We start from the raw sequence: 144,179 nt of genomic DNA, 5'->3' as shown, positions 1-144,179 counted from the left end.
TCAGTTTAAAAGTACAGTGGTCCTAATGTTTGATTAAGTATGGAGCACGCTGTCTTAACGTGCTTTCATTCAGCTATAGAAATAAAATGGAAGCTTAATGAAGGAATGAAAAAATGTATACTCCATTATAAGTAACTGAACTCAATGAGTTTGATACTGATGCCAATCAATTCTGATTTATTCTATAATTCCCCGATTGATAAAAATGGTAGGACGATCTAATGTTAATTTAAGTTCTTCGAGAAAAAAATACGCTACATGGAATTAGCTTGGCATTGGGTGGTTCGATTTTAACACAGGTTATGAATGGTTGACGTGTTAGCTATATTAGAGTGGTTTTGTCCCATGTACCGATGCAGATCTCGTTTAAAATGGTAGTCAATAGTTTGCCGTGTCCAATCATGGCACGTGTGTGCATAAGGCTGTGTTCCATGTTGTTATGCCAAAATACCGATGTCTGACATTGGTTTTGTCGTGCTAACCTCAAAGCAGAGGGATGCATAAAAGGGGGTAAAAACTGTCTAAACGTTCGTCTGGAGGATCCCCCCCCCCCCGTTTCTCATAAATGTCTGAATCCGCTTATATACATATCATCACATGAAGTAAAATGGTTTTGAATTAAAGTATATCCACTATAATGTTAAAATTATCACCAATAACACGAGCACCATGTAAGTACATGTATATATCATACACAGCCACTCTACGGATTTCATTATATTCTTTTTTCATTAAAATCTTCAAAACAAACTATGTCAATTAATTTTTACATTCAAATTCTTTATTGATTTTAGGATGAATTCTGATTCAATCATAATGATAGATTAGGGAAAGATTTGTAAATTTGTAAAAAATCATGATGAAGTTGTATTACGACGTAAGTCACACTTTACTATGATTAAAATCTTTTGGGGAATTTGTTTACCAGAGGTAAAACAATTTCATCTTCAAATTCTGCATCATAAATTGATTACGCGTAGATAAACGTTTGTACAAGAATTTACAAAGCGTTTTACAAGAATTTTGAAATGTCGGTATTGACAGATGTGTTAGCGAGCAGCGACACCTATGGGTAGAGAATGGAAAGCACACACGTTGTACTTTATTGCCCCCCCCCCCCCCCCCCCCACCACCCACCACCCACCGTGGCCAAACGTCATTAACGCATATTTACATATAAATTTACACATAATACCGTGTATATGTATACTTACCACAGGGAATGTGGTATGTATATAACAACGACAATTCATGATCTTATTAAGTCAGGAAGTTAAACATCTTGTTTGATATATTATTTTTTAACTAACAGATACTTTGTGAATGCAGCACTCCAATCCTAAATAGGGTGGACTTCTAGCAGTTTATTTCTAAACTGAATAGTATTACTTGTATCTTTATATTTAGATTACTAATGAGACGACCTTTTAATTAAATCCTTTCAAGCATAAATTGTCAGTTAGTCTTTTGCCTTTTTCATAGCTGTTAATTTCTCATACTATGGATCGTAAATTTCACCTTAGTTTTCATTGGTTCTGTTTCAATCTTTCTTTCCCGCTGTATCTCTTCTGGTTCAACACTAATCCGCAGGATATCGGTAGGCTAAAGGTACAAACTTTCACACAAATTCATCCCAAATGAGGCAAACCTTAAATATACACATCGGACTCGTTCGCTTTACATGCATAACTATACCAGGCTTGGCACGCTAAAGAACACTCACTGCTCAATGGCCATAAGCGCTGAGCAATAGGCCTAAATTTGAAGCCCTTCACCGGTCTTGGCGACGTCTTCATATGAGTGAAAAATTCTCGAGAGGGACGTTAAGCAAGATACAATCAATCAATCAATTGGGATCAACACTAATCTATAGCATATTGGTAAATGTACGAACTTTCACATAAATTCATTCTAAATACACACCGGACTCGCTGGCTTTAAATTATGATGCGATACATAAGTACATACATGTATTATACCAGGTGTAGAAGTAAATTACGAATAAAAGCAAATTCGATTCAAGAAGGCTATGTTTGGGGAAACTTGTTGAAAAATTTATTTTACCTTGTTTTCGGGGGTTGGGGGCTTTGGGTATAATTGAAAATTAGTATGAAGTATATGAAACGATGAATTCTGTGGTTGACTTCCCGCTCTATGTAATTTATGCTTCCCTAGCTAGCTTATTCATGATAGTAAACCTTTTATTTTGCAAACGACTGACCTCATCATAACATTATTGCATGCAATATTTTCCGTTCCGCGTTTTAGCAACACCCCTTATTTCATCAGTTTTTGAACAGGCATTGATTGTATATCACACAGATAAGTAATAGAGAAATTGCTTTCAGACGAAGGTCAGTTTTGAAAGTTCAACATCACTCAATATCTTATATCTGAAAAAGAAACTTTCATTTCAACAATATTTTAATAGTTATTGATCATTGTGAGAATCATTCTTCATATGAAGTAGCTCATTATTTAGATGCATTTTGGGGAGTATCCATCAGTTTTATTTCATCTTCTGTTCCGTGGGCATCCGGGTTAAAATAGATCCTCAGTACTCCTTGCTTCAGCTTGTCGTAATTGACGACTGAATGGGGCTGTCCCTCGGATGAGACTGGAAAAATCGAGGTCCAGTATCACAGCAGGTGTGGTACGGTATAGATCCCTCCCTGCTTAAAGGCCGTAGGCACCGAGCATAGGCCTAAATTTTGCAACCCTTCACTGGCAATGGTGACGTCTCCATATGAGTGAAATATTCTCAAGTGGGACGTTAAACAATATACAATCAATCACCATACGGGTATTTGCATTCCTGTTTAGTAATTTATTGGTAACTTTGAATAATTTCAAATCGTGCTAATTCTTTCATACACCCGTGGACAGTCTCAGCAATTGTTTGTATTTAACTTGGTCGTTATAAAAACTTGCAATTATCTATCTATCTATCTATCTATCTATCTATCTATCTATATATTGGAGTACTTCTTGCACAGTTAATGAATTACATATATATATTTCAGACATCATCAATGCATCCGGTGGGAATCCGGGTTAGAATAGGTCCTCAGTATCCCTTGCTTGTCGTGAGGCGACTAAATAGGGCGATCCTTTAGAAACGAGACCCTGTGTCACAGCAGTTGTGCTGCGATAAAAATCCCTCCCTGCTCAAAGGCTGTAAGCGCCGAGCAAAGGCCTAAATTTTGCAACCCTTCACCGGCAATAATAACGTCTCCATATGACTGAAAATTTTTCGAGTGGGACGTTAAACAATAGTCAACCAGGCCGACATTTGTTATGCAAGTTCAATAGCTGCCCTATATATCATTTAGAACAGATGTACCTTATAACAAACCGATGTGTCCACATTAAATTGAGATGATTTATTTAAGAATTTGCAGAGAAGAACAGAGAGAGACTAAATAAGGCGTTGAACTTTGGTGTGGCTCATCTCCTTAAAGTTGTTCACTCAGCATTGTATCGTCAAACTGATCATCCCGCTGTTGGGAAAAAAATATGAATATTTATCAATTCTAAATATACACACACTTCTCGTCTAATCTCAACAATTTATATACAGTTTGTTTACTGGTGCTTTATTTCTATAGGGTTTTAATTTCCCGTGCTTTGTTATATATAGTTTTTTTTACCCATGCTTTGCTTCTGTACAATTGTTCTACATGTAAGTACCCCTTGCTTGTCGTGATAGGCGACTAAATGGGGCGGTCCTTTGGATGAGACCGAAAAACAATAGGTCCCGTTTCACAGCAGGTGTGACACGATAAAGATCCCTCTGCGCCGGTAAGTGAGAAAGTTTCGCAGTTTACGTTCGGTAGGTCGGTGATCTCATCCCAGGTACATTGTATCTGGTTCTCTCTTCCACCAATAAAAGCTGGGCGCCACCAAATAACTGAAAAATTGTTGAGTGTGACGGAAAACATCAATCAATCAATTAACTCTCCCTGCTCAAAGGCCGTTAGTGCCGAGCATAGTCCTAAATGTTGCAGCCCTCACTGCCAATGGTGACGTCTCAATATGAGTGAAATATTCTCTAGAAGGACGTTAAACAATATACAATCAATCAATCTATCTATAAAATGTACTAACCCGTGCTTTCTTTGTATACTATTGATATACCTGTGTTATGTATTTACACAGTCTAACCTGTTGTGTGTTTCTATAAACGAAATCTACCGAAACGAAACGAAACCCACCGAAACGAAACGAAACCTACAGAAACGAAACGAAACAGATTGTATAATTGAACTCTTTTAATTATAATAATTAAAAATGGTACCTCAGGCCCCTGTTAAAGTTTACACATATAAATAAAATTCGCCTCCCCTTTGATGTAGGCTTTCGGCTTGACTGATACAAAGTTTTAAAAGTTGGAAAGGAGGGGGGGGGGGGGGGGTAAGCACAAAGCACATAAATACCATGTGCAATTAGCTTCGGATCCATAAATTTCAGAACGGGGGGTTACAGTCTCACAGGTCAGAGGTCTGGGGTAACACACTAAACGAGGGATGGGGTCGTCGGCGTTGGATTCGCTTTTGGGCATAAATACATGTTTCAGTATTTTTGTTCTAAAGACAAATATATGTATACATGTGGATATTGTGTATTTGTATGTAGTATATCAAACGGTGGATTCTGAATATGTCCTCCCGTTCTCTTTGTGATTTCTGCTTAAAATTCCCTTGTTCATAAGCCTTTTCAGTTTACAAAATGCCGACCTCCTCCTAATATTATTGCATTAAAAAAATTCCGTTTTCCGTCCCGTTTTCAATTCCCCGTCTTAGCAACACCCCAAATGTCAATCTTTCACCAGAGGGCGTATTACGCTACGCTACAACGATAACTCTGGGTAGAGATTGCCCAAATGTATAGAGTTTTTCCATTATTGAAAGTACTCGCACCTCAGCAGTTAGAGATAAAATAAGAGCTTAAGAGCTCTTCCTGCTTTCAATTTTCTCAGACACCAGCTTCTTCAAACAATGTATCTATGCCCAAAGGCGGATCCAACGTCGGCGACCCCACCCCTCGTATAGTGTGTTTCCCCAGATCTCTGAGACTGTAACCCTCGGTTCTGAAATTTATGGATCCGAAACTAATTGTACATGTCATTTAATCAACTACGGATATGTACTTTGTGCTTACCCCCCCCCCCCCCTTTCCAGCTTTTAAAACTTTGTAACAGTCAAGCCGAAAGCTTACATCAAAGGGGAGGCGAATTTTATTTATATGTTGTAACTTTCACAGGGGCCTAAGATACCATTTTTAATTATTATAATTAAAAGAGTTCGGTTATACAATCTGTTTCGTTTCGTTTTGGTAGGTTTCGTTTCGTTTCGGTAGATTTCGTTTCGCACTTTACATGTACCCTTTATTTACCCGTGTTTTGTTTTTATACAGTTTATGTACCCGTGTTTTGTTTATATACAGTTTATTTACCCGTGTTATGTTTCTACACAGTTTATTTACCCGTGGTTCGTTTCTATACAGTTTAATTACCCGTGCTTTGTTTCTATACAGTTTATTTACCCGTTCTTTGTTTCTATACAGTTTATTTACCCATGTTTTGTTTCTATAGAGTTTAATTACCCGTGTTTTGTTTCTATACAGTTTAATTACCCGTGCTTTGTTTCTATACAGTTTATTTACCCATGCTTTGTTTCTATACAGTTTATTTACCCGTGTTTTGTTTCTATACAGTTTATTTACCCGTGCTTTATTTATATACAGTTTATTTATCCATGTTTTGTTTATGTACAGTTTAATTACCCGTGCTTTGTTTCTATACAGTTTATTTACCCGTGCTTTGTTTCTATACAGTTTATTTACCCGTGTTTTGTTTCTATACAGTTTATTTACCCATGCTTTGTTTATATACAGTTTATTTACCCGTGTTTTGTTTCTATACAGTTTATTTACCCGCGTTTTGTTTCTATACAGTTTATTTACCCGTGCTTTATTTATATACAGTTTATTTATCCATGTTTTGTTTATGTACAGTTTAATTACCCGTGCTTTGTTTCTATACAGTTTATTTACCCGTGCTTTTGTTTATATACAGTTTATTTACCCGTGCTTTGTTTCTATACAGTTTATTTACCCATGCTTTGTTTATATACAGTTTATTTACCCGTGCTTTATTTATATACAGTTTATTTACCCGTGTTTTGTTTCTATACAGTTTAATTACCCGTGCTTTGTTTCTATACAGTTTATTTACCCGTGTTTTGTTTCTATACAGTTTAATTACCCGTGCTTTATTTATATACAGTTTATTTACCCGTGGTTCGTTTCTATACAGTTTATTTACCCGTGGTTCGTTTCTATACAGTTTAATTACCCGTGGTTCGTTTCTATACAGTTTATTTACCCGTGGTTCGTTTCTATACAGTTTAATTACCCGTGGTTCGTTTCTATACCATTTATTTACCCGTTTTTTGTTTCTATAGAGTTTAATTACCCGTGTTTTGTTTCGATATAGTTTAATTAGCTGTGTTTTGTTTCTAAATAGTTCATTTACCCATGCTTTGTTTCTATACAGTTTAATTACTCGTGTTTTGTTTCTATACAGTTTATTTACCCGTGTTTTGTTTCTATACAGGTTATTTACCCATACTTTGTTTTTATACAGTTTATTTACCTGTGCTTTGTTTATATACAGTTCAGGCCTTTTATGAAAAATGGGGTGCATTTCTCTTTAGTGTCCTCAGCGTGAGAAAATACCAAGAAATGAAAATTGTCAGTTGAAATAATTTGAATAAACACCATATAAGAATGCCTTATTATACAGTTTATAAAGGATCTAAACTTACAAGTTGCAACTGTTAAAATATCTTATAGATAATGGAATGTATCAATGAAATAATTAAGAATTCATTTTCAATTCACTTTACAGACACTAATATCTATATGGATTATGTAAAACACAGTTGTTTTGTCATCTGAAAGCAACCTGTAATCAGACTTGGTAAACGATAGTGCCATAAATATGATAAATGAGTCAACTTACATATTTTAAAGTACATAATTCAATGTTAAGACAATCCCATTTCTACATTACATGTATTTCATAAAATTATATATAGTCAATATAAACTGTTCAAATTTTACAATATCAATGCCACAAATATCTGCAGTTTCTGTTCTCATTTTTATTTTATTTTTCCTGAACAACCACATATATTATACGACTGTAAAAACGTACATTTCACTAAAAGTTTTTGTTCCACTCTTACAAAGGATTCATAAGTAAATCAAATGCTAACAAGTTTATTTTAAAATTTGAGCCATATCATGTTTCTAGAATTGTTAGCCAAAGTTTTAAATGTCCAGATGATTTGTAATAAATGTTTTAAATTTCATATTATTTAGAGGAAAAATGAATTCAAAATGATTTTTCAACTAAAAGATATTTTCAATGAATTATTTAGGGTAAAACACAAAAGTTGATAAATTATATCTTTGTTTTATCATAAAGGATTCCCTTGAACATATTGAATGTATTTTTAGTTTTGTTTTTCTGAAAATATACGTTTTAAAAGAGCATGGGCATTCGTTCTCTTTATACTCGGGACTATAATGTCAATCTCTTGTCATTCGAGCAACCTACAACGTACGTCGAGATATATAGAGCAGATCTAAATCACTTATTTCTAATTACAATGGAAACCACACGTTACAAATGTAAAGAAACCCCACTGCTTATGGTACACATTTCTTTGAGCTGCTATTTATCAAATTGAAATTACTGGCATATGTGATTGTCGTTGTTCATAACCCTTCTTTTATTTGGTAAACTTGTGCTGCACGTGCAGTGAAACAATGTACCGACGAGTGATGGGAATAACACAGGTGTTTATATACAGGATGTCGAGAATTTAGGCGTTTTATAAAAAGGTGTGAACGTTTGCAGAGAAGTCTGATAAGTAATGTATTTGGATACATTTTGCTTTTGATTTATATTTCACATTATGTAGGTACATGTATTTGCAGACGATTGTGGAATCTTAACATGTTTGTGAAATAAAGTGAGAAATCATGAATATTGGAATTGATATGTACAAAAAAGTTGCTATAAATTAATGATCTTATATGTGATAAAATTATCCATAAATTATATATAACCAATTAAAAAAAAACCTCCCAGGGCTTCAATTTGAATTAACCGCCGGGAACAACATTCTGATTGGCTAACATGGACGCCAATGGCGCCGATAAATGCAGTCTGAAATACAAGATATAAAATTAGCCATAGCTCATTCAATTCTCCTTCAATATGAATGTCGCTATGGATGTATGTATTTACAGGCATGGACTATCATCCTAGAGGTATTTTTTGATAATACATCGGTGTTTTTGGTACTTTTTTGGTGTTTTCAGGAATTACCCGATGTTTACGGTGTTTCCACGGACCCGTCGTTAACCAGCCTCACAAGAGTTGTTGATAGGTGAATTTCAAAATGAAAAACATTTGTCAACTAAGCATTTTTCTTTAATCTGTTAATTACCCACCCACTCCAAACTATCCAGCCAAAATTACTTGCACGTTAAACTCGCCATTCAGTGCAAAATATCGTATAAAGGCCGGTCTAATAAGTTCTTTACAATATAACCTACGGAAATCTGAAAGAAATGGGTTAATAATAAACAGACTTTCGATCCCGACCCAAAATGCTATGCATCGTTTCTCGCATTTACATCTATAGACATATCGTTATGATATGTAAACACATAAAGAAGATCATTTTAGATATTAATAAATATGATGATTACTAAAACATGACAGAAAAGTGTACTTGTTGAATAGTTTGTAAGTAGAAGAAAACTTAAAAACATGAAAATGTATTATTTTCCCACCATTTTTCACAATCTTCATATATTTTTTTCCGAGTACAGTCAAAACTTTCAAAAAAAAATTATTGATTAAGAATTATTCAGTAGCATGTACTTTATCCGTCTAATCATCAAACTTTTTTGAAAGTGTTTGCTGTTTCGAGAAAAATGGTCTTAAAGTTGGAATGTTTTTCCGTTAGAAAATCCTTTCGTTAACTACAGCAACGGTTACCATGGTAACACATAACAGATACTCACTGTGACAACAGAAATTTGCAAACAGTAGCCTTTTTTATTCATTTTATGTAAGCCATTTGAAAATGTATGATCTTTTCATTTAACAAAACCTTTAAGAATATATAGCATTTTTATGAGTCAATTTTGGTCAAAACATGGGTATTCTATTTTTAGTAACACAGCTCTGTGAAGGTGCGTCATATGAAAAAAATAATATCATCGAATGAGTTCCTATAAACAATGTTACTATATATATATATATATAAGTATCGGCTCAATCCCTGACTTGTCACACTCTGCCTGATTTTTACATGGAACAATACAATGTACTTTAGAATTATTATTATTGAATTCCATTATTATGCGCACTGTACACAAGAAACATGTATGTGTACGATGCATGTACAAGTGCTACTCCCCAGATAGCAAGACTACATTGGGCCAACGTTGGTTGCAGGTTGTATGGTTGGTCGAGTGCTGGCGTTGGACAATGAATGTTGGCCCAACAAGTGATATGTTGCAGCTAGAATGTCGGTGTTGGGTTTACAACGTTGGCCCAATGTTGGTACATTGTAGTAAATGTTGGCATAAAACGTGACCAATGCATTGTTGGGGATGTAATGTTGGCCCGACGTTTGTCCAATGAATGATATGTTGGCATGAAAATGGACCCTTAGTGTTGGGGGTGCAAAGTTGGCCCGACGTTGGACCAACGAATGATAAGAAAGTTAGTCCGTCAGTGCTGGGAGTGTGATGTGGGCCCGACGTTGGTCCACTGTAGTAAATGTTGGCATCAAACAAAGCCACTATGTGTTGTGCGTGTAATATCGGCCCAATGTTGATCCAACCAAGTTATGTTAACAAAAAAAAACCCAACATATATTAATTGCTAATTAAAGCTAGGACATGTATGTGATGTTTGCAGGTAGGACCGTCGTACACTCGGTGTTGGTTTTGCAAACTAAGAAGTTGGCTCAGCATTGCTATATCGTATACATTAATCAATCGAAACGAAAATCGTTGGTAAAACATAAATGGTCACTAAGCATGTTTAAATTAATTGGGGAGGGGGGGGGGGTCACACAAATAATTTGCAGTTACTGTATTAGTAAACATTTGGTGTATATTGCCATTCAAAACTATATATATTGGAGCTTCTGAAATTTAATTTTCATGTTTTAATTTTTGCTTCCATATATGTTCACATCTTCACATCATGGGGAAAAAATGAAGGGGGGGGGGGGCGCTTAATCAAAACATTTCCATTAAGACAGCTACCCTAACTTTCTAGGTGTTGTGCAAATTTCATATGGGGAGGGGGTAATTGATAATTAAAATCTAAACGTAAATGAAATGGACTGAATACTGTTTTGTAAATAAAATAATTAGATTAGGGGTTTTCTCAATTACCCATTTAAAATAATGTTTTAATATCCAAAGGAAACTTTATACCATAACCCACTATTAATTAAGCAACAATTTAATTCATACTAAAATAAGTGGAGTACGGCGTGGGGTGAAAATATATGATAAATTTCTCTTCCGCAACTGACTATGTGTCTTAGTTTCGTATTTACACCCATGTACATACTATAGGCATCATGGTGACACCTACATGTTGCACATCATTTTTTTCAACGAGCACTCAGCTACACTTGACATGTATCTTAAAATCATTCTATACATTTTTACTCTCAAATCTCACTTCTATGGGGGTATCTCCATTTTTAAAGAAAGTTTCATACGAAACTGTCCCCTGCCACCTTTACAAAACTTTCGTTTGAATAGTAGCCTACGTCGCAGTGAACACAAGAAAGAGAACGGATTATTTTAGCCATTGTTCTTAGAAATGTAAGTACATTTGTTTAGTTGTTTGTTTGATTTATTTTTTTAAAAGTTTTACTGAAAAGCTAGTGTAACACGTACTATAGCTAAAGTTAAAACTCACTGTTAGATCTATATATGATTAGAAATCTTCATGATTTTTTTTAACAGCGTGCATATAAAAGTTGAAACATTTACCATTCTCCGAATAATGTGACAAAATGATTGTTTTACTATTTGTTTCGTTTGTTTGATGTCATGCCAGTATTGGATCGAATCAACGTATTTATACAGATACAAATTTATACAGATTTGAGTCAATTAAAAAAAGTGCGTATTTCATAACAGAAGGCACTTATATTAGCCACGTGACCTAGTCATGTGATCTGTGTTATTAATAGGAGATCACTTGATTGATCAATGGTTGTTACTTTGTAGGTACATTTGTATGTGTGATGAACCATTGCATATGCATTTTTACTATTTCACTTGTTTTTTGTTGATAAAGTCACAAATTCAGTACTCATTATCTGATTTAGTAGCCTTGCTTTTTGCTTTTGGACAGTAGGGTATGATTTAAATATTTTTATTTAGCCCCCACCCCCCCCCCCCCCCTTCCTTCAACATGGCAGAGGGTGGTTCGGTCCCTTCATACTGGACAGTAAGAAGATTAGTTAAGAGGGGTGTTGATATGCATTTGCAAGAATTAGACGATAGAGGTACTAAGTCTCCTTGTAGAGATACAAATTTGCAAAATGCAAATTTTAGTAACCAAACCATGCAGAGGGAATCAGATGACAGTGATCATGATGATGATGAATTAATCAGACAACCTACTGAACATGTAGAACATTTCCTAGATTCTGATGAATCAGATGACGGGAATAATTTGCTCGAGCTTGAAAACAATGTAAATTTAGTTTTTAAGTGATACCGACACCAATTCTAGTTCAGATGATGAACTCAGTAATGTATTGGACAAATTAAAAGATTGGACAATAGTAAATCATGTAACCGACTCATCAACCTCCAAGTCATTAAAAATTTTAAAGCCTCTGGTTCCAGGTCTTTCCAGAGATCCACGTACCTTGAAAAAAAACAAACCCAATACACAATCGTTGAAAAATGTGGCGGTGAATACTTTTACTTTGGGATTGCTTCAGGTATAAGAAATCAAATGAAAAATTGCAATGAATTTATACCTGATGGTTTTATTTTTAGTCTGCAAATCAATGTTGATGGATTGCTTCTTTTTAAGAGCACAAACCACCAAGTGTGGCCAATAACTGGGTTAGTACAAAACATTCCAAAGCAAAACCCCTTTATTATTGCTTTGTATTCTGGTAGTTCAAAGCCCACTGACATCCATGAATACTTTAGAGATTTTGTCGAGGAATACCACAATTTACATGATGGTTTTGACTGTTGTGGTAAACTTTCGCAGGTTGCTTTACACTCAATTGTCTGTGATACACCTGCTCGCGCTTTTATAAAACAGGTAAAATATTCATATTCTGGCTATCATGGTTGTGATAGGTGTAATCAGAATGGTATTTGGTTAGGGAAAATGACATATCCAGAAACAGAAGCAGATTTAAGAACAGATGCATCATTTGATCAAATAAGAGATGAAGAACATCATTTAGGACCTACCCCTGTCTCATCTCCATATTGGAATGATTACACAAATTTCATTAGAGTATATGCACCTCGTTTGCTTAGGTGTTGTGAAGCGCATACTCGTAATGTGGATGAAAGGTCCATTAACTTGTAGATTAGGATTTAGGTCTTTACAACAAATTTCTGATTAGTAGACTTAAAATGCTACATACCATCAGAATTTGCTAGAAAGCCAAGGTCATTATTTGAAGTACGACGATGGAAGGCCACAGAATTCCGACAATTTTTGCTGTACACTGGTGCTGTTGTACTGTTTGGTGCTATTCACCCAAATTTATACAAAAAATTCTTGCTTTTATCTGTTTCAATGTATATTTTGCTGAATGAAACTCATAGCAAAAAATATAATGTATATGCAAATGATTTGCTTGTTGCATTTGTGAAGCATTTCTATCAAATTTATGGTGAGAACATGGCTGTTTATAATGTTCATTGTTTGATACACCTTGCAGCTGATGCTGGGAAATTTGGTAGTCTCGACAATATTTCTTCTTTTCCATTTGAAAACTTTTTACACCAACTGAAACGTATGGTGCGAAATCAACTTTTGCTTTATCACAAATAATTAGAAGGCTTTCAGAGGAAGACAGTTATCAATCTGAAAGGAAAGCTTACCCAATTTTGACAAATATTCATTCAAAAGGACCTCTCCCAGATAACCTTGGAGAGGATACATATACTCAATTTTCAAAGATTGAAGTGGAAAAGTATGTGTTAAAATTGAATGGAAAGGACAACTGTGTACGCATCAGTGGCAGAATATGCTTGATAAAAAAATATTATGTTAGGGGATAGTGGTATTTATCTTGTATTTCAGTCCTTTAAGAAATCTGAGGATTTTTTTTACTTCTCCCTTGTTTTCAAATTTACTTGGAATTAGTGTGGTATTTGATTTAGAACATACACTAAAAACTGCAAAATTGTCATCAGTAGAGGCAAAGTGTGTTTTGCTCCCAATGGGCAATAAATATGTTGCATTTCCTTACACAGATGCAGCATGATAGTTTTTTTTATGTTGTGGATGTGAATCTACTGCACAGCCACATATTCAGTCTCATTTGATAAAAAGAATAGAAATTAATAGTAAAACATGTGTTTTTCCACTTGCATACACCTCTCTATTTCAACTTTAATACCATAATTTTGTCACCTGAGATTCTCCAATACTTGAAAGCTTAAAGCAGGGTTATTTTTTCTTAACTAAATTTTATTTTATTTACATAAGAAGATTCTATTTAAGAGGGACATTTTTGAAATTCTTTAAGTCTAAAACATATGCAGTGGTAGAATTTCTCGAAGAGGAGGAAGTGGATGTGTTCCTCTAACATGGCTCACAGATCACGAACAAAAATGTAGGTGGCCAGCACTGAAATCGATCAAAAAAGTACAGCTTGCTGTAAAAAATGCCATTCAAACAACGGCAGAGTTCAGAAAATTACCTGTCCGTGTTTTGTACAAAGCATGTAAGTGATTTCACTCAATATTACTGTACAAATTTTCTTAAATTTTTGCTAAAAGGAGGTATTTTTAATGTTAAATGACACACTTATAAGCATACTAATATATACACTTTAAATATATATATAAGCCTCAAATACTGAATCAGCACTTTTTGAAAAAAGTGTGATAATTCTCTCGAAAATATATCACTTTTAAATGATATGTTTTACAAATTTTTAGCTGACTATGAAGAAGCCAGGAAAAAACTAAAATTAGCAGAGGTTACTTCGGACCTGCAGACCGATGCAGAAGAGGCATCCCTAGCAAAATTGGGCAAACGCAACAAAAGGTTTAATGTTTTGTATTATGTTTTCCCTTAAAAATTAAACTTTTCAAAATCTCTGCAAGTATTGAGACTTAGAAAAATAAGATTAAGTAAACAAGTAAAAAAGAGAGAGAGAGAGAGAGATCATCTTTAAGTACATGTAGGGCATAAAGAAATACCTTTTTAGTGAGATTATGTGAAAAATACCTATTAATGCTCTGTTTACATGTCTGTTAAAAGTTATATAATAATTATAAATAATTATAGTTTTTATAAACAGGATAAATATGCTATGTTTAACAGACCAAACCCCCGCTATGAGAGTGAAACAGAGGATGAAGTCGATAAACCTATAATTAGGAGAAAGTCTCCCAGGAAAAAGACATACCCTCCAGCTCCAATCATTCCTGGGCCTCCATCTACGCCTGTTATTACCAGACAAGCATTACCGTGGTGGTAATACCAACTCTCTTTTCCACAAGTTAAACAAATTATTAAGTTATCTGGTGGCGCCCAGTTTTTTATTGGTGTAGGAGAGAGCCCAGGTACAATGTACCTGGTGAGAAACCACCGGCCTTCCACAAGTAAACTAGGAAACATTCGCACTTACCGACACGATCAGGATTCGAAACCGTGCCGACCAGAAGTGTGAGGCCGTGTGATTTTGAGCACAACGCTTTAATCACTCGGCCACGAAGGCCCCCAAAACCATTGTTAGTTTCTAAATGAAATTGAAAGTATATAATAAAAAGGTTATAGACTTTGTATGGGAAAAAATGATGACCTCGTTATTTGTCGCCGACGGACTTCGCACTTCGTCCGTGTACGCGCCAAAAAGCGCGGTCATCATATTTTCCCATACAAAGTCTATAACCTATAATTATAGAACATAAATCTAAAAAGTGTAGGTGTATTTCCAGGGGCTTATTTTGGTTTGTGGTACCCCACAATCTATCGATTTTTGTGCAAAATTTACATTTTGAGACACCCCCAAAGACATAAACAGCACTGAGATTTTCTATTTGTAAAATATTTGAACTGTATATATATCCATGCATCAACAAACAAAAATGGAACAAATTCTCAAGCTGATATTTTTGTCGAGGGCTTATGATGTACAGTACAAAAAATATATCAGCTTATTTTGTGCAAATTTCAAGTTTTGAAACGGTCTCTTTATCATACTAGACGATCAAATTTATTCATACTTTCAACAAATGTTTTGCTTTTAGTCATTGATGATTTAGTAAAGTTTGAAGCAAATCTCTATTGCAGTTTTTCTTTTATAAGATCCCATAGTAAACAAGTCCATATTTTGAGATGGTACCTAATAAAATCTGGACGGTGGATTTTCATTATACTTCTCAAATTAGTTTTGTGTCAAAACTAATGCATGGTTAAAAAAATGAAAAGATTCCCTGTTACAGTTTTTCAGTTATGAAACCATATTCGGCCCCCTTAAATTGATTGACTTTATATTTTCAGCATTTGAAAGAAAATTAATTTCATCCATCGAAGAAGTTAAAGTTCAGGTGAAGTTGAACACAAGTTTGCTGCAGAATGTACTGAAAAGGATAGATGCACTTGACAAAGAAGAGCATGAAGGTGATGCAGGAGAAGAACTCAACATAGATTTGCCTTTCATTAACAAGAACAAAGTTATGGCACTGGAGGAAAGCCTCAAAACCGAAAATACCTTTAAGAGAATGGTATGCATAAAAAAAAAAAAAAATGATTTTCACTGTTATTTTCCTTTTATTATAAAATATTTGTATAAAATTAAATATTTTGAAAATCCGAGGATGCAAAAGAAAAAAAAATCATATAATGTTATTGCAAACAGAAGTTATGTATGAAATGATTTTTTATTAAAGGTTAAATCACTGAGGAGTGGGGAGAATTTGAAGGCAAGTGTGAGGAGACTTTTGTCTCATATTTTCACCAACAATTTGGCCCGCCAAATTAACTGGTTAGGAAAGGGGGAGAAGATTGCCCTTTCCAAATTGAAGTTAAAGGACCTCATCATTGGTAAGTTTGTAATCAACTATTTAAAATCTAAATTTTATATGTTTTATTTTACACTATAAATATGATAATTTAGAAATTATTATGTTTATTTATTTATGAAACTTTGAGCAATTGCATATTCATGCGTCATCTGTTAATTAAATCTCACTTTTAAATAATGTGATTTTTAAATTTTTTTATAGCCACTGTCAGAAAAAATCCATTATGCTGCAATGCTACAGATGTGGAAATTTCATCGATAGCTAGGGACTGGTTTCGCTATGCGGGTGATAGGGATGGTGGAAGGAAACTGAGAGAGGAGAGGAAACAACAGCAAAAAGAAAAACAGCCAGAAAACACACAGGAACCGGAAGGGGATACAGATGATTAATTTTAAATGGAACTTTTTCCTTGAGAATATTAATTTTTCATATGAACTTTTTTTCATTCGTCAACTCCATTATTTACTTGAAAACTTTTATACAAGAGATGATGATGTTAGCCTGATATTTTTAATATTCAAAATCAAGAAATGCTTTAAACATGCTAACATGCTGAAATAGCCGTGTTTCGAGTTACTCCGGAACACAGTGTTTATTTTGTGTTTAGTCATGCCGCGTCAAAAATGTTCCACAGGGTTACTTCCGGTTTATCGTTGTTTACCTTTGTTTACCAACAGTCGACACTTCGTGTATTAGGCCTAGGCTTAATTTTGTCGATCATCATGAAACTGAAATACACATTTAATAGTTTGGGGTGTATGCGGTACATATTTGTTTATGAGCGTTTGATAAGCTACTATTGATCTACGAAATACAACGAAAGACTTCGTCAAGAACAGAAGAAGACGATGTCGTGTAAGTCACACAATGCCCAGCTGTCTAGTAACCGGAGGGGTAAAGGAAAAGAACGTATTAGACTCACTGAAACCTGTCAAACAGGTACAATGAAAATTATGACGACATTTTATATATATATATGATTAAACAAAACACAATGTGCACTGCTTCATAAAGCAGGCATTAGGTACAGTACAGTCTAGGGCCTATGTGAAATAGAATTTACGTTACCAAATCAGGGCCAAAATGGGCATAAACATGTAACATATATAACCAGGTCCATTCCAAAGACTATTTCTACCTATGTAGCTATTAATAGCTACCTAGGTATTTAAAGCTACTTAAAGTAGCTACTTTTACCTACTTTTATATGTTTTTAAAGATATAAATAAATAATAATTAAGGCACATCTTTTAAGCAGGTCAGTCGTTTTATGTATCATGTTGTGCAAGTGCATGACAAAATTCGGAGTGTAAATTTAAATACTTTACGAGGGTGGAAAATGTAGAGGAAATTGCATGAAAAATCGACTCAAAAACTTTTAATGTAAAAGTGCATGAATGTTAACTTTAAAATTAATAAAGATTTGTAAAACATTCTAGACTTCTTATCATGTATCTTTGATCCTAAGTTCCTAGAGAATTGAAGTGGGTGCAGTTATTGATGCAAATTTGAAAGTGATCATTTTTTGTCCAATATTTTTGTGGTATTCATTGTCAGTATAAGTGAATCAAGAAATTTGGTACACACCATGTTGCGCCGTTCCTGCGTTTGGCCACGAAATGCAAGTAAAGGAAAACGTAGGTAAAAATAGCTACCTGGAGTAGGTTTAAATACCTAGGTAGCTACATAGGTAGAAATAGTCTTTGGACTGGACCTGATAATTATTGATATAAAATATAGATAATGACAATACACAGTGAAAAGTAATAGATTAGCTATAATATTATAGGTATTTGAAATGGCTTTATTATTTAAAGCTAGTTTAGATTGAATTAGACTGGGTTTCTGAGTGCAATGGTATAGCCATATGTGAGTGAGGATAAAATTATCTACTTGGGTATATTCAATATGCTGTCTAATTTGAAAATAATTATAACTTGTGTTACAAATTAAGTCTTTGGAGTTTGACTTCTAATGATATACTCATGTAATTGGAAGATATTTTAGCATGACTATTGATTATTGTAGTCATTATATTGACTTTTCACAATCCAGTAGGTATTTGTGATTACTGCTCATATTTATATCATTGAACAAAATATATATCTGATCATGATTAAGGTAATATTATTCCTGACAGGCGTGGCTAAATACGAAAAATCCCGGGTGTTCCGGAGGAACTCGAAACACGGCTATTACTATGTTAATTTTTTAAATCAAATAAATTAAAATCTTTGTCATTTATTTTTTAAATTTTCATTTATTTATTTATTCAATAGGTGTTTATCTGCCTTTTCTTGTTGTCTACTGGATGTTTTTGTGATAAACAAATGTTGGCAAATATAAGAGTAACTTTTCCAACAAAATGCCAGCAGTAAGAACATAAATGAACCATCAGTTAAACATTGGCCCAACATTGAACCACCAAGTTGGTTTAATGTTGGACCAATGTTGGGGCAGTGTAATGAATGAGATACCAACATTGGGTCAATATTGGGCAAAACATCATACGAGGGGCCAATGTCAGATTCCCAACAGTCTAACGTTGGGCCAACATCAGGCCAACCTGTTGGTTGAACGTTGGGCCGATGAGCAAGATGATGTTGGCCCTATGGTAAAAACTGACAATGGGCCAACGCAATATTCAACGTTGGGGTTGCGTTGGCCCAACGTCAGCTTGCTATCTGGGTCGATGGCATGATATTAGTTTAATCTTATAGCATAAAATTTTGATTCATGTTATCAATTACTTAGAGAAATAATATTATTTCATTTTTATGATTGAATATGGATCTGAACATATGGAAAGGGCTTGATGAAATATTTTGTTTATATAGAGTCATGCCTTTTGAAAAACGAATGTTAGCCAATACTACGTACATGTATATGTAAAGTTAAAATGTGGAGCATTGTCATTTGTGCTGTATATGGTTCTTTCGGATTTCCAGGAAAAATTACCTATCAAGCCGTGAAACACCTGGAGGTTTTAATCATATTTGTGCATATGCAAGTCTTTCCACAACCGGCTTGGCCAGTTATAATGAAATTATGGTCTCTTTGATCAGGTTCAACGCCTTTCCTTATGCATAGAGCTATAAAGCTTTTTTCTTGTCATTCAACCTGAACATAATAATTATCAAGAAATATAAATTGATTTTTTAATTCTCTCTTTTATATTGAGCAATTTTAATGTTAAAAAAGTGGTTTCAACTTTGTGTGTAAATAATGAATGAAAAACGTGAATCGACAGAGAAGTGCATATAAAATATAAGTATCAAAAAATAATGTAAAAGTAAAATATTATGGAAAATTCTTTCACCATTATGAATTTAAAAGGCAACAATATCATTTAATCTACTTTTTAGCGAAGGAAAACTAAACTGACATTTTACTCACTATATGTACCGATTTTCTAATTTCTGTTGTTACACACGAGGTTATGTACAGTGTACACGTGCTGACGCTTGCTGCTTAAGAACTTGATCGCGGACCAAATTAAGGGAAAATATGTATTAAATATGTGTATTAAAAACCTGAAATTCTATGGGAAGTGAGTTGATTTTTAAAAAAAAATTAATATGACAAATTTTCTTGAAAACAACAAAATACTTTTTATCGATATTTGATTTAATTTACAGTTGAAAGTTTGGAGTAGTTTGAACTGCATGACTGGTTGTTTTCATACTAGAATTATTAAAATAAATTTACTGTGGAGGTTAGAAGTGGACAATGAATGCTGCCGCTCATTGTATGTGGCGGTGCACGGTGTTTTTGGTTCGCTTCAACTTGACGCCAACACAAATTAGTTCACAAGTGCTACAATCATCACCGATCAATTGATTTCCCGATTATGGACACGCGTGTACATGTACATGCATCTTTGAATTGGAAAGGTCCACACAACTGCTATATAAAATACACAGAAACCGCAATTTCAAAGACGCCGACAGTTACCTAATGTTAAAGCGTAGAGTTTCAATCCACGCGACTCCGTGTGTTTTTGACCTGTACTGTATTTTGATTGGTGATATTCTGTCTGCGCGTAGGAATTTTTTTAAGTGTGAATTTCTAGTAATATTATGATCACTTTTCAATTTACAGATCGACGGTAGAAAAGTAAATTTTACAGAAATTATGCATATAAACGTGTAATACGTAAACAGTTTACAAACTATTTGCTGCTAGTACTGAACATTACATCTGTTTATAAAGAAGTGCCTAGGTCCACACCACTCTGACCCGAGTGACTGCATAGAGGAGTTGATAAAATCAATGGAACGATAAAAGAAGCTATAATTTTTTCCACTCTCGAAGAAATAAATGACAAATTTTCACTTCATTAAAAATGACAGAAAATACTACAAAAATGACTACTTAGGAGACATAATTCAAACCCTATATAATCTGTAAAATCCGGGAACTTAGCCCCCCCCCCCCCCCCCCCCGGCTTCGCCTTGGATCCACTGGAACCCTAAGACGACACCAGACCCCCCCCCCCCCCCCGCCTCATAAACGTGCGCCCTCCCTAACCGCAATTCCTGGATCCACCCCTGGGAGCATCTGTATTAAGATTTGATGACTTTACACACAGTAACAGTTATAATACATTACGCAGTCCTATCACTGGTTTTAGTCTGAGCTTTAGACGTGCATATCAAAGTTACCAAATTTTTCGTTTTCCCCCATAGGCTATTGCATCTACAGCCTGGCTTTCCACAAGGACACTGCAAATTTTTCTTCATTTCTTCTGCTTTCCCTTCGCTTTCTTCACAAAACAGAAGATACGTGAACAGCACCAAACACAGATAAAGTACCGTCTTCATCCTAAAAACATCATGTTGCTTTATCTTTACAGTGTATATCATCTCCTTATTCAATCACAGCACGCACACACGAAAAAAAAACTAAGGGTATTAAAACACAAAGATGTAAAATTGTAATGCGAGGATTAAACATAACAGGTATTTTGCTTATTTAACATTTTACCTTCGTTAGTACTGTATGATACTTATAGACGCATCTTGCCACAAAATTAACATACATTGATAATGTATACATGGTATGAGAGAGAGAGAGAGAGAGAGAGAGAGAGAGAGAGGATATTTTACAATAAATTAGATGATGTAGAAATATACATTTCATGTCAATATTCCGCCATTACGACTTTAGATTGTTAATTTTATATTACAATAGACACATTAAAACCGTATCTCAAAATTCAGTTTCCGATGTAAATTGTAGCAAGACAACTGCTCTCACAGACAAATATTGCATATGGAACCATATAAATAGAAATTTCAGTACAGTTTCAGTTTACTTTATTCACTATATACAATATTTACAAATAGAATATATTATACAACAGGTGGTGCTTGTAGCTATCATATGAAGATATTCAATATAAACATTGACTATGATATGAGAAAACCGAAACCATTGATACAGTGTCTACAGTATTGAACTACATGTATTATTTAGAGGAAGATACAGGGATGGACACTGGTTCTCAATTCATTTACAGATATATCCCACAACATGTTACATTGCATCAACATATCTTCAAATGTGTGATTTATTAGTGCTGTGATCATTTCTCAAAAAAGGCTTAAAATGGGAGTAACCCCAACCTAGGGTAGAACAAAGTACAACCTATTTGATTTGATATAGAATTTTCTGTAGATTTTGGAAATGATGGTTGTAGTCTGATAAAATGTGTTTGACCTAGCCTAAATTTAGAATTTCTGTCACAAAGTCACACTATTTTCGTGACAAAATTAGTGAGTACATTTTGTCTAATTATGACTGACTTTATGCAGGAAACAAAAATGGTTCTAAACCACGTAGCCTAACCCTCCCAATTGCATCATAACTTTTATATGACAATACTGTGCAGAGTTTTTGGATATTGAAAGAAATATGGACTTAAATTGTCAAAAACGTCTTCATTTTTTGTTCCGAGTACGCTCATTTCGTGCGTCTGAAAGACCGATTCATCATAGTTGCACATACTACATATCAAAATTTGTCTCATTGCCTCCTTTCTCGACTGGTATATAGTTTTCATGTGTTGCATAATCCATTAGGCTGTAAGACTACAAAATGTTACCCCCACCCCCAAATTTGAGAAATCGTAAAAAAAAAATAATGGATTTGTATTAAATGGTACAAACGTTATTCTATGGTAATTTTTGTACCATATAATACAAATCCACAACATTTTTGACAATTTCTCAAATTTGAGGGGGGGGGGGGGTATTATATGGTAATCAACCGCAGCGGTGGCCTTGATGTTAGAGCGTTCGCCACGCGGGTTCGAATCCTGGCGGCGACAGACCTAAGTCGTTGAAACAGGCAGTGACAGTTCCATTGCCAAATGATCGGAATCAGGTGTGAATGTCACGGATCCTTGGAGATGACCCGTCGCAGTAGGTGTGGCACGCTAAAGAACCCTCACTGCTCAAAGGCCGTAAGTGCCGAGCATACGCCTAAATTTGATGCCCTTCACCGGTCTTGGTGACGTCTCCATAAGAGTGAAAAATTCTCGAAAGAGACGTTAAGCAAGATACAATCAATCATCTATGGTAATTATATCAAAACTAAAGTGGTTAATTATTATATGCACAACAATATACATGAATTGGTGCATATTAGGACATGTGAGTTTACATACAATACTCAGAGGATTTTGTATTACATGGTACATGTGGCACTGTATAAGCAACAGTTTTAAATCAGCTTGATGGAGGATTCGTGGTCCGAAGAACGCCAAGCCACAGCTTCAATGCTGTAGCAACTGATCAAGCATTAGAGCAAACCGTAAACAGAGATGGGAAAAGCAAAGGCGGTGTAATTGGACTCACAAGAAGAAAGACAGCGTTAACACGTTGGCTAACAACACAGCTGAATATGTTGACGCGTTCACTGCAAAGGAAAGCTCTCAAAATGATAAGCCATACCAAGAGTTAGGCAGAGCCAGAAGAGAAAGGGATGAGAATGATGTTCTAAAGATAGTTGAAAATGCAGCTAATATTCAGAATCCATTCGATCTAGACACAGTGCCAGCAGAACTGATCAACATCATCACTGGACAAGTGGCTTCAACAGAAGTAAGGGAAAGTCTGAACAATTTTCTTGGAACAAGGAACAACAAAACAAAGAGAGTTCATTACAAGTAAAGTCATCTCCTCAAAGACAAAGGAGGTGCTGGGACACAGATTCGAGATTGAAAGTCAAAACCTTTGCCGATAGGAAGAAGCCCGTCATAAACAAGGCCAAAGAGAAGCTTATTGTTGACTCAGAGGTCCTCTTTTGTCGATTACTGGTTGTTGCAAAGCAGCGAGAAGTCATCCTTGAAAACGTACATACACATGAGCTGTCAGCAATATCCCCCTTGCTTTTCTATGACGACGGAGCTATGAGAAAAACTACAAAGTCAGACCTAGCAAAGAAGTTAGAGACATCAGTAGAATGCATCACTGGCCAACTCAGTGGAAGTATATCATCAGCATACATTCTGGATGGAATGTCATTGATACAGGGAATTAAGGAAACGCTATTTGTCACATATATCTTGTTGAAGTTTATGATCAACCCCCTTGACAAGAATCGAGGTGTAAAATCAGTGGTCATTGTATTTGATAGATATTATCATAAGCTTAGTGTGAAGGCAGCTGAACGAAACAGGCGTGGAGAAACAAAGCAAGCTGGATACGCAAATCGTCAGGTTCCTAATTACAGAGAATTTCTTAAGGTATCAGGAAACAAAGCTGCCCTTGCTGCCTTTGTCTCTGACCACATTGTCAGTGTTGCACCCAGTATGCTATCAAGAAACCAGAGAATTATCCTTGCTGGAGGGTTTCATGAAGGAAATATAGTGAAACTTGTCACGTCCACAGGAGCAGCTACCATTTCAAGCCTCTTCAGTTCCCAAGAAGAAACGGATACCAGAATGCTGCTTCATGTCATCGATCTGTCTTCCACTCATGATCGCCTGGTTGTTCGAAGTGATGGTACTGATGTTTTGGTGCTGTTATTACACTATTACAGCAAGGATATGCTAACGGATTTTGTATACATGCTGGCAGGCCATAACACCCCAACAATCAAGAGGCAACGTTACATTCCTGTCCATTCCATTGTGACAAAACATGGTGTGAAGTTCTGTGAATGTCTCCCAGCAGCACATGCACTTACGGGATATGACAGCACAAGCAGTTTATATCAAATAGGAAAGCGCGTTGCTTACACAAAACTGCGGGAACATGTGGGAAAGAACATTCATTCACTGACAACATTTGGAATGCAGAATAACGTGGAAGTAGATGTTTCTTCTGCACGTTTTTATGTCCTCAGCTTGTATGAAAAGAAAGCTAACACATGTTCTTCTTTGGACCAGCTTTGGTACCTCCTGGCCTCGACAACAGACAAACCTGCCTCACAAATGCCACCAACAGAAGATGCTTTTAAGCAGCATTTCCTCAGAGCAAGGTACCAGACCAGCATCTGGTGTCAAAGTCACATCGCCAATCTGATCCCAGATACTCCTGTTGGCAACGGGTGGTATTTGTCAGATGATCAGCTTGAACCAGTAATTTATACCAAAGAATCAGCACCAGTGGAAGTTCGCGATCTCACTCATATATACTGTACAGACAGTGACTGCCAGCACTCCAATAAGTGCCACTGTCTGTTTGACCACCTTCATTGCACTGAGTTTTGTGCATGTCATGGAGACTGACAGAACATTCTAAAGGCTGTTACTGACTCTGACAGAGATGATAATTTTAACTGAGTATCAATGACGATCTTAACCTGAAAATGTATATTGATTTACATTCACAACTTATCATTCACTGCATCTCTTTTACTTTGTATTTATGGTGCACTTATAGCACATATGACATAAGTGATTGTAAACTTGTACAGTTAACAAACATTGAATCACCAAACTTATTGAAAAGATTGTATGAGCATATACATGTACGTATATCATGTAAGAGAGTTACATGTATATGTGATGTACAGTTATTTCACATGTCACATTGATGACAACGTAGATACGGTACTTCAACAGTGTTAGGTACTTAGATTTACTTGTGATTCTAATGAATTATTCAGTATATTTTCATGTCACAAGCATTAACAATTACTAAATACCCAGATGCACAATGTACTTTGTCTTTGCATAACTGAAGTTGTTGGTATAAATAGAGTGGGATTTTATTATACTGAATCATTGCTATTAAAATGAAACAGAAGTCATTCTAAACTTGTTGCTATTTGGCTTCAACTCGTAAATGGTTTTCTGTGGTGTGGCTTTTAGCATATCAAAATAACATTGAAATAAAAATCCACCAACTCCTTAATTACATGTAACTACGGAGCGAAGGTACCCAATGACTTAGTATATGTGCCATAGTTTTACAGAACAGCACTAAAACATTTTATCTAGACTAATACAGCTTATTTATGATAAATTTGCATTGTTTTGCATGATTAACCACTTTATCGTCGATATAATTGCCATTCTATACAGTTGCCAAAATTTTTAACAATTTCTCAAATTTGGGGGTGGGGGTAACATTTTGCAGTCTTACAGCCTAATGGATTATGCCACACATGCAAACTATATACCAGTCGAGAGGGGAGGCAATGAGACAAATTTTGATATGTAGTATGTGCAACTTCTATGATGAATCGGTCTGTCAGGCGCACGAAATGAGCTAGCTGCAATAATGTAGCCCTCTTTGATTTTTATTTTTTTTGGGAGAGGGCTACAACTACTTAGGATCTCCGAAATGGTGCAAATGCGGGAGTGATTCACTCCCGCAACATTTGCGCCCATTCTAAACATTTCCTGACTTTCTTTACGTAAATAAAATGATATTCTATGTTTCTTAGTCAATATATAAATTTACAACCTTCAACTTAAGATTTGTGAGGCTCTATTCTACCGTTTTCAACAATTTCATAAATTCCAATTTCTCGATTCATATTTGTGCGCCATGTTTGATGTACTGAAGTTTCAACTTCCGATTGTCAAGTCATTTGCATATGCCATATAAGGTAGTATTTACATCAATGGACAAGTATGGAGGCGAAAGCTATTTCGTCGGTATTGAAAAGGTTTGAATTTAATATCAAGTTAAAAACCGAACAGCAGAGTGTAAATTCTTTCTGCAATAATATGATTTTCCTTTCTTTGTCGAAGTGGCTCGAGTAACTACATTTTCGCGCTGATTGTCAATGTTTAGGTTTTTCATTAGATCCATCTACGAGATCTCGCGATAACAAGCATGGCGGAGCAGACGAAGAATTTTGCATGCTGTACATTGTATTTAATGAAAAACACCTTTATTAGACATGCCCGAGCACAAAGTTGGTACTCCTTTTGGTGTTTATTATCGGTTATTCATAAAATTATTTTGCACCATTACGGAGATCCTATGGAATTGTAGCCCTATCCCGAAAACGTCAGAATTAAAAAAAAACTGGATAAAGCTACATTATTGCAGCTAGAAATGAGCGTACGCGGAACGAAAAATGAAGAGGTTTTTGACAATTTAAGTCCATATTTCTTTCAATATCCAAAAACCCTGCGCAGTATTGTCATATAAAAGTCATGATGCAATTGGCAGGGTTAGGCTATGTAATTTAGAATCATTTTTGTTTGATTTCCTGCATAAAGTCAGTCATAATTAGACAAAATGTACTCACTAATTTTGTCACAAAAATAGTGTGACTTTGTGACAGAAATTCCAAATTTAGGCTAAGTCAAACACATTTTATCAGACTACAACCATCATTTTCATAATCTAGACAAAATTCTGCATCAAATCAAATAGGTTGTACTTTGTTCTACTCTAGGTTGGAGTCATCCTAGAATTTGACTTTGTTGCCACTGCACTATATAGTCATTAGTTGATGCAGTTTAGTACGATTAGTATAGTGGATGTGGAACATATTGCATTAAACGGATTTACTAATACCATTTAAAAGGTGAAAAACGATACGTTGATTGATTGATTGTACATTGTTAAAAGTTCGTCTCTCGAGTTTTTCACTCGTATGGAGACGTCACAATTGCCGGTGAAGGGCTGCAAAAGTTTGGCCTATGGTCGGCATTTACAGCCTTTGAGCGGGGAGGGATCTTTATCGTGCCACACCAGCTGTGATACGGAGCCTCTGTTTTTGTGGTCTCATCCGAAGGACTGGCCCATATAGTCCCCTCTTATGGCAAGCAAGGGGAACTGAGGGCCTATTCTAACCCAGATCCCCACAGGAACGATTCGTTGAAATTGAATGAACTGATAGAAAAAACTAAGAGTCCCACAGGCCTTATCTGTCACTCAAATATTAGTTAAAAGTATCACTTGTCCTGGGGAATATGCTAGTCTTTTTTGTAGTATGTGAAATAACCGTGCTCCAGATCGCCCGAGACGCATATATTTTGCCACGGGCGAACACATTTCTTGGTATAGACGCCCGATCGGACGTGTTTACATTTCCGGAAAACAAGAGGTCCACAGGCCTTATCGGTCACCTGAGTATTAGTGAAAAAGTATCACTACTCCCAAGGGCTATGTAATCTAGAAAAAAAATCCTGTTCTGAATATCTAAGCTAATTCTAAAGTTCAGCAACAGTATAAATCAAGACTGTGTTCTTAAACCTTCACTGTCCTCAAAAGTGCATACACTGATGAAAGACTTTACATAATATAACAGGTGAATTAATATTAAAAGATATGACTAATTTGGACCTATCCTAGAGTCAAAACCCTGGGTTGTGATATTCACCATTTTCGTACATCCTTTTCTGCTATTCCTAAGAGTGCATTTAGATTTTATATACATTATCAGCAAACTTACACATAAATACTATGTACTAAGTTTGGCCCCACCCTGGGGTCAGAACCCCTATTCCAGGGATCATGAAATTAACAAGTTTTGTAAAGGACTACCTTCTCTTTCTACATATCTTTTTAGTTTCAATTTAGTATCAATAACACTAACCGATCCCGTGGGGATCCGGGTTAGAATAGGTCCTCAGTACCCCCTTACTTGTCGTAAAAGGCGACTAAATAGGGCGGTCCTTCGGATGAGACCGCAAAAACCGAGGTCCCGTGTCACAGTAGGTGTGGCACGATAAAGATCCCTCCCTACTCAAAGGCTGTAAGCGCCGAGCATAGGCTTGAATTTTGCAGCCCTTTTCACCGGCAATGGTGACGTCTCCATATGAGTAAAATATTCTCGAGAGGGACGTTAAACAATATTCAATCAATCAATAACACTACCCGCCGAGGTGACCATTGCTCGGGGGTGTTGCTAAAACGCGGAACGGAACAGAATTTAAGGTTTACAATGATTGATGTAGCTAATATAACAAAAAATCGGAGGAAATACATTATTATGATTAAAATCTAAATTGTGGGAGTTGTTTACAAGCAATAAAATAATTTTGATTTAAAATTCTGCATCATAAATTGATTACGCGAAGTTAAACGTTTGTATAAGAATTTACAAAGCGTTTTCCAATAATTTTGAAATATCGACATTGACATATGTGTTAGCGAGCAGCGACACATGGGTAGAGAATGGGAAGAACACACATACTTTATAACCCCCCCCCCCCCCCCGGGGGGGTGGTGGTGGTGGTAGCAAAACGTCAAAAACGCACATTAACATTTAAATGTACACATAATACAGTGTATGTGTGTACCTACAACAGGCAGTGTGGTATGTATGTATAATACAGTGTATGTGTGTACATACAACAGGGAGTGTGGTATGTTTGTATAATACAGTGTATGTGTGTACCTACAACAGGCAGTGTGGTATGTATATATAATACAGTGTATGTGTGTACCTACAACAGGCAGTGTGGTATGTATATATAATAGAGTGTATGTGTGTACCTACAACAGGCAGTGTGGTATGTGTTTATAATACAGTGTATGTGTGTACCTACAACAGGCAGTGTGGTATGTATGTATAATACAGTGTATGTGTGTACATACAACAGGGAGTGTGGTATGTTTGTATAATACAGTGTATGTGTGTACCTACAACAGGCAGTGTGGTATGTATATATAATACAGTGTATGTGTGTACCTACAACAGGCAGTGTGGTATGTATATATAATACAGTGTATGTGTGTACCTACAACAGGCAGTGTGGTATGTATATATAATACAGTGTATGTGTGTACCTACAACAGGGAGTTTGGTATGTTTGTATAATACGGTGAATGTGTGTACATACAACAGGGAGTGTGGTATGTATATATAATACAGTGTATGTGTGTACATACAACAGGGAGTGTGGTATGTATATATAATACAGTGTATGTGTGTACCTACAACAGGCAGTGTGGTATGTATGTATAATACAGTGTATGTGTGTACATACAACAGGGAGAGTGGTATGTATATATAATACAGTGTATGTGTGTACATACAACAGGGAGTGTGGTATGTATATATAATACAGTATATGTGTGTACCTACAACAGGCAGTGTGGTATGTATGTATAATACAGTGTATGTGTGTACCTACAACAGGAAGAGTGGTATGTATATATAATACAGTGTATGTGTGTACCTACAACAGGGAGTGTGGTATGTATATATAATACAGTGTATGTGTGTACCTACAACAGGCAGTGTGGTATGTATGTATAATACAGTGTATGTGTGTACCTACAACAGGGAGAGTGGTATGTATGTATAATACAGTGATTGTGTGTACCTACAACAGGGAGTGTGGTATGTATATATAATACAGTGTATGTGTGTACCTACAACAGGCAGTGTGGTATGTATGTATAATACAGTGTATGTGTGTACCTACAACAGGGAGAGTGGTATGTATGTATAATACAGTGTATGTGTGTACCTACAACAGGCAGTGTGGTATGTATGTATAATACAGTGTATGTGTGTACCTACAGCAGGGAGAGTGGTATGTATGTATAATACAGTGTATGTGTGTACCTACAACAGGCAGTGTGGTATGTATGTAAAATACAGTGTATGTGTGTACATAAAACAGGGAGTGTGGTATGTATATATAATACAGTGTATGTGTGTACATACAACAGGCAGAGTGGTATGTATGTATAATACAGTGTATGTGTGTACCTACAACAGGGAGAGTGGTATGTATGTATAATACAGTGTATGTGTGTACCTACAACAGGCAGTGTGGTATGTATGTATAATACAGTGTATGTGTGTACATACAACAGGGAATGTGGTATGTATATATAATACAGTGTATGTGTGTACCTACAACAGGGAGAGTGGTATGTATGTATAATACAGTGTATGTGTGTACCTACAACAGGCAGTGTGGTATGTATGTATAATACAGTGTGTGTGTGTACCTACAACAGGGAGTGTGGTATGTATATATAATACAGTGTATGTGTGTACCTACAACAGGCAGTGTGGTATGTATATATAATACAGTGTATGTGTGTACATACAACAGGCAGTGTGGTATGTATGTATAATACAGTGTATGTGTGTACCTACAACAGGGAGTGTGGTATGTATATATAATACAGTGTATGTGTGTACCTACAACAGGGAGAGTGGTATGTATATATAATACAGTGTATGTGTTTACCTACAACAGGCAGTGTGGTATGTATGTATAATACAGTGTATGTGTGTACCTACAACAGGGAGTGTGGTATGTATATATAATACAGTGTATGTGTGTACCTACAACAGGGAATGTGGTATGTATATATAATACAGTGTATGTGTGTACCTACAACAGGCAATGTGGTATGTATGTATAATACAGTGTATGTAACAACGACAATTCAGACTTCGTGACCGCAGCACTCCAATTCTAAATAGGGAAGAATTCTAGCAATTTATTTTAAAACTAAATACTTTTATCTTAATATTTAGATTAATAATGAGGTGACCTTTTAATTCCATTCAAGTATAAATTATGTGTTAGTCTTTTAGCTATTTCATTTATGTTAATTTCTGATACCGTTGATCGTAAACCTCACCTTAGTTTTCATTGGTTCTGTTTCAAATGTATCTCCTCGGGTTCAAAACTAATCCGCAAGATGTCAGTAAATGTGTGAACTTTCACATAAACTCTTCCCAAATCCTTTATACACATGCATCGGGCTCGTTCGCTTTAAAATTTGATGTGATACATAAGTAAATTATACCAGGTGTAGAACTAAATTACGAATAAAAGCAAGTTCGATTTAAGAAGGCTATGTTTGAGGGAATGTTTGAAAAAAAAATATTTTGGTTTTTTATTAATATTTTTCAATTAATGATTTTAAAATACATATCCATTAGTATGAAGACAGACGTATATGAAACGGTGGATTCTGTGGATTACCTCTAGCTTTTTATTTGTAATTTCTCCTTCCCCTGTTCACGACAAACCTTTTATTTTGCAAAATGCTGACCTCCTCATAACATTATTGCATACGATATTTTCCGTTCTGTACCATCTTCCGTATCATTTTCCGTTCCGCGTTTTAGCAACAACCTATGCTCTGCCCTTACGGCCATTGAGCAGTGATGATTCTTTAGCGTGCCACACTGTGACACGTGACATCCGTTTTTAAGGTCAACTCTGAGGACCCGTGACATTCACACTTGATGCCGAGCGTTTGATGATGAAACATGTATAATGTATTGACACATAGAATGTATTAAGCTTGTCCCTAGTACTGGATAATCTTTCAGATATTTAAATCACCAATACGCAATGAGTATACATATGAATGAAGGTCAGTTCTACGTCACGAGTGCTGGCACGGAGCTCCGATTAGGGAAAATTCCCGCTTCGGTGCAACACCCTACTTAACGAAAATATTTGTAAGCACGTGCTTACAGTGCTACAATGTAGCTACGCCACTGAATATTCTACAGTAGCATGACAAAAGTCACTCTTTGCAAAGTTCACTGTTATTAAAGCTGTATGGTCCGAAGTACAATATTTTTTTCCATCTCGTAAAAACACTATTATATCATCACACGTATGTAGTTATGAGACTGTACGACATATCATAAATTATTTCACCTGTTTTAACCCAAATAATTTGATTTTAAATCGATGTTTACAAATAACCGCGTCACTCTGTCATTTCAAGTGACAGTCACGTGACCAGTTCAAACTTTCAGATCATCGGTGGTGTTATCTGTGTAAAGCTGTGTATTTTCTTATAACAGTACCGTACCATAAGTTTAATAGAAATAAAAATATCAAATACCTCTTAGTAATTCGTTGTTTTACGCTCTTACAGCCTTAAAACTAGACATTTGCGTATGAGTTAATACATCATGTTGGGATTCCCCTGACGCGCGTGGGTCTATTTATAGATGTCTATCATGGGATGATTTATATATGTAGCCACTATATTTACTTTCTAAATAATATTCTCACTGTTTTCTGTTACATGCAGATGTTTTCAAGCATGTAATTAAGGGAAAGTTAATAACTTTATAAAGTAATTAATCTGCTTTAAAGTAATTATGTACAAAAATAATACATGAACATCGGGTCATACAGCTTTAAAGTTTGCTTTTGCTAGAATATCGAAGAATGCACACATGATTTGGAGAAGTTCCTCTCATGAGTCGTTATAGATGATAGCACATCAATGTAGGCTTCACATCCTTGAAGGTATTATAGAAGGGAATGAATCATACGCTAAAAGGTCGCTGGAGCATTTTCATACCACTTTGTATTGGACGAGGCCATCAGGGGTCACAAATGTAGAGCTTTCTTTGGCTCTCTCAGTCAATGACACTTGCCAATAACCCTTCAACAGGTCAAATTTATAGACAAATTTGGCATTTGCGATTTTGTCAATTGTCATCAATTCTAGGAATCGGATAAGAGTGTTTTCGTGACAGAATTCACTTTTCTAAAGTCAATACATAGGTATCATCGGGTTTCAGAACGAGAATGCACAGTGAGCTCCAGTCACTTTTACTTGATTCAATAATGTTATTGTCCAATATGTACTGCACTTCTGTTCTTAAATACTGCAATTTTAATGGGTTTAGACGATAGGGTGCAAAGCGTCACCAACTATAACATCATGAGAAGTGGCATTTGTCTTTTGTGGAACGTCCTAGAAGATTGAAGGATAATTAGTCATGAGACGTTGGACTTGTTCTCTCTGGTGAACATTCAAATGTCCAAAATTGGTATCTAGATTGGCAATACTTTGTCACAAGTTTCTACACTAATTGCATTCTCAGAACATTTTTGTTATTTCTGAACATTGGCCAAAACGAAAACTGTTTTGCAGAATTTCGGTCACATCTTTCAAAATACTCTTTCAACATGTTAATGTTACAAACTCGTTTATATTTACGCCGGTCAGGTGTGTTAACTAAATAATTCATATCACTAAGTTTGCTTTTAATTTCATAAGGACCTGGCCTGCAAAGGATGACCAGGAACAGGCAAGAATACAAGAACCTTATAAACTGGTTTAAAAACTGTTTCCAGCATCTTTGTCATATCAAACTTTCAATTTGGAATCAGAACTCTCGAGATTTTCTTCTGCTAATTTACAAGCATTTTGAATTTCTCTTTGAAATTAGATACATAGTCTAAAGGTTAAGAGTACTAGTTTCAGTTAGTCATTTTTCTTTCAGCAATTTCAAAGGACCTCTAACTGTATGTCCAAACACTCATTCAAAGGGGCTGAATCCTAGATACTCTTGAACTGCTTCTCTTGCAGCAAATGAAACAAGGTGAACGCCTTCATCCCAATCTTTATCATACTGATAACAATAACAATATGTTTGCATCATAGTTTTAAGGGTTTGATGGAAGCGTTCAAGTGCCTCTGAGACTCGGGATGATAAGCAGTAGACTTATATTATCTAACACCTAACTCATGCATGACCTGTTGTAACAACCCTAACATAAAATTTGAACCTTGACCTGACTGAATATCGTTAGGTACTCCTACAAAACTGAAACACTTGGTAAGGGCCTTGACTATGGTTTTCGCCTTAATATTCCTAAGAATACATGATAGTAAGTAAATACAGCTTCCCTGACCTAGTTTTTGGCAAGGGTCCTACACAATCTATTAATACTATACTGAATGGTTCTTGAAATGCTGGAATGGGTTGTAGAGAGGTTTACCTACAATTTGAAAAACATGACAAGACTTGAAAATTTCAGAAACATCCTTTCTTAACTTAGGCCAATACAACTGACTCAAAATCCTGTTACAAGTCTTATTGACTCATATATGACCTGCCATGGGTGTATCGTGAGCCAAACTCATGCTGTTCCTACGATATATCATTGAGGTCACTCTCTGGTGAACGACCCGCCATTCTTCATCCTGTGGTGCATCAGGTGGTCGCCAATTTCGCATAAGGATCCCTTCGTTGGTATAGAAACACTTTCCAACTTTGGCGGCGTCTTCTGGTAGATGTGCCCTCTTACTCAGTTGAATAATATGAAGGTCCTTATTTTGATCGGACAGTAGCTGCTTTCTACTGAGGGTGTCCTTACCCTGGTTTAACTGTATATTGGGACCGTCATCGTCAATGAGTTTCAGTGGAGACTCGCTGTTACAATGTATATGACTGGCTGTTTTCGTGTGACTAGAAACAAGGAAACGTCTTGAACAGGAAGAGTAGCTCGAACACCTACGATAACTGGTCCAGTCAGTAATTAAATCTGATTTCAGATAAATTTTATGCAAGGGAACATCAATGACGCCTAGCGCAACACCCTGTAATAAAACTTACCCACCAGTAGAAGTCTGCTCAGACAAGGGCAAAACATTCTCTAACAACAAAGTCTGTGTAGCACCAGTATCTCTTAAAATCTTAACAGATTTAACTTCACTAGAGCCATTGAGTGAAACAAATCCCTTCGACAAAAAAGGCACCGCCAAAACGGTACATGATACACCCACAGGAATTTCAGCAAGTAAGAAAGGATTTTCCACAAAAGGATTTCGTCGGAGTTGCAATAACAATGTATTTTACATTAAACAAATCTAAGTCCAAGGGCTATAAGTCTTTCACAAATAGTGCGGCAGCATTTCCCTTGTAATATTCACATCTACACATTGTGACCTTCCTTTTTACTAAGTTTCATTGAAATCTCCCAAAGGGTTTAGGAGGAGTTGCGAAGACAACGTATTTTGAATAGAAAAAAGAAACCAAGTCAAAGAGCCATAACCCATTTAAAGAACATTGGACAGTATTCCCCTTGCAGTATGCACACCTCCACATTGTGATCTTTCTTTGTACCAAAATTCATTAAAATCACCCAAAGGCTTTAAGAGAATTTGCGAAGACAACGTATTTTGAATAGAACAAAATTAAGTCAAAGGGCCACAACTACTTTAAAAAACATTGGACAACATTCTTCTTGCAATGTGCAAAGCTCCACATTGTGATCTTTCTTTGCACCAAGTTTAATCAAAATCCCCAAAGGGTTTAGGAGGAGGTGCGAAGAAAACGTTCTTGCATAAAATAAATCTAAGTCCAAGGGCCCTAACTCCTTCGAACATAAAGGTGCAGCATTCCCATTGTCGTATGCGCATCTTCACATTGTGATCTTTCTTTGTACTAAGTTTTATCAAAATCCCCCAAAGGGTTTAGGGGGAGTTGCGAAGACAAAAGTGTTTTAATAGAAAAAATTAACTCCAAGGGCCACAACTCCTTTAAAAACATTGGACAGCATTCCCCTTGCAATATGCACAGCTCCACATTGTGATTTTTCTTTCAAAATCCCCAAAGGTTAGGAGGAGTTGCGAAGACAAAGTTAAAGAGACAGACGGACAGGTGTTGCTAAAACGCGGAACGGAACGGAATGGAAAACGGAAAGTATTTTAAGCAATGTTATGAGGAGGTCAGCATTTTATAAGATCAAAAGGCTTATTATGAACAAGGGAAGCAGAAATTACAGAGAGAACAGGAAGTCATCCTCAGAATCCACCATTTCATATTGATACCTCATAATAATGCATTATTATGTATTTTTACACAGTGTGTTTTGTAGATGAATGTACCAACAGGCGCTTGCTTAATATTTGGCATAGTCAGTTTTAATAAAAATATTAAGCAAGTGCCTGTTGGTACCATCCTTTTTCCCGGCTTTGTCACCCCCACCCCCCGATTGTGACAGTATGTTGTTTCACAAATGAAGAAATAAAAAGATAATGTACTGAAAAAGACTTGAATTATAATTGAACCCCTTTCAAATTGTATTACTTTATTCTGGCTGATACCCTAAGCAAATATTTTATGAGCCTACCTAATGAATAAAGCCCCCCCCCCCCCCCCCTCCGAAAACATCATTGTAAAAGATGAAATAATGTTTTGAGCAATTTTCCCCAAACATAGCCTTTTTAAATCGAACATGCTTTAATCAAACTAGATATTTTTAATTTAGATAACTGAATTTGAAATTAGTTCTACACCTGGTACAATATACATTAATTTTATGTATCACATCAAATTTCAAAGCGAACGAGGCCAGTATGGAAAAAAGGTTTGCCTCAATTGGGACGAATATATGTGAAAGTTCGTTCATTTACCGATATCCTCCGGATTACTGTTGAAACTGAACAGATAAAATAGGAAAGGAAGATTGAAACAGAACCAATGTAAACTAGGGTGAAGTTTACAATCCATAGTAAGAGGAATCAACAGATTTATTTCATAATATTTACATTTGCAACTGTTTTCTCCTACATAACACTATTACCAGCAATACGTATTTATCCCTGCATAAATCCACTACGGGGTCAACAGAGGTCACGGATGTGCGTATGAACATTTGTTAAAAGTAGATAACAGGTACTACTTTTACTAAGGCATCACATCACATCTAGCAATCGCTCTCACTTACTACAGAAATTTATCAACAGATGAAATCAACATCACAAAATGTATTTACAGTTTTATTTGTATTCCAAGCAGTGGGCTTTCATCCATAATTGATAAAAGCATTTCTGTAAACAATATTTTACTATTGTATGTCTAAAATTCGTCTGCTTCAACTTCACCCTGGTCATCGGTGATGCGGAATTGTACCTACTGCTTGACGATGACATTAGGCTTTAGCAAAAAGGTCATTCACAGGATGTATGGCCGTTAAGTCGTCAAAGTGCATTAAGACTTACACACCACACTGCTTCCGTGCCACAGCAGCCATGGCTGATTGATGTCGGTTTCCAAGTTTATGTCGGGACATCGAAGCGAGGCGTCGTTAAAAACCTATTACAGAAATTTATCGAGTCAAAAGAATTAGCGTTCAGTGAGCTCATGTTTGTCAACAATTACATATCCAAATCCAAACCGTCTCTTACCTTCGTGCAGTTCCACATTCTCTGCGATGTTCAGTTCTTTCTAGAGATTCGTCTGAGCTGCGTCCTCTGTCCTGTCTATAAATGATTTGCCTACACCTGACGACTGCCGCCCTGTTCTTCATGTTCCTCCATCTCAGTCTTCTGTTAACTCTGTAATATCCAGAGAATATCTTTCAAAGTCGGTCTTCAACGTCTTCACTTTTCAAAAGTGAAAGCGCATCACAACTGTAAGTGTAACATTGCGCACCACCGTTTAAATCATAATTCCCCCACCTCCTAAAATTAGACATATGGAAGAGTTTTCCATTATATACTCCCGAGTTAATGTATAAGTATATGTTGATATACTTGCTTTCTAGCGTCTTAATAATTAAAACAGTTCATTTTATGGAACTTTGTTTTGTGTTGTCGTCATTTTGAACATCTATGACGCTTTGTTGTGGACGTCAACAATTTGAAATGTATGGAAACATGTTGTTAACACAATTCAGCAATGTTACCGACCAAAAATGTAAATATAAGTAATAAGCCCGAAGGACTTTATGGAAAATTTGATCATGTACCAACCCGTATTTATATCCCGATAAATATTTTAAAATGATACCTTATTTCTTAAATATATGAAATTGCTAAAAGGCTAACACAGAATTTATCCTTGAATGGGATTAAAAGTTATCTCATTATTAATCTAAATGTTAAGATATACAAGTATTTAGTTTAGAAATGACCTGCCAGAAGTCCTCCCTCTTTAGGATTGGAGTGCTAAGGTCACTAAGCCTCTGTTACTTATAAAATAATATATCAAACACAAGATGTTTGACTTGCTGACTTAATAAAATCACGAATTTTCGTTGCTATAACAATATACTTGTACGTACCACACTCCCTGTTTCAGGTGTACACATACACGGTATTAAGTATAATTTGCATGTGGATGTGCGTTAATGATGTTGACGTTTTGCCACCGGGAAGGGGGGATATAAAGTACGTGTGTTCTTTCCATTCTATATCCATAGGTGTCGCTGTTCGCTAACACCGACATTTCAAAATTCTTGTTAAACGCTTTGTAAATTCTTATACAAACGTTTAACTTCACTCAATCAATTTATGATGCAGAATTTTAAGATAAAATTGTTTTACCGCTTGTAAACAAATTCCCAAATTTAGATTTCAATCATAACAAAGTATTTTCATTTGATTTTTCGTTTTATCTTAGCTACATTTATCATTCTAATTCTTAAATTCGGTTCCGTTCTCCGTTCAGTCTTCCGTTCCGCGTTTTAGCAACACCTCAGACGGACGACAACGGTATAGCATAGTACACCCGCATTTTTATGCTGGCGTATAAAAAAGGCTTATAATCCTCCATAGAATTAACAGAACTGAACTTTGAACCCTGAACATCATGAGTGTCAGAACAAAAGGAAACAAATGCTTTCCTATAATTTCTAAATGTTGTACAAGAATGTGGCTGTGGTTTGTCAAGGTCATTTTTTCTCTTATGCTTAAAACATTCACTAATCAGATGACATTTTTTTCATACAATAAGTACAAGTAGGAAGCGATCCTACTCTAGAGGAACCTTCAGAACGTCATGACCTTGGACTGGACGTAGAAACACTGAGGTGGTGACAGAAAACTATATTGAAACTATGAAGCACTCTTTTCATCTGAGTCTACACTTTTTGATGAACTACTAGCTTGAGATTTTACTACAATGTTTTTCTTATGAGAGAGAAAGTATAAGTATCTGAAATAAATGCGGCTTCCTCAATATTTCTCACATTCTTTTCTTCTAAATGTTCTCAAATCTAAATGAACACACTCCTTAAATTCTTCTACGAAGATGAGTTGACAAAGGTTGTTAAAAATCAATTAAAATTAATTCTATTAGATGTAAAACTTATACGGTACCAATTTTGATGCACCAAATGCGCATTTCGACAAATAATGTCTCTTCAGTGATGCTCATCCGAAATGTTTGAAATCTGAAATAATAGCCAAAAACAGAGTGCCCAAAAAGTGGATCCAATTTCATCCAAGGATAAGAGCTATGCTTGAGGGAGATAATCCTTAATTTTGAAATGAATTTCTAAATTTTATAACAGCAATTAAATATACATCCGTATTTTGAAGCTAGTAACGAAGTACTTAGCTACTGGGCTGTAAAGACCCTCGGGGACTAACAGTCCACCAGCAGAGGCCTCGACCCAGGGGTCATAATCTAAACCTTATACTGTACCAATTTTGATTCACCAAATGCGCATTTCGACAAATAATGTCCCTTCAGTGATGCTCAAACATAATGTTTGAAATCTGAAATAACAATGAAGTTTTAGAGCTATTATAGCCAAAACCAGCGTGCCCAAAAAGTGGATCCAATTTCATCCAAGAATAAGAGCTATGCATGAGGGAGATAATCCTTAATTTTGAAATGAATGTCTAAATCTTATAACAGCAATTAAATATACATCCGTATTTTCAAGCTAGTAACGAAGTACTTAGCTACTGGGCTGTAGAGACCCTCGGGGACTAACAGTCCACCAGCAGAGGCCTCGACCCAGGGGTCATAATCTAAAACTTATACGGTACCAATTTTGATGCACCAAATGCGCATTTCGACAAATAATGTCTCTTCAGTGATGCTCATCCGAAATGTTTGAAATCTGAAATAATAGCCAAAAACAGCGTGCCCAAAAAGTGCATCCAATTTCATCCAAGGATAAGAGCTATGCATGAGGGAGATAATCCTTAATTTTGAAATGAATTTCTAAATTTTATAACAGCAATTAAATATACATCCGTATTTTGAAGCTAGTAACGAAGAACTTAGCTACTGGGCTGTAGAGACCCTCGGGGACTAACAGTCCACCAGCAGAGGCCTCGACCCAGGGGTCATAATCTAAAACTTATACGGTACCAATTTTGATGCACCAAATGTGCATTTCGACAAATAATGTCTGTTCAGTGATGCTCAACCGAAATGTTTGAAATCTGAAATAACAATGAAGTTTTAGAGCTATTATAGCCAAAAACAGCGTGCCCAAAAAAGTGGATCCAATTTCATCCAAGGATAAGATCTATGCATGAGGAAGATAATCCTTAATTTTGAAATGAATTTCTAAATTTTATAACAGCAATTAAATATACATCCGTATTTTGAAGCTAGTAACGAAGAACTTAGCTACTGGGCTGTAGAGACCCTCGGGGACTAACAGTCCACCAGCAGAGGCCTCGACCCAGGGGTCATAATATTCATGAGGGAGATAATCCTTAATTTTGAAATGAATTTCAACCATTGATCAAATAATTTTTTTTCTTTGCAAATTCAACACATGTTTGATTGTCAAATTTTCTGAATTTTTGTCCGTACGCCTCTGGTATTAATTCATAAGCTTTTACGGTAGCGGCCTTGACCTTGTCATAATCTGAACTCTCAGTTATGGCCAGCGCCGAGTAAACATCGGCTGCTTTGCCAACCAAAATACTTTGTAACAAAGTGGAGCAAACCTGCTGTGACCATTTCAAATTTTCTGCAAGATTTTCAAATTGAGGAAAATATTTATAAACTACTTTTTCTTGAAATTTCGGAACTAACCTGATAATTTTAGCTGCATCGAATTTATTTCTGTCAGGCAAGGCTTCAGATTTCTGTTCTAATCTTAATTTTTCTAATTCAAATTGTCATAAACTTTCTCTTTCTGCTCTTTCATTTCTACTTGCATTTTAAACATCGTTTATCAATAAATATTTAAACGAGCACTTCAAAGGACAGTATTTATAAAAAAACGAGTGAATGCGTGTACATCTTTTTGTTATTCAGAAGATTTATACGATAGTTATGAAAATTCATTGATCAAACCTTCCTGTATAAATATTTAAAGCGCACTAGAGAACTCTAGATTTCCTGGAGAACCAAGTGATTTAAAATATTTACTTTGCTATGCATACACCTAATTTGATCTTAGAGAAGTTGGAATTTGTACTGATATGTAACTCATATGTGATATGTTTCTATCAAAAATAGATAAATATTGAGACAATATTTGATGTATGGAACACGCTGTGTGTAGGGAGTATCAGGAATTCAATCCCACAGATCAGATCTAATGTTTTAGTGTCAATCCTCAAAATGATCTATTTAACGAACAGCTGTTTCTATAACTCTAGATGTTTTTATGATATCATTCACTGGGGACTGTGGAGAGCATTTATCTAAACCTATGGATTTGTCTGATCGGGACTTTCCAAACGTCTTTTTACATGTACATATGCCGGAGACAAAAGCATTAGGCGAGGGGATAGAAAGCACACAACGAGTTGGATAATGGTCATATCCAGCCACAAACCATGGAAGATTCTTTTTATAACATATTTTATCCCAACAGACCATTGAACTTGCATTTCCAAAATATCCTGTTTGTTTACCCCAACTCACATTCGTAATGTCAACATCACACCGCTACAAATACATGTAGTTCGTTGGGAAATATAAATAACAATATTGACTGTCACAATGTTTAATTCGTAAAAGGTCATTTTTAGATGAGAAAAGAAAATACAATTCAGAATGTTTTACTTTGAAGCTGTATGGTTATTCATAAAAATGGCAGTCATTCGAATCTGTGTCATAGATGCCCCGCGGTATTTCTTTGAATTTGTTGTGTGGATGTTGACGTTGGATTTTCCACCATGTATATCATCATAATTCAGAGAATTTTAATATTTCTTGTGACATGGAGGGTCGTGTACCTTTCATTGTTAGATGACCTTGTGTTTCTTGCATCAGTATTTGTGATGGAATTGTTTTGTGTGCAGTTGAATGTGGCGTATTCCGGGTTCATTTGTTGCATCGAGTTGAAAAGTTGATATCCAAAGGACAAAGACGTAGATATGTGTGTGTGTGTGTGGGGGGAGGTGTCAGTGTGTTCGCTATTTAATGTACACTACATGTATCGCATTTTCTAACACTCTGAAAGATTTATACAGTAAGATATGATCAGTTTTGACAGGGGGGGGGGGGTTCAATCAAACGGTTTTCATTTAGAGTTTTAAGACGACATCAGTTCATGTCACCTAATGCGAAGTTTATTTTTCTTTCGATGTATGTTTGTTTCCTTAAGCTTAATCATTGAGAATATTTTACGATCAATACAAAACATGATCAGGAGTTGTATGCAACGCCGAGCTGCAGGCTGTTTCACTATTTCGAGAGGACATATAGCCTAGATAAAAAAAAATACAGGTCTGTTCCCTCGATCGTAACTAATTACGTCACATGTAAATTCATTGTTTTCAAATCTTGAAGAATTTAACAACACCTGTTCCACTTCCCATCAATGTTTTGGGAATTCTGTCACCCTGATTCAGTTCCTATGGACATTACGTCTCGCGGCATAGGAAAACCTACTTTGGGATACGAATAATTCATAGTACGAGTGATATCCACTGCATAAGGTGGTAAATATATGATAAAATACTTTATCAATATTTGTGTGCAAACATCAATATTGTGTCATCATGCAGAGGTTATACGAAACCAGGGATACTCAACTCCCCAGATGCGATCTCCATTTTTGTGTCACGTGACTCAACATTTATACATGAAGAAGTTCCTATAATAAACACATTCTGAACAAGCAAGATGCTAATTGACATTGAAATTTAATATGATTATACGAAAGATTATTAATTCAACATAACATTCAAGGTGTTGTGATGTTATAAATATTTGATGGAATAAATATTTGGCAAAAATACAGCGCATCATCTTGTTTAGGGTATTTTTGGTAAACACCGATGAATTATATCATCATAAACATATACCTCCCAAAGCATTAGTCATAGAGATACATGTTTCCTTTCCTGTGTTCTTAAATATATAGTACAGCGGGGTACATCTTACATTTTGTGAGAAGCCGTTATTTACATGCAATTAACTCTATTCTTCTAAATGTCTACAAACAGGAAAGGAATTTCCGAAGTAACAGAAACGTAATGTATAATAACGATGTACAGATATTTGATGAGCTAATTTGTACACAGTGAGCTCTTAAAAGTCGATTTTTAAGTACAGCTATTTGTAAGAACCAGACAGGAGGTGATTCATAGCCTTCCCAGATCTTCTTGAAATTTTAATATGTAGTTTCATGGAACACTAGAACATCATTGGACATTATGATTTTCTTGGTCAACCTTTGTTGCCATAGAAATGAGGCGCTAAGTGAAAGTATCTGGATAGCATACAAAAATGGTATAGTTTGTGAATTTATCTACTATTTAATGCTTGCAGAAATCTTCTTAGATGAAACTTACAAATCTATTTTTTCTTTGGAAAATACACCAAAAATATTTAACACTTATCATAATGATAATATTATTCATAATTATTTTAGAAATGGTAAATTAAAATTCATTACACATACTTTTATAGAATACATACATCAATTAGGAAATCTAACATTTTTTGGGGGGAGGTGGGGTGGGGGGGTGGGAGGGCATGTTATGAAAAAATCTCACATGAGCCTGATTTATGAAAATAAAACGGAATGCATTTCAGATTAAAACACAAGTTAAATTTCATAACATCACATTTTTTGGTTTTCTTGTATATGACCCATCTAAATAGATCGCCAAAGACACCAATTTGAATGAAAAAGATAAAAAAAAAATTAAATGATGGTTTTTATTTAGTCATTTGATGATGTAAATATAAAAACGATAACACATTTCTAAATTCAACCTGGACTTGGATATTTCCCTGTGGGACTTGGCAAACATTTCACCTTCAAGTCCTGGATTTGAGCATGCGAGAAAATATTGCAACCCCTGTGTCATGGTGCACAATTGAAAAGGGTTAAGTGACCGGTCGGCAGGGGGTGCTTACTCCTGCTAGGCACCTGATCCCACCTCTGGTAGATCTAGAGCTCCATGTTTGCCCAACTCTCTCTTTTGCATTGCTTATGGAAGCTATGAGATTGATCACTGTTCTTTATCTTCACCTTACACATGCATCATTCATTGATAGTAGTGCCAAAACGATTGAAGATATTGAACAGACAATATCTTCCCAACTCCAGAGTGGATTGATCATGTGACCTAAAATCAATATGGGTCATCTACCAAGTTTGATGTCTTTCAAGGAAAGGGGTTCTCAAAATATTGAAAGAACAGCATCTTCCTATATATCTAGATTGTATTGACCCTTGACCTTAAAATCTATAGGGTTCCTTTCTACACATGAACAGCCAACATACGAAATAGCATTACGATCAAGTGTATGGTTTTCAAGATATTGAGTGGACATGTTGTCTACAGACACACAAACCAACCGACTGGCATACGGACAGATACAAAGCATATGCACCTTGTCTTTGAAGGGGAGTATAAAAAGGAATAAAGAAACTACACTCAACTGGAATACAAAACATAATTCAAATATGTCCATTATAAACAATTTCCATGCACTATCAGGGTTTTAGAAGGGAGAGAATTTGGGCCGGGGTTTAGGCATACTGATTCGGCTAACTTATGTCATCAATGATGGTATAATACATCTAGCACTATTTGTATTTACAGAAGCTGTACAACTGTACCAAGCTTATATCTAACATACGGAATTTGTGTTATAGCACAATACATCCAGTCTTCAATCTTTATAGAGCTTCAACTTTATCATACCCGTTAATCCCAATATCTAAACATACAAATAGTAGGGAATGAAATAGATGAACAAACAAAGTCAAAGTCTCTGAATGGACCAGTTCAGCATAATTATCTGCCTTTGGTCTGAGGTGCCTGGACTGCTAAATATTCATGAATTAGGAAGAATTTGAACAATGTTTTTTTTTTTTTTTTTTTTTTTTCTAAAGAAATATATCAACTTACATATTCATTAAATCCAACAAAACAAAGTTTCATACAGTATACACTTCTGAACTCTCACCCCCGTGACTTCTTAAACACAGAAGAGTAATACATGTCCTTTTCGACTCCTACTCCGAAGAGTGACAAAGGGAGATAACTAAACTTAGATGAACTTGCATATTTTCTAACCGTAATTTATATTTATAGTTTAAATAACCCATGTTTTATTTTATTGATTTAGATTCTTTTAAAAGCTTTGAAATCATAGGAACAAAAGTTTGAAATTCACATCCATGGAAAGTGTAGTAATTTAATAACATTTGATTTCTTAGTAAAAACAAAACTTCGTCCGGAGTTCATCTGTACTAAGCACGCGGATCTACTTTTCTCTGGAATGCGTATTCCCCGTGCTAATTTTGGCGCTATTTATAGAACAGGAATTTCCACGCAGGCATTGTAAACGAAATGTATTCAATTGATGCTACCAAAAATAAATCGAACCATTGAAAGATATGAATAAAATACGCAATGCAGCAGAAATCCAATCACCACTTGTTCTCTTCCTTTATATCTAATCAGGCTTTTAACCATTGCATCTTTAATTTGACGTATAAGCCATTTAATTCTGCACAGTATCTCTACCTAACCTGAACTCACAGCAGTTTTGTTGTTGTTTTCATTGTTATGTAGGAGGCCGAGTGGTTAGAACATTGCGCTCAAAATCACACGGCATCTCACCTCTGTCGGCGCGGGTTCGATTCTCGCTCGCTCCGGTAAGTGAAAAAGTTTCCCATTTTACTTTCGGAAGGTCGGTGGTCTCTTCCCAGGTACATTGTATCTGGGTTCTCTCTTCCACCAATAAAAACTGGGCGCCACCATATAACTGAAACATTGTTGAGTGTGGCAGAAAACATCAAAACAAACAAACGTTGTTACGTATGCAAAGTAAAGATAACGAACAGTGATCAATCTCAAACATGGACCCCTGGACACACCAGAGGTGGGATCAGGTGCCTAGGAGGAGTAATGTAAAACTTATATGCAATGTTTATGCACCAGCTGCGCATTTCGACAAATCATGTCTCTTCAGTGATGCTCAACCGAAATGTAAGCATCCCCTGTTGACCGGTCACACCCGCCGTGAGCCCTATATCCTGATCAGGTAAACGGAGTTATCTACAGTCAAAATCAGTGTACCAAGAACGGCTTAACAATCGGTATGAAACACGTCAGACAGCATTTGACCCAATGATAGGTTGTATTGACGAACCAGATCGTTATAACGACCATATAATTTCCGAAATACTGACTTCAATCGAGACTGTTGAAACCCCTGTACCATCAACTTGTTTCTCAGTAGCTTGCCTCGATTTAAAAACTGACTATACGCAGAACAAGCTCTTGCATATCAAATCAGTTGAGATATATAAACACCATATGCAGGTGATCATTAAATATTGCTACATAAATATGGGAAGTTGACGATGGAGAAGCTGAACTCATCCCGTTTGTCATACAGTTGGGTTGTCAGTTTGCCGGTAATGTTTAGTTTCAATAAAATATCTAAGTATGCAGCAGAAGTGGACGACTCTGTGGTGCGCTTTATTTTGAGCTCACAGGGATATATCAAATCGACATATGGATGAAAGGTATTATTGTAAATAGACAAAGCGTCATCGATATATCTAAATGTCGAATTGAAGGCCACAGCGAGAGATTTTTTCTTCTCGTGTAGAAGTTTTTGAATAAAGTCTGCTTCATATAAATATAGAAACAGGTCAGCTAACAAAGGATCACAATTCTGCCCATGGGAATTCTAACAGACTGTTAGAAGACCTGTTCACCAAAGACCACGAAGATATTGTCAATGAGGAACTGTAGCATATTTTTTTATTTCAACTTCAGAGTACTTGTGCGTGGAATCAGAGTGGTGTTTAACAACGCAAGTTCTTGAATGACTGATCTCTAAATATGAATACTTTTGTTTTCCGTTTTTTTTAAGAAGCAACTGTCTATGATGTCAAAAAGTCTAGTGTTTAATTTATCGTGAGGAATGGTCGTGTATAGTGTTGTAAAGTCATAGGTTTTAATGTTATTGACTTGGGAAAAATTCTGCAATTTCAAGTTCACTGAAAGTTTTTTTTAGTATTTTTTCGAATCCACATTGATTAACACCACTTCTAGCATATGTAGTTGCACAGTAAGTTTGAAGTTTCTCCTTCACAACTGTTAATATTTTCGTGAGGAGCAAAGATAGGGGCTTGGTAGAGCACTTACTGGATCCAGCAATGTATCTTTGTAAGAGATTTATGTAGTTTAGGAATCCAGTATAGGTACGGTAACTCATATTCATTCGACCCATTGACTGGGATATTAAATGTGTCTAAAACTGAAGCATGGTTTTGAAGAATTTCATCTTTTGAAAGTGCAGTTGGAGTTTAAATATGATTACCAAAAGTGGAATTAATGCCAAGTTCGTTTAGAATACAGTTGTAATAATGAGCCTTACATACGAAGACAATGTTGTTACTAGCATGGTCAGCTGGAACCAAAACATATTCCTCATGTAACCTATTTAAATCTTTTATCACTTCTGGTTTACTAAACACAGAAGGATAGATGGTACATACTTTTGTTTTCAAGTGTCTAATGCGGGATTTTAATATCCCTCTTATGCTTTTAACCCATTCTGACAATGTATCAAGTTCTTCTTTTTTCATATTTAGCCCATCGTCTGGCATATTCTTCGACAGAATTCATACTAGAGATGGGTAATCCTACGCGCCTTTTCAAAAACACCAATTCAAGCTTTTTGATGTGAGAAACCATTTGTTTTTCTATTCTAAAAACATAATTAATTGATAAAAAATGAATCATTTAATTCTTTATTTGATGCATGTATCAAAAGAAAATTTGGACGCAAAACCTTTTCATCAATGCGCTATGCGCATTGATGAAGTTTTCTGTCAAATTTTTCGTTTGATAGATGCATCAAATAAAGAATTATAAGTTTCATTTCTTAAAGACATTTTGAAAAAGCTCCTTCATGTATAACCACTATATAATGGATATTGTAGAGTGTATCAGCACAAGATGGTTTACAATAAGTTCGATATTTTAATGTAATTATGTCAATTAAAAAAAACAATAATATAGAACTACTATGAATCATATATCTTTAGTTTTGCCTGGTTTTTATAAATAGCTGTACTTAATACATGTTTTTGATAATGCAAATTATCCTATTCTATTCAAATACATCACAATTAATTTTGTTTATTATGTTTGATACAGACCAAAATTTAACTAAAAGTCTAAACACATCTTTAACAATTTGATAGTTTGCCAATGCAACCTATCATTAGGTCAAATGCTGTCCGACTTGTTTCATACTGATTTGTTAGGCCGTTCTTGACATACTGATTTTGACTACGGATAACTCCATTTACCTAATCAAGATATAGGGCTTACGGAGGGTGTGACCGGTCGACAGGGGATGATTTCTCCTCCTAGGCAACTGATCCCACCTCTTGTATATCCAGAGACCCGTGTTTGCCCAACTCTCAATTTTGTATTGCTTATAGGAGTTATGAGATTTATTACTGTTCGTTATCTTCACCTTTCATAGAGAATACTGAGATGTGAAAGATACTTGTAAGTACATGAGACAAAAATTCAGTAATATAGTAATTCAATAATATGCAAAATGTTGCACTTTAAACAACAATTTAAAAAACAAAAAATAAATGGTAAGATGAAAACAGTGAGATTTGTAACTTCGCTAGACAAAGGAGAAGGTACGCTTAGCATATGAATTTGGCCTAGTAAAATCAAGAAAAATAAAGTAGATGACATACTTTTACCTATCGAAGTCATTTGGGGGCAACACCATCACTTCAAATAAAGAAACAAAATTGCGCCAAAACGTCACATAGTAAAATAATACGCTCCCGAATTTACATGGATCGCTATTTCCTAGCCAAAACTTCAAAATTTTACTTGCATTTGTCAATATTATGATATGAGCACATTCAAGGCGATGGATGATATTTGCGTACAGTGATAAACGAAATACTTCGATTAATAATAATAAGGGTCTTTCATCAATTGCCTTCCCTGTGCTCATGGTGAAATTATAAAATCGGACAAAAATTACGCAGCACACACATTTGATACTAAGATTACATATATGCGCGACAAATCAGAAATCAAGGCGTGTGTTACCTTTTTGTGTAGTACAGATGTGATATAAAGAAATATAATAACATTTCTATTAATTTATGTGATCATTATACATGTAATTCGGATTTTCAATTTCATTCGGTGTTTTTATCTAAAACGATAGTGATATAGTCGACTGTAATATTATCGCTTGTTACATGAACTACACTCATTTGAAATTGTTGTAATACGACAAGGATAATAATTCTCGACTAACAAAAGTTATATTTATATCAATAGCATGTAAAAGGTCTTCTAGATAAGTAAATAAGTGGGTGAACAGTCTCAATGACATATACAGTGTTTATGAATGGCAGTTCAATCGATTGCGGTCCTGGACAGGCTGGGATGGACCGGGTAAAGGTCTAAAGGGACTGAATTGGAACCAATGGAAATTGATCAAATTTCAATAGATAATCTTAAAATTAAGTTTGATAAATTAATATGAACAGCATTGTTTTGGTGTATTCCCATATTAATGTTTACATGCTCCATGTGAACGTTTACATGTGGCATTTACGTTACAGAAGGTGATATATACTGGGAAAAGGCATACAAATATTGTACTGTAATAAAATCAAGAAAAACAATCCCCATCTTTCATACTTAGTTATAGACATCTTAAAATATTCGAAGTTGTAATATAGCATACATGTACATGTATGCTACTAATATTCTACATAGGCCTAATAAAATTGATACTTTCTTAATAAGATTTAACAAATACGTATAAAATTAAAGATTGCTTTTTCATATGATTTATATTTACATGTATTTATAAATGCAATCATTAGTTTGTATTCAAATCAATTTTATCTCATCTTATTAGTTTTACTAACAATGGGTGTTATATTGTACTAAAATAATAGAAACTATTATCAACAGTCGCAAGATGGTAACTAAATCGCTGTAAAATTGTAAAAATGACGTCACAAATCTGGCTAGATTGTGATTTGAATCGCAGCCAAGTGTTTTTACGTCACAATACACTGTGCTTAAGGCACTATTTACATTTTCGTCTGAGAGTGCTAAAAAGTCAGCTGAAATGTATTTTTAAAAAAAAGGGGGGGGGGTTACACACTATATTCATTGCACACACTATTCATCCACATAGGCATTAATTCAGCAAATATCATTAAAATAGAAACTGTCAAAACACGGACAGAAATCAATTTCGTCTTAGCTCATGATTAATAGAAAAGTCAATTGAAAAGAAAACCTAACCCGTAGAAAGGATAAAGGAATAAATCAATTTCAGGAAAAACCACTACAATGCTAACAACTTAGTAAAGTTTAGTCCAATTTCAAATTGATGTTATACAAGAGGATGACAGGTCCGGTTAACCCATCGCATAGGGAATTAGAAATAATAATTCATAAATGATCAAGAGAAAAAAGGGTTTTAACCATCCGAAATCTTCATCTTGAAGCTTTTCAGGTAAGGGAGAAATATGTTTACGTGTCACACCACTAGTATATCTACTGCTCGGATTTACGCGATTCTTTTCCGGAATTCCCCAACTTTAAGACTACTTTTTATTTCGCTGAGCATGGCGAATTTCAGCGTTATCAACCATAACAAAACTATATATATATATATATATATATATATATATATATATATATATATGTGTGTGTGTGTGTGTATCTTCCAAAATATGTCCGTCAAATTTTTTTTATTACTTTTGATTGTGGAGGAACAAAAAAAAACGATTAAAACGGGGGGGGGGGGGGGGTACTTTATTGTGTTTTAGAGATGAATATCGTATCCATTCTTTTTAAAATTTCTTATTCAAAAAGCTATATATATAGGCCTATATACACTGTAGTTAAAAAAACCGTTTTAAATGTTCTAATATTCAAAATGATTTACATTTATATTTTTGACTACAGAGACCATAAAAACTAATAAGCACCTTATCTATTTACACTGCGTTGATGAAAATTTTAACAATGATAAAATATATTAGTAATAATAATAATAATGCTTTATGAAAAGAAGGTAGCCCTATTAGTACAAGGCATTATTCTTCCCCGGGGCCTTCTGAAGTACAAACAATATAGGCCTTCACATAGCGATACGTACAACCAAAGATAAACATATAAAGATAGATTCCGTGATTATATGCATTACAAAATTGTATTTACGACAAGTATGGATGCCATATTCATGGTATAGTATAGGTACATGTACATGTAATATACGAGGGGGGTAAATGATGGGGGGGGGGGGGGGGGGGACAACCATATACTTTCAAATACATACACATGTACTCAGAACATGTATTTAAAAATAACGACGGCGAATTATAAATGTTTGCATATTTCTTCTATAAACAGAGACAGTCTGATTAAAATTAAACCTCTCACTTAGCTCGATATACGGACATTCGCTGCGTGGGAGCGACGGTCCGTATATCGAGCGAAGTGAGAGGTTTGATTTTAATCAGACTGAGTAAGAGACGATGATAATTCTATATCTAATGGTACTTCATTAGATACATCTACGCCTGAGTATTGAAGAGCGTTTTTGAAACAAAATTGTTCGATGTTTTGGTAATCAAAGACTATAATTTAATTCGGGACGCATGGAATAGGAATCATGAGTTTGAAAAAAAAAATCCCGTAGATTTTCAGAGCTCATACCATTAAAAGTTTTGTTTTTGTTTTTTACAATAGAATACACGTAATTACTTCACATTTAGCCATCTTTAGTCTAACTTTTCAAACAAGGATTTCGATGGCAATGGTCATGATTGATTTAAATACACATTAGTTTTAGATAGATTTCTGTAATGTTATTGAAAAGAATTTTTGATGTGTGTATCAACAAATTCTTTAAAATTATCCAAAGGATTTTAATTAACAAGGTATATCAAACTATTTTTTCTGTATAGGAATTGAGAAAACGTCATCAGACACAGGTTAAAGACGTAACGTTAAATCTTGCACTCGCAAAACATGCCAACTTTGGTACTTCATATCACAAAAAATATACGTAATACATGGATATAATTACTATACATAGAAAGTACACACCCTATATAGTATTAGGGCATAAAATTATCAACTTCTGAAAATAGGCCAAAATTGACCCTTAGTGTACCTTCTCCTTACCGAACAAACATGACAAAATAAACAAAAGTTTCTCAGGAGCTTGAATCCCTCAGCTGATATAATAATGGGGAGAGAAATTTTAAGTGATAATTATGAAGAACTTCAGAGATTTTTAAAATGAAGTAAAATTGTTGTTTATTTATTTATTAGATAAGACACACACCTTTTTATTACACATCTGATATAGGACAGCAACTGTTTTGTTTTCTTAGAAGATAGGACATAGGAATTTTAAAAAATGGAAATATGGAATGCACCGGTCCCAACCCTCCAATGAATATTGACCGGTCATGCATGAAACACACAGATTATATCTTCATTTATGTTTAAAAAAGTATCATAATGTAGAAATGGGATGCTTGTACAGAGCGCAAATTCATAAATAACACATAAAGAATGTTATTTCACAATGGTCCTTTTCGTTGATTTTTCGACGTATGGAAGTCCATTTGGGTCATAAATGAAATGTTTTATTTTATAGAGACATGTTTTATCAATGGGTAGGTTTGCTTTCACTGATTTACTTACGTGTATAAACACTGCATTTTTTTTTTTGGTTATTACTGCATTTCAATATGCATTTGAACTATATCATTTATTGTCATCTTATTAAGACATATTTACCCTGGTCATAGGTGATGCGGAATCGTTATTACTGCTAGATGATAACATTAGGCCTTAGCAAAAAGGTCATTCGCAGGATTTATGGCAGATAAGTCGTCAAAGTGCATTAAGACCTACACACCACACTGTCTCCGTGACACAGCAGCCATAGGTGATTGATGTCGGTTTCCAAGTTGAAGCGAGGTGTCTTAGTCAACAGAAGCGTTCATTGAGCTCATGTTTACCGACAATAACAAATCCAAATCAAAACTACCCCTTACCTTCTTGCACTTCCACATCCTCTGTGATGTCAGTCTTTCCAGAGATTCATCTGCGTCCTCTGTCCTGTCTATAAATGATTTGCCTACACCTGACGACTGCCACCCTGTTCTTCGTGTTTCTCCACCTCAGTCTTCTATTAACTCCGTAATGTCCTCAGACTTTCTTTCAAAGTCGGTCTTCAACAACTGCGTCTTCAACTTTCAAAAGTGAAAGCTCATCACAACTGAATGTGTAACGTTGCGCATCCCCACCCCCTTTCGCAGTACGTTGAACTTATTATTTTTTTTCAAAATTAGACATAGAAAGAATTTTCCATTATATACTCCTGAGTTAACGTATATGTCTTGCTTTTTAGCGTCTTAATAAACAATTCTTCATTTGGTGGGACTTTGTTTTGTGTATTCATCATTTTCTAATATGACGTTTTGCCCATTATGTTCCACTAAATAGAATAAATATTTTAACATTAAAACAAAGATATTTACTGTCAATCTAAAATAATTATTTTTTTGTATCAAAAGTTTCTAAATCCTCTTGCATGGTACTCTGATTGGGTGTGGATTTAGTTGAAATTAGAGAACATCTAGGCAAGAAGGGGGTACATGACCATCAGCTCATAGCACCAGCATGTATGGATCACATGTAATTTATGGTCATAAGCTACTAAGTGTATAATTATAAAATACATGCACTTGTATAAAAGAGAAATTTATGATTTTTCATTAGTCAGTCATAACCAGACTTTGATTGATGTTACCCCCCCCCTCCCCCGATTTTGATCCAAACACACATTTCGTTTTTATTTCTGTTAAAATATTGAAACAAAAAACCCTCAAATTATGGTAATAAATTTTATTATTATGATAATACAATAATGTAATATGTGTTTGCTAACACATTGTGTTTTATTTTCATGAAATAAAAAAATGTTTTTATAAACATAGAAAAATCTTGGAGAATGGCCTCCTCACCAGCGTTAATTAATGCTCAGTCCGATTACAACCACCAGACTGATTAAGGTCGGGCCAGGACAGATTGCCAGGTATATTCAGCTCTTAATGCATGTAAACAATTGGGTGTTATATACTTGGTTTATATATCATGAAATATACATATTTTCTTTCATGAAACGACAAATTTTGGCATCCAAATCACGGTTAATTATTCGTGAATTTTTCATAACATGACAAAACAGCAAATGTTATTTTTTTTTTCTAGTCGGCCTATGTGGTTACATCAATTTACTTGTCTATGCTGAATGCACAGGGGCAGATCCAGGAATTGCGTTTACGGGGGGGGGGGGGGGGGCGCCACTTTATGAGGCAGGGGGTCTGAGGGCCGCCTTGAGGTCCCCAAGGGGTTCAGGGGGCGTAGCCCCGGAAGCTCCTGGATTTTATAGGGCTTGAAATATGTCTCCTATTTAGTCATTTGTACTATTTTCTATCATTTTTAATAAGGAATGAAATAAAATTTTTAAGGGGTTTTGGAAAAACTTAAATTCTCTTAATAAAGTAATTCAAGAAATCAAAAGATTTTGTCATTTATTTCTCAGGTAGTGGAAGAAATTATTCCTTCTTTTATCGTTTAGTACATTTTTTCTGAACAAGACACTGCGATTTACCTTAAATCACTGATGCATGATCGTTTGGGTCATCCTGCAACAGAAGTTGTCACATATTTACAGTGATTTTCTTTTGCTGTTCAGGAATTGTAACTGGTTATGATCAACAGAGTCTTGTTATCGCATATGTGATAATATGAGCTCCCCACCTTGTTATTGCATGAGCGATACTAACATCAGAATTACACAATATACCGTCAAACGTGGCCACTGGAATGATTGACTTTCTGCGAAAAAATTGAACTAATGAATGAACTTTATCAATGCATTCTTTATTATCTAATTCGTCTTTTCTCCCTTTCTTTCCTCTGATCTCCAATATATTCCCCAGGACTGGTGATACTTTTAACTAATACTTGGTTGAACAATAAGGCCTGTGGAACTCTTGTTATGTTTTTCTATTGATTAGTTCATTCAATTTCAACGTATCGTTTTTTTGCTGTTTAAATAATATTAGTATATCTGTTTATTGCAATATGTTTCACATCCACTATAATAATCGTGCTAAACTTTTGAAATGCATTAGCTGATGACTATATATTACACATATCTAAATATATTTTGATATAATGTAACTAATGTAACATGTTGTGGGATATATCTCTAAATAAATTGAGAACCAATGTCCATCCCTGTATCTTTCTCTGAATAATACATGTAGTTCAATACTTGTAGACACTGTATCAATGGTTTCGGTTTTCTCATATCATAGTCAATGTTTATATTGAATATCTTCATATGATAGCTACAAGCACCACGTGTTGTACTGAAATTTCTATTTATATAGTTGTATATGCAATATTTGTCTGCGAGAACAGTTGTCTTGCTACAATTTACATCGGAAACTGAATTTCGAGGTATGATTTTAATGTTTCTAATATACTGTAAATTTAACAATTTAAAGTCTCACTGGCTGAATATTGTGACATAAAATATATTTTTCTACATTTAAGATATTGTAAAATGTCTCTCTCTCTCTCTCTCTCTCTCTCTCTCTCTCTCTCTCTCTCTCTCTCTCTCTCTCCTATCATGTATTAATCATCAAAATTTGTTAATTTTGTGGCAAGACTCGTCTATAAGTATTATCATAACGAAGGTAAAATGTTAAATTCAAAGTAAAATACTTCTTATCTTTAAATCTCGTATTGCAACTTTACATCTTGGTGTGTTAATGCTCTTAGTTTTTTCGTGTGTGTGTGCTGTGAACGAGTAAGGAGATGATATACACTGTAAAGATAAACCAACATGATGTTTTTAGGATGAAGACGGTACTTTATCTGTGCTTGGTGCTGTTCACGTATCTTCTGTTTTGTGAAGAAAGCGAAGGCAAAGCAATGAAGAAACGTTGGCGGTGTTCTTGTGGATCGGGAGGTTGTGGTTGCACGTACCGATGGGGAAAAAAGAGAAATTTGGTAACGTTGATATACACGACTAAAGCTCAGACTAAAACAAGTAATAGGACTGCGTAATGTATTATAACTGTTACTGTGTGTAAAGTCATCAAATCTGAACACATACGTTCCCGTAGTAATTTTTTAATGACCTCTGACTTTTTACTTAAAAACCAAAAATAATGCGTTTAGAGGGATTTACTTGTACCTTTGTTATCCTCATATCTCTATCTGATCAAATGCTAAATCAACGCAAGTAGAAAACCAATTTAGTTTGAAATATGTCATATCAATGCAAACACATGCTGGATCTCTGAAGTGAAATATAATACGTTGACTTCTGAAATTATAGGAAGAAATGGAAAGCAACTTTCCCCAACCGGAAGACGAAGAAAAGGTAAATAAACTGTATAGAAACAAAGAATGGGTAAATAAACTGTATAGAAACATAACACGGGTAAATAAACTGTATACAAACAAATTTAAGGTAAATAAACTGTGTATAAATAAAAGCACAGGTAAATAAACTGTATAGAAACAAAACACTGGTAAATAAACGGTATAGAAACAAAACACGGGTAAATAAACTGTATAGAAACAAAGCACGGGTAAATAAACTGTATAGAAACAAAGCATGGGTAAATAAACTGTATATAAACAAAGCATAGGTACATAAACTGTATATAAACAAAGCACGGGTAAATAAACTATAGAAACAAAGCACAGGTAAATAAACTGTATATAAACATAACACGGGTAAATAAACTGTATATAACCAAAACACTGGTAAATAAACTGTATAGAAACAAAACACGGGTAAATAAACTGTATATAAACAAAACACGGGTAAATAAACTGTATAAAAACAAAGCACGGGTAAATAAACTGTATATAAACAAAACACTGGTAAATAAACTGTATATAAACAAAACACTGCTAAATAAACTGTATAGAAACAAAACATTGGTAAATAAACTGTATAGAAACAAAGCACGAGTAAATAAACTGTATAGAAATTGTTGGGATTACACGAGAAGTGTGTGTATATTTAGAATTGATAAATATTCATTATTTTTTCTACAGCGGGATGATCAGCTTGACGATGCAATGCTGAGTGAACAACTTTAAGTAGATGAGCCACACCAAAGTTAAACGCCTCATCTAGTCTATCTCTGTTCTTCTCTGCAAATTCTTAAATAAAACATCTCAATGCAATGTGAACCCATTGGTTTGTTATAAGGTACATCTATTCTAAATGATATATGGTTATTGAACTTACATAATAGATATCGGCCGGATTGATTGGTTATATCGTTTGAACCCCCCCCCCCCCCCCCCCCCCCAAGTTTTTCACTCATACAGAGACGTCACTATTGCCGATGAAAGGCTGCAAAATTCAGGCCTTTGCTCGACACTTGAGGCCTTTGAACAGGAGGGATTTATTGTACCACACCTGCTGTGACACAGGGCCTCGGTTCTGAAGGATCTCCTAATTTAATCGCCTCTTACGACAAGCAATGGGTACAGAGGATCTAACCTGGATCTCCACGGGAGGTTTTGAAAATACGGATGCATATTTAATATAGGATTAAACATTCTTTTTGAAGAATTTATCGATGTGTAAACTCCAGACATTTTACTCACAAACTGAATAAAAGTGCGAAGCACTTTTATGTTAAGTTTGTGAGTAAAATGTCCGGAGTTTACACATCGATAAATTTTTCAAAAAGAATGTTTGATTCTTATAATTCCATTTGATTCACTTTATTAACAATTGCAAAAATGTGAATAGTTTCCCCGCATTATGTTATTTGTTTTCAGGTGTGTATGAATACATCGCGTTTTCGGATTTATTGATGTATAAACTCTTGTTCAGCTTTATTTTTGTCCAATCAAAACAATTGTAATAAATAACATTGGAATTATTTGCTGTTATAAAATTTAGAAATTCATTTCAAAATTAAGGATGATCTCCCTCACGCTTAGCTCTTATCCTTAGACGAATTTGACTCCACTTTTTTGGCACACTGTTTTTGCCTATAATAGCTCTAAAACTTCATTGTTATTTCGGATTACAAATATTTCGGTTGAGCATCACTGAAGAGATATTATTTGTCGAAATGCACATCTGGTGCATCAAAATTGGTACCGTATAAGTTTTACATTGATGATGTCTGAAATATATGTAATCAATTATACAGTCAGAATACCAAAAAAATGTCTTCAATACACGTATTCTACAGTATATGTAGATAATTGCAAGTTTCTAAAGCGACCAAGTCAAATTCAAACAATTGCTGGGATTGTCCACGAGTTGTTGAAAGAACTAGCATGATTTGAAAATATCAAAAGATACCAATATATTATTTAAAATTATCACAACCCATAATGCTACACCCCTACAATATGGGGGAAATAACATTTTGAATTTAACTAACAATATCTGTCGAAACTCTACAGCTGTTGGTTGATTGTATGTTGTGTAACGGCCCACTCGAGAATATTTCACTCATATGGAGACGTCATCATTGCCGATGAAGGGCTACAAAATTTAGGCCTATGCATGGGAAGCTCTCATACTAAATAGTGGAACCGATAAAATACTTCTTTGTGGCACGCCCATTTTTAGTTCGAAATTGTCTGAAAATGTAGATTCTAAGCAAACATTAAAATGTCTATTACTTAAAACAATTTTTGATGAAGGTAAGTAAATGCCCTTTAAGGCCTATATTATGAAGATCTTTTAAAATACTATATTTCCATGTGGTATCGTATGATTTTTCTAAATCAAAAAATACAAAGACGACATGCTCTTTGTTAACAAAGGCATCTCGGATATAGGTTTCAAGTCTTACCAACTGGTCGATTGTGCTTCGCTTTTTCCTGAAACTACATTGCATTTCAGTTGGAATGTCATTAGTTTCGAGAAACCATACTGAGCGTTCATTGATCATCCGTTCCATGGTTTTACATACACAGCTGGTGAAGGATATTAATCGATGATTATTAGGATCTGAGTGATCCTTCCCGTGTTTTGAGATAGGAATAATTGTAGACTGTGACCAGGAAGATTACCACTTTCCCAGGTTATGTTAAAGATTTGCAGAAGATATTCTTTGGTAGGTTTAGGAAGATGTTTTATGATTTGATAACGGATTTTATCCGGGCCTACAGCTATATCATGACCCTTTTCTGTAGATTTTTGCAATTCATCGTACATTGCAAATAAATGGTTCGTTATAACACTCATTGTTTTCAGATGTAAAATCTAAAGTTTTCTGTTCTTTATTTTTGTTCGAAGTAAAATTTGGGCTCTTTTGACGAGTTTTTAGAACTAGTATTATCTATACTGTTAGATATATCTTTCTTATATGTGATTATTTGGTTTCCTATCTTCAGATGTTGATATTTTATTACCGGAAACTTTTCCTTTTATTCCCTTATCGCATACCAAATTTTATAGGAGTATGCGACTTTAGACTGGAAACCAATGTTTTCCAGGTTTTTATTTTTATTCATATTTATTGTGCTACGAGCTTTTGCTCGATATATTCGAAAATTATTCAAATTTAAAGAAGTAGAAGATCTATTGAATAGTCTTTGTGCTTTTCTGCGAGTTTTGATTGCTTCATTGCAGTCTTCTCTACATCATGGTTTTTGATTTTAGTAGAATTTCAGGAGTTTTAGGTATACATTTATTTGCTATTTGTAATAACGTTTCCGTAAATTGTTTAATGGGGGCATGGGCGGTTTTCAAACTTTTCAGCTGTGATATCTTACAGACATAGAGCTCGAAACATGGCCTATCAGCTTTGTCGATTTTCCAGTGTTTAACACGATTGTTTTCTGGAAGATTATTTATTAACTATAATAGGGAAATGATCGCTTCCGCACAGATCATCAAGTACAGACCAGTATGAATCCAAAATTAAAATTCATTGTTGGATGATTTATAGATTTTTATGTCTCACCGGGAATATCCTCCTTTATTAGTCCCTTCGTCGGTAGGGGACTTTACGTTTGCACTCCGTCCGTCCGTCTGTCTGTCCGTCAGTTTAGTTTTCCTCATTTTCTCTGTTCTTGCAGATATTCATTTGATATTTGGTATGTTGCTTTGCTATAACAAGTTACAGATTAAGTTCGAATTTCGTCTCGGTCCGTTGATTTTCTACTTAATTATGGCCCGTGGACTTGGCAAAATAGCATGGATTAGCAGTTTTCCAGACTTTTTCCCTTGTGCTTGCAGATATCCATTTGATATTTAGTACATTACTTTGCCATAGCAAGTTACTGATCAAGTTTGAATTTGGTCTCTGTCTGTTGATTTTTCATTTAGTTATGGTCCTTGGATTTAGAAAAATAGCATGGATTATCAGTTTTCCAGACTTTTGTTTTTGTTTTGCTTGCAAATATTCATTTGATATTTAGTGCATGGGTTTTCCCATGACAAAGTTACAGATCAAGTTTAAATTTAGTCTCGGTCCGTTGATTTTTCACTAAGTTATGACCCTTGGACTTAGAAAAATAGGTTGAATTATCAGTTTTCCAGACTTTTTTAAAAGTGTGCTTGCAGATATTCATTTGATATTTGGCACATTGCTTTGCCATAACAAGTTAAAGAACAAGTTCGAATTTCGTCTAGCTCTGTTGATTTTTCGTTAAGTTATGGCCCTTGGACTTACAAAAATAGCATGAATTGTTAGTCTACATGTACATCCAAGTTTCTTATTTCTGTAGATAAGAATACAACACTCATCAAAACTTCTAGCATAGTAATACAATAACGTAGCTAAATTATTCGTGATCATGCACCTATATTTCACAGTTTATTGATTTAGTTAAAGACCTAAACCTAATTATGAATTTGTCTTTTTTCCTGGTCTAGTCTCCACTTGAATAGTAGTTGATTTCCAACCATTCCTATCCTGGTTTCCCAATTTTCCCTTTTACCATAACCTATATAATGGGCTTACAGTAATTTTTGCAACAGGTAGGGGACTATGTATTGCCATGCAATACTCTCAGAGTGCTTGTTCTTTTTTTTTGGAGAAAGACTCCAAACTCGTGACGAGGAGTGTGATGGAGTAAACTCCATTTCTTCCAAGACTCCAAATTTGTTGTGTATAATGACGGGATCTTTCACTCCCTTGGTCACCCGATCGTTATTTTTGATCTGTAACCTAGAATAAGACGTATTCAAAAAATTATGCTGTATGATAGTAGTGTGAAAGAGTACGGGATGTTTTGAGAATGTATATTAAAATGATTAATATGTATCTTCATTACTGTTACTGATGATTATAAAAAAAGAATAAATAATGATAGTAATAAAAACATCAAATAAAAAATAAATAAATCACAGCCCCCAAGTGGCAGGGCTGGAGAACAATAGGGGGTCAAAGTTTTACATACAAATGAACAGGGAATATCTTTAAAAATCTTCTCAAGAACCACTGCGCCAGAAAAATGTACATTTACATGATAGCTTCCTGAAATAGTCCAGATTCAAGTTTGTAAACAATCATGGCCCCCAGAGGTAGGTTGGGATCCGAGTGATTTTAGTAGAATTTGTCGAGGTTTAAGTATACATTTATTTTCTATTTGTAATAAAGTTTCAGTATTTTATTTAATGGGTTATGGGTGGTTTTTAAACTTTTCAGCTGTGATATCTTGCAGACATAGAACTCGGAACATGGCCTTGTCGATTTTCCAGTGTTTAACAGGATTGTTTTCTGAAAGATTATTTGCTTTAACTATAATAGGGAAATGATCGCTTCCGCACAGATCATCAAGCGCAGACCAGTTTGTGAATTTGTATGTCTTACCGGGGATATCCTCCTTTATTCTTTTTGGAGAAAACTCCGAACTCGTGACGAGGAGTGTGATGGAGTAAACTTCATTTCTTCCAAGACTCCAATATGTGTTATGTATAGCGACGGCATCTTTCACCCCCTTGGGAAACAGAACGCTATTTTTGATCTGTAACCTAAAATAAAACGTATTCAACCAATTTGTAGCATGGTAGTAGTGTGAAAGAGTGCGACATGGTGTGAGAATGTATAAAATGAATAATATGTATCTTAATTACTTTTACTGATGATTATGTGATTATGAAAAAAGAATTAAAAACAAATCACAGCCCCCAGGGGGTAGGGCAGAAACATCATAGGGGATCATAGTTTTACATACAAATGAATAGGGACTATCTTTAAAAATCTTCTTAAGAACCATTGGGCCAAAAATATTTACATTTACATCAAAAGCTTCCTGATAGTGCAGATTCAAGTTTGTAAAAATCATGGCCCCTGGGGGTAGGTTGGGGCCAAAATAGAGATCTAAGTATGACATTCGAAAATACAGGGAAACTCTTTAGAACATCTATTTGTGCGGTGACTCAGGTGGGCGATGAGGCCCATGGGCCACTTGTTTTCCAAAACACATTTGATGTCGGAACTCGAAAATGTTGGAACTATACAGAAAAAGATGCTTCACTCACATGTAATGTAAAACTTATACGGTACCAATTTTGATGCACCAGATGCGCATTTTGACAACTAATGTCTATTCAGTGATGTTCAACAGAAAGGTTTGAAATCCGAAATAACATTAAACTTGTAAGAGCTATTAGAGCTATGCATGTAATTAATTTTTATAGATGGTTAAAGACGATTAATTTCTGATTCAAAATTATTTGAAAATATTTTTTTCAGAATGTTACAAGAGAATAATCCTAATTCAAAAATATGAGTTATTAGAATAAATGTCTGATGTTTAGTATCGGAGAGCGACACAAACATAATGTACAGTACCATGTATTTCCTCTACCGTTGGTGGAAACTTACTTAGTTTGTTAGATGTTCTGGAGGCATTAAACAACCGATCACTTTTTATAGTATTGGTAAATGCAAGGTTGAACCGATGAACTGGACTCATTTTACGGATATTATCATGAATACCCCCTTCTTTTCAACGATTTTGGGGTTTGGGCAGAACTTCTTTTCTTGTTGACCAAGAATTTTTAAACAAATATGAAGACAGCTTTTCTCTGCCCTCCAGCGATGGGTGGGGGGAGTCCCCGCCCATCGTTCCACTTCCAAAAACGACGCGAAGTGTCTGAACCCATATCTTTTAAATATAGTGTGCTTCTTTACTCAAACGTTGCACCCAAAATTAACACAGAAAATGAGATCTTGCTGGTCGTACTAAAGATTAAAACCGCGACTGAATCGGAGACGAAATAACATATATCTCCCAAAGTTACATGTAAAGATATAGTGTGATAATTATAATCACTATGATGAAAAATAAGGTGGCAATAAACAATAGGCCACAATTATAGTGAAATGACAACGTGTAACATATATACAGCAGGATGGTTGTAGGGGAGGCGGTGGGTATCTTTTCTTATGATTCGCTTAAAACCAAAGAAACGTCTAACGAAATAATACCGATATTCCATACAGGCGGGAAAATGACACCATGATTTGTTTCTCTGCAGATTTTCATATGCAATCCTGTACAAACTGAAAGGTACCAAAATTCCATGTCCCATAAATGTATAGTTCCTTTTCTGATATGAAATATTTATTTTTATTAAAACGTAATAGGACTTGGCAGGAGCAAATTTTGTGTTCTGCAGGACATAAACATAGATACGCTGATTAAAATCAATAGAAAGCTATCGGCGATTGTGAAACACAATAAATGTGATCAAATTCACTGGGGTTATCTTTCTCGTATTATAGTGTGAACAAAAGAACGAATAACAAACGCAAATTCAAGTGAAACAAATACTGCAGAATCATATATGTCAAATAAAACATTTAAAGGGTTCAAGTCATGGAGTTGATAATAATTAAGATATTACTATAGTGCACCCATCAGTGAATACTGATCAATCTCATCTATCCTAAAGAATGGAAAATTGAGAGCCAGGGAAACATGAACCGCTGGGAACACTAGAGAAAGGACAAGGTATATGTATACCCTTATTGAGTAAGCATCCCCTGCTGACAAACCTGTCACGAGTCTTATATCTTGATTAGGTAAATTGTATAATCCGTAGTCAAATTTAATATGTAAAGAACGACCTAACAATTGGTACGAAATAGGTCAGGCGGTATTAGGTTGTATTTGCAAATACGATCATGATAATAACCTTAGACTTTGCGAAGAAAGCAAGCAGATGTAAACAAAGTTACTCGTGTTGCCATATAGATCCTATTGCATTATTTAATAAACGACAGCTATCATTGAAACAGTGATAGGATAAAATCGTTATCTTCCTTTGTTCAATTTGTCTTACAAAGACAGAATTTGGAGGGACATCTTGTTGAAACATCAAACACATGACAAGATGTGTCGTTTAATGGCAACCGTGAAAATTCTGAAATCAACCATGATATACCGCATGTACATGTAAAATGAGAGATCATACATGTATAAAGTGGGCAAAGTACCAGCTGTTTACTGTATCGTCTCGAAAAATGAGAGATGATTCAGATGAATATCAAATTTGATACTGACGATTCAATATTGTATGATACGTCCTACGTGCAAGGTGTTCCATAGAGCCAACTGCAATTTCAGCATACATTTGGTAAATCAATTTCAGTTCAACACATATTATTTTTAACTGTTTCAATTTATGTCAGCTTGTGGCATATTACCTGTACAACTTAGATGTAGCAGAATGTATGATTATAACATTGAAATAAGAAATAATTTGTTTTAATATATAACACGAAGTGAAAAAAAATCCCTGAATGATTTCAAAAGAATAAGTAAAGAGTGATACAAATCCTCCCATACACCGTACAGAATTAGTCTACAATGTATTACTGTAATGATAGGACAATTATTGATGTAGACTGGGTAGTTTTGAATGTCTATCATATTAGTCCAAATATAGGATGTAGTGCTGATTCTAATCTGTGTAGTACTGTTCTGATTATAGGACGAGTGTAGTTTTGCGTGTAGTCTTTGAAGTATATTGATCAATTGATAGGGCGGCTACAGTCTTGTATGTGACTTGTGTAGTATATTGATCAATTGATAGGGCGGCTACAGTCTTGTATGTGACTTGTGTATTATATTGATCAATTGATAGGGCGGCTACGGTCTTGTATGTGACTTGTGTAGTATATTGGTCTATTGATAGGACGGCTACAGTCTTGTATGTGATTTGTGTAGTATATTGATCAATTGATAGGGCGGCTACAGTCTTGTATGTGATTTGTGTAGTATATTGGTCTAATTATTCTAAGGGTATACCGGTAGTCGTGGATATTGCCTGTATTGGTCTAATGATACAGCAGTGTAATATGTGTGGTATAATAGTAGTCTGACAGGACTGATACAATCTTGCATGTAGTCTATGTAGATATCAATGTTTAGTACACGTGTATTAGTCTAGTCACAGGATGAATACAGTCGTGAATGTAGTAAACTATTGGTCTGTATGTGAAGGATGGGTACAGTCATGGATGTATTCCGTGTTACACTAGTACATTAGTCTAATCATAGGTAGGTTACAGTCTTGTATGTTGTCTGTGTAGATTGATTGAATATTGTTTAACGTTCCTCTTGAGAATATTTCACTGATATGGAAACGTCACCACTGCCGATGAAGGGCTGTAAAAATTAAGCCTATGCTCGGCGCTTGTGGCCTTTGTTGAGGAATGGATCTTTGTCGTGCCACACCTGCTGTGGCACGGGGCCTCGTTTTTTGCGGTCCCACCCGAAGGAGCGCCCCATTTAGTCGCGTGTTAAGAACGGGGAGACTAGTTTTACAGTATAAAACTATTTAATATTTAATATGAATTTTGACCTTTCACTTTTAGATCTCAAAATCAGTAGAAGTCTTTCTTATGTTATTATGTAGAGATCCATCACCTTAAGTGTCATTGGTCTTGTGAGGATGCGGGTTAGAATAGGTACTCAGTACCCCTTGCTTGTCGTAAGAGGCGACTACATGTATAAATGACTTTTAAGAATAAGGGTTTCTGTTTCTCAAAAAATAATCGTTCGTCTGTTTCTGTCCGTCATTCTGTCTGTCTTGATACACTTTCGTTCCTCAATATGTCCTTTTATTTAAAAAAATTGGTGTTGCTAAAACACAGAACGGAAAACGGAATAGAATTTAAGGATTAGAATGATTAATGTAGCTAAGATAGCACCAAAAATCGACAGAAAATACTTTATTATGATTAAAATCTAAATTGTGGGAATTTACAAGCGGTAAAACATAATAAATTGATTTTAGCGAAGCTAAACGTCTGTATAAGAATTTACAAAGCATTTTACAAGAATTTGGAAATGTCGGCATTGACATATTTGTTAGCGACACCTATCGGTAGAGCATGGAAAGAACACACGTACTCTATATGCCCCCCCCCCCCCCCCCCCCCATCCCCGGTGGCAAAACGTCATTAACGCACATTTACATGTACATTTACACATAATACCGTGTAATGTGTGTACCTACAACAGGGAGTATGTTATGCATATAACAACGACTATTCGTGCTCTTATAAGTCAGCAAGTTAAACATCTTGTGTTTGATATATTAGGCCTTTTTTAAGAAACAGAGCAATATTGGTAACAAAGACTGTGTGACTGCAGCTCTCCAAATCCTGAATAGGGAGGACTTCTAACAGTTTATTCTTTTTTAAACTAAAAACTTGTATCTTAACATTTAGATTAATAACGAGATGACCTTTTAATTCCATTCAAGCATAAATTTTCTGTTAGTCTTTTAGCTATTTCATATCTGTTAATTTCTCATACTATGGGTTGTAAACTTCACCCTAGCTTTCATTGGTTCTGTTTCAATCTTACTTTCCCGCTATGTCTCTTCTGGTTCAACACTAATCCGCAGGATGTCAGTAAATGTACGAACGTTCATATAAACTCATCCCATATCCTTTATACACAAAATTTGATATGATACATAAATAAATACATGCATTACACCAGGTGTATAACTAAATTAGGAATAAAAGCAAGTTCGATTTAAGAAGGCCATGTATGGGTACAATTGTTGAAAAGATTATTTGAACTTTTACTAAGTTGATTTGGGGGGGGGGGGGGGGGGGGGGCGCTTTTCATCAGTTGATATAAAATTTGAAAATTCAAGTCTTTTTCAGTATTTTCTTCTTTGTTAATATTTTCCATGGCAAGTTAATAATTTTAATCATGCATTAGTATGAAATATATGAAACGGTGTATTCTGTGGATGACTTTCCACTCTCTCTGTAATTTCCGCTTCCCTTGTTCATGATAAACCTTTTATTTTGCAAAATGCTGATCTCCTCATAACATTATTGCATACAATATTTTCTGTTTTCTGTTCCGTTCCGACTTGCGTTTCATTTTCCGTTCCGCGTTTTAGCAACTCCCCTTTAAAACTCTCAAATGTGATATCATGAAATTTTTCGTATCTTAAGTGCTAAAAGGTCATTATTTATTTCTATTATTATAGTATTAAACTTTTTTTTTAAATTTCTGTATTAATGATAGATCAGCTATGGTGTGGGAATGTGCTTACTATGACTGTAAGCTTGGTCAGATCAAAGTTAAGGACAACTTTGATGCACAAAATTACCAAATGAAAATTATTTCTGCAGGTGTTGTGATTTTTTTATAATCACCTCTTCGACTAAGGCCAGTGTTCAGGTATAATAATTCCAGACCACATCATGTACGTGCTATGCAGCTTTCGAGTATTGAGTCAGTTGTAACACTGATGTAGCCTTTTTAAAGTCCAGATTTGAACCTTCCCGTGGGGATCCGGTTTAGAATAGGTCATAGGAGACACCAAATGGGGCGGTTTTCGATCGGATGAGACTGCAAAAATCGAGGCTCCGTATCACAGCAGGTGTAGCACGATAAATATTCTTTCCTGCTCAACGGCCGTAAGCGCCGAGCATAGACCTAAATGTTGCAGTCCTTCACCGTCAATGGTGACGTCTTCATATGAGTGAAATATTCTCAAGTGGGACGTTAACCATCATACAACCCACCAGATTTGAACCCCATTGATCGCATGTAGGACATCATTTCATATTCATATATTAGATGAACTGACACAGGTACAGCATCGGTATACGGACAGAAAGTCACCGGACAAAACGTCACAGGACAAAAAGTCACAGGACAAAACGTCACAGAACAAAAAGTCACAGGACAAAAATACACAGGACAAAAAGTCACAGGACGAAACGTCACTGGACAAAAAGTCACAAAAAAGTCACAAAAATGCTCACTAAAGACCAGACATTTCTTACAGTGGATGGGAGGTAGAAGGGGGTGTCTTCCCACTTAGCCAACATTTTGAAAAAAATACAGGTAACTCTGTGTTGGCTAAGTGGGACTTGGGTGCGGTAGAGAACAAAAGAATTTAATTATAGGTAGGCTATTGTCTGTTTTCAGATATAACCAGAATAAGGCAATAATAATATTTTGTAGGATATATACATGTATAATGATAGAATATATTGAGATTCTGTTCCTTTTTTAAATAATTCATTTAATGATATTATGATTTCTATAATCAAATAACTTTAAAAATTATCTTTTTTAAATAATGAGCTGGTTTCTTTTCCTTCTATTTATGAATTTTATTTTGCTGGATATATAATAGTTTGTCTTCTTTGTCTTTTTAATCTTAATTTTGTAAATCAATTACTTTAAATTATAGCTTAACGTTAAAGTACCTTAAAAAAAATACCAAGTTTCAAATGATAAACATTAAATATTTATTTAGTTATTTTGTTTTATCATGCAAATATACTTGAAATCTCAATTTAGAATTACATTTATGGTAGATACTATTTCAACTCTAAAATACATGATATGAAATAAAAAGTGCTTGTATAAAGTAATAATATTTTATTAATGTTGCATATTAAAATGTTATAAGATATGATAACAAATGAGACACAAATGAAATAGAAATAATGTATCGACAACCACAGTCATCACAATCCAATTACTGTTCACGCGAAAACCCCCCACACATTTACATCATTTCACCATGATCACTGTTCACTCGAAATGAATTAGATGGGAAGCTGGATCCGCATATGCTACTATGTCCATTTGACCTTGACGCATCCTGTCCTTGAGACGCTGTAGACGAGAATCCAACTGGCGGTATTTTCTCTTTTTGGGACGCACGACACCTCCTGCTGTAATCTGAATGATCTTTGCCTCATTTGCAGCTTGTTCCTTTTTTAGCATCTCTACGAACACAAAGATATTTGGGTGGGCACGTCTGCACATTCTGTTAAACTTGTGGTGCCATCCCTCAACTGCGTTGGTGGTTCTTGTACCGTCATGATCAAAGTGTTTCCAAAGATGAAGATGTCCCTCAACCCACGTCTCTGTTACATATTCCTTGAATCGCATAATGGCGTCGGTATTGTCATCATTATCCTCTAAGGCCTGGAACCACACATCTTCAACACGGTGATCTGGAACCAGGGGGAGGACGGCAGCTCTTCTCACAAGGCGATGGAAGTCTTCATTCTCTCTAAACTCAGTTGTTAGGCCACAGTTTTGAACTTTCCTCCAAATGCACTGAGTGTAGTGGAAAAAGCATCCGCGAATGGTTGTGTTTTGGAAAGTTATCTTTCACTGCATTTCTGGCTGCCACCTCAAAATCAATCATCTAGGATTCAGGTGTCAACACAGAATGTCGTTCATTGACTGCGGTCTTCAACAGGGAAAACATACGTCTGTAAGTTGCTTCAGTCTTGTTGGGAAGCAAGGCAAACACAAGAGGGAAAACTGTTCCATCAACATTTGCATGAAGAGTGTATAGCTGGGCGAAAAGAGATGTACAGGAATAAAAAGTCCCATCACTAAACACAGTTGAAGAGGCACAAAGTCTCTGAAGATTGGCATCAGTGGCAAACACAATTATTCTGTTTCCTGCTTCATCTCTGTCGTCACATAACAGGAATCTCTCACGGGCAAAGGTCTCCGTCCATGAATCCTGGAGGTTGATTTCCTCTTGTGTGGTGGGAAGTTTGGGCATCATTTTCCCTCGACTACGGTACAGCACAGACTTACAGGATTGAAAAGTAGGGATCTGTTTAATCATGTCTACCACAGTGTCATCACAGTCAGCATTCCGCAGTGCTCCTAACTCTTCATCATATATAGAGGGTAAGGGTGCTGCTTCATCTCTGCATCTTTTCTTCACTTTGCTGACGAAGGATTCTGCTGCCAAACCAATGAAGTCCCCTTCATGATTGTGAGGCCGTCCAAAAGACACAAGGATGTTGTCCACTGTAACAACTGTAGCAGGGCACTGTCGGTCTACACATCTCTAATATGTTCGGTCGTTGCGTCTTGTCCTCACTGAATACTTATATCCACCATTAAGAAGATAAATCCTCCTCTACCGTTCTCTAAAAAGTTGACTTGCACCTGTAGATTGGCCATTTTTCTTTAAAATGATTTTTTGAAAAAATGGACAGTCCAGAAAATAATTAAGATCTCATAATTTTCAGGCTTGTGATTCTGTAAATTAGTGATCATAATTATGTCTATCTAGCAAATATTCTTTGAGAACAGCAACCTAATTTCAATCCAGACAGTCCAGAAAATAATTAAGATCTCATAATTTTCAGGCTTGTGATTCTGTAAATCAGTGATCATAATTATGCCTATCTAGCAAATACTCTTTGAAAACAGCAATCTAATCTCAATTTAGTAATTATACATCCAATTTAAACCATAAATAATTATTACTATGTACAATATTCTAATCAGGTCTATAATAGGGTTAATGTAAAAACTTGTTTAAAAGAAATGCAGATCTATATTTCTTTTCAAGATTTTATTTATTTTCATTTATTTATTTATTTATTTTTTTTTTACACAATTAATCTTTTTTTTTAATGTCATAACAGATAATTTCAATTTTTTGTTTATCAATTATATGTTACATGTACAAATCTGGATATTGAAAAGTAGATTTATATATCAATCAGTATAATACTTTTATATGTATTTATGTTACCTAACGTTCATAACCATTTTTAACATAAATATATGCTTTTGTTTATTTGTTTTCATTTTATTTTAAACAAGTCCTTCTCAGGTAAAACATTTACCTGTGAAAACAGACTATAGCTTGCTGATCACTTAGGTGTAAAAATCAAAATGTTGGCTATGTGGGAATAGGATTTTTCAAAATGTTGGCTAAGTGGGAATAAACCGTAACACATAAATACATGTCATCATTCTTATTACATTATGTATATGACAGTTCACTTACTTCTTGTTTTGACAATAATCTAGAATGAAAGGAAGACAACCATAATTCTGCCATCAGATTTTGTTTTGAATATCATTAATATGTAGTATACTAAACCAAATAATCATAAAGCTTATTTTTCTTTTATCTCAATAAAAAAATCTCTTTTTAAAAATCAAAATAATATTTTGCAATAAATATGATAAAAGGAATAATAATCTGATGATTATTATCAAAATCTCATAGAAAATGTAAATTTGGCATATATATTTTCTTAAACTTTACAAAAAAAGGATATACTTTAATATATATATATATATATATATATATATATATATATATATATATATAAAATTAATACTTTTTATTTTTTTTAAAAACTGTGACTTTTTGTCCTGTGACATTTTGTTCTACTTTCATAAAATTTCTAATTGTGACTTGTTGTCTTAATTTCTTATAAACTGTGAACTTTTGTCCTTTGACTTTTTGTCCTGTGACTTTTTGCCCTCTGATATTTTGTCCTACTTTCATAAAATTTCTTATTGTGACTTTTTGCTCATGATCATTTTGTCCATGACTTTTTCTCCTGTGACTTTCTGTCCTACATTCACAGCATCAGGGGTGGCATTCTCTACCATAATATCAAATTCAGCTGAGCGTTTAATCAAATGCTTAATATGATGCATTTGGGTGAAGAGAGGTTACACTAGTTACTGAAAATAATCCTGTTTAGTTTGAAATTTACATGTTATCCCCTAAAGTATTTCTGTATATTCCATTCATAATTAATAAACAAAGTCGTAGTTATTTACTCTAAAACTCCCCTCGAAATACCACGACTCGTCTTTGAAAAAGTATCTTTTTTAATTATGGCAATGAATATATTCACAGGCGGTGATTTTACGTTTCTAGATATCAAGTGATGATATAAAAATTAATTTCAAGCATAGAAACTGTTATTCATCTTATAGTGTGAAATTAGAATACGTTTTGCGATATTTCTCCGATGTGTATGTATACTCTGGTTATGTTGTTCAGGTAACGAATAATATCCCCATTAATCAATAACAATAAAACAGGTAACATTAGCCAGGTGGGCAAATGTTTTTCTTCATTCTAAAAACCTTTTGAAGAAAAAAATGATTGTAAAATAAACATTCAAATGTGCAATTGTAAACGCCTTTCTCTGGTCTATTTTGCCTTTAAGTTAGATGTATTTTTTTTTCATCCAGCGTCTCCATATCTCCACGATGTTTTCTGATTTATTGAATTATTGCTGCAATGAAACAACAAGTACATATATGCACCTGTCTATAAACCATCAATATAGCACAACTTCAGTACGAAAATATCAGAATTATTTACATCAAGTACATGTACCATATTACATGCCGCGTTTGCACTGGTGTAGCATCTGGAATTTACACTTGGACTATATATTTCAAATGCGAGGATGTTCAACACTCAAACTCAGCAACTGTTTGAGAAAGGTAAGACCACCCAACACATTTATTGGTATTGGTTACTTAGATATGTGGGTAACGACATATATTTCTGTATCACTGTATTTATGTTGAATTTAGATGTATTTGGCTATGGATCTAGTTCTGATGTTGCTCCTCCATTGCCTTTTACATTTCTGTATCATTGTATTTATTTTGAATTTAGATGAAGTTGGCTATGTATCTAGTTCTGGTGTTGCTCCTCCATTGCCTTTTCGACAAAGGAGAGGGCAAAGCTAAAGGGAAAAAGAAACATTGTTGTGGATTTTGGTCGGGATGGGATTGTCGCTGCCGCTCAGACAGGGACTTGGTAATGAAATGATTCTCTTCGTTAACCTTTTTATTCTGACTTGCATGTTTATTCTATTGCTTATAAGTACATGTTTCACGCCTCCAACAAAGAATTTCGCTTCAACAAAATCGCTAGGTAGTCTCCAAAGTCCAATAATTATCTAAGAACCTTCCTGTGTATGAAAGTCCACGCGTCATGGTTGAGTAACCCTGTCATTACATGTATCATTATGAAGCCAATAAGTATTAGTGATTATTGGTAATCAAGGACAGGGTGACATGCTCTCTGAACATGGTGTTTCCACTTATTTAGTAAACATTGAATACAACCAAACGTTTGGGTGACCTGGACAACCAACAGAAACAGGAGATCAGATAATTATGGTGATAGAGTGATATACATGTAAATCCATACTCGAGTTAGAATATTTATTCTCTTTCTCTTTCTCTCTCTCAGTCTCCATTACACCCCATCTCTAACCTCTAACACTTCATTAGAATAGTATAAAATGAGTAATCACCATCTTCTATTTTCGGGGTTCGTTTACAAAGCTTCACACCCAGAAATCTAACTCGTCATTTGAAATAATTTGAAAAGAGACAGGAACAGTTTTATATCGCTCTATAAGCATGTTTCTGCTGGTCACTCAAACAGCACATATCCGAAGATAATATAGAAAATGCACGCTTTCTCTATCATGCCCGAAAAAATCCTCACAAATGTCTAAAAGGTTACTATTAGGAACATGAATGGAGATATTTTGAATCCGTAGAAAACAACTGGCTGTTGAATACAGGTATACTTCCCTTGTGGGTACTAAATATCAAACCCAGCCTGTACCAAATCGCATCAATCAAGACAAATTCTGATGATTTTTAAGGATAAAAATACAGAAGGGTTATACGTTAGAAGAAACCACAAGAACTCGTGTGAAACTAGCTGTAATTATGTGGCCTTCTCTGATTTTTTTCGGGGGTGGGGGGTGGGGACTACAACTCCTTAGGATCTCCATAATGGTGCAAATGCGGAAGTGATTCATTCCTACAACATTTTCAATCATTTTAAACATTTGCTGACTTTCGTTACGTAAGTAAAATGATATTCTATGTTTCTTAGTCAATAGATAAATTACAACCTGCATCTTACGATTTGTGAGTCTCTATTCTACCGTTTTCAACAATTTCAATTTATTTATTTCGATATATTCCATTTTCTCGATTCATATTTGTGCGCCATGTTTGATGTACGAAGTTTCAACTTCCGATCGTCAAATTATTCGCATATGCCATATAAGGTAGTTTTTACATCAATGGACAAGTACGGAGGAGAAAAGCTATTTCTTGGATATTGAAAAGGTTTAGATTTATTAATAATATCAAGTTCAAAAACGAACAGCCGAGTGTAAATTCTTTCTGCAACCCTATGATTTTTCTTTCTTTGTCGGAGTGGCTCGAGTAACTACATTTTCCCGCAGATTGTCAATGTTTAGGTTTTTTCAGTAGATCCACCTATGAGAACTCGCGATAACAAGCATGGGGGAGCAGACGAAGTGGTATTCCTTTTGGTGTAAACAACATTTGGGACTAATACAAGGAACTTATCGGTTATTCATAAAATTATTTTGCACCATTACGGAGATCCTATGGAATTGTAGCCCTATCCCGAAAACGTCAGAATAAAAAAAAAATCGGACGAGGCTACATTATTGCAGCTAATAAGCGCCGAGCATGCACTGAGGATGTTAAACTTTTCTCTCGCCACTCCATTTGATCCCTCGCTTCACTCGGCACCAAATCTCTTGGTACTCGAGAAAAGTTTACCAACATATACGTAATATTGGAGTACATATTATGTATGTTATAGTAATAGTGATAGCTTTCTTCAATTAATTCGTATATATGAAAGGTGAAGAAAACGTACAATGATCAATCTCATAACTCCTATAAGCAATACAAAAGAGAGAGTTGGGCAAACACGGACACCTGGACACACAAGAAGTGGGATCAGGAGCCTAGGAGGAGTAAGCATCCCTTGTCGAAAAAGGCCACATCCGCTGTGAGCCCTCGATCCTGATCAGTGAAATGTAGTTATCCGTAATCAAAACTGGTGTGCCAAGAACGGTCTAACAATCGGTATGAAACACGTCAGACAGCATCTGACCCAATAATAGGTTGTGTTGACTAGATCGTTATAATGACCATAGAATTTGCGAAATGCTAACTTTAATCGAGACTGTTGAAACCCTTGTACATCATCTTGTTTGTCAGTAGCTTGCCTCGATTTAAAAACTGACCATATGCAAAACAACCTCTTGCGTATCGAATACGTTGAGAGATATAAACACCATATATGTAATGTAATATATTCATATAGTAGTACATTGTATGACTCTTATTTTTGTATCTTAGTAACTGTATTATTTCACCTATGTAGCAACAGATCGCGGTAATTTAGTGGTGTAGCATTCGCTTCGTAACCGGGAGTCTCGAGTTTGAGCACCGCTCGAGCCAACCCTAAGACTTAAACTTAGGTAGTGATTGCTCCCTCACCAAAAGCTTGGCAATTACGGGTCTATCGGATATGATCAGGAAAAAACCCCAGAGTTCCCGAGTCGCGGTTAGGCGTTAACACGTTGTAGAGCCTTTACTACTACGGTCATGGGCGTTAAGCATATATTTGTGGTATTTTACCTACATTTGTTGATACCTCAATACGAGTGAAAAATCATCGAAAGTTAAACTGAAAAAAATAATAGATTAATCATGCAACACCCCCCCCCCCCCCCAAAAAAAAAAGGTTCATAGTATATCAAACATTAAAAACTAACACTTTGTAATAATAATTTCTCTGGTTTGTCATTATTTATTAGACTGCCGACAACATACTGAGAAGAATACAAGAATAAGATGTTCTGAAAATACTTCTATTTAACATTGGTTTCTCGTCATATAGTGTTACTTGTGTTTGATATTGACTTTTTAAAAACCTATTTCAGTCGGAACTTGCAAATGCTCCTATGGAAAAGGGAAAACGAGTAAGTTTGTATTATCTGAAATAACTTTGTTTTGAAAATTTATATATATTTTTCATGAATGATGATGCTTATTATTCAGATGGGGGAAATGTTAAGCCCAACAGAGATGGATGAAGAAGATGTGCACTAACATGCATGGTTTCTGTCGTCTATTCCTCTTTTATTGTTAGACACAAAATTACTCTTTAAAGAACCTGGAATTTATTCTTTCGATGTTCTTTATTAAATTGTTTTTCCGATATTTCATTTGTTGTATTTGTACTGAATATGTTGTTGAATCCTCCATTATCTTTTTCTTTTTCTTTGTTGTATTCACAAGTTGATCGATTGACGGGTATTGAAATTGTCTGCAAGTACTGAATGATATATAATGTAATACACCTACCTCGGAATTTAATTTGTTCTATTAGCCTCATATAAATTTCGAATTTTCTTGATATTAACCAAAAAAAAAAAAAATGTAATAATGAAGGAACACGAATCATTGGTTGGTTGGTTATGTATTGTTTAACGTCCCGCTCGAGATTTTTTCATTCATATGGAGACATCACCATGCCGGTGAAAGGCTGGGGAATCTAGGCCTACATTGTATGTCCTCTGCGCATGGAGGGATCTTTATCGTGTGATACCTGTTGTGATGCAGTACGTCGGTTTATGCGGTCTCATCCGAAGGACCACCCCACTTAGTCAGCTCTTACGACAATCAAGGGGTACTGAGGACCTATTCTAACCGAATGCTCACGGGAACCAATCATTTATTGAAAGAAATATGATCAAAGGGGAGATCATAAACAGTTGTACTCTCCAAAAAACCAATGCATGTTAAACATAAAGATAATGAAAAGTGACCAGTTTCATCACTCCCACAAGGAATGCAGTTGGGCAAACAGGGATTTATCCATCCTACCCCTGGGGGTTATGATCTATAAAAAAAACCTTGAGATTATACAGTATACCTAGAAGCTTTGAGGTAAATCTCCACTCTTATGGCCCAATGGTTCTTAAGAAGAAGACTTTTTAAAAGAAATTCCCTATATATTCGCATGTAAAACTTGATCCTCTATTGTGGCCCCACCCTACCCTTGGAGGTCATCATTTTAATAAACTTGAATCTCTACTTTGTCAGGAAGCTTTCATTTAAGTTTCAGCTTTTCTGGCCCTGCGCGTTTTGAGAAGATCCTTAAATGACCCCACCCTATTTTTGCATTTTGTGATTATCTCACCTTTGATTGAACAAACTCAATTTCCTTCACCCAAGGTAACTTGGACCACGTTTGGTTGCAATTTGCCCATTAGTTCTGGAGAATATGATTTTCCTATATATCAGCATGTATTCCAGCCACACCCTATCCCGGAGGGCCATGATCTTAACAAACTTGAACCTACTTTATACTAGCAAGCTGTCAAGTAAATCTCCACTCTTATGGCCCAGTGGTTCTTGAGAAGAATAAGACTTTTAAGATTTCCCTATATATTCGCATGTAAAATGTGGTCCCACCCTATCCCTGAGGATCATGATGTTAATAAATTTGAATCTTCACTATGTCAAAAATGTAAATTTCAGCTTCTCTGGCTAAGTGGTTCTTGAGAAAAAAAAATTAATCACCCCAACCCTATTTTTGCATTTTTCTGATTATCTCCCTTTTGAAGGGGAATGGCCCATCATTTGAACAAACTTGAATTCCCTTCACCTAATGATGAATTATACCAGTGGTTATGGAGAAGTCGAAAGTATGAAAGTTTACAGACTGACAGACAGACAGACAGACATACGACGGACAACGGGCGATTAGAAAAGCTCACCTGAGCTTTCAGCTCGGGTGCGCTAAACAGGGACTGATCGGTACCTTCTCATGACCCGATATTCTGTCCCATTCACAATGGAAAATGAGTTGAATTTCCCATTTTATGATATGGAAAAATATACTGAGCCTTTTCTTTCTTACAGAAAATTGTTCAGATTAAGGGTGGCCATGGGGAGAGATTGAGGGGAAATATCTCTTTCATCTAAAAAAAAAAAAAAAAAAAAAAAGTAGCTTTTTCAATGGAGAGGAAGTTGCTGCACACATTTTCATTCATCTTCTCAATGAATTAAGAGAGAGATGTAGTGTTTTCTCGATAGGAAATTCACTTTGTTGTATTAGATAAGTACAATGTACCAGGATTTAAGCAGTTAGTGAACTTATTCTAGCGTGGTTTTAGATTTTTATACAGATAAATCTTTTTGGCATATATACTTATATCATAACTTTTAAACCTAAATCAATTCGTACTGATTTGAGAAACTACTTCTGGGTGTAGTGAGCCACCTTAATGCAGTTAAATATCAGTTGTTTACTCATATAAATAAATAAGAAAAACCTTTCAAACACTCTCCCTTATCGATCTAATGCATCATTTTTATGGCATAGGGACTTTTTCTAACAAGGTCACGTTTGTTTCAAAGTGTTTTTTAATCTTTAATTTTTTGACTCAAGTAGCACTCATTCATTTCACTCTGAATATAATTCCAAGTTACCAAAATTCTAAGAAAACTGATATAAAGATACATAGCAATTACTTCTTACAAACGAAAACAAACAACTTATGCAATTGATAGTTACTCCTCCTAGGCACTTGATCCCACCTCTAGTGTGTCCAGGGGTCCGTGTTTGCCCAACTATCTATTTTGTATTGCTTATAGGAGTTTTGTGTATGATATTGGTCACTGCTCGTTATGCGCACATTAAATGCAGATCCTCATTATATACATGGATATCACAAACGTACATAGCAATAACTCTATGCTCCGGTCATAATCAGAAATAGGCAAACATTTCCTCCATCCTCACAGTTGTATCTGATAAAAGTATAAAGAATGTATTTATTTCCATTTATTAGAGTTAAAACTAATAAATCGTGAAATAAAATATATAACTCATCACACTTTTTCAGATGCGAGTCGTACATAAACAGAATCATATTTCAACATCAGAAAATTGCTATTTTCCTAACACAGTGTTATGAAAATTTCATAAAAACTGGTTATGACAACATAATAGTATTCATAACAATTTCATGAAGCTGTTTCCTCACAAACATATACAAAATGTCTGTGAAAAATAAAGGAAAACTATCACATAGGACATTTGATAAAGAAATCAATAAAAACAGAGTTCCTATTCTTTGATTCTATTTTGACACATATCATGGATTATTTATACATAACTTTGACTTTTGAAATAGTTTATGATTAGATTTTTTACAATAAATATCAGAAACGACTCCAACAAAATTTATGTCCCTATCATGCATAAATCTAAATAAATAACTGATTTTGTGAAATCGTATGACGTCACATGAGGATGGAATTACTGTTACATGAAAGGTCAAGGTAAAAAAAAAATGATAATGCCACAGTTTAATAGCTACAGTACCACTAATGCATATCAGTGTAACAGTTTACATACAAATATTAGTTGCTTTGAAACTGAGCTAAACGCAAAGTGTTGAAGGAAGGACGGAAAACGGACATGCCAACACTATATTCCCATGCCATATTCGAGGCGGGGCATAACGATTAAATATATATAATTCAGTGACAACACCTATCACCGACGAAGAATCATTTCTCAGTCAGAGCGAGATACGTTACATCTTGGAGTGGGTCTTTTAAAAAAGATCTTACCTGACGGTACATGTATCTTTGTCTTATGAAACAAACGACACTGCTTTATTTACAATTAAGAATTTGTCTAAGTGTTTATACCAGCCAACTCACTATGTTATGAAACTCGAGTTGTCTCGCTCAGCACACGTACGTAGCACTGTGAAACACATTGCCTGCAACAATGATATTTGAAACGAATCTAAGTCGATTTAAAACGTGTTAAAAACTTCTCTTTTTAAAAATACAAATCATGGCTACTTTTAATTATTTATTCATCTTAATATATTGACTTATACAATGTTGTATTTGTTTTTCATGCAAATATTAAATTTCGCATGCTTACATTTCTTAATTTATTGATAATCTTAATTGATGTTTCTCATCCATAGTTATTAAGTGATATCTTTTGCACATTTTCAAATTTACGTCATTTACCTGTACATGTTTAAGTAATCCTGTATAACGCTTTTAGAGGAATTTTACATTATATTTGGTGCTTTATAAATCCTGTATGATAATGACAAGGCCTAAAATAAAATTTTGTTTGTTTGCTATTGCCGACCGGCCCACCTAAAATTTACCAAACCCAATTTTTTTCCCAGCTATTTATCGAAAGCTTTTTTCTCTTTCGATGTTTTCAGTTTTACGGATATCGAAACTTCGTTTTTCTGTTAGAGTTTATATTGTCAATTAAACACTTGAATTAAATGTAGTGTGTAATTACATATTAAAACTGAAACTCAAGTTGTATGTTGTTTATATATATATATATAAAAGCACAAAAACCCAACAACACCCTACTTTCTTAAAGTGTCGGATCTGAGAAGATACAAGGCCAGTAAAGAAATTTATAAAAGCGCTGAAAAGGCCACGACACTGTTGGTTATTTAAAACTCAAATTTTCGACGCAACCCGCGTCTTTATCAAGAGACATATATTACATAAACAAATACCACACAAAAACGACAAGTATCGATAAACTACATTGGTGAGAAGAGTGATACACTATTGTACTGAGTGATAAAAATGGTGGTGGTTACGTTGTAAAGCGTGTTTACTGACTATGGTTTAGAGAGTTTGTACCATGGTCGGGTCGGGATGAAAATAAAATTATTCTTCGGGAATTGTTCACTCATATTGATACGTCACCAGCTGTAGGTGAGGTTCCACAAATTTAGACCTATGCTTAGCTCGAACGGCCGTAGATGTGAGGATCCTCTCATATTTTGCTCTTTGAATATAGTTACAATATTTTACAATATGACAGCGTAAGCACCAGCCATGCAGTAATAAAATGATATTAATGTAGCGGTTGTGTATGATTATGTGCTATTCATTCTTCAAATTCTTATCAGTTTTTGAATAAAATGATAAAAGTTTACATATACATATACACAACTTTTTAAAGATTGTTTAAATAATCACTGTTTTCAAAATTGTATAATTCCAATGTTATTTATTACAATTGTTTTGATTGGACGTGAATAAATGTGAACGAGAATTTACACATTAATAAATCCAAAACCGCGATTTACTGTGTTTGCCCAACTCTCTATTTTGTATTGCTTATAGGAGTTGTGAGAGTTACTACTGTTCTTTATCATACGCGCCTGAAATCAAATAACGCAGTGCAGGGAAACGGCAAATTTTGATATTGTTAATACAGTGAACAAATTGAAATTATAAGAATCAAACATTCTTTTTGAAGAATTTATCGATGTCTAAATTCCGGGCATTTTTTCTCACAAACTTAACATGAAAGTGCTATAATAACGTTACCAATATAATCATTCAAGAAAACATGACTTATAACAGATCTACACTTCATAGACAGAATTGTATCTTTTGAAAATCATATCTTTTCGAGGATGCTGACCAAAAACGATTACGGCTTGGACTGTATATTTCAGTGACAATACGTATTCTTCACTGCATGGGGAAATGACGTGCGGAAATAAAACGGCATTTTTCAACCTTTGTTGTCATATGACCTGGAAGCTGGACTGTTAAGTTTCATGGGTGTTACTGAATTCTTTACATGTTTCATACCGATATCAATCACAACGAGAAAATCTTCTTTACATACAACTCCTACAAGTAAGAGCTCTACGGTCCCTATACAGAACAATCATTTTACGTTATTTTATATTTAGTATATTAGTGTTTACAGAATGTCAATGATCACGGTTAGTTATCTTCACCTTTCATATGATAGAAATGAAGGTACTGTTTTCCTGGCTGACTCAGAAAAATCTCAGTTTAAAATAACGCTTCGATCTGCGCTTTTATAATTCAAACAACATTTCCAAGGATGGATCCAGCAATTTAGAAACGGGGGTGCGGGTGTCTGGGATTTGTGATGGAACACTTGTAAATACAATACACTGTACTTAATCACACAAATTTGGAACTGAAGGAGGGGGTAAAATTATTTTACCCCTAGTATCATAGGATAAAAAGGTAATATGCATACGGTGTAACCGTTGGACCGAGCGAAGCATGGAATGGTCACTGGTGTGTCCCAAATGATAATCATTCTGTTAAGTACGGTAAATCATAATTTATTTTAAATATATATGAAATTCCCCTTGCGCTAAACGCCCAGCAACATCTAAATATTAAAAGGGGGTATTGGAGGATAATTACAGGATCCGCCTATTCCTTTACCGCTTGGAATAACGTCTGCCGACGTAAACCGTACATTGTGACGTCACATGTAGCTTTGACTTTCTTCGTCTTTCAAATCAACAGTTAAAACAACAATACATCCCGTTTGCAATATTCAAAAGACAGCTAAAACTAAACAAAAAATAATCAACAAATGTAAAGTGGTAAAAAGTGGTAAATATATCGTATATTTTTATTTAAGGAAACTCATGAACTCCTTCATCTATTTAGTTGTATTACTACTTTTCTATTTAATGATTGGCTAAAAACTATAACAACAAAAATTACACCGTTCATTGTTAACAAACTGAGTGTTTGAATTACACATTGCACGTATGTCTTGTCATTCAAGATCAAAATACGAATAACTGTAGAAGCAACTAATGAACAAAACAATAAGGTGGCGCCCATATGGATCACAAAGTTTTCATTGAACGTATGTAGAGATTATCTCTAATCCTTTGCTGATTTTCTCAATTTTTCTTTTACATGCCTGTTACCTTTAGAGCCTTGCTTCGCGGACGGGACTTCGGCCCGTCCGAGCTTCGCTTAGTATTATTGGAGATACTAGCTGATAAATACTTCACTCGGTGAGACGAGCACCAAAATTTGCGTGAAAGTTCCTTGTCAAGTCAGTCAATAAGAAATGGATACCGTTTTAATCCAATCAATATTCGGTACCGCAAACAATGAAATTCTCGTTTCATGTATATTCACACTGCACATGTGGCAGAATACAGATTATCGCTGTTTTATCGGACTAAAAGAACAAATCTTCAGAACAATCACAGCTTGCTGGAGCAGAACAAGGTAATCCTGACCGGAAGAATTTGCAGTTGTCAGAACAACTTATTCAACATCCACGCCTAAGGAGTTCTTGACCTGATGCTGTTATTAGCGCCAAAGATGTACAGTTTGATTAGTATATATTTTTGTTCATATCTTAAAATGGACATTATTGGTGAAGTTGCACTATGGAGTTGTATCAAAGGAAATAACGACACTTAAGCTTGTAAGCATCAACGGTTTCAAGATTTATATCATTGGATTAAAGTATTTAGTTGTCAGATTAATGCCCATGGATTAAGGTATTAAACTTAAACGTTAATTTCTAAACCAAATCGCTCCCCCTGTTAAATGCGAACTTTAATCGTTCAGATTAAATATAAAGACGACTCTTCAATCTATGGTTAAATGACAAAGATGAAAATATTTCATACGCATTATATATCATTACAGCTTTAGCAACATGACTTAACGAAATATTTGGATGTTTAGATATCAAGTAAAACTCTTTTACAACGCATGTTTATTCTGACCTGGAAGATTACGGTTCAGTAAGAGACGCATGTTTATTCTGACCTGGAAGATTACGGTTCAGTAAGAGACGCATGTTTATTCTGACCTGGAAGATTACGGTTCAGTAAGAGACGCATGTTTATTCTGACCTGGAAGATTACGGTTCAGTAAGAGACGCATGTTTATTCTGACCTGGAAGATTACGGTTCAGTAAGAGACGCATGGCTATTCTGACCTGGAAGATTACGGTTCAGTAAGAGACGCATGTTTATTCTGACCTGGAAGATTACGGTTCAGTAAGAGACGCATGTTTATTCTGACCTGGAAGATTACGGTTCAGTAAGAGACGCATGGCTATTCTGACCTGGAAGATCACGGTTCAGTAAGAGACGCATGGCTATGGTGCACATATTGCAGTCCTCTCTTAAAGCAAACAACTTGTTTACATAATACATTTGTTTTATACACCTTTCTTTTGAGCGTTGTATTTAAAACCTTGATTAGAGAGAAAATGAGGTGCGGGTGTCCTGTATCATGGCGGGATATCATATTTATGAATACAAAGTTTTCCAGGATCTAATTAAAACTTATCTTCTATAAAAACAATAAAGTGTACGTTAAAGTACAATGCAATTAACAAGGTATTAATAAACCTTCTCTGTTTTTTCTCCGCCTTTGTAACATTTTTTCAGAATGGGTTTTATCGACGTCATCAATGAAGGGGGACAAGTCATTATTCATATATGATATTTCCATTCGAAGGCAATTTTGGAAGGATTGTAACATTTTGCTAATTTATTTGAATTACCTAATACAGTAATTAGACAGGAACTTAATTTTATGCCCAGCAAAATTTATTCCAATCAGTATCTTCTTTGACTTTGATAGTATAAATTCAAAACTCAAAACGTTCAACTTCCTGTTTTACCTGTTGTGTAATTGATATCTCATTTAATATGGGTACATGTATTCTAACATTTCTAGTCATTGTAAATGCGTTGTCTGTTCACATGCATTAGATGATATGGTTACTGACTTTTACATCAGTCCGGTTCAGTAGCTATATATCATATACAAAAGATATGTCTTACAACAAATCAATGTGTTGACATTGCATACAGATAATTTATTTAAGAATTAGAAGAAGAGAGGAACAGTGACATAGACGTTGAACTTTGTTGCGTTTCATCTCCTAAACGTTGCTCGACGTATTCACTTTCCATTGTATCGTCAAATCAATCATCCCGCTGTAGGAAAATAAGGAATACTTATTAATTCTAAATATACGCACAATTCTTGCCTAAACCCAACAATCTAATTAAAGCGAATTTACCTTTGCTTTATCTTGCGCTTTGGGAACATTTCTTTCACTTTCTTCCTATAATTTAGAAGTTAAAAGTTACAGTTTACTTCAGAGATCATGCATGTAGATGTATTGATATAATATATGATACATATTTCAAACTAAATTGGTTTTGTACAAGCGTTAACTTAACATTCAATCAGATAGAGATGAGCAATACAAAGTTATACGTAAATCCGTCTAAAAGCATTGTTTTTATATGATTGAAAAGACTGATGATATTAAAAGGAATACTTCGGGAGCATCTGTATTAAGATTTGATGACTTTACATATCATAACAGCTTAAACAAAACTACAGTCATCTATCTTACTAGCCTGAGCGTGAGCTTTAGACTAGTATTTCAATGTTACCAAATCTCTCTTTTTCCATTGGCATGTACAACCTCTCCAATTACAAACACACCCACCACGGTGATTCCTTGATAGCCTTACATTCCCTTCGCTTTCTTCACAAAACAGAAGATACGAGAAGAGCACCAAGCACAGATACAGCACCGTCTTCATCCTGAGAATCTGAAAACGTTATGTTGCTATATGTTACATGTATATATTGCGTTTGTGTCATGATGTTGTACTTTTTCCTTTGATCTTAGCCATAAATCAAATATGACAGAAAACCTTTGACAGAAATCCAACAAACAATAACTTCCAGGGGCGGGGCTTAGCTGTGCAATAACTTCCATAGAACAGTACTAGAATGTCCAAACTATGAACATCGATAAGAATGCTTTGACATTAATCAATGATGAAAACATAAGAAATGCAACATATAAATAAATCATAATTGATGTGTTAAATTAACACACACACAATGAAAGATCTAGGTTTTGAGAAAAAAGTGGCGTGTTAGCCGAAAAACTCAGCCATTTTTAATATCAAATCTGGAGTTTTACTCGTATTAATTAAAGAATCCGCCTGATAGATAAAACCAAAAAAACTGGCTGTAATAACAGTCCATGACTCATTGCAGTGAATAACAGACACAAGCAACGTTTACCAATATATTCATATAACAGCAATGACACATTCGGGATATACTGAAATGGACAATATCGGCCGCATGTGAAAATTTTGTGGGGTAACTGGGGAGTCGCCCAGTGAGCCAGTTTAACTTAACTTGTAAGGGGTACACTGGGGGGCCCGAGTAACACATTCAATGCCCAGACCTGAACGGACGCCAGCGTTCTAAGGAGGTAAGCGAGACCCGCCCTTCTCACCCTGTCTCCTGCAGTGCTACCTGGTATGTACATTATCATGTTGGACATAAGCCCCAAACATGCATCAGACTGTAGCATCCCCTCACTGAAGTGAGGTGGATGTGGGCCCAACCGTCCCCGGTGGTGGCCCCACTATTAGTTTACTTGTTTTAACTTGTACGACTTTTAGTACTGTAAATTGCCCCCTGCTTTAGAAGCAGGTGGGGGAAACAACCAGATTTTGGAGCAGAAACAGTCATCACATACCATTACCGACTCCCCAGTCCCCAACCCCCCCTTAAACATGCGACAGTCTAATTAATTAGACCCAAATACACTGTATCAACAATTTGTCTTAATATTAAAAATTCCCCCTTAACATTTAAAAAGTTGTTATTAAGGCACTCCATCCCGAATGGCAATGCAGTCACACTTGGTGTGGTCCAGGCTTTACCATTTACTTTATCCAGGTAACCTGTTGGGAGTCTTCGTCTGTTGCGAAACCTATGAAAGAGAAGGAAACAGCAGAACCAAAAGGAAAGAACATGTATATACAAATTAAAATTGGGGGAGGGTGGGTGGGTGCTTAGGTTGGAAAAAGTGTAATGAATGGGTTCGATCACAGAGAGTACCGAGTGTGACGTAGTGCATACAAATTAACTTGTACCATCTAGCCGCTAAAGTCACGTAGACCCGACCTACAGGGTGTATCAAAATTAATACGGACTATTTGATATAAACTCAAATAATCTCGATTAATTAAAGAATCCGCCTGATAGATAAAACCAAAAAAACTGCTGTAATAACAGTCCATGACTCATTGCAGTGAATAACAGACACAAGCAACGTTTACCAATTTATTCATATAACAGCAATGACACATTCGGGATATACTGAAATGGACAATATCGGCCGCATGTGAAAATTTTGTGGGGTAACTGGGGAGTCGCCCAGTGAGCCAGTTTAACTTAACTTGTAAGGGGTACACTGGGGGGCCCGAGTAAAACATTCAGTGCCCAGACCTGAACGGACGACAGCGTTCTAAGGAGGTAAGCGAGACCCGCCCTTCTCACCCTGTCTCCTGCAGTGCTACCTGGTATGTACATTATCATGTTGGACATAAGCCCCAAACATGCATCAGACTGTAGCATCCCCTCACTGAAGTGAGGTGGATGTGGGCCCAACCGTCCCCGGTGGTGGCCCCACTATAAGTTTACTTGTTTTAACTTGTACGACTTTTAGTACTGTAAATTGCCCCCTGCTTTAGAAGCAGGTGGGGGAAACAACCAGGTTTTGGAGCAGAAACAGTCATCACATACCATTACCGACTCCCCAGTTCGGCCACAGACATTGGAACAGTGTCCCCCACAAAAAACTTGTAGGATTAAAAACTGAGTGAAACTCAAAATACAATAAAGAATTATATGGATAAGAATAAGTCATTTGACCAAACCACAGTACTTGAAACTGGAGTTGCACAAAAATTACAGTAAATGCACAATTGGCAAACAGCAACAAGCACGAACAGATAAATTACTTGTGCGGCGGGAAAGAAAAACCTTGACATTTGAAGAAAAAGAAAAAGAAAAAAAAAATCCAAGGCCGCTTGATATTGTTGAGAAATAATTGATTTCCCAGGACCGACATACAAACGAGTGCCATTTGTTCGGAACAACTCAATCTCAGTAGCCTTGATGACATGGTTGTGTCCAATGTACAAACCTCTAACCTGGCTAGCCATGAATTTTGATCATGCAAATATGGGCAACATACCAATATCTTCTCGGTACTGAAAACGTGTAGTAGGAGTGCCATCCGCATGAAAAGAGCAATATATAAGTAATGGGAGGGGGGCTATAAATATGCCTTAATTAGTAGTGTTGGGCAGATAATTTGACAAACTAGGGGTTTGCCGGTTTAGTTGGTCTTGGACCTATGTGAAAATATCAACGCTTGACCTAGCTGGTTTTGAGAAACTTGTGGAATCGACGATGACAAAACTTACTGACTGCGCAAACCGTAAAAATGCCAATGAAAAGGCTGCTGAAAAAAATAAGACATGATTAAAAAAAAAAAGAAAAGAGGCGAGCGACATACTGATGTTAAAGCACGAAAGACTTTAACAAATAATTGGTAAGATATAGGAAGTCTTGATATATTGAGACACCTATAAACCGCTTGACACCTTCTAGGAATGAGAGAAATTTGATTGATTGTTTATGTGCATCAACCAGAATTCGCTGTGAATTTTGCCCCAAGACATAGCAGGGTTGGAGGCCTTACGGAGTCGGAATTGGTCGTCATACTTTTGCCAATTTTGTGAACGATTAGCTGCAAGCCTTATATATCGCATGTACTTAAGCATTTCTTGGGCTGTTTGACTATGTTGAAGTACAATGCTCATGTAAATCATGAAGGCTGATGTCCACTTTTCTATGCTAAAAAATGAGTTAAGTTGGCGCTTGACTACGCATAGCTTGCCATTGACAAGTTGTAAATCCCCGTGGGACTCAAATTGCTCCAATTCCGTAGCAGATTTGAGTAGGACAGACAGATCAATAAATCCCCCCTCCCATATTTTTTGCTTGAGTTTAAGTGGGACATGACTGCCGATATCATCGCATGTAGATGTAATTTGACAAGGTAAAGCCAGGGGTAAATATGCCGCTTGGTTCAACAAAAAATTGCAAGACTCACCCGGGTAATCCGGTGTACATGTATCGATTGGGAATCGAGGGACCTCCTCAGGGGGCTGTGGCTGCCCCTCTGCAGGGGCTAGTCGATCCGTCCAAGGTGTGGCCGTGTGATTTGGACTTCGTTCCCGGAGTTGAGCTGTTGTCCGACGATTACGTTTCATCCCGACCCCCCTGGCCGGAGATCTCTGGGTCGCTGCTCGTTTTTTAGGTGGCATTCCTAATGCAGGAAAAAATTGTCAAAAAGCTATGTGTAGGGAATAGATCCAAAAAGGGGAGAGAAAAACTTCGGCCACGTGCTTGGTTTCCGCCTCTAATACAAGAACCACGTTGATGCTTCGGTTGGAAAAAGTGTAATGAATGGATTCGATCACAGGGAGTACCGAGTGTGACGTAGTGCATACAAATTAACTTGTACCATCTAGCCGCTAAAGTCACGTAGACTCGACCTACAGGGTGTATCAAAATTAATACGGACTATTTGATATAAACTCAAATAATCTCGATTATTTCCGCTTTCAATGTGTTTTGTGCAGGGTTTGAATGTATTCAAGTTTATCATCTATATAACTAACGTCTTGTAAATTTGTGGCGAAAAGGGACGAAGTCTCAATCCCCCACTCAAACATCAATATAAATACATGCAATGATTCTGTACTACCAAGGTAATAAATTGTAACTGCAAAAAGCACGTGTTGTATGTAGCGTGAGTTTGCGAAATACTTATTTTGCTCAAATTCCTCCTCCGCGCTTTTTTAAATCATCCATCACGACGCATACATGAGATAACGTAATATCATCTAATCAATTTGAAACTCTAAAAAGTTAATTTCACTGATCTCCATGTCCAATGTAGCGATTCTAACTTTTGAGAACCTCAGACTTATGTCGTCAGATCGTGTTCAGTTTTGCTTTCATTTTATGAATATTTATGACACAATAAATTTACGGCTGTTTCTTTCGTCTGTATGAAATGCATTGTACAGAGGGGCTTGACCGTCTCGTCGCTGCACGGCTCGTCTGCCATGCCCCTCTGTACGATAAATTCCTAACAAAAGAAAGTACTGTAAATATAACATATCGGCTCACTCGTTCACATGGTACATATATACAGACAAATATATATAATTAACATATATTGTATACATGGTATGAGAGAGAGAGAGAGAGAGAGAGAGAGAGAGAGAGAGAGAGAGAGAGAGAGAGAGAGAGAGAGTTCACATACAATTGAAGTTTTGAATTAACAGCATAATACAAACATAACAATCATACCTCAAAATTCAGTTTTCAATATAAATTGTAGGAAGTCATCTGTTCACACAGAAATATTGTATATATAACCAGATACATAGAAAATTCAGTAAAACACGTTCTGCTTGTAGCGAGCATGTTAAGATGATCCAGATAAACATTTATATGATAAGAGAAAATGGAAATCATTCATTACAGTGTCTACAAGTATGGATACAGGTTTCAATTCAATTACAGAGATATTTCAGACATGTTACAATACATCAAAATATATAGTCATTAGCTTATGCACTTCAATAGTTTAGTATGATAAGTATAATGTATATTGAATGTGAAACATATTGCAATACATAATATATACTGTGACTTATTTGGCAGTAATCAGTTAAAAAGCGAAAAACTGTAAGTTGAAATTGAATAAGATTAGCAATCCTTGCGAAGCTCTATGTTCTCCAATTTCATTAAAAAATAAAATAAAGTAACAATAAAATATCTTTATTTCGGATGGGTTTATTTTCTTGCTATTTTTTATAGAAGCGATTGTAAAAGAAAGTACTGGTCCATGCATCTAAGTGCCTCTGTTGTGTTGAAGAAGTACGATTGACGGGCATGTGACTAGTATGTAATTATGGTATATTTGACAACAAGTAAATAGATCAACAACAAAGTTTAATATCACTAAAATTGTTCTCAATCAATAAGTCGCTGTGATTTTGCAAACATAGATATAGCAATAACCATGTGCAACTCTACTAACAGACCAAAACCGTGGCTGAAAGCTGTATTCGGTTAGGTATACATTATTGAATATGTATTATGGAAAATGACATAGAATCCTTGGGTATAGGATTAAGTAGCTCCGATAAGTATATACTGTATTTGAGAGATATGAAATTGATCACTTTACATTTAACCATCGAATTTGTATCTCTGATGGTGGACAGTCTGTCCTCGAGGATACTTGTCGCTCGATATATGTTCCTTCATGAATCTACACAATAACGAAACAATACTGGCTGACACGTCGCCCAGTATAAAAAGGTGTCACTCTGTGGAGTTTATAAGGGACACAGGCTCCTACAGATCGGTTGGTGTCCCTCGGATTATCCTTCGAGATATCAAAGATTTGTCGTATGTACAATCGTCAGCTTTGGTACAGAAACCAAAATTCTTATACCCAAATTAAAGACTGTCATGTTCCTTTAAGAGATAGATTTGATAATTCCTTTTCAGACCCCATGTGTTCAACCTCAAAATGGTCTGCAAAAAATTGCAAAACTTGTGATATACTGATCACTAAAAATGCATTTAGTAGTAATCTAACTGGACGTAGTTAATATACCAAAACGATTGATAATCTGACTTGTAAATCTTCTAACGTTGTCTACGCCATTGAGTGTAACCTGTGTGGCTTAATTTATGTGAGAGAAACCAAGGGTTCACTTAATAAAAGAATATCGGGGCACAGATTTCAAATTAATAATGGTGGTAACCAACTTCTTTACAAGCATTTTAATGCACCAGACCACTCCATCTTGTTCATGAGGGTAAGGATTTTAGAAGGAAAAATACCATCACACAAACAATCCTACTTTAAGCACCCCTTTTTCGTAGACAACGAGAAGTTCACTGGATAAGGACCCTAGGCACTGCATTTCCTTATGGATGCAATGATAATGTATATGATGTGGGAAATTTGACTAGTCCACAAGGAAATAACGTGAGTGTGATGGGACTTTTTCCCAACACCCCAAGACGGAAACGCAGTCATGGACATCGTTCATATAAAAGATCAAATATAAATGACGTCACGTTTGATTCAATTTTGCCTTACGTCAACAGACAATTAGGTCCATATCATATTCGTACAAAACTTTACTCTATTCCATTAAGAGTTTTACACACGTTATTTGAAGAAGCAAGCTATGGCTAGTATATACTTGGATTTTTCAACACCTGGATATAAACTGAACTCTATGATTATGGATGTTGCCTACCACAGGCTCTATAAACCAGCACGGACCATGGATGATATTCCTTCCAAATCATGCCGTCAGTTCCTTAAGCTCAAATTTACGAACAAAGGAATATATGCCGTCAACATAAGCAACATTCTTCGTCATAAAAGCGTTCAGTCGTGTATTCCAACTTATTTCAAATCTTCACCCTGTATTTCCTACAGCAATACTTCTACTATTGCATCCAAACTTTTTAATTATAAACAAACTTTGCAGTGCTTAGATATCGACCATCTTATACGTAATCCACCTACACGTTCTTGTTCTTCATCTTCTTTCAACTACAGTTCAGCTGGACATGTCATTACTGGTGATGTTGATATAGTTGAAAATGAGGACCTCAAATCACTTATTCTTAAAGATCCTAAATACAGAGAACCTCGGTCTTTTAATTGGAAGATTATGCCAGACGATGGGGTAAATATGAAAAAGAAGAACTTGATACATTGTCAGAATGGGTTAAAAGCATAAGAGGGATATTAAAATCCCGCATTAGACACATGAAAACAATAGTACGTTCCATCTATCCTTCTGTGTTTAGTAAATCAGAATTTATAAAAGAATTATATAGGTTACATGAGGAATATGTTTTGGTTCCAGCAGACAAAGCTACTAACAACATTATCTTTGTTTGTAAGGCTCATTATTACAACTGTATTTTAAACAAACTTGGCATTAATTCCACTTTTGGTAATCATACTTATACTCCAACTACCCTTTCAAAAGATGAAATTCTTCAAAACCATGCTTCAATTTTAGACACATTTAATATCAATGGGTCGAATGAATATGAGTTACCGTACCTATACTGGATTCCTAAACTACATAAAAACCCTTACAAACAAAGATACATTGCTGGATCCAGTAAGTGGTCTACCAAGCCCCTATCTTTGCTCCTCACGAAAATATTACAAAAGCTGTCAAGGTGAAACTTCAAACTTACTGTGCGACTACATATGCCAGAAGTAGTGTTAATCAAATGTGGATTCTAAAAAATTCTAAAGAACTTTTAGTAAACTTGAAATCGCAGAATTTTCCCCAAATTAATAACATTAAAACCTATGACTTTTCAACACTTTACACGACCATTTCTCACGATAAATTAAAGACTAGGATTTTTGGCATCATAGACAGTTGCTTTGTCAACAAAAACGGAAATATTCATATCTAGTGATTAGTCATTCAAAAATATACTTTGTTAAACACCACTCTGATTCCACGCACAAGTACTCTGAAGTTGAAATAAAAAATATGCTAGAGTTCCTCATTGACAATATCTTCGTGGTCTTTCGTGATCAGGTCTTCCAACATTCTGTTAAAATTCCTAAGGGCACGAATTGTGCTCCTTTGTTAGCTGACCTGTTTTTATATTCATATGAAGCAGAATTTATTCAAAAACTTCTAGGTGAGAAGAAAAAATCTCTCGCTGTGGCCTTCAATTCGACTTTTAGATAAATCGACGACGTTTTGTCTATTAACAATAATAGCTTTCATTCATATGTCGATTTGATATATCCCTGTGAGCTCGAAATAAAGGACACCACAGAGTCGTCCATTTCTGCTTCATACTTAGATATTTTATTGAAAGTAGACATTAACGGCAAACTGACAACTCAACTGTATGACATACGGGATGATTTCAACTTCTCCACCGTCAACTTCCCATATTTATGTAGCAATATTCCATTATCACCTGGATATGGTGTTTATATATCTCAACTGATTCGATATGCAAGAGCTTGTTTTGCGTATAGTCAGTTTTTAAATCGAGGTAAGCTACTGACAATCAAGTTGATGGTACAGGGGTTTCAACAGTCTCGATTGAAGTAAGCATTTCACAAATTCTATGGTCGTTATAACGATCTAGTTCGTCAACACAACCTCACATTGGGTCAAATGCTGTCTGACGTGTTTCATACCAATTGTTAAGCCGTTCTTGGGATATTGATTTTGATATAGAGCTCACGGCGAGTGTAACCAGTCGACAGGAGATGCTTACTCCTCCTAGGCACCTGATCCCACCTCTGGTGTGTCCAGGGGTCCGTGTTTGCCCAACTATATATTTTGTATTGCTTATAGGAGTTATGAGATTGATCACTGTTCGTTATCTTCACCTTGCATGTAGCCATAACGAATATTAAATGGTTTGATTTCAGCTTAGAATAAGAAAAAATAATAACTTTGTTTTAGTAATGCCTACGATTACAATAAAAATCACGTTGCATCGTTTAGCAAACGGGATGGGGGTGGTTAATAGTGTCCACAAGCCAAAAACAGCTCTAACAGATGGTCGAAAGCTGAGAAAATGTGAGGGTCACTAAATACATCTTAAAAAGAATGTACCACAAACGTTCTCAATAAGGACAGTAGGGCTCTTAATTGTAGTAGTAACATGTAAAGAAGATATTTTTAGCTGTGCATGCTATGGGTTTGAAGCATGTGAATAATTCAGTAACACACGTAAAGGTTAACACAAAGTTTCCAGGTCACATGGCAACAAAGGTTAAAAACCGAAAAACGCCCTCTCATTTCCCACCTCATTTCCCGATACAGTGAAGAATACAGATTGTCACTACCTACAATAATATCTCAAATATACGGACCAAAGATCCGTTCTTTTACCAGTATCCCCGAAACGATATGATTTTTCACAAGTGCTGTTCAGTCTGTTAAGGGTAGATCTATCATAAGTTATGTTTTCTTGAAAAATTATATTGGTAAAGTTCTACAAATATTAAAAAGAGCGATCATTTGAAAAATCTCTTTAAAAAGTTTCATCAAAGTGTAAAAAATCTGAGTAATATGGAAGTCTGTATTAATTAATAGATGAATACCAGACCAGCATGTTACTAGATCCATCATGATTATAGTACCACATATTTGGTAAGAGTGTGTTATGTACTGTTTATGTGGTGTATGGTATGTTTGTACTAGTATTTGTAAGACTGTGTAATGTACTGTTTATGTGGTGTTTGGTATGTTTGTACTAGTATTTGGTAAGAATGTGTTATGTACTGTTTTTGTGGTGTTTGGTATGTTTGTACTAGTATTTGGTAAGACTGTGTTATGTACTGTTTATGTGGTGTTTGGTATGTTTGTACTAGTATTTGGTAAGAATGTGTTATGTACTGTTTTTGTGGTGTTTGGTATGTTTGTAGTAGTATTTGGTAAGAGTGTGTTATGTTCTGTTTATGTGGTGTTTGGTATGTTTGTGCTAGTATTTGGTAAGAGTATGGTATGTGATGTGTATGTGGTGTATGGTATGTTTGTACTAGTATTTGGTAAGAGTGTGTTATGTACTGTTTATGTGGTGTATGGTATGTTTGTACTAGTATTTGGTAAGAGTGTGCTATGTACTGTTTATGTGGTGTTTGGTATGTTTGTACTAGTATTTGGTAAGAGTGTGTTATGTACTGTTTATGTGGTGTTTGGTATGTTTGTACTAGTATTTGGTAAGAGTGTGTAATGTACTGTTTATGTGGTGTTTGGTATGTTTGTACTAGTATTTGGTAAGAGTGTGTTATGTTCTGTTTATGTGGTGTTTGGTATGTTTGTGCTAGTATTTGGTAAGAGTATGTTATGTGATGTGTATGTGGTGTATGGTATGTTTGTACTAGTATTTGGTAAGAGTGTGTTATGTACTGTTTATGTGGTGTATGGTATGTTTGTACTAGTATTTGGTAAGAGTGTGCTATGTACTGTTTATGTGGTGTTTGGTATGTTTGTACTAGTATTTGGTAAGAGTGTGTTATGTACTGTTTATGTGGTGTTTGGTATGTTTGTACTAGTATTTGGTAAGACTGTGTAATGTACTGTTTATGTGGTGTTTGGTATGTTTGTACTAGTATTTGGTAAGAGTGTGTTATGTACTGTTTATGTGGTGTTTGGTATGTTTGTACTAGTATTTGGTAAGAGTGTGTTATGTACTGTTTATGTGGTGTATGGTATGTTTGTACTAGTATTTGGTAAGAGTGTGTTACGTTCTGTTTATGTGTTGTTTGGTATGTTTGTACTAGTATTTGGTAAGAGTGTGTTATGTACTGTTTATGTGGTGTTTGGTATGTTTGTATTAGTATTTGGTAAGAGTGTGTTATGTACTGTTTATGTGGTGTTTGGTATGTTTGTACTAGTATTTGGTAAGAGTGTGTTATGTACTGTTTATGTGGTGTATGGTATGTTTGTACTAGTATTTGGTAAGAGTGTGTTACGTTCTGTTTATGTGTTGTTTGGTATGTTTGTACTAGTATTTGGTAAGAGTGTGTTATGTACTGTTTATGTGGTGTTTGGTATGTTTGTATTAGTATTTGGTAAGAGTGTGTTATGTACTGTTTATGTGGTGTTTGGTGTGTTTGTACTAGTATTTGGTAAGAGTGTGTTATGTACTGTTTATGTGGTGTTTGGTATGTTTGTACTAGTATTTGGTAAGAGTGTGTTATGTACTGTTTACGTGGTGTTTGGTATGTTTGTACTAGTATTTGGTAAGAGTGTGCTACGCACTGTTTATGTGGTGTTTGGTATGTTTGTAGTAGTATTTGGTAAGAGTGTGTTATGTACTGTTTATGTGGTGTTTGGTATGTTTGTATTAGTATTTGGTAAGAGTGTGTTATGTACTGTTTATGTGGTGTTTGGTATGTTTGTACTAGTATTTGGTAAGAGTGTGCTATGTACTGTTTACGTGGTGTTTGGTATGTTTGTACTAGTATTTGGTAAGAGTGTGCTACGCACTGTTTATGTGGTGTTTGGTATGTTTGTACTAGTATTTGGTAAGAGTGTGCTACGCACTGTTTATGTGGTGTTTGGTATGTTTGTACTAGTATTTGGTAAGAGTGTGCTACGCACTGTTTATGTGGTGTTTGGTATGTTTATACTAGTATTTGGTTAGAGTGTGTTATGTACTGTTTATGTGGTGTTTGGTATGTTTGTATTGCCACTATATCTTCTGGACATGTTCGTAGTTTTAAATGTAGTATATTAAGTATAATCTGATTATTTATAATTTTATTCTTAACGATGTGATTTGATGAAGAAAGGACAATTCCCTTTAGTTGATTGATGGAACTAAATATCGAATTATTTCTTTATCATGTCTGTCCGCGATTTCATGTTGTGTGTCATTTGTAATGTGTGCATGTTAAAATGTGTGTTGTTACTTATTGTAGAAACTTTGGATAATCTTTGGATGATTTTGGATGATGTTATTTTGATTGATTGTGATAAAAATAGGTATGCTTGTCTGCGTTATCATCGTGTAACGCATGCATATGTAAACTTCCATCATTTTACTCATAAAGTGAATAAAAATTTGAAGAGTAAATATCACATAACCATACACAACCGCTGCATGTATTTCATTTTACTACTGAATGATTGGTAGTTACACTGTATGTCATATTGTAAAACATAGGAACTATAATCATATGAGAGAAGGGTGGGACTGTCAACAATTTATATATCCCTTATATTGAAATCGCCTCAGACGAGGAAAACACTATAAACGTGGAATGGAAATTTCTGAATGTACAATCACAAACCAAAGTAAAACAGTCTTCAAAAGCTTCAGAAGACATTCAAATCACTACACCATATGTATTTTTGCTGTATTTCATTTTGAATGTTTTATTCACATAATCTTCTAGATGAAGCGTGGTGGCCACTGTGTCAGAGTAGGAAAAACTTACGTTAACCGTATAATGAAAATTTCTGAAGGTATAACCACAAACCAAAGTCAAAAACTCCAAACACTTCAAAAGAGATTCAAATCACCACACCATATGTGACTTTGCTGCATTTCAGTTTAAAAGTTTTATTCACATAATCTTTTCGATGAAGCGTGGTGACCGCTGTGTCAGAGGAGGAAAAACTTACTATAAACGTCTAATGGAAATTTCTGAAGGTACAATCACAAACCAAATAAAAACTCCAAACACTTCAAAAGACATTCAAATTACCACACCATATGTGACTTTATCGGATTTCAGTCTGAATGTTCTTCCGGTCACATTACTTTTTCTTAATTTGAAAAACGGTTTCCGAGTATTAGATAACAAACAACATATTGCAGCCGAATTGTAGATGACAGGCATTGCCACTCCCCATTATCTATTTGTTTACGATAGGGTCTGAAATTTATTTATTCATTCATGTATAGTTATGTTGAAAGTGAGTGTTAAATATATATGTAAATAGACTGCGTAAATGTCGAATGGTTAAATTGATGCTGTGTTCATCCCCCTCTGAATCCGCCACTGCTTATATATATATATATAATTCAATAAAAAAAGCAGGAAAATATACAGTTCCAAAATATATTTAAATGCGAGATATTACTACAAACTCAACTTTTAGGGGCCTAATTTATTTACCATGGCCAACATTTAAATCGATGTTGACAAGTTTTCCGAGTTTTATATGTGTTCGCCACCAGTGCACACATACAACGATGTAAATACCCAATATAGCGAGTAAAGCGTGTATGGAATCGGCAATATTGTGACTATGGGTCGCTGTCTAAAAACTGTTTGGTGATGTTATTCCTTTATACATCTGCAATTGGTGCTGTTGTTCTAAAGTAAACAGTGCAATCATTATATTTATTTTTGGATTAGACAAATTATGATGCATAAAATTGTTGACAATTAGGCCCAATGCCAAGCTATTGTCACGAGTGCATTTCGGAAAGAAGGAAAAAGACAACACACACACAAATCAATAAAAATAATCAAATTTAAAGTGGTAATCACATTATTTTATTTTGATAAAGCAATCTTATTACTATTTTTGAGTGTAGCACTCAAGATGCTACGAGTTCAAAAAGGAAATAATTTTCTTTAGGAATTACAAAGTGGGAGCACGGCATTATACTGACACACTCAGGATACTACGAGTTCAATAAGGAAATAATTTTATAATTCAACTTAAAGTTAGGAAACACAATACAGTGTATTCTATTTTTGTATAATTAAAAGTTCAATTATTTTGTATCTTTAATTTTTTTTGTAAATCTACCAGTTGGTAGAAGTTACATTGTTTCGTCGATGTATGTTGTTACAAGGTGAAGGTCAGTTGATCCGAGTGTATTGAATTTGAAGAGCAAACCAGAATGTATGCTATAGGCCTACCAGTGCTTATACAGCTTCGATATATCCATTTTCTCGCAGTTTATCAGGGTCTCTGTCCAAGCGGTTTTTGAAAAGGTGACTGGATGTTTTTTTTAAGGTAAAGTTCTTGCTCCAACAAAAAAATTATCCACGTCTTTTATCTCGTACCTTCCTTCGAAAAATTGAAAAATACTCAGTCTAAATCCTTTCTACCGACAACTAGTACACCTGAGCACGGCACAAAACATCTTCATGCATTATTATTTACAAGCCGTTAACGTGATAATTGGTGTTTTGTCGATTAAATCTAATCTGTTTATGAAATGGCTAATACATGTTTTCAAACCCGAGAGCGCATGTCACACATAATGGCGCGTAAACTAGTGAAAGAAAATATGCATATCGCAAGATTTGAATTTCATCGCTTTCAAACTCGAAAACTATGCAAAATATTTCATTTAAAACACATTTAAAGTAGTTTTAGGCATAAAAAATAATTAATTTTGCTGAAGAAATGAAAAAGTTTAGAAACATGCGTTGTGTCCTTTAATTGAAAACACCATGTACATTTGTGTATAAAAACAGCTTAAAGTTATATTATTTAATTCTATTTATCTTTTAGCACAGTAGGAGGAGATTGGTTAAAGATGATCCTGTTACTGTACTACACGTGGAGCTAGTGATGAGGAAAACGTCTATTTGTAGAGGGCATACTGGTGATCACCAAACAACCTTAAAAAAAGAATCAAGAAACTATCAAACGTACCACTAGTAAAACAAATTTCAGCATCTAACTTAAATAAAGATTCAGATAAATGTATACAATTTGTTGTGATCTACCTTATTATTCATCACCTATTTTCAACCTATTCAGAGCCTTGGGAGAAAATGATCTATGCGATATCTGCATTGTGGTATCAGGAACTTCAATCTTTAAAAATAAAATGTTTAAGGTAAAAGTCATATAATTATTTTTCACGTAAGAATTGTTTGAACACGGAGAGATATATTATTTCTTTTATTGAAAATATTTGTAAAAAGACATTGAACTTATTCTTATACTTATGTGAATTTAAGGAAGAGGTATTTTACCTGCAAGCTTTTTGCATTTCTGTTTGCTTTAAGCATTCCTTTCACATCCCTACTACAAGAGTGATTTTTCATGATTTGATATTATCATGTAATGTTCCAAAACTAAATTTTGACGGAAAGATGAAAGATGATACAAATTAACTACATGAACATACATTTTTTGCTGGTCACCATTGCCTACTTCTATGTCCCTCCTGAAATACAAATGTATATTTGATTTTACAAAATTTTAATTAATATACACATGAAGAAATTTATCCAACACCAGCTTTTGTCTCTTAGCCTACGCATGATGATGAATATCAGTTTTTATATAAGGCCTGATATTCTAAGGATAATTTACAGAAAATAAATATTCCTCTTAGTATCTATTGATTCATATAACTATTTGTTTTATCATCAATTGAACCAATCCTTTTCATTGGACAAACTGCAGTTTGTCATGTTCCATACCAATTGACGGATTACTCCGTTTATCCGATCGAGAAAAAGTGATCACGACGGGTGTGACCTGTTGACGGAATACTTACTTCTCCTAAAAATCTTATCCAAACACTGGTATGTCCAAGGGTCCGTATTTGCACAATTCTTAATTTTGCATTATTTGTAGGAGGTATGAGATCGATCACTGTTCGGTATATTCACCTTTTTACTATTATGAATGTGATAAAAGTTAACGAAGATTAACATATCGTAACTTCCGTTTCTACGAATGACCTATTCTAGGCGTCTTCTTAAGCCTCTGATCAAATGTTGACTTTGATGCAGTGCCTGTGCCGGTTCCTCTAATGTTTGAATTGTTCGTGTCATGTGATGAACTCGGCAACCAATGCTGTCAAAATGTGCTCAAAAGGGTTCAAATCTGGACTTCGAACAGGCCATGGTAGTGTCGCAACTAACTCCACGCAAAAGAGCCTGTACATCAAAAGGAAGATGCGGTCTGGTATTTTCATCCATAAACACTAGTCTTTGTCAAAGAGGGTGATTTTCAAAACGAAGCTCAACGCTTGCAGCAAAATTGTCACTTTGGTAATTTATGCAATAAGGTTGCCCCTAATCAGTGCTCAAGCTGGGCCTCGCCATTTTCGCCAATGGCGATTTTTTTTTTCAAAAATGGCGAAAAAAAATTTAAAGTGGCGAAAGTCCCTTTTTGCAATAAATTGTATTTTAAAATTTCCTTTGTCAGTGACACATTATCACCTGTTTGTTTATGCAGTCAAAATCTGTTTATTTAGTCAACGCGTGCGACCGGAAACCTCGCATCGCTCCAGTGCACAGAGAGCTGGTCACAAAGGCCAGATAATAGCCTCAGGTAATCTATGGCTGCAAAAAAGTCGATGATTATGTAATAAAGTACATCGGACAGCTGTGTACCCGGTTGTGGTCAATTGTTTAACATTTAAAGTCGTATTCCTTATCGTGTTATCATCTCCACATTAATGTCAATTCTTAACCACAGAACCGACCGGTAATTAAATTAGCCGTATTGTTGTGTATAATGGATATACATCAAGTGTTTGTTTTTGCGGCCAAGCTCGTTGATTACAAGATTTTGATGTGTTTGATTTTAGTTCGAATATTTCATAAACAATGCGGTTGGTCACCATTGGTATGAACATAGCAATTTTAATAAATAGTTTTCTTTGAAGTTCGGTGCGCAACAGTATATAAAAATGCTGATCTCATAAGATTATGCACCCCATTCTATTTTGACACTAAACTTGTAGCTTCTGACCCTAGTCAGTCTATAATTAAACAAATATCTATGTTTGGCTTTACTGTCAACCCCACCTGCTCAAACATCTGATTCTGTCCAAATTGCAAAATCTTCCATACCAAAACGGAAATTTAATAGGGAATGGTTGAGATACGACTCTAAATTGGGCTTGATGTTTTGTGACATCTGCATTTCGTGCAATGTACACAATGTTTTCACTGAGGGGTGTAGCATCATGAAGTTTATATTTATATGATTTATTATTAGGTATGGTAGCTGGATATGATTAAGTAATGTAACTGATTCAAAATGCTAAAATCAGTGTAATGAATAATTTAAAAATAATATGATGGAAATAATTGTAAAGCATGAGATTATTTGTGCCGCGCCGCACCCCGAAAAAGTGGCGAAAGGGAATTTTGGTCCAGTGGGAGCACTGCCCCTAATTGTAACAAGATCATCCACACATTCGTAGGAAACAAAACCCCACACATCTGCTTTGTAACCAAACGGAATAGTCTCTACAACATTTCGTTCAAGACATGCAGTTCTATATCTGTAATGCGTAACTAAATGCGATCCTCGTCCGACCAATGGTCTTTCCCCCGAGAGACTAGGTTCGAACATTGACGAGCTTGACATCATTGCATACGTGCTGCTATGTGGAAGTGTGTAAGCAAAGGTCTCTTTGTGGGTCATCTTGCACGTTGACCAAATTGTTTCAGTCGAGTCCGCACTGTTCTCATTGAAATCATTACCGTTTAAAAATAAGCTATTTAAAACCGTTTCGTGTAAGCATTCTTCGGAGTCCCCCCCCCCCCAAACATATGTTTTCTGGGTGTCTTCCAGATCGTGCACGATCTTCGACGGACATTTTTTTTAGCTGGTACTTTCTGATAATTCTACAGATGGCTGAATAGTTATCACCCACGTGATGACCAATTTGTCTCAATGACATGCAGGATCCCTTCATTCCACGTCATCACATTTGAGACTTGCGGAGGAACCATAATTTTGATGTGCAAGAAATGTAAACCTACAGGTTAAATAAAGATCTAGAATATTGTTTACATGTATGAAACTCGCAATTCTGTTGACATTTAGTAAAATAGTCTTCAGGGTGATTGTCGGCCAAGAGAGTGGACTATAGATAATTGATAACAGGGATATTGTTGGGAAAGATGTAGACTGAATTATGTTACTGAATTCAAATTGTTTAAAATATATATATATTACGGAGTACATTTGGTGTTGCAATACTTTTTCCATTTGTATACTTGGAATAAGCAAACATAAACAATGACAGAAAAGTAATATCTGTTAATAACAAGAGTACTGCAAGCGGTACATAATACACCCGTGAAAATGACTAGATAGGGTGTGTTTTAAAGCCATAATTTGTAGAACTTTGCTTCAGGTAAAAACCAGCCATCATCAGGCTGTGACATACTTTCTTTGCATAATATGAAAAAAGGATCTTAGCTTAAAATTGTAACAGGGGGTAGATAGACAAATTAAGAGTTCTGTGTGTAAAATATTTCCCCAAATTCGACCAGGTTCTGTAATATTTGCGTAAAACTGAGTAGGTTCAACAACCTGTAACCTGTAAGGAAAATCAAAATCCTTGCTACATGCACACCTTATGTAAAACAGTATGTTCTTCACTTGAAAATTGTGGGAGTAGTTTGCCGGACAAATTATGTAGCCTCCATATAGCAATAATTTTTAAATAAAGGGATAAAACGTCTGCATGAGAAGGTGAGATGGATCAAAATTGCACCATGATCTAGAGTGATCCACAAAGAAGCTACAAGGCAAGTTTCAGCTTGATTTGTGACAGAGAAATGACATTAGAAACAGAAAACCCCGCACGGACGGACATATATCGTTGTACCATAATACGTTATGTCTAAAGACGGGCGTACAAAAAGGTTACTACTTTTTAAATAATCTGTCTACATCCTTAATATCATCGGATCCTGACAGTGATTAACAGAAAACATATTGCTCTTGTGATGCTGTTCTAAAAACTTATGTGCACAACATGTTACTCAAGTTTTGCACTACAATTTGTAATTGCAATTAAATATTGATTTGGTTGTTTTAGATTAAGCTTGACAGACAAATACATTCTAGAATTTGTTTTGTAGTTCAGAATGTTTGAGGGGAATCTATTGCAATAAAAACATAGATTTTTTATACATGCAATGGTAAACCAAAAAGAATTGATCATATATTGATTTAGGGTTTTCCCGTATAAAATCAAGGTACATGTAAAATCAATCAACGATGCTGTGAAAATTGTTGAATTGGAAAATAAAAAGTAAAGAAAATACAAAAACTGTTGGTAATTAAGACTAGTACACGTTAGAGAGAGATGGCGCATAACAACTCATTAGGTGTACATTCGATTAGATTAAAGGGAAGAAAAAAGATTTAGAATTTTACTAGAATACAAAATAATACTTATATAACTTACTTGCGATCATTCTCATATGTTCGAGTATAATATAATCGCCTTCCGTGAACGATGCCCTCCACTTCATAATCTAAATTCTAGTGGGAAAAGAGCGAAAATCAGTTAACGAGGTACTCTACATCGTCATAATGGCTGACTTCCTTTTAAAACATGGATGAAAATATAAATATCAACATTATTTGTATATTCATTTCAAAACATTAGTGCTTAATTGAGTAGCTCAGTAGGTTAGCACGTCTACTGCTGAACTATAGATCGCGGGTTCGAGTCCAGCAGGGGTTTAACTTTTTTCAGATTGCTTTCCTTTAAAACTTCATTTTTTTTTTTACTGAATAAAGTAAATTTGAGTTTTTAATTTCAAAATATTATTGTACATATCCTCCACTTTTCATCCATAACAAATTTCGCTGGTGTAGCATACCCTCCTTAAGAAGGTGTATGTAAAGCTAACTATTTTCAATCAAAAGAATAGATCTAAAAATCAAATAATCTATAGCTTCGGTGATAATGATTTCCAAATATTCTAGATTAATGTGTCTAATCATTTTTTTTTTCAACAATAATTTATCATAAGAAACAATGGCATAATTATTTGAGGTCTTTCTGAAACGAAAACATTTTATAAACAGTTACCATTCCTTAAAGCTGGGTCATTAGTATATTTCATTGACGAATTTGAAGATAATCTAAACTGTGTCCAAAAAGGTTTAGAGTTCCCATAAAAGGAAAAACGAAAATTTATAAATTTTAAAATAGTAAAGTATCGGATATCTTAGAAATGAACGTATGTGATGCCATTTAACATAACTTGGGACAGTTACGTGTAAATTGGCCCAAGTTAGGTAATATCGTATAACATAGTTCCTTTTGGTAATACATCTATACATGTACTTCTAAATTAACAATTTTGCCAATTAACGCCAAAGCACTTGCTTCAGAGTTACTGCTTGCACCTTTAATATTGTTTCATATCTGTGGTGATGCCCGTAAGCTGTAATAGAATCTTATTTCATTAGTAATCATCGTTAAATTAATTAAAACCTTACTTTCGTTTTCCATAAACTAATCTAAATAGCAAAAATGAAAGTAAAGTGGCGGATCTAAACCAGCTTTCTCTATTTAAAGATAACTTAAGATAGTAGGATATGAAGTTAATTCGTTGTTCATCGATGCTTGGTTTTGATCCTTCAGCAGAAATAAGTTTCGACAATTGTTAAATAAATCAAAATATGTCTGTTAGTTTCCTCAATCCGTGATTTTAGTCTTGAATCGGCCTTATGGAAATTTCCATAATGTCATCCAATCGCATATTTTCGGGCCTTTCCGGTAACCCATGAAGATGCGACTGGTTTACAATAAGATCAGCATAAAATTATGTAGGTTTTGTGGAATAGTTATACTTATAATAGTTTTGTCCAGGTCCATATCAATCATTTTATGACGATTTATAATTATTTTTATTACATATATCCCCCATCCTGAGACAAACGATCTGACACATGGATGAATTTGAAATACTATATTCATCTGATATTTTTTATGTTTTTAGTTTTTTCTCGTGATTATAGAAGTCACTGTTACGACTTTTTCTAATAATGTATTAACAATTACTGATATGTACAAACACATGGATAAACATCGATTTTAGTTGAACGTGTTTTGTGATGACACAGATCTTGAAAGTAAATAATAACTCGAAAAATGTTCAATATGTTAGATATCGAATGGTCCGGTACTGTTCTGGGAAGTTTGCACCTTAAAACTTCAGCATTTTACCGAAATTAGGTTGTACACTGACTGACAATGTTCAAGAAATCAGGTCATTGTTTACAATATAGCAGTTTTTCTGTTTGTCATTCATATACTTCATAATGATTATTGCGTTTGACGAGAAGAAACAATGTTTATTCACAATTTTGCCCTTAAAGTGTCGCACTGGACACAAACTACCATTATAAACACATTTGCAATACTGTTTCAAATATTGAAATAATGAACGATCGACCATTCATTTTTTCTATGGTCAACTATTCGACATTTGTAAAATCATTATCTGATTTTCAAAACGGAGAGAAATAATTTATGTTACATAAAGAATATTTAATTTGAAGCGCCAAGTCACTTCCCAATAATCAAGTTTTATTTACTGTATATGATATCAATATATATATATAACATAATTAATCCACGTAATTATTAAGATATTGTTCTTAGATTTGAATTAAAGATATCATTTATTCAATTAATGTACGCAAAAATTCAAACACGCCTTAAAAGTCCTTCCCCCATAGCGTAATACAAAACATTGCACCTGGTCAGTCGCAGTGATATGCAAACACAACATCACAATTAGAACTTTTGAGAGTCATCGCGCAGTAAAAATTGTCGAAATGCATTGAAATAACAATGTCACATATCATCGAGGAATAAAAGGATTGCACTGATTTTAAATCATACCCTATAATCAAGGCAGATCCCATACTTGACTTGGTAGTAGTTGGTACAGTGGGTAACGTTACATCTGGTGAAGGCAAAGTGGTGTAAAGCATGAAAACCACAATGAGTCGAAACGCCTACCCCTGCAGTCGGAATCAGTTGAATGAAGAAGAAAATTGACGAGACAAGCATAAACATCTTGACCTGCTAATTAAACAAAGTATTACTTGTGATGAGAGTACATCTGTACACACAATTTCACATTATATTTATCATTATTTTATGATGCACCGACTTGTACCATGAAATATAAAGATAACTAGCAGTGGTCAATCCCATAACTCCTATGAGCAATAGAACATAGATAATTGGGCAAACTCGGATCCCTGCTCACCAGAGGTGGGATTAGGTACCCAGAAGGAGTACTTTAAATTATATTGTATGTATTTAGTTCTTAGAGTTTGCTTCTTGAAAACTTGCAAGTGCATATTATTCTGTTGAGCAATTTCATAATGCTAAAACATCTGTGATTTATTTAGCAAGATGTTTCCTGGCTGTGATATAATTATCTGCTCCGTAACAATTTGAAGATTTGTGATGAGAGTAGATTTACAATTTGAGAAAAGAAAATCAGCATTGATAATTACACAAGTCTAAATCATACCTTTGTATATATCACTCCTTTCCTACAACGTTTCGTTTTGTATTTATATATCACTTTTTCTAACATGTGTCAAAATTTATGACATTCCACGGAGAAAAATCCGCATAGATGCTGCTCTATCCGGTTTATAATGTAACAGATGCCATTCCGTTTACTGCCAACAGACAGCAACAATGCAAACACACGCTAAAATCACAAAAACTTTATTTTGTATGCATTTGATAAGTTTGTTAAATTTCATTTTATGTGCATTTAACAAATTTAACTTTGCAATATACGTATACTCTTGCTTTCGTTACATTATTCTTATTATGGTAATGCTCATCTCTGCTAAGAACCAGTCACAATGTTCACTTTATACTTAAGGTTATCTTTAACAGTGCTTAATTGTATAGAAAAATGTGGAAAAAAAGGATTTTATTCTTATATTAGCTATATACAAAACATTACATATTAATTCATTTATGGGGGAAGGGGTATACGAATTTGTATAGCTCCTGATTATGATGGGAAATGCAACATTAAAATATAATACAAAGAATTTGAATCTGTGCCAAAGCTATTAAGGATCAATAGTAAGAATATTTTTGAAAAATGTTAAGTCGTACTCTTACTACGTGGGATGTCTTATTTACGAGATACAAAGTCATAAATACAAGATACAAGCTACTGTCCTTTAAAAAGAAGTGACAAAACATGGACCATGAACATGCGTTTTAAGGGAAACTTATCATTCTATGTTAGAGTTAAATATTTTAAAAGATATTGAAAAATGCAAATATTTCAGTATCAGTCTTATTACTAGAGCAGTAAAGAGCTTGTTTTGGGTAGTCAGTTTTTAAATCGAGATAAGCTACTGACAAACAAGTTGATGGTACAGGGATTTCAACAGTCTCGATTGAAGTCAGCATTTCGCAAATTCTATGGTCGTTATAACAATCTAGTTCGTCAATACAACCTCGCATTGGGTCAAATGCTGTCTGACGTGTTTCATACCGATTGTTAAGCCGTTCTTGGCACACTGATTTTGACTGCGGATAACTCCGTTTACCTGATTAGGATATGGGGCTCACGGCGGGTGTGACCGGTCAACAGGGGATGCTTACTCCTGCTAGGCACCTGCTCCCACCTCTGGTGTGTCCAGGGGTCCGTGTTTGCCCAACTATCTATTTTGTATTGCTTGTAGGAGTTATGAGATTGATCACTGTTCGTTATCTTCACCTTGCATAATGGATGTAAAAATTGCATTTTTTACCTTAAACAGCAGATTTATAAGTGATCCCTTAATTTGATTTTGACCCTACAGTCCAAATTCAGGAAGAAACACAAATAATAAAATTTGACTTCCATACCTTAATCCAATTATATAAATCTGGCAACAAAATACCTTTAGCGTATGGTATAAAATTGATGTTCGCGAGCGATATGTCGTTTATCATTAATAGCTTAAATTAACTTTACCAATGATGTCCATTTCAAGATATGAACAACAGTATTTTACCTCTCTGTTGAGCGTTGTTTATGTGAATAGTTGCCATGTATGTACAAATAAATAAACAAAGCATCGTTTTTATCAATAACACTAAATATCGTGTCCATCATTCTCTAATATATACCAATTAATCAATATATGTACAGTGGAGCCTCGTTAATCCGGACACTTTGGTTCCCAGCAAAATCGTCCGGATAAATGAAGCGTCCGGATAATTGAATCGCATATTTTCTAGCTTTGCATAAGTAGCCAATATGTGCCTACTTTATTGATGCATAGTGAATTAAACACATTCTATCATTGGATTTAACCATTTGCATTAGTAAATAAATTATGATAATGTTAACATTTACATGTATTTCAAAGCACTAAAATTTAATGTACGTGTTCAGTGTATTTGCCTGTGCTTGCATTGTACATACATATGATCCTTACAAAAAAATATACAAAACTGTGTACCGTATGCACTAAAACAAATAATGAAGCACTTTATGTAACTATCAGTAATTAAATCATTAGTAACTAACATAATCATTTACATTTCAAACATTTCATCACACTTTTACTTCTTAAAGAGGCCGGTAATTTCCATCTGTCACGGTTCACGGGTTCGGCGGTCTGTTAAAACAATCTTCATCGTCCAAAGCTGATATAAGAATTTCGTGATTATCATGTCAGTTGACAACATTCTTTAACCAAAATTCAATCTGCCAGACTTTATATTTCTTATTCTATAGTTATCCAAGACAATATCAGGAGAACAAAATAATTTAAGCTCGTAATATCAAGACCTACTACTGCTTTGATCTAGTCACGCGCACCTATTATTTTCATGATGCGATAATAATGGAACAAAACTCGGGTGAAATTAACATTACAGGTACATACAGAATTTAATTGTCATTTTCCTTAAAATGGTAATTTTCTCACTTCTACGCAGAGTTTAAAATTCCGAAAGCAATAAAACTCTACAACATCGTTCAAGAATCAATCGTACACAGGTGCATTCTACATGCGCGACATTCTAAACGTTAAAAAATTATACTATATATACATGTGCATGAACATACATGTATATATCACGCCAATCAACAGAATAAAATCCAGAATCTAGAAGTATAATCTACACTCTTTAGATTTGAATAAGCCGATATCAATTTACGAATCAGTACAACTGATACGTGTAGCAGTTAAAACAATTGTCATTACGGCATGATGTTTAATTTATTAATACTATTAGGGTATTGATCAAGACTATAAAATAATATGCTACAGATTTATTTACAAAATTCAACACTACACGCAATAAAGATCTTATGTGCGAAAATTGGCAATACAATGTCTCGATCGGCACGTGCTATCTAACGGACTTATCATCACACACCACCTAATTGAAGGGAGGTGTTGACAGGGTACAGGTAATCGCTTCAATTAGACAGTTTGGCTTGTTTTCTTTATAATTTACACCTTGCTAAAATTGTCCGACACAGACCTTCCCTAAACAAAATTACGGTCCGGATTAACGGTACAATTTTCAATGCACTATAACGTTTTGTAGTAAAAAGTGACCGTCCGGATCCGGAACGCGAATTTCCGGATTAATGATGCAAAATAATGTATAAAAATTCCGTTCCCTAGAAAAATCGTCCGGAAGGTGAAGCGTCCGGATTAATGGCGTCCGGATTACCGAGGCTCCACTGTATATGCTCATAACACAGATAAATATCAAAATTCAATTAGAAAAATAAACATATGGGTTTAAAATGTAATACGTATTGAGAGCATATCTGTTTCATATATTCGACTGTCTTAAAAGAGGTGTTAGATATATATATCTATCAACTATCCAACTATCCATTTTGTATTGCTTGTAGGGGTTATGAGATTGATCACTGTTTGTTATCTTCACCTTGCATATAGGGATTTGTATGACTTCAGCGGAATGTTGAATTAAGCCGTTCTTTACTCACTGATTTGACTACGGATTACTCCGTTTACCTGACCAAGGCATAGGGCTCACTGCGGATATGAGCGGTCGACAGGGAATGCTTACTCCTCCTAGCCACCTGATGCCACCTCTGGTATGTCTAGGGGTCTGTGTTTGACAAAATCTTTGTTTCGTATTCTTTATAGGAGTTATGAGATTTAACCTTTATGTTAGAATACAATTAAAAGTACGAATTGTCCAGTTAGATGAAATTGAAAGTTAAAATCACGTGCGTTTGTATTCCTTTTTCGGATCTAACACAATTTGAACAGAATAACACACTCATGATGTCCTATATACTCTGATATTTTTCATATTTGATACTCAACAGCTACAGCTACATGCACCGTTGAAACATATAGTGGGGATACAAAATATTCATTTTCTATTTTTCAATGTGTTCAACAAAAATTTACTTTAGAGGAATATTTTGTACAAACATCAGTTGGCAAACATGTGCCGTTTAATGACAGCTGTGAAGTTTCAAAGGCAACCAAGATATGTCTGATATAAAATGAGAGACTCTATACATTGGGTTTTAAACGCGACGTACCGGCTGTTTACTGTATCGTGTTGAGAAATGAGGCATATTGACTCTTATATCGACAAGGGTTATTCATTTATCTGCAATTCCCTACGTACAACGTGTTAATACATTCAAATGTAATTTTAGCAACAAATGAATATTTTAATTTCAGTTCAACATACAATTATCATTTTAATATATTTTTGTCTGTGGGTTATCCATATAACATTTATGAACTACAATGTACATAAATATAACGTGTAAAATGATTTGTTTATATATTTTAATACCGTTTCAGTTCAAGATTGGATGTGTGATATTATACACAAAAGTAACACTCATGAATTGCATTATTTATAATGATTACAATGAAATAGAAATTAGTATCTTTTAATAGATATCATAGAGAGATATATAATTTTGAAAATGCACATTACAAAAGTACGGAAAAGCTCAGACAAATCCTAACCACAACACAGGATGGATACAGTCGTAGCTGTAGGCAATGTAGTATATTGATTTAATTATAGTGTAGGTAAAACCTTGGTTGTAATATGTGTAGTATGTTCGTCTTAATGTATTCAATATATAATGAAAGGATGAGGAACAATTTTGAAGGATGAAAACTGATCAATAATATAAATCAACGTAAATGTTTATTGTTAAGGTAGCTATTGATAGCTAGCCCCAAAAAAACCGCTCATTGAATTTTTTTCAATTTTATTTATTATAACATTTTGACTTTATCCTAAAACATATCAAAAAAGCAACAAAAGTAATCAGGTTAATTTTCGAGGAAAGCGAGATTGAAATCCCCTCTTTTGCAGCCCCAAAAGGCAAAAAATGCCAAAATTGAGCAAATTAACACAGAAGGCAATAAAAATTTTATTGACGCCAGAAATATTGTTTGTCATATATAGTTATGTAAATTAAACACAAACAAATAAAAAATCAACATTGATTAGAAATTCAAAATGCATATAAGGAAAACATTGGGATGATTCGACTTGGCAATTGGCCAAATTTATCCTAAATATGGCGTTTCTCAAATACTATCAGGCATACATTTTCTGACAACAACAAAATTCTGCTCATAAAATTTCTGATTTTATTTCATTTTTACAAGTCAAGTAGTATCTAAAATATTAAATAGAAAAAAATATACCAAATGAGGTTTAATCTGAAACTATGTCAGATTTTGTAACCCTACCCCCTCCCTTCTAGAAATGAATTTTAAGAGATCGTCAGCAGAGATAAACTATTGACCTTAAATGATTAAGCATTCCCAAATTACCACATTCAGCATTCAAACTCACAATACTAGACGTTTCTATGAGCCATTTAAGAATGATATATAGTGTGTGCTATTGCAGTTGACCTTTTCGCACTCACAATGATTGCCTAAATATTTAGTTATTTTTCATACAATTTCTTGTAATAACTGGACCAAATCTATTACCTATACATAATTTTGGATAGAAATTTATATCACTATACAGTATAATACACCAAATATGTTTAAATAACCATTTCATATTTCAATAAATAATTAATATCAATGGAAAGAGACCCATGGACTGCCCATGGATCACTACGTTTCTATGAGCCATTTAAGAATGATATATAGTGTGTGCTATTGCAGTTGACCTTTTCGCACTCACAATGATTGCCTAAATATTTAGTTATTTTTCATACAATTTCTTGTAATAACTGGACCAAATCTATTACCTATACATAATTTTGGATCGAAATTTATATCACTATACAGTATAATACACCAAATATGTTTAAATAACCATTTCATATTTCAATAAATAATTAATATCAATGGAAAGAGACCCATGGACTGCCCATGGATCACTACATGCAAGTCCATCTGAGTCATCTTGCCCTCACAGATAGGTGTGTCTTTCATAAGTTTAAGATTTCTAATTGTAGTTTCACAATGAACCAAAAACTCACTATTGGATAACTGAGAATGCATATACATGTATATTGCATTAACTAACTGTAGTTTTCCCCAGGTGAAGGTCTATGTTCACTGTATGTATAAGGGGTGTGTGTGTGAATTAGTTCAATTATGAAACTTTTCTAAAAATTTGATATACATTAATGTATCAATGATGTATATTTCAACTAAATTTTGAATTACAAGGAAAATTCAAACACATTGATTGAAGTTATAAAATTGATATTATATCATGTGCACATTTTTTACTAATATATCTAAAAAAGAATAATCAACATTGAAATTTCCTTTACATCTATGCAATATTATTGTCTTTCAAAAGGCATGTACATGTAATACACGAGTACATGTACTTGTTTTCCCTTAAATTCACAATCTAGTTTAAAGTATGTTGTACAACATCCACTGCTCTGAGCTCATATAAGTGAATTCATGTTTTTCATCTAAGTCCCAAATTTTGCGTTAGTTCTTTAATCTTCGGAACTTGATCAAACATTTTTAAATTTGTGGAGTTGTGGGGGTCCAGGGGATATGTCATCATCACTGTAAATGGAGTACCTGTTCAAAATATATATAAATATATTTAAATATAGCAAAAAAGATGAATATCTGATATATTCAGAATTGTCTTTATAAATGTTTATCAAAAGAAGATATAGTACCTCTCTTGCTGTTATACTTGTTGACTCGAAATACACTTCAACCTGCACTGGTCCTATCTAACCTCCCTTGGTCCTCAGGCTGATGCCTAGAAAAAAGATCATCATAATTGATATTTGCACAGTTAGGTCTATATTATACCATTGAGTAATTAGACTGCGTCAGACAATGTGAATTTTAAAATTGTGTCTTAACACATATTCAGTAAAAATTTAAATACTGATGTTTCAAAATTATACATTGCAATATGAGATAACATGTATATATGTTTTCATAAACTGCCATAGACTTATCATATCTGTTTTATTTACAAAATGTGGGTCAAGAGAAGGGCATACGTGTAGTATACATATCTTATTTATACATACATTTGCCTATGAGAGGGCATATGCAGACTTGTGATTAATTTACATTATTTTTAAAAAGGTTTTGTCAACCTACATGTTTGTGTGAAACACGAAACCTCAGGTTTGATATATTTCTTAGGTCACTGAAATTTCAAAGTAATAGTATATGTATACTATAGTCTAGGGAATCATAATTCAACAGCCCCCCCCCCCTCCACTTTCTATCCAGTTCTCTCATACCCCTAGATAGTAGGTCTATACAGATATTTGTTTTTCATTACTTTTATACATGTAGTTTAAGGTATGTTATTTTCGTAACGGTTATTTTCATAACGATATTTTCTTAATAAAAGAGTTGTGAGAGCCCATGTTTACAAATGTGGTATACATTTACATGACATCCGTTCGTTTACATTCACATGCACAGGTGGGAGTTATATTCTAAGCACACATAGAATACATATATACATACAAAATAATACATCAACTGTATGTCGTGTGTTTAAACTTACAGATGTTATTATAAATCGCGTTGTGAAATAGCAGAGGAAATGTGAGTTGAACTTTTGAATACAAATTTGTGGCATTTTTTTTCACTCACCAAACGAAACTATGATTTCGTTGTCCAAGTTAAATGCATCCACCAACTTCCTCTTCTTGCAAGAAACTTTGTTTAGCCTCTCAATGACTGTATAAACAATATTTAATCTCGCAGCATGCTGCACTCGGACATTACGATGTATCAACCAACAACTTTGTTTACGTAGCGCATCTATGTACATGGATTGGTGGTTGATTTAACATTTCGATTAGCAAAAAGTTTCACACAGATGAAACATTTGATCTACCATTATTACAGATATTGAGGTATACTTATGTGGTATGTGCATATTTTCTCTAGGCGAGTCAGTCACAGCAACAAAACACTATCGGAACCCCTTTTTGTTTTTCGACTATTCTATGACGGAGTAAGGAATTCCGGAAAATGAATTCACGTGAAAATACACAATTTTTACTGATCACGTGGTTGCTATCCGTCGCTACCTTAAATAATGATGAAAGTGAGTAAATGAAATTCACATGACTGTTAAATGATTAGAAGCCGTCCTTTTTGCACTTGAAACTAATTTGCAACTTATCTGCCCTTAGTAAAAATAAGAAAAATCTAATTTTCTAAAAATGTGCATGGTAACTGATTAGTTAAATTATTTCATATTTTCATAAAGAAAATGTATGTAACTTTCTACCTAAAGATTTGTTTGAAAATACATTTTCTTTGAAATATATTCTGATAAAACATGCTCATCTCATAGACTACAACTTAAATTCTAGGTGAAATAAATCAAGCAGTAAACAAAATTTTAAAAATTCCTATGGTGGATTCCATTTACAAGATATGCAATATGGTCATTATGCAAGGTGAAGATAACGAACAGTGATAAATCTCATAACTCCTACAAGCAATACAAAATGGATAGTTGGGTAAACGCGGACCCATGGACACACCAGAGGTGGGATCAGGTGCCTAGGAGGAGTAAGCACCCCCTGTTGACCGGTCACACCCGCCGTGAGTCCCATATCCTAATCAGGTAAACGGAGTTATCCGCAGTCAAAATAATTATACATTGAAAACCTTGATCTAGGACTAGCATAATCGTAGATATACCCTTTCCAGTACATTGCTCTAATTATAGGTCTAGGAAACGTGCAATCGTGGATGTAGTCTGTATACTGTAAAACTTATACGGTACCAATTTTGATGCACCAGATGCGCATTTCGACAAATAATGTCTCTTCAGTGATGCTCAACCGAAATGTTTGAAATCCGAAATAACGAAAAACTTGCTAGAGCTATTTTAGGGGAAAACAGAGTGCCAAAAAGTGGAGTCAAATTCGTCTAAGGATAAGATCTTTGCATGAGGGAGATAATCCTTAATTTTGAAATGAATTTCTAAATTTTATCACATCAATTAAATATACATCCTTATTTTCAAGCTAGTAACGAAGTACTTAGCTACTGGACTGTAGAGACCCTCGTGACTAACAGTCCACCAGCAGAGACCTCGACCCAGGGGCATTATATTAATATATTGTTCTAACTATAAGAAGGGTAGAGTCATGGACGCTGTCGGTGCAGTACATGTATATTGGTCTAATATAGGAATGGTAAAATAATACATGCATATTCTTTATTTCCTCCAAACTAATGACTGGTTAGTTTAGTTGTATATTGTTGAGTGCCCCGCTATAAAACATTTCACTCATATGGAGACGTCCCAGACAAATGGAGAATTATGAGCAAATGCTAAAAAGAACTTTTATACAAGTAAGTATGAACAGGTATAAATATAAGTATGCACGTTACACAGGTACATTTTGCGATTGATTGATTGATAGAATATTGTTTAACGTCCCTCTCGAGAATTTTTCACTCATATGGAGACGTCACCATTGCCGGTGAAGGGCTGCAAAATTTAGGTCTATGCTCGACATTTACGACGTTTGGACAGGATGGGATCTTTATCGTGCCACACCTCCTGTGACACAGGGCCTCGGTTTCTACAGTCTCAGATGAAGGACCGTTCCATGTTTTCGCCTCTTACGACAAACAAGGGGTACTGAGAACCTACTTTAGCCTGAATCCTCACGGACATGCATTCTGGGACATCTCAATTAGGAAACAATCAAAATTGCCTTATTCCGTTTATCATGAGACGAACGGCTAATGCTAGTACCACGAGTGCGTCCCAAAAGCGAAAGGTAATTGTGTTTCAATACTTTGAAGAGATCCAATATATTTTCTAGCAGATGTTCTCTTTCTGATAAAACTTTGAAACAACTGAGGATATTATAATTTGAAACTGTCTTATCGCATAAAGTATATCTTTTAAAACTATTTTCATACAAACAATTCATAGAAATCTTTAACCAGGATTTTGTATGAAGTATACATCATATATGGGGTGGTCTTAGTTTAATCTGAATTATCAATGTTCATATTGTTATAATCCATTGTGTCATTTCCTCTATTCTACTTGATGTACAATTTCGAATATGATTTCTTGTCAAATACAATATCATCACGGTCAGAACAATATTAGGGAGCTTGTTTGTGATGAGTGTTGTCATAAAGATTTTTTAAGCAACATGAATATTTGAGATAAATTTTATACTTTAATGTGAGTACAACTTTGGTCTGTTATGTGCAGTTTAGCATAGCCAATTTACAGTATTTGTCACCTTTTCCCTCCATAAACCACGATTCGCAATACATGAAAGAAATGGAGAATACCTTGAATCTTCTTGTAATATTCTAGACAAATGCCTTTGGATGTATTTACGTTTTCTTTAGAGAATGCTGTCCATAACTCAGAAAAATAGATTGCCAGTCGTAACACAATACTTTCCAAATTTTAGTTGATACTACATGAGGAATCTCAAAACTGTTCAAACCAACTGTATACAATGAATGCAGTCCTGCACGTACGATCTATGAATCTGTCACATTCCATGTTCGCTTGAAGCAGACACTCTGCATATATAACATTTTCCCAATATGGCATGATACTGGAAGTAAAAGATGCCACATTTGCTTCATACCTGGATATAGCTGCAGAACTGTAGTTCTCTGACAAAATATTGGGACATAACAGAGAGCTAGAGATCCGTCCCTTAATAAAAAAAAAAAAACATTCGCATTACGGTGCCCAGAATGCGCACGGCTGAGGCCTCATATCGTTGTGTTCGTGTATTGGACATACATTTAATACAAAAATATTTCTCACATATTTCCCTACCATACTTTTGTTTAAACATACCTTCAACTATTCATTATATAAAGCCTCACACGACCCGAAAACTCACAGCTTTTATTGATTTCTTTCGTTGACATAGCCATATGCGGTAGCCAGTCAATTCAAATCCCGATTCATTTCCATACTTGTACAACAACGTCTAGATGTGAACTAATATCCCCATAAATATTTTAGATAATACATTATCCCAGTTCGGTTAAATGATAACTATTCAAATAGGTAAACTCACAGCCACGCGGCTCCCATTAGTCTGGCGAGGTCCCCATCCCTGTAAGGGACCAGACTCGGTATTTGTAGTATCTTCACTAATCAAGAGCTTATCTTACTTATAGCTGTACTATATGTTTTTTATTTCTATCAATTACTGGTATCTATGATAAATGAAGACGGAGTAGATAACTTGTAATGAATATTGTGAATCGATAACAAATGTAACAAGGTTCGAATTCACTAGCTATCTAGCATGGGTACATCAACAAACGAAATCATTTAACGCTGTGAGTTTTCGCGTCGTATATTTGAATATTCGTAGGAATGTTTGGACACAAGTATAGTAGGAAAATATGTTAGGATTTTTTTCTATTAAATTTATGAGACGGCAATACAAGTATACAAATATATGAGGCCTCAATCGTGGGCATTTTTTATGCGCCGTAAATCGAAGAACTCTTTAAGTCGTGGATCTGTACATGTAGCTCTCTTGTCTGTCCCAATGTTTTCCAAGGAGCTACATTTCTGCAGCTAACGGGGATATCTTTTTTAACAGATGTTAAAGGCAAACTAACAACTCAACTTTACGACAAACAGGATGACTTCAGCTTCTCCATCATCAACTTCCCATATTTATGTAGCAATATATACTGTACATCTACTAATATCAGCTGCATATGGTATTTATGCCTCTCAAATGATTCGACACCTAAATTATGCTCTGAGTATGATCAGGTAGAGTACTGACAAATACGTTGTTGTTACAGATGTTTCAACTTTCTTGTTAGAAATCAGCATTTCCCAAATTATGTGGTCTTTATAACTATCTAATTGACAAATAGAGCCTGTCCGTAGGTCGATTGCTGTCTGCCGTGTTTCATACCAATTGTTAGAGCGTTCTGAACATAATGAGTTTGACTACAGATTACCCCGTTTACTTGATCAAGATCATGGTGTGTGTTACTGGTCAACATGAGATGCAAAAATTTTTAGGAGTATGTGTGTGCTAATGAGAATGGAGATGAAAGGATAGGAGTGTGTTGTGACTGTTGCTGTTAACTACACACATGTTTAACTAGCGGGAGATGATATCATATATGCTCACAACCACACAGGGAGCACAACCACCACTACCACACGGAGTACGAATAAAGTTCCCCGTAGCCGATAGAGAACTCAATTTTAACACCATACTTCACGTGGGACCAGTCGCAATGGCTCATGGGTTAAAGGGTTAGTTTTAGTTGTTTTACGTCCCGTCGAGAATTTTCACTCATATTGAGAAGTCACCAGCTGTAGATGAAGTACCACATATTTAGACCTATGATTAGCGCTTACAACCGTATCAGTGAAGATTCCTGAACGTGCGAAAATGTTCTGCAACACGGATCCTCCAATTAGTAAAACAAGATCGAGAATTGGACAAACATGAACCCATGGGAAAACCAGAAGTATGACAAGGTGTCCAGGAGGAGCAAGAATCTCCTATTGACCAGTCAGACTATATCTTGATCAGGCAAATAGAGCAATCCGTAGTCAAAATTCAGGACATAAAGAACTGTCTAACAAATATGAACCATAGAATTTGCGAAATGTTGACATTAAACGACACTTGACACTCCTCTAACATCGACTTATTTGTCACTAGCCTTCTTCTGTTTGAAAATATATCTTGGCACGCTGATTTTGACTGCGGATAATTCCGTTTACCTGATCAGGATATAGGGCTCACAGCGGGTGTGATCGGTCAACAGGGGATGCTTAATCCTCCTAGGCACCTGATCCCACCTCTGGTGTGTCCAGAGGTCCGTGTTTGTCCAACTATCTATTTTGCATTGCTTGTAGGAATTATGAGATTGATCACTGTTCGTTATCTTCACCTTGCACGTAACACATGCTCTCCTTTATCGAAGCACAAAATGCAGGTGATACTGTAATATTGCTACATAAATATGGGAAGTGACGATGGAAAATCTTATTCAAATGTGAAGCAGATTTAGAAGACTGTAGTGCATTTTGTTTCGAATTCACTGAGATATATCGAATCAATAGATATTTATAATAGATAAAACAGCGTCGATATATCTAATACCGTGTTGGAGGACACAAAAACAGCTTTTTCTTTTCATTTTTCATGTACAAACGTTTGAAGTAATTCTGCCTCAGATTGATTGATTGTATCTTGCTTCTGCCTCAGAAGAATTAAAACACTGGTCAGCTCATAAAGAATTACATTTTTGTTTTTACCATTGGGGTTCCAACACCTTGTTGGAAGACCTGATCTCCAACATCTTTATAGTATCAACATCAGAGTATTTATTCCTAGAATCCGAGTCAGAATAGGTCCTCAGTACCTCTTGATTGAAGTAAGAGACGACAAAATGGAGCGGAAGATCCCAAAAATGAAGGTTCTGTGTCACAGAAGTCACAGAAGCAATATTGACGTCCCCACATAAGTGAAAAATGCTCGAGCGGAACGTTGAACAATATACAACTAACTTAAAATCACAATGGTGTTTACCAAAGTCTTATTTGGATGCATATTCACAAGATATGAATGCTCCCGAGTTTCATTCTGTTCTATTTTCGACGCCGCTGTCTATATGATGCCAGAAAGCTCTGTCCTAAATTTATCTTTAGAAATGAAAGTGTAAAGAATTTCAAAGTCGTATCTTTTGATCCTGTTGAGTTTAAAAATGTTTGTGATTTTAAATTTACTAAACGTTCATTGCTATTTTTAAACACCGACTTTTGATCTTCACGACTTCCAGCAAATGTTCTTGCGCAATACGCGTGAGCTGTCTCCTTCAAAGCAGTAATACTTTCATGTGGATTGATTGATTGTATATTGTCTAACGTCCTACTCAAGAATTTTTCACTCACATGGCCGGTGAAGGACAGGAACTCGGATTTTGCGGTCGCATCCGATGGACCGCTCCATTTAATCGCCTCTTACGACAAGCACGGGGTACTGAGGACATATTCTAACCTGGATCCCCACGGGAATTTTCATGAGGAGTAAAATGTAGGGTTTGGTAGAACGTTCACTGGACCCTGTAATTTTGGTTTTTTGTTAAGGTTTGGAATCCATTATAGATAAGGTAACTCAAATGCATTCGTCCCGTTGATAAGGATATTAAATATGCTTAAAAATTGCATAAAACTGAAACATGATTTTTTAAAAGAGGTGTATCTATTGAAAACCAAATGCAGAATTACAGCCAAGTCCCTCTGAATTATACTTGTAGGAATTAGTCTTGTATACGAAAACTATGTTGTTACAAGCTTTGTCAGCTGGAACGAGTACATATTATTCATGTACCTTAGATAATTCTTCCATTACTTCTGATTTGCTAAACGCAGAAATATATATGGTATGCATTTTTCTTTTAACGTGTTTAATGCGAACATTTGATATTTCTCTGATACATGTATTCTATCTATTCTGAAAAAGTGGCAAGGTCTTTTTTCATAATTAGCTCATCTACTGGCATAATCTTCGAAGTATTTTATAACAAATGATGAAATTCAGTCACTAATTGAAATATCTGGGCTTTCTGGAATTCGGAACATTTAGAATAAGTGATTTCAGGTTCTTATTTTGAACTACATCTTCACTGGTAATGACATGTCCAGCTTGCTGTCGCTGAAAAATAGAAGAAGAGCAAATAGGAGAATGTACGATGGTCCATATCGAGACACTAGAGAAGCAAACATACAGGTATACTTGTAGGAAATAAAAAGTATAGACATGAACTTGAATATTGGTGGAATACAAGACAGGACGTTTTATTACCAAGACTGTTGCTTATGTTACGGCATCTAGTCGGTATATTTCTTACAGTGGTATTGAACTGATGACTTGAGTTGGAATACCAGTAACGTTGGCTTTAAGAGTTTATGATGGGTAACATCCAAAATAATCTATAATTAGATAATCCGGATATGGGCTTGTTTAGACTTCTTTAAATAACCTATTCAAAATCAAAGAAACAGTAAGGTTTGAGTAAAATGTAATCAACATGTTTCAAAAAGTTTGCTATTCTATAACCTTTGAAATATATTTCTCTCCGTAGAGATAGACAGGGGGAAAATGGACAGTCCAAAATATGAAATACAAAAATCTAGCGAAGAGGAAAATGCTGAAATATTTGTTTTGCTTATATCAAATTTTATGAAATTTCTTACGCAAATAGAAATCTACGGCATGACAGAAAGCCCTGTTTATTATAGTGTTTCTTTGTTTGGAGAAGTTTCTTAATGAAGGGTTACCTAAGATATTGTACAATAATGTTCTGTCTGTAAATGTTATGACAATACAAGCTGTAACTGACGGAATTTTTTCAACTATCCAATTATGCGCCAAATAACACCTATCGGTCTAGCAAATATGTTCCCCAAGATCTGAAGAAAAATTCATAAGAAAACAAGGGAATATTGTTTGAGAGCATACACACAATGAACATTTCGTTTAAACCACCATTGCGTCGTATACACGGACATGGGAATGACGATTGCCGAGCATGATCGGGTTGCTATGACCTATGTCATATAGAAAGACGGAAGTGACGTGAGTCATTTCTTTTAAAATATTACATCGTTTCATAGATGACAAGAAGTACTATCAGTGTAAGAAAGTATTAATCACACAAGTATGCCACTCAAATGACATTTTGATAGTAAAATTTCTTTAAAAATGGAATGTCAAAACTGACACGTGCTCATGATCAGTGCCCCCTCTCTCGTTTTTTTTTCCGAACTGGTGACCTCCGAGGTCAATGCACATTGCAGTTTACGAGCAGGAATTACTGACAGGATGGCAATGATTCATGAATCGACATTTTCTGATGATTTGACGGGTTTATTACTTCAGGGTCACTCTGATTATATGAAGTTATATATATTCAAAAACAAATATGCTAAATATCTGTTCTTTCAATTTATTTATCGTCAGTTACAATTTATATTGCTTTAAATAAAGGATTTAGGATCAATACGATTTTCTTCAGTTCGTAAATATAAATATGCTGTACAGGTAACGAACAATAAAACTCAACTGTAGCTACATGTATCTGGACAAGCACAGGCTTTATTCTAGTTTGGTTTGTCTTAATACCTGATTGTCAAAAACATACAAAATGTGTAGTTAATGAACGCCTCATTTTGAGAGATACACATGTATGTCACGTAGCATATCAGCGTTTCTGTGATATGTTTTCAAATGTACAACATATTGTCATAACGAAGCAACTAGTAAATATGTATACTTGTTCATAATCTGTCAATATATGACAAATATTGAAAATGAAAAATTCGTATCGGGAATTCCTTGTTTCAAGTGTGTAATTCAATTACCATATCACATGTCGCAGTTACACAGCTGAGGCATTGGTAAGTGAAGCTTACACTATATATATGAAATACCAAAACGTCGAACAGTCAAAACCAGGGACTGTAGCAGAAAGGTAGGACCTTCCAATATAGTTTAATAAAGCATATGTTGTGATAAATACTCATATATGTTGGCAGCGACACACATGTACATTGTTTAGCACTGTTTTTATTTTGAATTTAGATGAAGTCGGTTATGTATCTAGTCCTTCTGTTGCTTCTTCATTGCCTTTCTGACAATGTAGAGGGCAAATCGATGGGGAAAAAGAAAAATTGTTGCGGCTTTTGATCGGGTTGGGGCTGTAGATGCCGCTCATCAGAAAAGTTTATGGTAATGGTTCTACGTTACCTTTCTTGCATACAAAATCGTAATTTTTTTGCTATGAAAGTTTTATTAATATCGATATGATGCATTAATAATTGTAGCTTTTTATACTAATTAATACATGTAATTTTATGTAAACAGGAACATGTAATCTCATATTTTACTATTTTAATTTCCATTGACTATTTGTATTTGAATTCTGTATTTAAGAAGATATCAATTGTACCTTTAGGGTCGTATTTCAAGTGTATTTTCGGAAGGAAAAATAAGATTCTAATGATTATGGCAACTATGATCACCCACCTCACCCCAACAAATGATTGATTTACGTCCCGTCGAAAAATAAGGAAAAATAAGTGAAAATCTTTAGACCTATGCTTAGCGTTCAGGGCCGTGTTGCGTGCCAACGTCTGTCGCGACACGGGTCCCCCGTTTTTAAGGTAATATCCGAAAGACCAGTGATTCTCACTTGTAAATGCCGAGTGTTTGGCGAAGGCGCAATCACTATCTATGTTAACGTCTTATGTTTCACGCGGTATTGACACGAGCGGGTCTACAACTCATGACCTCCAGGTTACGCTAACAACGCTCTACCACTACAATATATTTAGCATTATAGGTATTTTATGATAAAATGTGTTTCTTGTGTTTCATATATTTTACACCAATTTATTTTTCCTATTTTAGTCGGAGTTTGCCAAATTTCTCAATAAAGAGGAAAATCAAGTAAGTCTCTATTCTAAAATAAATCTAATTGAATTTATAAACAATCTATTTATTCTTCATAAATGATAATACTTCTTATTTAGATACAGAGAAATATGAATCCCAGCAGAGAAGAATGAAGAAAGATTTCCATAACAGAAGAGAAAACAAAATTGAAAGTTTCTCTTCCGTTCATTCCTATTTTATTTTTAGACACAAAATGCTCTTATAGATTCTGAAATTCTTGATTAAACATTTTTTTCTCTGACACTTTCTTTGTTGTGTTGTACCGACGATCTTGTCTTGTTAATCATTTGAAACGTTATCTAATGCACATGAAGATCTTCACGCACATAGTGTTATAACTGAAGATCGTCCATTGAAGACCGCACTTAAGCGCATTGTGACGAATTCAAGAAACCGAGCTGTAAATTTCGCGTCACATTATAATGACACAACGGTATCACATTATTTATTTTTCATTGAAGATCGATAGATGGGGAATGCAATTGTCTACGGAGTACTACAACTTAAATACTAAATTGTCTAGTTACAATAATTGTTGAATTACCATTTTCCAGCGTGTATGTCCATTATTTTTAGTGACCATGCGCAAATGAATGTTTTAAGTTCTTATGTCAACCTACATGTGAATCGACACTCTCATCTTGTGAAAATGATTTATATATACGATTACTGTGTCAATACAGTAATTCTTAGGTGTACTGCTACACTTTGGAAATTTGAAATTGATTAACGTTATGTATAATATTCCTTTGATATTAGAACTGTATATGTGTCATTAGATACCATTCTTCCTACCGTGGATCCCACCATGCCGTGTGTAACATGCTACATAACTTAATCATGTTTACATGATATAATGCATATTTGACATGCATTATTTCATACTCATTTCACATTGAAGAAATGAAAATGTAGTATGATAAGCCATATATTACTTGTTTGCATATACATGTAACAAAATGCATCTTTGAAAACCAACTAAACTGAATTAAGTGATTTTGAAAATCCGAAGTAACAAATCATATTTAAATTTGTTATTTCACTAACATGTTTTGTTTTTTTAAAAATCTGCTAAACTAAAGATATACCATGTGAGTGAAACATTCTCGAGAGGGACGTTAAACAAAAAAATAAAATATGTATAGAATTTATGAAAGAGGATCTTAAAACAATTTCACTTTTACCTCCCCATCAACTGTACGTATAATTTTGTAAAATATATTCAAGCATAGGTGATTTGAAGTACAACTTGCATCATTATAGACAGACATTTAGAGCAGAGGATATCAGGTCTGACAACAATTTTAACTTCTACAAGAAGAGAAAAACTCCATCACGTCCTAATAAAGTTAATTTTGATGATTGTTGTGAAGAAATTTTCAACTCTCTAAAGAAGTATTGATATTTTCATGGACTGATTTAGCATATGTACAACCACGCAAAGTACATAGGGGTTATAAAATATTCAATATTTAGGACTCCATTGACATTTGAAACTGATTGTGCATTTTTCCTGATTGTACAGAGTTTTTGTTTGACAAAACAAGAAATGTATAAAACCCATTGGCCTACGACTTACAAAACATGGAGTTCCTCATCGACAACATCTTCGAACTTTAAACAGTCTGTTGGAATTCCCATATACACGAATAGTAATATATATAAATTAACAACATCAACACGTATGAGTTTCAAAACTTTACACGACCATTCCTCACGATGAATTAAAGACTAGACTTTTTGACACCATAGGCAGTGGCTTCTTCAACATAAATGGAAAACGGAACTCTTCATATCAAGTGATCCGTCATCCAAAATCTTACTTTGTTAAACACCACTCTGATTCCATGCACAGGTACTCTGAAGTTGAAATAAAAAAAATATGCTAGAGTTCCTCATTGACAATATCTTCATGGTCTTTGATGATCAGGTCTTCCAAGAAGATAATATGACACAATACGATTTATAAATAATCATAGGAAAATACCAAAAAGTAAAGTAAATCCTGGTGCTAATACTAATAAATATTTAAAGATATATATTGCACCCATAAAGGAAAAGAAAACTGTATTCTATGATCAGCATTTTTTAAAATCTGCAGTAATACTTGTATTGATTTCTTCCTGAATGTTGACTTTGATTTCTCCATCAGGTTGGTCTTGGCTGAGGTTAATGGGGCACTGCTTACATAGACCTAAATGTAGCAAAAATGAGATATTAATGCAAGTGTGAGTTCCAATTGCCAGGATGGGGTGGGGTTGTTAGAATTCACAAATTAACAAACTTATGCAGGGAGTTTCTCCAATTTAGGAGCTTTCTATAATTGAAGGGGAAACTGTTTTACATGTAAAAAAGAGTCTTGATAATGTATATACCAATCACTAAATATTATTTTATCACATTTACGAATAACAAAGTACTGTTCATAATGTCTACGTTTATTATTTTTCATCCACACCATGCAGTACATTCAAAGGAGGAGACTGCAATTTGTAGCACTGTCAATTTAGGGAGCTGCGGAGACATTTGTTTTATGACATATACAAATTATATTTTAATTAGGCTTAATGAGAGTAATCATGTTCATAGACATATTTGTTTGTTTAACATACTTCGCCAGTATCAATAAAAACGCGTGGAAAGATTCACATTTCATACAACGTTTGAAATAAATTGATATAACCACGGTTGCGATTCATAAATAGAAAGGAAAACCATGAAATGAAAATCTTAGTAACGAGTTGTGGGAACACTGCACCATATATCAACCAGAAAGACTACCAAAATTCTCTCTCTCGCTCTCTCAATATACAGAGAGAGAGAGAGAGAGAGAGAGAGAGAGAGAGAGAGAGAGAGAGAGAGAATTTAGTGTTAATCCGTAGGTTAGGTCAATCTCCATTCTATAGATATCAATTATACATTGTATAAGAAGAAATGATCATCAATGTGATTTCAATTAACTTAATCTCGAAAGAGAAAGAGTATTTACTTGCCATGTCTGTAATATGTGGTGTAATAATAAAGCTGTCTACCATTATAGTAAACGTTCGCCTCATAACGTAGATACTGTAACACACACACAAAAACGATCGAAGACGCGTTGATTGCTTTAACTTTTCATATTACATGCACTTTAAACTACACGCACATTACAGGAATCGTGCATAAAGCAGACTTATAATTGTTTTTCTTTACTTTATACAAAGCATATGAATACAACATATATTCACACCTAAGGCATTATACCAGACAATCTTTTACTTTGAACACAGTGCATCCTACGAGTGTGTTTACTTCAGAATTTGACTTATCTCACTTTGAATAAGATCGAACTCTTTATAAAGACCACGTGAATTTGTAGTAAAAATATGGACATTGGAAACATATTTATCATTTGTGAAGAATCAAACTTTAAAAAGTGAACAGAATAGATAAAACTCCTCAAATCTGCATTAAAAACTCACTTTATTAGGAGCAATATGAAATACAATGACTGTCTAATGAATATTTAGACTAATACACCTACTTTCAAACAAGAAATACCTGTCATGATGATACATGTATGTAATATTTGTTCCTTTTGAAAACTGGTATTATAAGACTTATGGAAATATTCATCTCTAGTGATCAGCCATTCAAAAAATTCTTTGTAAAACACCACTTTGATTCTACGCAAAAGTACTATAAAGTTTATATCAACAATATGCTGGAGTTCCTCATTGACAATATCTTCGTGGTGTATGATGATAATGTCTTCCAACAGTCTGTTGGATTATCCATTCGCACCAATTGTGCTCCTTTGTTGGCTGACTTGTTTTTATATTCTTATGAGACATAATTTATTCAAAAGCTTTTACAAGAGAAGAAAAAATCTCTTGTTGTGGCCTTCAATTCGACAATTAGACATATCGACGACGTTTTGTCTATGATCAATAATAACTTTCATGCATATGTCGATTTGATATATCCCTGTTAGCTCGAAATAAAATACATCAGAGAAACCACTTCTGCTTCATGCTTAGATATTTTATTGAAAGCAGACATTAACGGCAAACTGATAACTCAACTGTATGACAACTGTACATTAGACAATGACGGATGTAGCCCATTTCAAAGTTTCACGAGGAAATCTTAATTCAAGGATAGTATGTCATATAAATTAGTTATTGAAAACAACAAGCTACATGTATTCATAATTTGTAATTGTTTATTTCATTAAAAGGAATAACTAGGAAAGAACACACTGTTCAATAATCTTGTTTCTGTGCCTGGTCTGAAAAAAAATATAAAGTATGATTAACAAAACACAAACAAAATATTGCACATAATGAATGCATTGTTTTGTTTACTTTGAAGAAAGTGATTCAACACATACTTTACTAATCAATTTCAGTGGTTAAGCCTTGGAGACTTTTTGCGCCCCTACGATCAACTTTCCCATCAAATTTTTGCAATATGGTGCCATACTCTTCAGCCTAATTAAAAAAAAATCTAACAAAGAGAAATTCTAAAGTTGTGAAACTATCAAAAAATGATACATCGTGAAACATTAAACAAATGTGTATACAGAATTGACTACTTATTATTGGATTTTAATTTTCGGAATAAGTCACAATTTCTTTTGTATTGAAGACAATTTTAGCTAACGAAAGATGGAGTTTTCTTGAAGTACCTGCACTGTTTTTACAGATTTGTTCTCGTTGGTGCTTACTATAGGTATTTTGCTGTTGATAAATAAAGAAATAGCAACAGTACAAAATGATAGCGATGTCCTAACACAAATAAATTTTCAAGATAAAGCGGCTGAAACGTTATGATTGCATTATCTTTATACTACTTTTATAGTTGTTATGGTCTTAGGTTAATCAAGGTTCTGAATGCAAGGTGAAGATAACGAACAGTGATCAATCTCATAACTCCTACAAGCAATACAAAATAGATAGTTGGGCAAACACGGATCCCTGGACACACCAGAGGTGGATCTTGACTGAACAAGAATGCCGCTGTGTTTACCTGGGATATTCTATTATTTGATCAAACAACAATGTAAATCGGTCATTACTACAAGAAATGCACCAATAAAACAGGCGTTTTTGAAGGATTTCAATTTTGGTCAACTTGTCTTTCAATGAATTGAATTTTCTATTAAAAATTTGTGAATAATCCAAAGTAAACGTGATTTCATGGTAAATGTTTGCAATATATATATATAGGTTTGCAGCAATATTAAGATGCTAACAAATACATTTAGTTAACATTTAGTTAACAGTTGGGGCTATCCATTGTCCTTAAAATATTTTGCTACGTATATTTTTTCAATAGAGAAATGGTTACATGTAAATTCAGAATATATACTGTGTTAATTTCGCCTACTTTAGATCACAACAATGGATACACATGTCAATAGTACGTACCGACTAAGCCCCCATAGTTCTCATACAAATATGATAACGTGGTTTTTATAATAACGCTTAAATCAAAGTTATCATCCTCACAGATCTTTTTGTTTTAACATACTGCGCAAGTACCAATAAAAAACGCGTTGAAAGTTTAACATTTAAAATAACGTTTGTTATAAAGTGATATGACCACGCTTGGGATTCATAAAGGCAACAATATAGGCATGGCAATCATAGTAACGAATCATTGTTCTAAAATAACACCATAAATCACCCAGAAAGAGTGCCGAAAATCTCTCTCAATATTCACAGAGAGAAATTAGATAATTTGACGTTAATCCGTAAGTTAGTCTAATAACCATTTTATAGATTATACCCTGTATAAGAAGAAATGATCATCAATGTGATTTCAATTAACTTAATCTCGAAAGAGAAAAAGTACTTACTTGCCATTTCTGTAATATGTGATGTAATAATAAAGCTGTCTACCTTTATAGTAAACATTCATCTCATAACGTAGATACTAAAACAAAAAAAATCGATGACATGTTGATTGAAGTTTGCTTTAACTTATCATACACTCGGTATGTTTAAGTGTAGTGCCTATAATATACGAAAGAACTACAGCTGTACAGTGTATGTTAACAAACTCTATTTTGAAACTCAAAACATACGTAAATTCTCAAATCTCATGTTAAAACCAGATCCTAATCATGAGATACTGAGAAAAAAGCTTTGAATGTTTAATATTCAAGAAATGAAAATCATTTTTACTGATTCTATGCAATATAAAATAAGTTGGGACAGTTTATGCATTATACATCACGAAGCGGCTTATAAAATAGCGTAAAATACCATAACGTCCTTTATATCTATAAAATACGTAAACGTTATTTTCATTTCTTTTGATTTGATTTAGTTAACTACATTATTTGATGAAGAATTTTAAAGAAATTATGAATTTTATGTGACACAGATCAATATTGCCGTAGCAACAAAATGGAAATTCATCAGCCCAACACATTGTGACCCTCATTCCTCGAACAACAGATAGCGGGATTAAACGGCAGTTTTGTTTATATCATATATATAATGTTGATAAAGTTGAATTAACCATTCAGATTTTGTGTGCAAGTAAAATTATACTATAATGATATATCATTAAGCATATCCTCTATGATTTTTATGCTTACACGTTTTTAAAAAAAAACAAAAAAAAAACAAACTATTCTTACTTTCATTACCGGTCGCGGAAGCTCAGAGGTAGAGCGTTCGCTTCGTAACCAACTGCAGATCGTGAGTTCAATACCCGCTTGTGTCATGGCCGCGTCAAATATAAGACGACAATATGGGTAGTGATTGCTCCTTCGCCAAACGCTCGTCATTTAGAATTTCGGATGTTACCTTAAACTGGAGGTCCCGTGCCGCGGTGGGCGTTAGCACGATAAAGAACCCTTACTTCGACGGCCCTGAGAGCTAAGTATAGGTCTATATTTGTGGTACTTTGCTTACAGCTGGTGACGTATCAATATGAGAGAAACTTTCTTAGAGGGACAATTAAAATCAATCAATAAATGTTACTTTCATATCCGGAATTTATATAACTTGTACCTGTGCCCAGAAAAATATTCTTCATTGCCCTTATGTCCCAAATGTTATAAATGATTTTAAGACGGACCATGAACGCAATGATGCTAAGAGACGATGTTAATCTATATAAACGTGATTGATTGATTGTTTTGCTGTTTTCCGCAACATTCAACAATTTTTCAGTTATCTGGTGGCGACCAGCTTTTATTGGTGGAAGAGAAACCCCAAATACAATGCACCTGGGAAGAGATCACCGACCTTCCGAAAGTAAACTGAGAAACTTTCTCATTTACCGGCGCGAGCGGGTCACGATGTGAGAGGCCGTGTGACGTAAAAGTATTAAAACATACTTAAATCGCTTTGTAAATGTCGCTTTCGTACAAACATTGTATAATTGCAAACAAACGGGTTGATTTCAGCTTCTCCATCGTCAACCTCCCATATTCATGTAGCAATATTCCATTATCACCTACATATGGGGTTTATATCTCTCAACTGATTCGATACACAAGAGCTTGGTCTGCGTATGATCAGTTTTTAAATCGAGGCAAGATATTGAGAAACAAGTTGATTGTACAGGGGTTTCAACAGTCTCGTTTAAAGTCAGCATTTTGCAAATTCCATGGTCGTTATATCGATCTAGTTTGCCACTATAACCTATCATTGAATCAGATGCTGTCTCATCTATTTAGATTGTTAGAACATTTGTGGCACACTGATTTTGACTACGGATAGCTCTGTTTACCTGATCAAGATATAGGGCTCACTGCGGATGTGACCGATCAAAAGGGGATGCTTACTCCACCTAGGCACCTAATCCCAACTCTGGTGTGCCCAACTACATGTATATATTTTGTATTGCTGATGGGATTTATGAGATTAATTACTGTTTTTTATCTTCCCCTTACAGAAATACAAATTAAATGTTTATTTCTTCAAGCAATATTCCCCATTCCCTTCTATTAAAATTCTGTTGGAGATTGGTATTCAGTCACTATAACTCAACATATATTTGTGTAAATGGGCAGTCACAGAATATTTGAATTCATTCTGGTTGAAGTTCCCTGTTAAGTAAATATAAATGTACCATTTTGAATGTCTTATGCGAATTCTAAAGATAATCACACATAGATTTTATGATTTCTTACTCGACTTTCTATCGGGTGCAATTTATTTGTTTCACGGATATCCAATTTTGAGACGAATTTAAAATAGTTACTATGTAGATTTAAGGGCAGAATGAGGGATTCTAAATTTAACAAATTCAAGCTGAAATGCTGACTTTGCAAAAGTATACACGTATTTGTGACACTTTTTAATTTGCTATCATTAGAATAAAAGAGACATTTGATAAAACCAGGCAACTGGCACACGACCTCAAGATAATTTAAAGACCCAACTTTAAGTTAACGCCCCCAAATTTTACCTGTGTCGCGATCAATGATAAGCCGCTGGTCAATCAAACTTTTAACAATAGAGCTTAGGTTGATTGACGTTTGCAGAGACCGTGGTCTACAGCTACCTGAGAAAGATGTTTTGATAACAATTATGGCTAAGGATGACCGGCAGTCTTCAGATCTCGAGGAAAGCCCCAGTATACCTGAGTTTTGATAGCATTGATTCGCACCTAGAATATTTTAATTTCTAACGTCCCCTATACAATGCAATTTATCATCGTATTTGCTCTCTCCATCTTTATACATGTATTATAGATTAAACAATCAGAAATCAAACAATAATGATAATAATAAAACCAAACAAACATAAGTTATTGGAATATTTTCTATTAATGATTTATTGTGGCTTTATATTTATAAAAACATGAACAATTCTTTATTGGCGCAGCACATCAACATGTATAATAGTTATATTGCCCATTCGTAAAACTCTTACAGTAGTTAAAAAAATGCTTCTGTTTGAGATACCACATGGATTATAAATTACACAATCAGAAATCAAACAATAGTAAAAAAAGCACAAGTTATTGATATATTTCTATTTATAATTGATCACGGCTTTATATTTAGAGAGAGAGAGGGGGGGGGGGGGCGAGAGAGAGAGAGTTACTGAGATATTTCTATTTATAATTTATCAGGTTTTATATTTATAAAGAGAGAGAGAGAGAGAGTTATTGAGCTATTTATAATTTATCAGGGTTTTATATTTATAAAGAGAGAGAGAGACAAATGTGTAAAACTGTAGCAGTAATATAGATGAAATAATATGGCATGGCAATAGTGTTGCATACGTATGGCAATAATTACTCATTTAGTCAATAATTGAGAGTAAGGGAGAGAGAGAAAGGGGGGGTTAGACTAGCTATGTGTCAGCTTCTGTTTGGGATACCATCGTTACACAAACACTACGTCCACAGAAACCCTACAGAGAGAGAGAGAGAGAGAGAGAGAGAGAGAAGGGGTGTAGACTTCGTGTCAGCTTCTGTTTGGGATGCCATCGTTGCACAAACACTACGTCCACAGAAACCCTAAAGAGGGAGAGAGAGAGAGAGGAGGGGGGACTTCGTGTCAGCTTCTGTTTGGGATACCACCATTACGCAAACACTACAGCTACAGAAACCCTACAGACGGCCCATATTGAGGGGTATCTTGATCATTCTTCATTTGGTTGTACATGTACACAGATCTACTTGGATTTATTCATTCTCTTGAAACATGGATATTTTACCTACTACACCCACGACACCGTGAACTCCCAGGACACCAGGAAGTGCTCGGAAACGCCGGGTAATATTATATTTCGGAAATTATTTATATACGCTATATAACAATTTAATTAGAAGTTTTAAAAAGCAAAGGTTTAGAAATGGGCTAAACCTGTCATTTGCAATACATAAATATGACCAAGTTTGAAGGTTTACGGGAAATAGAAATGCGGTATGCATGTTGGTAGAAATTTTAATTATTTTTTTTTTTTTTGCACAAATCAAGACACTAAGCATAATTTGTAATAACCTGAGAAATTTCCTGTGTATATCATAAAAATATACACAACAACTGATCTCTTGACCAGGTAAATTCCAGGTAAATAACATTGACCATGGATAAGCTCCGCCCACATTCAGTGATCCGTGGAGCAACCGTATGGTGTTTTTTTTTTGGGTCTTTAACCATATAATGATGCAAATAATCATTTTCGTCTTCATTGTAAGTTAATGTTTGGGCTTTTGATTTTTATCGGAATTCAAAGAATGTTGTTTTAGAACATTACGACAGTCTCCAAATTAATACATAAATATAATTACATATACAGTAATATAATGCGTACTGTACCATGCTCATTACAAATAGGTTTGATGCAAATTTACAGATATCAGTATTATTTTGTCAAATGTCCAGTTCGTGTCTTCTAGTAAACCGAAGTCTCGTCCAACTTCTTTCTCTTTTCACACTGCTAAATACCAAACATGCAATGCCACAATAAGACATCTCACTGACTTCCTTTGATGTTTAGATGTTCCCTGACTATTACTCACAAATCACTATTAAAATATATCCCAAATTTGACATGGATAAGAAAGAAGCTCTTATAAAAGTAAAAGTGTGGTGTCTATCTGAAGGAAATCATACCCCGGGATCCTAAGGGACATCCGAATTTGGGATATGAGGGGAAATCCCACTCTGCGATATGAGAGGGAAATTGTGAGCGAGAATACCACTCTACGTCAAACAATGATGGATGTAGCCCCATTGCAAATTTCCTCAAGGAAATCTGAATTCGAGGATAGTATGTCATATAAATTAGTCATTGAAAACAACAAGCTACATGTATTCATAATTTGCAATTGTTTATTTCATTAAAAGGAATAACTAGGAAAGAACACACTGTTCAATAATCCTGTTTCTGTGCCTGGTCTGAAAAAAATTAGCTACATGTATAATTAACAAAACACAAACACCATATTGCACATAATGCATGCATTGTTTTGTTTAATTTGAAGAAAGCGATTCAACACATACTTTATTGATCAATATCAGTGGTTAAGCCTTTGAGACTTTTTGCACCACTGCGAACGACTTTGCCACCAAGTTTTTCCAATATGGTGCCATAGTCTTCAGCCTAATTTAAAAAAAAATCGAACAAAGAGAAATGTTAAAGTTTTGAAACTATTAATAGATGATATATTGTGAAACATTAAACAAATGCATATACAGAATTTTCTACTTATTATTGGATTTAAATTTTCGGAACAAGTCTCAATTTCTTTTTTATTGAAGACAATTTTAGCTAGCGAAAGATTATTGAAGTACCTGCACTGTTTTCACAGATTTCTTCTCGTTGGTGCTTCCTCTCGCTATTTTGCTGTTGATAAATAAAGAAATTGCAACAGTACATAATCATAGTGATGTCCGAACACAAATAAATTTTCAAGATAAAACTGATGGAACGTTATGATTGCATTATCTTTATACAACTTTTATAGTTGGTATGGTCTTAGGATAATCAAGGTTCTGAATTTATCTTGACTGAAGTAGGATGCCGCTGTTGTTTACCTGGGATATTCTATTATTTGATCAAACAACAATGTAAATCGGTCATTACTACAAGAAATGCACCAATATAACAGACGTTTTTGAAGGATTTCAAGTTTGGTCAACTTGTTTTTTCAATGAATTGAATTTTCAAGTAAAAAGTTGTGAATAATGCAAAAGTAAAAGTGATTTCGTGATAAAAGTTTGCAATAGATATAGGTTTGCAGCAATATTAAGATACTAACAAATACATGTAGTTAACAATTGGGGTTATCCCTTGTCCTTAAAATATTTTGGTACGTACATTTTTTCCAGGGCTTCTTTTCCTGCGTCTAGTGCTCTCCTGAAATAGAGAAATGGTTACATGTACATTCAAAATATATACTGTGTTAATTTCGCCTACTTTAGATCACAACAATGGATACACATGTCAATAGTACGTACCGACTAAGCTTCCATAGTTCTCATACAAATATGATAACGTTGGTTTTTATAATCAGGCTTAAATCAAAGTTATCATGCTCACAGATCTTTTTGTTTTAACATACTGCGCGAATACCAATAAAAAACGCGTTGAAAAGTTTACATTTAATATAACGTTTGTTATAAAGTGATATGACCACGCTTGGGATTCATAAAGGCAACAATAAAGGAATGACAATCATAGTAACGAATCATTGTTCTAAAACAACATCATCAATCACCCAGAAAGAATGTCGAAAATCTCTCTCAATATTCACAGAGAGAAATTAGATAATTTGACGTTAATCCGTAAGTTAGCCTAATAACCATTTTATAGATTATACCCTGTATAAGAAGAAATGGTCATCAATGTGATTTCAATTAACTTAATCTCGAAAGAGAAAGATTACTTACTTGCCATTTCTGTAATATGTGATGTAATAATAAAGCTGTCTACCATTATAGTAAACGTTCGCCTCATAACGTAGATACTGAAACAAACAAAATCGAGGACACGTTGATTGACGCTTGCATTAACCTATCATACATTGTATTACTTACACTTTCAAATTCATCGATAATCCTGATAAAGACAACAGTATCTTATTTCATATAAAGTCCCGTTTATCCTACACAAACCAATGGACTATAACAGGTATTCACACCTAAGACAGGCATAATATCAGATAACATGTTGCTTTGAAAATAGTGAATTCCACGTGTATGTTTAGTTTGGAACTTGATTTCTCTCACTTTCAATAGGATCCAATTGTTTTATAAAGACCATCTGCAATTTGTAGTCAAAATGACGACATTGGAAACAGAATTATCATTTTTTTAGAATCAACATTAAAAATTGTAGAGAACATCTACAGAAAAGATAGAACTCCTCAAAGTGTTTGAAATACTGTACCCCATAGGATGAGCAGTATCCGTATTTGACTTTGTAGTACGTGGTGCAGTACGTAGAGTTACAACGCGTGGTGTAGTAGTGATTCAAAGCATGATAACCACAATGAGAGGAAACAGCCTCCGACTGGGGAAATAGTTCACAGAGGCAGAAGATTGTTACGGCGAGGAAGAACAACTTCATCTAAAACAAAGAAATGTATTCCTACTGTTGTACCACTCATCGATATTTGAAAAATATTAATGTTATGACGAATGTATTGCTGATAAACATCCAATAAAGACTGATCTTACTTTTCAAAAAAAAATAATATTTCATACATGTATCAAGAATATTGAAAGGATGTTCTGCGTTATAAATTGCAACATACCTTAAAAGAATTCTTTTTCTGCAATACAATATTTAAAGTTTTATCGCATCTTGCAACTGTACAATATGTATCTCAATTTAATGAAATAGTATGCATAATTTATGTAAACAAAAAATGAAAAGCTGTCAAAATAGAATGTAAATTTTAACATAAATATTCAAAGTGATCACATATTCTGACACATAATTTCTTACCTCTGGGGTGACGGATTTAAACCCCAGTCTGACAGGTATATATATGAAACGATTCTGTAACACGTGTCAAATTTTCCAGTTGTAATACGTGGAAACATCCGTAAATATGTTTCATAATCCGGTTTTATATGAAACAATAATCCAACCTATCCTTTTAGAACATTCCGGAAAGAAATATCAGATGTTTCCATCGATTTGTGAAACCAATATTCAGATGTTGTCTTTTTTGTGAAAATTGCATTTGTTATACTTTCACATTATTTAAATTTCCAAATGTGTTAAATTGTGCAATCATAAAGTCGTTTTTAAGATATAAGGCTGTTTTCGGAGGCTTATTTACAGTGTATTAACGACAATATTGAGTTTGATGTGATTCGATTCAATATTTTATAAGGAACCCATTTTAAGGGGAAGATATGAAATAAAATAATCATATAAAGAACATTTAGAACAATACGCCCATATTGCAAATAAGAAAATATTTATCCTAATGATAATATTCGTTCATTTGGAGAAACTGGTTTTCTTTTAGATGAGATGACATGATGTCTTCTTTACTAAAGAATAATGTACTATAAAACATTTCTGTTCTTTGGAAAACAAAATGTAGTTTAAATAAATTTTGAGTTTTGAAATTTTCATGCTAAAGCAAAACACATTTAGTAAAGGTTACAATAGTAATACACATGTATAGGGAAAGGAATTTCTGGTGAGGATCTGAAGGGCGAAACTGTAAGCAAAAGTTTGTTTTCTTTTCTCAAATTATACAGGTAAGAACTTTTAAAAGCAATAGGTTCAATCATTGTAATTGTTTGTTACAGTACCCGCAACGTTATTCTTGACATGATAAACGATAGAACACGATACACGCACGATAGGATAGGATACACGCACGATACGATAGGATACACGCACGATACGATAGGATACACGATAAACCTGATAAACGCAAAACCTGATAAACGATCTTCACGATAGACCTGATAAATGCAAAACACGATAAACGATCTTCACGATAAACGGAAAACCTGATAGAAATGTTGTAAATTTAGAAACGGTTTAGACGGAACGAAATTTTGATACCTACAACATAATTACATTATGTTTACATTATGTTGATAATAATATTGAAGGATTTCAATGTTCATTATATACCTACATTACGGACAAAGCGGATTTCTTGTTTCCCGCGTTCTCATCGCGGGATGACTATCAGCTACCTGTCCCCGTCGCGGTCACATTTGTTTAAAACATTGATCGGTTTTGTACCATATAATTTCTTTAATCCACGGTCGTACGTTTTTTTGTTTTTTTAATGCCATCACAGCTAAAATTTAAAAAAATAAATAAAATATATACGGCATTGAATTCATTATTTGATATCTATATGAATTTTATCAGCCAATGATTCTAAAACTTATATTGTCACCTAATGTTTAATATATAGATTATACAGGGAATTAACTAAATGTAATATAATGTAGTGATATCATGCTTCAGTAGCTCTCTTATGCTAATGTATATTAACTTGAGTATGAAATAAAACCAAGTAATATTGTGCGTGTAGCGAGGAGGGGGTTATTTTGCATCAAGCTCTAAGTTCACGGCTCATTCAACATCTCAAGTTATTTTCATAACGACCGCTTTAAAAAAAATCAACCGCACTACACCTGTTAGATATTTTTACACTATGATTGATAATTGATAGTCATAAGTAATTGGAACATATTTATTTGAATTGATATTTTGTTAACAAAACATAAATATACTGTTTAAAAAACATAAACAAAACTCGGCTTGTTTTAGATTCGCAATTTTGAAACGCTTAGTGTGTAAAAAAATTCAAATAATCATCAAAACCAACATAAATTTCCAGTATCTACACGTACGAGTATTAGTACATGTGTACATGTACAAGGTATAAAAAAAAAAAAAAAAAAAACCATGACAGCGGAATCGTGCCCAGTTGAGCAGAATTTTGGGGGATGCAACACCCTTGCACCCTTTTAAAACTTAATCTTCTAAATGTGTGAAATACAATGTCCCTGAGAATGTTAGCTGTCAAAACACGGGTGATACACAAAATCAGATATAAGGACGCGCACAAGTTCAGCAGTTGCTATATAAGTAGCATACACGTGAAAAAAAAATCGGAAGAAAAAGAACCATTATTAAAATATACATGTATGTGATAAACAATGTAATTTACTGATTTTTCCTTTCAAATCGGAACTCCCTATTTTTCTGTTAGTGTTAATTACAAATAACTGTTTCTAGACAAACAAATGTTTATGAACTTCAGAAGGAGCTTTCAGATTTACTGTGCTCGGTTTACTGTCCTACTTTCCAGACTCCTTAGAATTAAATTGTGATAAATTTTCACTCTCTCTCTCTGGACAGACAAATAGCTCTTCTTCTGCCTTAAAATCGACAACTTTATGTTCTCCTTCAAATATACCGTCCTTCCTCGATTCCTAAAAATAGCTTCTTTAACAAAACGAATAAAGGTTTCGGAAAGTATCGTACTTTTTCATTAGATTTTATATACGATCCCGATAGTTTCCGAAGCTACACGATAAACGATTTTCACGATAAACGGAAAACCTGATACACGCAAAACACGATACACGATAGACCTGATAAACACAAAACACGATAGAAAACGGAAAACCTGATACACGATAGGATAGGATACACGCACGATACGATAGGATACACGCACGATACGATAGGATACACGCACGATAGGAATGTCAAGAATAACGTTGCGGGTACTGTATATGTTACGTATTCAAGGTTTTACGTGTTGAATATCAGTGGTATAATTATTAAAGTATCTTTGTATAAGGCTAGATTCGTATTGATGTTTAGTATTATATGGAATGCATGACTGTAAAGCATTTGTATTCTAAATTACAGGATGTTAGCGTACTTTAAGTAAAAAATGGTCCTTATCACATGCTAGTAAGGCACGCATATAGTGTGTGATAGCATTCAGTCAAAACTTATTTCTTTTTCTCATAGCGTTCGATGAAATCTTAATAAACTTCAAATTTGGATTTTAAAAAATTCTAAACACCAAACTTAAAAACCAGGAAATGCATCTGTATTCCTTTTCCTTTTAATTACTGAAATGCATGTTCTAAATTAAATCACATATGAGAAGGAATACGTAAAGTGTATAATTTGCTTTCCCTTGTGGTTTATATAGAAGTCGAGAGGGCAATATTTCAGTTATATGTTGAAGTTTTGGGTAGTTGTGGTGACTCGTACTAGGTACACTGTAAATTGTATTAAGGTAGGTCCCTAGTCCTGGACCTACTTGTGATTTCTCAAAAATTTGAGTTTAAATACTTAAATTGTTCATTTGAGGGTATGATAAAAACAAACAATGGGGTGTTGTCAGTATAATGAGTAAATTATGGTATTTTTATTATGTGTACCCCCATTTGTCAAACGGCAATATCGGAATTCATTGAAGAAGTCCTAGAATATGTCCATAAAATTTTGTTTGAGGTATGATGCTACAATTTTTTCCCTCAAATATGAAATAAATATGTCTAACTAAATAATTAAAAGTGAAATTTTAACATAGTTTCATGTTTTTTGATAATGGTGGTACAAAATTGAACTCAATACAGGCCCTCGGCAGTACGGCACTGCAACACCACTAATATGAATATTTTAAAAATTTGACTTGTGATTTTTCATTCAAACTCACATATTATGTTCATATACATTTAAAAAATATGCCCTTTCTCAGCATAATATTTTCACAGCATCTCAATTTATATTTACATTTTTTGGCCAAAATAGCCATTTTGAAGATGATTTTCACATAATAGAAGATAACAAATATATAACAAGATAACAAATATATAACAAGTGCAGAATTGTTTTATTTAATTCCACAAGTGCATGATTGCATATCATGATTTTTTTTTTAATTTACAGATAATTTTAACATGTAATACCCCTGTATATCAATTAAACAAATATGGATCTCTGGTTTTATGTGTGAATTAGATGACAAAAAATGGAAAAAAGATTGGAGCCATAGTCTACTTAAATATAAGTGATGGAATGTTATTGTATTCATTTTACTAAATTAAAAAAATCCAGGTAAATGTAAAACAGTATAAATCCACCCAATAATAATAGCATTTGAACCAATACCGGAGTTCGATCCGGATATGACGTCACGCTACTAGACCCCTACTTTAAATCCCTTGATGACGGTCAATAGCGTACCAGAAGAGCTCTGATTTCAATCATGGAGAGGTATTTATGTCTATTCTGTGCTTTTATATACTTCAAAGTTCAAACAAGCTTTGTCACTGGAGAAATGATTTGGGATAAACTATCAATCGTTCATGTACATTAGAAATATGCATCAAGGAATTAAATCACTAATAAAACTGAATAATACAACTGCTTTGTTTTATTTAGGAATGTCGGAGTCCGCAATGGAGTGAATGTGTCTCCGTTTCTATCATTCAAACTATTTAGAAAATGTCTCGAATAATTATATCGTAACAAAACTTTACTGCTTCAATAAATAAATATATTGTTGTTTGAAATATACATGACAATATGAACCGCGACGCAATTTAATTTCTCCTTTCAATTCTTTGGGAATTTCCAACCGATGAAATAGACCAACTATATTATAAAGCATTTAAGAGAAAATGTCTATCAAAAACATTTGTATTTAGATGAAAAGGTGAAAAAAGAACAACAATCAATCCCATAATTCCCAAGTGAATATATGGATGAAAATCA

General features: G+C 34.7%; 4 protein-coding genes and 2 long non-coding RNA genes across 11 annotated transcripts; 3 read left to right on the top strand and 3 right to left on the bottom strand.

The window, feature by feature from the left end:
* The first annotated feature begins 56,117 nt into the window (after nucleotides 1-56,117).
* On the top strand, nucleotides 56,118-58,031 carry LOC125673466 (uncharacterized). Its single transcript, XR_007369544.2, has 4 exons — nucleotides 56,118-56,276; nucleotides 56,678-56,831; nucleotides 57,163-57,207; nucleotides 57,894-58,031. It is a non-coding gene; the product is annotated as an uncharacterized LOC125673466 (long non-coding RNA).
* Nucleotides 58,032-73,371: 15,340 nt separating this feature from the next.
* LOC125673453 (uncharacterized) lies at nucleotides 73,372-77,147 on the top strand. 3 transcript variants are annotated; one of them, XM_048910024.2, is made up of 4 exons: nucleotides 73,372-73,568; nucleotides 73,747-73,890; nucleotides 76,868-76,906; nucleotides 76,986-77,147. In XM_048910024.2, the coding sequence occupies exons 1-4, from the start codon at nucleotides 73,380-73,382 to the stop codon at nucleotides 77,034-77,036; spliced, it is 423 nt and encodes a 140-aa protein (XP_048765981.2). In that variant the 5' UTR covers nucleotides 73,372-73,379; the 3' UTR covers nucleotides 77,037-77,147. The 3 variants fall into 3 exon arrangements, 2 of the variants coding, with proteins under 2 accessions (XP_048765981.2, XP_048765980.2); XM_048910023.2 differs by having other exon boundaries at nucleotides 73,509-73,616; XR_008801008.1 differs by lacking the exon at nucleotides 73,372-73,568 and adding an exon at nucleotides 73,570-73,612.
* A 10,778-nt stretch (nucleotides 77,148-87,925) lies between these two features.
* LOC130052644 (uncharacterized) lies at nucleotides 87,926-90,204 on the bottom strand. The gene has a single exon (XM_056158208.1). It carries the CDS (start codon nucleotides 89,990-89,992, stop codon nucleotides 89,270-89,272), a length of 723 nt encoding a protein of 240 aa, XP_056014183.1. The 5' UTR covers nucleotides 89,993-90,204; the 3' UTR covers nucleotides 87,926-89,269.
* A 10,465-nt stretch (nucleotides 90,205-100,669) lies between these two features.
* On the bottom strand, nucleotides 100,670-108,665 carry LOC125673457 (uncharacterized). Of its 2 annotated transcripts, none has more exons than XM_048910032.2 (7): nucleotides 108,529-108,665; nucleotides 107,886-108,071; nucleotides 105,429-105,505; nucleotides 101,388-101,426; nucleotides 101,233-101,284; nucleotides 100,981-101,071; nucleotides 100,670-100,872 (listed from the first exon to the last, which is right to left on the bottom strand). In XM_048910032.2, exons 1-6 carry the CDS (start codon nucleotides 108,592-108,594, stop codon nucleotides 100,985-100,987), a joined length of 507 nt encoding a protein of 168 aa, XP_048765989.2. In that variant the 5' UTR covers nucleotides 108,595-108,665; the 3' UTR covers nucleotides 100,670-100,872; nucleotides 100,981-100,984. The 2 variants fall into 2 exon arrangements, with proteins under 2 accessions (XP_048765989.2, XP_048765990.2); XM_048910033.2 differs by having other exon boundaries at nucleotides 101,233-101,281; nucleotides 108,529-108,640.
* Nucleotides 108,666-124,933: 16,268 nt separating this feature from the next.
* On the top strand, nucleotides 124,934-126,223 carry LOC125673471 (uncharacterized). The gene is made up of 4 exons (XR_007369550.2): nucleotides 124,934-124,999; nucleotides 125,110-125,256; nucleotides 125,938-125,976; nucleotides 126,060-126,223. It is a non-coding gene; the product is annotated as an uncharacterized LOC125673471 (long non-coding RNA).
* A 3,948-nt stretch (nucleotides 126,224-130,171) lies between these two features.
* Nucleotides 130,172-139,404, bottom strand: LOC125673455 (uncharacterized). 3 transcript variants are annotated; one of them, XM_048910026.2, is made up of 7 exons: nucleotides 139,204-139,401; nucleotides 138,837-139,016; nucleotides 138,338-138,414; nucleotides 137,766-137,804; nucleotides 137,240-137,291; nucleotides 136,949-137,048; nucleotides 130,172-130,255 (listed from the first exon to the last, which is right to left on the bottom strand). In XM_048910026.2, the coding sequence occupies exons 2-6, from the start codon at nucleotides 139,014-139,016 to the stop codon at nucleotides 136,950-136,952; spliced, it is 447 nt and encodes a 148-aa protein (XP_048765983.2). In that variant the 5' UTR covers nucleotides 139,204-139,401; the 3' UTR covers nucleotides 130,172-130,255; nucleotide 136,949. The 3 variants fall into 3 exon arrangements, with proteins under 3 accessions (XP_048765983.2, XP_048765982.2, XP_056014179.1); XM_048910025.2 differs by lacking the exon at nucleotides 130,172-130,255 and adding an exon at nucleotides 136,760-136,843 and having other exon boundaries at nucleotides 139,204-139,404; XM_056158204.1 differs by lacking the exon at nucleotides 130,172-130,255 and having other exon boundaries at nucleotides 136,760-137,048.
* Nucleotides 139,405-144,179: the final 4,775 nt, after the last annotated feature.

The sequence above is a fragment of the Ostrea edulis genome, chromosome 3 (assembly GCF_947568905.1).
Source record: "Ostrea edulis chromosome 3, xbOstEdul1.1, whole genome shotgun sequence".
In the NCBI taxonomy this organism is placed as follows: domain Eukaryota; kingdom Metazoa; phylum Mollusca; class Bivalvia; order Ostreida; family Ostreidae; genus Ostrea; species Ostrea edulis.
The sequence above is the reverse complement of the archived record's forward strand: the minus strand, read 5'-3'. Positions and strand labels throughout refer to the sequence as shown.

Excerpts from the sequence above, each read along its gene's own strand:
- LOC125673453 (XM_048910024.2), top strand. The coding sequence starts at position 73,380 with ATGCACCTGTCTATAAACCATCAATATAGCACAACTTCAGTACGAAAA. Across the intron at positions 73,569-73,746 it reads TCAGCAACTGTTTGAGAAAG|ATGAAGTTGGCTATGTATCT; the intron begins GTAAGACCACCC and ends TTTTGAATTTAG. Across the intron at positions 76,907-76,985 it reads CTATGGAAAAGGGAAAACGA|ATGGGGGAAATGTTAAGCCC; the intron begins GTAAGTTTGTAT and ends CTTATTATTCAG.
- LOC130052644 (XM_056158208.1), bottom strand. The coding sequence starts at position 89,992 with ATGCCACCTAAAAAACGAGCAGCGACCCAGAGATCTCCGGCCAGGGGG.
- LOC125673457 (XM_048910032.2), bottom strand. The coding sequence starts at position 108,594 with ATGTTAGAAAAAGTGATATATAAATACAAAACGAAACGTTGTAGGAAA. Across the intron at positions 108,072-108,528 it reads AAGGAGTGATATATACAAAG|CAGGTCAAGATGTTTATGCT; the intron begins GTATGATTTAGA and ends TTGTTTAATTAG. Across the intron at positions 105,506-107,885 it reads GGATCTGCCTTGATTATAGG|AATTTAGATTATGAAGTGGA; the intron begins GTATGATTTAAA and ends TTTTCCCACTAG.
- LOC125673455 (XM_048910025.2), bottom strand. The coding sequence starts at position 139,016 with ATGAAGTTGTTCTTCCTCGCCGTAACAATCTTCTGCCTCTGTGAACTA. Across the intron at positions 138,415-138,836 it reads GATACTGCTCATCCTATGGG|TATCTACGTTATGAGGCGAA; the intron begins GTACAGTATTTC and ends TGTTTGTTTCAG. Across the intron at positions 137,805-138,337 it reads ACATATTACAGAAATGGCAA|GAGAGCACTAGACGCAGGAA; the intron begins GTAAGTAATCTT and ends TCTCTATTTCAG.